The sequence below is a fragment of the Carcharodon carcharias genome, chromosome 12, assembly GCF_017639515.1.
Source record: "Carcharodon carcharias isolate sCarCar2 chromosome 12, sCarCar2.pri, whole genome shotgun sequence".
In the NCBI taxonomy this organism is placed as follows: Eukaryota; Metazoa; Chordata; class Chondrichthyes; order Lamniformes; family Lamnidae; genus Carcharodon; species Carcharodon carcharias.
The window spans coordinates 135,839,594-135,983,772 of NC_054478.1; the positions used below are offsets into that span (position 1 = coordinate 135,839,594).

At 44.4% G+C, this 144,179-nt stretch overlaps 1 protein-coding gene across 1 annotated transcript; it reads right to left on the minus strand.

The window, feature by feature from the left end:
* Positions 1-32,054: 32,054 nt before the first annotated feature.
* mdh1b (malate dehydrogenase 1B, NAD (soluble)) lies at positions 32,055-89,648 on the minus strand. Its single transcript, XM_041201276.1, has 10 exons — positions 89,623-89,648; positions 87,934-88,046; positions 81,489-81,623; positions 76,503-76,645; positions 73,171-73,670; positions 65,712-65,853; positions 57,902-58,077; positions 37,238-37,377; positions 35,009-35,167; positions 32,055-32,189 (listed from the first exon to the last, which is right to left on the minus strand). The coding sequence occupies exons 1-9, from the start codon at positions 89,642-89,644 to the stop codon at positions 35,027-35,029; spliced, it is 1,512 nt and encodes a 503-aa protein (XP_041057210.1). The 5' UTR covers positions 89,645-89,648; the 3' UTR covers positions 32,055-32,189; positions 35,009-35,026.
* Positions 89,649-144,179: the final 54,531 nt, after the last annotated feature.

Here is a 144,179-nt window from a genome sequence, read left to right on the forward strand (position 1 = left end):
AGTCTTTGATGACCACATTCCATAAATGAATTTAAAAAAAGCAAACTACTACAGATGCTGGAAATTGGAAATAAAAACTGAAAATACCGTCTGATAACATCTGTAGAGTAGGAAACACGGTGAACTTATTAGATCTGTGATCAGAATGCATTTTGATTGTTTTCTGTACTTGTTCATGTTATTTTAATGATCCATGTACATGGAGCCCCATTCTCTTAGGACCTCCATTGTTTCTAGCTTTCCACCATTTATAAACCACCCTGTTCCAACCTGTTTTAGCACTATGGTGGATGACTTTATACTTGCCGACATTGAAATGCACTTGCCACAGTATTTGCCATGATCTTAATCTATTAATGTCTCTCTTTAATTTTATGCTTTCATCCTCACTGCTTATGATGCCGCCTATCTTTGTGTCATCGGCAAATTTTCCATCCCATCATCTAAGCCATTAATAAATATGGTGAATAGTTGAGACCTATGATGTCACTAGTCACATCCTGCCATTGAGTAGTGCCTACCCATTATCGCTACTCTGTGTCCTGCCGCTCAGTCAATTCTCATAACCAGTCAATTATTTGTCTTAAATCACATGATCTTCAATCTTAGCCAACACTCTTCTATGAGGGACTTTGACAACTGCTGTCATGAAGTCCCTGTATAAAACATCCACAGACATTCCCAAGTCCGCTACTTTCATCACTTCTTCAAAAAATTCAATCAGTTTCCTCAGGAATGGTCTACCCTTTGCAAATCCATGCTGGCCCTTTCTGATTAGCTGAAGATTTTCAAGGTGTTGCATCACTCTATCCTTAACAATCGGTGCCAGAAATTAGCTGACAACAAATGTTTGATTCACAGGTCGATAATTCCCTGGTTTTCCTCTGTCACCTTTCCTAAAAAGCAGACTGACATGCACCGTTTTCCAAATTAAGGGAACAGCTCCTGAATTCAGAACATTTTGGAAAGTTATAGTTAGGGCATCTGCAATATTCTCACCTAATTCCTTTAAAACCTTGGGGTGGAAAACATTTGGTCCTGGGGATTTGTCGCTCTTTTCTGCTATTATTCTCTTTGTTACATTTAATTTTGGTCATGTCCATGATTCAAAACAATTAATGATATTCATTGTCATCATTTACTGAAACTACGTTTATATTCCAAATTTATTAATTGAATTCAAATTCCAGCAGCTACCATTTTAAGATTTAAATGCATGTTCCCAGAGCATCAGTGATCACAGGGTTACTAATCCAATAACATTACCACTACACCACCATCTTCCCTTAAATTACACACTTTATAAGCTTTTAAACATATGTCTCCAATTCCCAACAACCACAAGGGGCATAATTGAATCCCCCGTTAATGCCCACCAACTGAACACAATTAAATACTCAATTACTATACAATTAACAGGGCGGTGAGGATTGATGTCATGGATTTGCTGGGGGCTGAGTTGGGCAGGGGAGTCTGGGGTTGCTATGGGTCTGGGGGGCAGGGGTACTGAAGTACCAAGCTGAGGGAGATTAGGAGTCGGACATCACTGGATTGGGTGCAGCACATTTGGAGAGGACCAATCCCTTTAATGCAGGGTTCGAAGGAATACTCTTGTTCATCCCAGCTGCATATTCAGGTATGATATTACCATTTTTATTACAGGCGATTGCTAGAGCTGAGTTCCCCAAGTGCAAGCACTCAGGATCCTCTCGAGCGTAAAAATTCAGCATCAAGTCTAGTATATACTCCATCTAAACCATTAACCTTAACACAGTTCCGCACATCGGACTGGCAGTACAAAATAGTAGGGGGAGGGGGAAAAAGACATTAAAAGCTTTGCAAAATTCCCTCCAGTGCTGCCACATGGCCTATTGTCTTGGACATACCTGAACACAGTGATAGGAAATCTCTTGCACTGAGCTTGGTGGGTGACAGGTTCCATGACAGACTCCTGGTAGAGACTGGGGACAGAAGGACTGCAAACCAGGCAGGAAACTTGTGCCCAGGAATACAGGAGCACAACACATGCAGAGCTGTGAGTGGTAGGAGACTGGCTGACATGTCATTGAAACATATACCCTTATCTCTCCTCCATTCCCTTTATAACTATCTCCACTTCTTACAAAGCACAGAAGGAGGCCATTTGACCTATCATGCCTGTGTTGGTTCTTTAAAAGAACTATCCAATTAGTCCCATTCTCCTGCACTTTTCCCAACATCCTTGCAAACATTTTCATTTTCAAGTATTTATCCAATTCTGTTTTGAGAACCACAATTCCTTGACTCTTTCAGGCAGAGCGTGGCCGATCATAAAAACTCCTGATATAAATATATTCCTCCTCCCTCCCTGTTTATTTCGCCAATTATCTTAAATCTGTGTCCTCTGTTACTGACCCTCTTGCCAGTACAGTGTAGTTACTCTATCAAACTTTAATACTTTTACAACACCTCTAATAAATCTCACATTGACTTCTAAGGAAAACACTCCTCAAAGAGCAAAACCTTTTTTTCAAATGCCTCTCCAAACAGCGCAACAATGAGTGGGATGCATAACATTCCTGGGGTTCGGCTGACAACATTTCCAGCTAGCACATAGGAGGTCCGCCAGAGAAGATGTAGTTGGGTGATCCAATAGGGATTGGGGTTGTCACAATAGGAGAAGATTTCCCCTGATTGGCATCTCCAGTGAAACCTGAAATGGTGTTCATTTTGGACTAGAAAACACAGAGACATTTCCTTTCCCTGCTGGCGTCCAGCAACCACAGGTCATGGGCAGCAGTGGCCACCATTTCACACGTGTGTTTACAGCGCCAGTACGAACCTTACTCTCTCTCATTTCTAAGCTATTTTCTCAGGCTTCCTTCTTTGCTTACAACAGGTGGTAGTAAATAGCTGCACCTCCCACCATGACCCGTTGGATCTATATATTGAACTTCCAAGATCATTAGTGGAGATGACATACCCAAAAGCAGCATACCATTAGAAAGCAAAAGCAAATGTTCAATATTTTTAGGCAACATTAGAACTTTGTATTTACCTGATCACCCTTCGGAAACAATGGCATATTGCATTTTTCACCTGACCTAAGGTTTCTCTCTCACGTAAAACCGCAGGTATCTGAAATTGCAGGGACACAAACCAATAATGAAACACTTTTCAATTTTTCTACAAGTGTGCACAAGTCCCCTTCAAACCCAGATAATTCTCACCAACACAACAAAAGAAAGGAGGAAAATCACTTTCATAATGCAGACAATTTGCACACAGCAAGCTCCCCAAAATACCAATGACCATTTTAGATTTTAGATACTGATTGAGGGATAAATATTGGCCAGAACACCACGGGGTATTCCTTTGCTTTGCCTCGACCATGCACCATGGGACTTTTCACATCCAGGTGATAGGTTAGATGGGACCTGGGTTTAACATCTCTTCTGGCACCTCTGAGAGTGCAGCACTCCCTCAGCATGTCACTGGGAGTGTCAGCTTGAATTCTGAGGGAGTGCTGCTCTGTCAGAGGTGCCAATTTATGGATGAGATGTCTGTCCCATCTGGACATGAATGAACCCATGGCACTATTTCCTGGGTGTCCTGACCAATATTTATCCTTCAAATGAACATCATAAAAACAGATCACATGGTCATTATTACATTGCTGTTTGTGGGAACACATTTGGCACAAATTGACTGCCACGTTTCCTATATTATATCATTGAAGCCAGTGTAGAAGTACTGGCTATAAAGCACTGTGGGACTTCTGAGGCTATGAAAGATGTTATATTAATGCAAATTTATATTTCTTTACATCTCTGAAGTACTATTTGAACCCGCAATCTGACACCTTCAAATTGGTGAATAACCAATATTATGCACCATCAGGGACAGGTGCTCGCAAGGATGCTAGTGTAGGAGATAGGGCTACAACAACTGTAGCAGAAATTCTTTGACTTGTGCTGCCATTGAGCATGGTTCCTACTAGAGGGTGTAGAATCAATAAAGTTATGAAAAGATCCACTCAGCTCCCATAATATAGCACTGCTTTAGGTAGATGATGGTGTAATGGTAATGTCACTGGACCAGTAACCCAGCAACTAACACTAATGTCTGGGGACATGGGATCAGATCCCACCACAGCAGCTAGTGGAATTTAAATACAATTATTAAATCTAGAATATAAAACTAATCTCAGTGATAATAACAACTATCATGATTGTCATAAAAACACAACAGGTTCACTAATGCCCTCTAAGGAAATCTACTGTCCTTACTTGATCTAGCCTACATGTGACCCCAAACCCACAGCAATGTGGTTCACTCTGAAATGGCCTAACAAGCTACTCAGTTCAAGAGCAACAAATGTTGGCCTTGCCATGAAAAAAATAAAGAAAAAAAAACATACATATGAATGGTTTATTTTCTGGTGCCTCAGATGCATCAAGATAATCAATGATTTGTGAGTGCTAGATTGATAAGCTCATCAGCACACCCCATTCAACATGGAATAACTACTTCTTTCTAATTCACATAAATGACCTGGATTCAAGAACATAATGCAAGGTAGTCAGTGTTATGGCAGGTGGATGGTAAATGCCAAACTGGTCAAATTCCAGAGGGAAACTTGAAGCAGCTGCCATAAGTATTTGCAATATGTATTCATTTCATGATGTGGGCTTTGAATTCAGTGGTAAAAAGACCACTGAGTCTCACTGGTTTTTTACAAAACTAAATTAAACCTTTATTAATATAAAAAAATGATTTTAAGCACATACGTAGGTTTACAAATTACTACAATGATAACCCCATCTCCCCTATTTAATCTAACTCCCAGTTACACTTCCGTTAAGGCAACTGTAAAACACACAGATTTTAAAATGCCCAAGCAAAGTAGCATGATACCCTGAACAGTCGAATTCAAAGACAGTTTTCTTAACTTCAGTTCTTGCAGACAGCAGTTTGGACACAGAGGCTGGAGGTTTTTCACACTTGTTAGATCTTAGAATTTCTTCCCTTGCACACAGCCTTCTCTCCTTTATACATACTTTTCCCTTTGAATGCAAATTCCCATTGTTTCACTATGTCTTTGGACTTTACCCGTCTAATAATTAAATCTATCAAAGTACCAATTTTACCAGTAATCTTTAGGAAAAATAAACACACTGTTTCTTAACTTCTCCTGGCTAGGTCAAACATGACACCCCCTCTTTTGAACTCAAGCTAGTGTGGTTTATTTAAAAATGCATAAGTTCCCTTTATATCTCACATTCTAAAACATCCCCCATGTTTAACTAGTGCATATTTCAAACCTTGTTTCCCACCTGATACATCAAAGCATCCAGACCAGCTGCCTGTAATTCGATTAAAACACACATACGCATGCACACACACACACACATGCACACACACACACACACACACAAACACACACACCCATAAACACAGGCCCCACTGTTACCCTGCTTTACAATAAATTATGAAAATTATTACATCTTCCTGACAGTCAGATAATACCAGTTTAGAAGGAGCAGTGGAATGTGAAACTGCATAATGAGTGGAACAAGATCCGACGCCTCAACAAGAAACTTTTTCTCTTTCTCTCAAGTGCTAAGGAACGCAAGCTCCAACAACTCATTGACACCAACACCCATCTAGGACCCTCCACCCCTGCCTGTCCCTCCGTCCCCACCCTTTCTTCCAATCCCAACCCCAGCCGTGTATTCACTATACCCCCTGACCTTCCCCTCTCCGATGCTGAACGTTCAGTGCTCAGCAAAGGACTTAGTTTCATACCCTTATGCCCTCACCTCAATGAATTTCGGGCTCGGCATGATACTGAACTCTTCTTCCACCGTCTTCGTCTCCGGGCTCACTTCTTTGGGCAGGAGTCCTCACCCAGTTCAACGGATCCTTTTACCCATCTCCAATATTCTCCCTCCACCTGGACCCCTCCCTCTGGATTCTTACCTTCTCTCGATCTTTTCATTGAGAACTGTCGGCGCGACATTAGTCGTCTCAATTTCTCTGCTCCTCTCACCCATTCTAACCTGTCTCTCTCTGAACTTGCTGCACTCCATTCTCTCAGGTCCAACCCTAACATTGTTATCAAACCCGCTGACAAGGGTGGTGCTGTTGTTGTCTGGCGCACTGACCTCTACCTCGCGGAGGCTGAGCGTCAACTCGCAGACACTTCCTCCTACCTCTCCCTGGACCATGACCCCACCACTGAACATCAAGCCATTGTTTCCAGGACTGTCACTGACCTCATCCCCTCTGGGGATCTCCCTCCCATAGCTTCCAACCTGATAGTCGCCCAACCTCGGACGGCCCGCTTCTATCTCCTACCCAAAATCCACAAACAGAACTGCCCCGGTAGACCGATTGTCTCAGCTTGCTCCTGCCCCACAGAACTCATTTCTCTTAATCTTGACTCCCTTCTCTCTCCCCTTGTCCAGTCCCTTCCCACCTACATCCGTGATTCCTCTGACACCTTACGTCACATCAACAATTTCCAGTTCCCTGGCCCCAATCGCTTCTTCACCATGGACGTCCAATCCCTCTATACCTCCATCCCCCACCAGGATGGTCTGAGGGCCCTTAGCTTCTTCCTCGAACAGAGGCCCGAACAATCCCCATCCACCACTACTCTCCTCCGTCTGGCTGAACTTGTTCTCACACTGAACAATTTCTCCTTCAACTCCTCTCACTTCCTCCAAATAAAAGGTGTGGCTATGGGTACCCGCATGGGCCCCAGCTATGCCTGTCTCTTTATGGGGTATGTGGAACATTCCTTGTTCCAGTCCTACTCCGGCCCCCTTCCACAACTCTTTCTCCGGTACATCGATGATTACTTCGGTGCCGCTTCATGCTCTCGTCGGGACTTGGAAAAATTTATTAATTTTGCTTCCAATCTCCACCCCTCCATCATTTTCACGTGGTCCATCTCTGGCACTTCCCTTCCCTTCCTTGACCTCTCTGTCTCAATCTCTGGTGATAGACTGTCCACCAATATCCATTACAAACCCACCGACTCCCACAGCTATCTTGACTACAGCTCCTCACACCCCGCTTCCTGTAAGGACTCCATCCCATTCTCTCAGTTCCTTCACCTCCGTCGCATCTGTTCCGATGATGCTACATTCAAAAACAGTTCCTCTGACATGTCCTCCTTCTTCCTTAACCGAGGTTTTCCACCCACGGTCGTTGACAGGGCCCTCAACCGTGTCCGGCCCATCTCCCGCGCATCCGCCCTCACGCCTTCTCCTCCCTCCCAGAAACATGATAGGGTCCCCCTTGTCCTCACTTATCACCCCACCAGCCTCCGCATTCAAAGGATCATCCTCCGCCATTTCCGCCAACTCCAGCATGATGCCACCACCAAACACATCTTCCCTTCACCCCCCTTATCGGCATTCCGTAGGGATCGCTCCCTCCGTGACACCCTGGTCCACTCCTCCATCACCCCCTACTCCTCAACCCCCTCCTATGGCACCATCCCATGCCCACGCAAAAGATGCAACACCTGCCCCTTCACTTCCTCTCTCCTCACCGTCCAGGGACCCAAACACTCCTTTCAAGTGAAGCAGCATTTCACTTGCATTTCCCCCAACTTAGTCTACTGCATTCGTTGCTCCCAATGTGGTGTCCTCTACATTGGAGAGACCAAACGTAAACTGGGCGACCGCTTTGCGGAACACTTGCGGTCTGTCCGCAAGAATGACCCAAACCTCCCTGTCGCTTGCCATTTTAACACTCCACCCTGCTCTCTTGCCCACATGTCTGTCCTTGGATTGCTGCATTGTTCCAGTGAAGCCCAACGCAAACTGGAGGAACAACACCTCATCTTCCGACTAGGGACTTTACAGCCTTCCGGACTGAATATTGAATTCAACAACTTTAGGTCGTGAGCTCCCTCCCCCATCCCCACCCCCTTTCTGTTTCCCCCTTCCTTTTTTTTTTCCAATAAATTATAAAGATTTTCCTTTTCCCACCTATTTCCATTATATAAAAACCCCACTAGAGCTATACCTTGAGTGCCCTACCATCCATTCTTAATTAGCACATTCGTTTAGATAATATCACCAACTTTAACTTTAACACCTACGTGTTCTATTGTACTATTGTCGTTGACATCTTTTGATGATCTGCTTCTATCACTGCTTGTTTGTCCCTACAACCACAGCCACCCCCCCCTCCACCTCTCTGTCTCTCTATCTCTCCGCCCCCCACACACACAACTTAAACCAGCTTATATTTCAACTCTTTCTTGGACTCGAACTCAAGTTCTGTCGAGGGGTCATGAGGACTCGAAACGTCAACTCTTTTCTTTTCCGCCGATGCTGCCAGACCTGCTGAGTTTTTCCAGGTAATTTTGTTTTTGTTTTGGATTTCCAGCATCCACAGTTTTTTTGTTTTTATTAAGATATGAGGGGTCAGGACAGAGGAAATAAGGAGAAAATGTTCCTATTGCTGGAAGGCTGCCATGGAAGAATGTCTCTTCTGCATCTTCAATATTCAAGTTATGGAGCCGAGTGCGGCTGGGCACACCAGGCGGGAGTGCAAGTCGGTTGGGCACTTGGCCTCCCCGCTTTTCAGATGAGTGCCTCACTGTCCTCCTGGAGGTGGCTGCCAGGAAGGACACCCTTGTCCCCAGGGATGGGAGGAGGAGGCCACTGCACCTCACCAAGAGGGCATGGGAGAAGGTGGCAGCGCTGATGACATGGTGTGGTGCACGTGGTTGCAGTCCCGGAAGAGGTTCAATGACCTGCTGTGCTCAGGAAGGGTGATTACCATGTTGGCATGGGTCAGTGTGCAGAAGTGTTCAGGTGTGGCCATCTCCTGTGGACCTCAGGGATGCTAGAGTCTGAGTGCCAACTATCAATGACGCCGGAGCTGGCCAAGGGGGTGAGCCCCAGCTGCTTGGACTGTGTGCCTTCCAGCTCAAGGGTCATGTCTCGGATGTGCCCTGGGAGGTGTTCCTCAGCTGGGGTTGGCCAGGTTGCAATGGCGCTGCAGGTAGAGAGTGGACTAATCAATGCTCCTCTGTCCTTTCAGGAGAAGACAAGCCATAATCAAGCAGAAAGGGCATGTACAGGCGGAGGCCCACCCAACCTCCTGCTGCTCAGCAGGTTCAAGCAGGACACCCTAGAGCTCAAGACTCATGCAACTAAGCATGGAGAGGCGGGTGTGCCAGACAAGGTAAGAGCGCAGTACACAGAAGTGAGAGTTTCAGATTGTACAACCTTTCTAGTGTAGTCCCTTCACTGATGTAAGCTTTAAACCTGGAGTCCTCATTGATCACTGAAAGATGAGGGCACCATGATGCAGATCTCCACCGTCTCACCAGGATGCCTGGTGTGCACAATGACTGTTAGATGGTTTTGACTAATGACATGTCCTTCTTCTCCCTTTTAGGTTCACCAGCATGCACTCCCTCGCTGAATCCCGAAGGGCCACCCCTGATGCCGGAGGGTCACCGGGCTTCACTTGCACCTGCGTCACACCCGCTTGAGGTGCAGGAGGAGGCAAAGGGTGCCCAGGGCGCTGGCAGTCAGGGGACTGCTGGGGACCAGGATGATGAGCCTCTGGAGTCGTCCATTAGGTGGCAGATGCTGGATGTCCATTGAGCTGTGCAGGAGGATCTGGTGGAGATCCATGAGAGTCTATGCGCCATGGTCTCCGTTGTGGAGGAGTCCATGTGGAGCGTGAGCACTGCATTGACCCTTATGGCGGAGCACACTGCCTCCTCCATCGAGGGAGTGGTGACTTCCATGGAGAGGCAGCTCCAGAACAGAATGAGAGGTTCCTCAGGTGGTCAGTGTCAGTGTGGGATATGGATGGGGCACCCAGTATCCCAGCTAGGTGCCCATCCATCAATGGCAAGCAGGGAGGTCCAGAGTGACCTCACGTTGGTGCACGAGCTGCTTGTCGTCTCTGCGGGCTCCTCTCAGGGTGCTCCGGATGACGGCAGCAGCTCCTCCACCCCTCCACTGGTGACTATCGCATCTGATTAGGCTGCGATGACTGGGGAAATGCCAGCCGTGGCACTGGCTGCTCCCTCACAGGCAGAGCCAGCACAGGCTCCACTGGCCAGAGGATGACCGCCAAGGTCAGCAGGCTGTCTCTAATGCCGGTGCCAGTGAGGCAGGGCACCAAGACGTAGCACTCGGAATTGTAAGTTAAAGGCACCATGAGCGCAAGAGGGACAGGTCACGGGTCATTTTATGCTCATTTATATTTGGTTTATCTTTACTGGTCTGGGAATGAAGACCAGAGACGTTTACAGAGGTCTGCCTCCACGCCCTCAGCATTCTCCTTGCATTAACCATTTCTGTGCTGTGAATTCAACGTAAACAAGATTGTAGAGATGAAGGATAGGTGCAGTTCATGGCTGAGTTTTCATGAAACTTAATATTAAGATGGGCAGGTGGGGAGTTGGTGGTTCCTGGGCATGTGGCATTTTACCTTATTGGGGAGTCCCTAATGTTGACACTGCACTGTTATTGTGCAATGATTTCCCATCATGCTGCTTCCATGTGTACTTATTATGCCCCAGAGCCCAATAACAGATATTCCACAATTCAATGAGCTCTAAAGGACATCCCACCTCCCTCCTCAACTTGTAATATTGGGCTGAATTTTCCCAGCTTCCTGGGGATGAGCTGGGAGCAGGTGGCCTTTAAAATGGCAAGGGAAGGTGGGAAGGGTGCAGTGCATGTTGTCTTCCCACTTCCAACCCTTTTTACCAAGGGCGGAGAAGGTGGCAGAGAGCCCACCAACCCAGAGGCCAGCTGAGGCACTTAAGTGGTCAACTGAGGCCTATTTCCACTGCCGCTGGTGTGGCCCGATGTTGCATGGGGAGACCTCCTACTGAATCCTCATGGCCTCCCAGCAGGCTCGGTTTGGGGGGCGGTGGTGGTGGTTTACTTGGGTACTCTTTGGTCCATGACAGCAATGGCTGCCTCCATGACAACAGAGCTGCCTGCCATCACCTAACACCCAGCCCCCACTCTGGGACCTGCCTGATGGACCCCAGCGCTCCCAAACCTCACTTGCCGGGTTGGGAGGATGGTGTCTTTTCATGCTGTTTTCTTCTTTCAGGTGCAGTCCCAGCAGTGGCCACCACTCCCTGTGGCGCTGGTGAAACTCTGAATGGCTGCAGCTCCTGGGGTCGACCATCTATCCTTAATAGATGTAGCAGCCTCAATGGCAACTAATTAGTTGCCTGACCTCCTTAAGATGTGGCTCCAGGCCCTGCAGATGGCCGAAGTGGCATTGCCCCCCAGCTTTTGGACCCATTGTCTAGACCCCAGCTCTGCGAACAAAATTCCGGCTATTATGGTTGTATTTTTCATGGAGTGTGCTGCAGCCAGGTGCAGTACCACTAACTTGCTACTATGGGCGCTGGTGAGCTATTGGAAGTTACTGCAAAGCAGCCCGCTTGGTTGGCACCACATCCACAAACTTTCACTCCCTCCACCACCGACGCACAATAGTAGCTGTAGTGTGTACCATCTACAAGATGCACTGCATGAACTCAGCAAGCCTCCTCAGCCAGCACCTTCCAAACCCACAACCACTACCATCTAGGAGGACAAGGGCAGCAGACACATGAGAACACCACCACCTGGAAGCCACTCATCATCCTGATTTGGAAATATATCGCTGTTCCTTCTCTGTCGCTGGGTTGAAATCCTGAAACTCCCTCCCTAATAGCACCGTGGATGTACCTCTAACATGTGGGCTGCAGCGGTTTAAGAAGGCAGCTCATCACCCACTTTCTCAAGGGCAACTAGGGATGGGCAATAAATGCTCGCATCCCATGAATAAATGAAAAAGCAAGTCTTGGTATGTGTCTAGGAGACACTATGCTGGTGAAGCTGCACTGAAAAAATTGATGATGTTCTCTAGTGTACACCCAGATGGGAATTTTAAAAGTGTACCAATATATGTTAAATAGATAGAAGATCCTCAGGCCCAATCCAGGCATGGAGAGGCAGCCAATGGACACACCGATTTTGTCCAATTTAGTTCAGTGCTCCCCTCTTGCACTGTGATGAAAGTGGCTGTGGAAACAAGAGGTGGAGAAATGACTAATTAATTTTATTTGCTCTGGCACTTTTAACCTCCATGGCTGTATTATTTTTTTAAACTATCAGATTGGGTGAAGTCTTACCCCTAAAGCCTTGGGGAACAGTGGAATGGATTGCGATGGCAAATTCCTTGCTAGGGCCAGAGAAATACAACCTGAAATTCTCAACCAGGTACCTGGGAAGTCTTTAATTGACTTACATATGTATATAGTGCTTACTGTGACCACAGAATGCTCCCAAAGGGCTTCACAATCAATGAAACACTTCTGAAATGAATGATGTGAGTTAGGATATGGGCAACAGAGCTTCAGAAGAGTTGAAGTTCATTGGCGGGTTGGGGGGGGGAGGGGGGGTGGAAGTTGAAATAAGTCCAAGACTGGGGCTTAGACAAGACAATATTATGACACAGATGGTCAAAATAAGGCATGTACAACTGCACCTGGAGATATAAATGCTCAGACACAATTATCAACAGCACTTACTTGAAGTGCAAAGGGACTCCATTTGCATTGTTGGCCTTCATCCAGTCTCTGCCAATTCCTTCTGGAAGAAGCCAGATAAATTATTGAATACAAATCTATAATGGTGCCATTGAGGTATCAGATAAATGGAACATACCCATGTTGAGTGGTGTGGGACTCCCATAAGATACTGAGTGTGTTGTAGCAACTAGCTCATGAGTGTCATGTCAGTTGTGCTATTAATTTTCTCACGTGGCTTTATAATGTTGACATTGGTTGAAGAGTCTCAGTGTCACTGGGACCCAGGGTCGCTTCCTCCAGTTTTAAACCCCTTTTCATCTGACCTTGAGGACTTGTGCATGGATTTCACAGATGTTGGTCAGCTCGAGTACCTCTCTGATGTGGACCTTGTAGCAACTAGCTCATGAGTGTCATGTCAGTTGTGCTATTAATTTTCTCACGTGGCTTTATAATGTTGACATTGGTTGAAGAGTCTCAGTGTCACTGGGACCCAGGGTCGCTTCCTCCAGTTTTAAACCCCTTTTCATCTGACCTTGAGGACTTGTGCATGGATTTCACAGATGTTGGTCAGCTCGAGTACCTCTCTGATGTGGACCATAGTTCATTTGCGAGCCTCAACAGTTGGACTGGGACAGGCTATTCAGGCAAGGGAGGCATCAACACCGAGCCTGATCACATCTTCGCCTGAGCCTGATCACATCCTCACCCGCTAAGTGACACCACTTCCATCAGGGGCAGAATTTTACGTTCTGCGGTCAGGTACGCGCCCAAACTAAATGGGCATAAAATCCTGTGAGATGACGTTGGGCGAGCGTCCCGATGTCATCACGCAAGTGCATGACGTTTCGCTCAGCGGGGCGCGCGCGGCAGCCGGAAGAGCGCCCGTCGACAATTATGCAGGCAATTAAGCCCATTAACGGCGCAATTTTAAGCGATTTTTTGCGGCCTGTCCAACCTTACGGTTGGCGGACGGCGAATCAGCCAGGCGGCCTTTACCTTTTTGCTGAAACCTCATCCAAGGGCGGGATGAAATCTCCATTAGGATATGAAATAAAAGGGAATACCTGGGGACAGCATTTTTATGAGGTGTGCTTTCAGATGCTTGATTGTGCTGCATGGACATTTTTCACAGCATTTTTGTGCTTTCTGTTATCCTGTGGAGGTCTGCAGCTCCCTGGGGCAGCCATCTGCCTTTGGGGAGCTCAGTGGAAGCGCTAATCTGCACCCACGTTGACATCAGTGCCCGCTCTCTTCCTGCCCCCACCCCAGCAGCGCTGATCTTTTCAGTGTGTGTTTCATGCTGACCGGCTGTTAATTGGTCAGCCAACATGAAATCGTGGTCGGGGCCAATCGCGATCGAGGGCCCATTTCCCAACCGCTCTTGGGAGTGCCAATCACGCACGCCCGACGAGCAGAAAATTCAGGCCCAGGAGCCATTCAATGTTGATCAGGTATGCAAATCCTGGATTAATCCCCTGCACACCACCTATTCCACCCTTACCACAACCCTAGACTATAAGCCATGAGCCCAATTACCTCCTGACTCCACAAAGCCCATCCACCATCTACAAGGCACAAGTCAGGAGTGTGCTGGAATACTCTCCACTTGCCTGGATGTGTGCAGCTCCACCAGCACTCAAGAGATTGACCCCATTCAGAAAAAGCAGCCTTCTTGATTGGCACCCAATCCAACATGTCAAATATCCACTCTTTCCACCACCAACGTACAGTGGCAGCAGGGTGCACTATCTACAGGGTGCACTATCTACAAGATGCACAGCAGCAACTCACCAAGGCTCCTTCAACAGCACCTTCCAAACCTGTGACTTCTACCACCCAGAAGGACAAAGGCAGCAGGCACATAGGAACACCACCGCCTGCAAGCTCCCCTCCAAGCCACAAACCATGCTAATTTGGGAATATATCGTTGTTCCTTCACTGTCACTGGGCCAAATTCCTGGAACTCCTTACATTGCCTAACAGCTCTGTGAGAAGTACCTTCACCACATGGATTGCAGTGGTTCAAGAAGACAACTCACCACTACCTTCTCAACACCAGCTTCTCGAGTGCAACTGGTGATGGGCAATAAATGCTGGCCTTGCCAGTGATGCCCATGTACTAAGAATGACTTTTTAAAAAAATTGTACAATTTTTATGTTCCTTCTCCTGTCAGGAAGATATAATAATTCTCATAATGTTATTGGAATGTATTGTAAAATAGTGGTATCTATGTCTGTATTTGTGTGTGTGTGTGAGAGAGAGAGAGACTTAATTAGATTAAAGGCAGTTGGTCTGAAGGTTTTGATGTAAACGTGCGGGAAGTTTAGAATGTAAGGTGTAAAAGGACATTTGCATTTTGAAATAAACCAGACCAGATTGTTTTCAAAGGAGGGGTGAAATGTGTCACCTAGCATGTTTATTTTTCCCTAAGATTACTGGTAAAACTTAGTGCTATGAGAGAATTTTATTATCAGAAAGATAAAGTCCAAAGACACAGTGAAACAATGGGAATTTGCATTCAATGGGGGAAAATATGTATAAAGGAGCGAAGGCTGTGTGCAAGGTAGGCAAGTGTGAAAAGCCTTCAACATCTATGCCTCAAGCTGCTGTTTTCAAAGAACTGAAGTTAAGAAAACTCACTTTGAATTTGACTGGTTCAGGTTATTGTGTGTCACCTTGCCTGGGTCTTTTAAAATCTATGGACAGAATTTTTCCCCCCGTTGGGTGGGGGGGGTGTTTAGGAATGGGTAAGTGGAGGCGTGCCTCTGATCGGCACCCTCAATTGGGGGCGTGCCGCCAATTTAGGCCCGCCCAGCGTGATGTCCGCAAGGAAGCGCTATGTGCTCCCTGTGTGTGTGGCGGGGGGGGGGGGGATTCCCTGAGCTGAGAGCGCACTCATCTCCCTGAGGCTAAGTGCTGCCTCAGGGAGATCTGCTCCATATGAAAAGATTTTAAAAACAGAAGAAATAAATTTCCCTGACATGTCCCCTCATGTGACACTGTCACATGAGTTGGACATGTCCATCACTTTTATTGAACCTACATGAAACCTCATCCCGCCCGTGGATGAGGTTTCATGGTTTTTCTTAAGCCCGCCAGGGCTCCTGGCCTGCCCACCAACATTAAGGTTGGACGGGCATGTCCAAGGAGGACGAGGCAACCATGGCTGACAAGGGAAGTCAGGGACAGCATAAAAGCTAAAGAGAAAGCATACAATGCGGTGAAGAGCAGTGGGAAACCAGGTAATTGGGAAGCCTACAAAGACCAACAAAGGACAACTAAAAAACAAATAAGGAGGGAGAAGATTAACTATGAGGGTAAACTAGCCATTAATATAAAAGAAGATTGCAAGAGATTTTTTAGATATATAAAGGGTAAGAGAGAGGCAAAAGTGGACATTGGGCTGCTGGAAAATGACACTGGATAAGTAGTAGTGGGGAACAAAGAAATGGCGGAGGAACTGAATAGGTACTTTGCGTCAGTCTTCACAGTGGAAGACACGAGTAACATCCCCAAAGTTCAAGAGAGTCGGTGGGTGGGGGGGCAGAGGTAAGTATGGTGGCCATTACCATGGAGAAGGTGCTAGGAAAACTGAAAGGTCTGAAGGTGGATAAATCACTTGGACCAGATGGATTACACCACAGAGTTCTGAAGGAGATAGCTGAAGAGATAATGGAGGCGTTATTGATGATCTTTCAGGAATCACTGGAGTCAGGGAGGGTCCCAGAGGACTAGAAAATCGCTAATATATCCCCCCTGTTTAAGAAGGGACTGAGGCTAAAGACGGGAAATTACAGGCCGATTAGCCTGACCTTGGTCGTTGGTAAGATCTTAGAGTCCATTATTAAGGATGAGATTTCAGAATACTTGGAAGTGAATGGTAAAATAGGGCAAAGTCAGCATGGTTTTATCAAGGGGAGGTCATGCCTGACAAATCTGTTAGAATTCTTTGAGGAGGTAACGAGTAAGTTAGACAAAGGAGAGCCAATGGATGTTATCTACTTGGACTTCCAGAAGGCCTTTGACAAGGTGCCGCACAGGAGGCTCAGTAAGATAAGAGCCCATGGTGTTAGAGGCAAGGTACCAGCATGGATAGAAGATTGGATGTCTGGTAGGAGGCAGAGAGTGGGGATAAGGGGGTCCTTCTCAGGATGGCGGTCGGTGACTAGTGGAGTTCCGCAGGGGTCAGTGTTGGGACCACAACTTTTTACTTTATACATTAATGATCTAGATGAAGGAACTGAGAGCATCCTGGCTAAGTTTGCAGATGATACAAAGATAGGTGGAGGGACAGGTAGTATTCAGGAGGCGGGGAGGCTGCAGAAGGATTTGGACAGGTTAGGAGAATGGGCAAAGAAGTGGCAGATGGAATACAACGTGGGGAAGTGTGAGGTCATGCACTTTGGTTGGAAGAATAGAGACATAGGCTATTTTCTAAATGGGGAGAGAATTCAGAAATCTGGAGTGCAAAGGGACTTGGGGGTCCTAGTCTAGGATTCTCTTAAGGTTAACTTGCAGGTTGAGTCGGTAGTTAGGAAGGCAAATGCAATGTTGGCATTTATTTCGAGAGGACTAGAATATAAAAGCAGGGATGTGTTGCTGAGGCTTTATAAGGCTCTGATCAAGCTACATTTAGAATATTGTGAGCAATTTTGGGCCCTGTATCTGAGGAAGGATGTGCTGGCCCTGGAGAGGGTCCAGAGGAGGTTCACGAGAACGATCCCAGGAATGAAAGGCTTAACATATGAGGAATGTTTGAGGACTCTGGGTCTATACTCGATGGAGTTTAGAAGGATGAGGGGGGATCTGGTTGAAACTTACAGAATACTGAAAGGCCTGGATAGAGTGGACGTGGGGAAGATGTTTCCATTAGTAGGAGGGACTAGGACCCGAGGACACAGCCTCAAAGTAAAGGGAAGACTTTTTAGAACAGAGATGAGGAGAAACTTCTTTAGCCAGAGAGTGGTGAATCTATGGAATTCATTGCCACAGAAGGCTGTGGAGGCCAGGTCATTGAGTGTATTTAAGATCGAGATAGATAGGTTCTTGATTGGTAAGGGGATCAAAGGTTACGGGGAGAAGGTGGGAGAATGGGGTTGAGAAACTTATCAGCCATGATTGAATGGCGGAGCAGACTCAATGAGCCGAATGGCCTAATTTCTGCTCCTATGTCTTATGGTCTTATGGCCATTGACAGGTCAGCGGGCGCACAGCTGATTCTGCTGAGCCTCCGCCGACCTGAAAATTGAAATGAGGCAGGGTGATGTTGGGAGTTCCGCCCGACATCATCCTGCGTCATTTTACACGTCAGCGAGCAGGCCCCACCCCCCACTTGCCAATCGGGAAATCCTGGCCTATGTGTCTTACATAGAAACATAGAAACTAGGAGCAGGAGTAGGCCATTCGACCCTTCGAGCCTGCTTCGTCATTCATTATGATTATGGCTGATCATCCAACTCAATAGCCTGCTCCTGCTTTCTCCCCATACCTTTTGATTCCTTTCACCCCAAGAGCTATATCTAACTCCTTCTTGAAAGCATACCATGTTTTGGTCTCAACTACTTTCTGTGGTAACGAATTCCACAGGCTCACCACTCTCTGGGTGAAGAAATTTTTCCTCCCCTTAGTCCTAAATGGTCTACCCTGTATCCTCAGACTGTGACCCCTGGTTCTGGACTCCCCCACCATCGGGAACATCCTTCCTACATCTACCCTGTCTAGTCCTGTTAGAATTTTATAGGTTTCTATGAAATCCCCCCTCATTCTTCTGAACTTCAGTGAATATAATCCTAATCGACTCAATCTCTCCTCATATGTCAGTCCCACCATCCCAGGAATCAGTCAGGTAAACCTTCGCTGCACTCCCTTTATAGCAAGTACATCCTTCCTCAGAAAAGGAGAACAAAACTCACACAACATTCCAGGTGTGGTCTCACCAAGGCCCTGTACAACTGCAGCAAGACATCCCTGTTCCTCTAGTTGAAGGCCAACATACCATTTACCTTCTTTATCGCCTGCTGCACCTGCATGCTTACCTTCAGCGACTGGTGTACAAGTACAAAGACACCCAGGTCTGTTGCCTTAATGAAAGTGTAACTGGGAGTCAGATTAAGTAGGAGATTTAGAAGTTATCACAGTAGTAATTTATAGATCCATGAATGTATTTAAAATCATTTCTCTTATCAATAAATGTTTAATCTAGTTTTATAAAAACCTATAAGACTGGGTGGTCTTATTACTACTGAATTCTAGGCACGCATCTCGAAATTTATACAAATTGCAAAACAAGTTGTTGCAGTTGTTTCAAGTTTCCCTTTGGGATTTGAAGAACTCAGCATTTACCATTAGCTATGCCATAACATCTCCAAGGAATGTTTCAGTCAGTGTTCCCTATTTCCCAGTCTCATCTAAATATCTGTTAGTTTCTTAAGGAATGAAATAGAATCAAATATTGTCTGCATTAAATGTTTGAGTTAGAACCTCATAAAGTTTAGCAAAAAAATTAGGATATGAAGGACAGCCTGAAGTTTAACCCATGCCCCCAACTGCAACCTATGGAATCATACTCATTTTTTCCCGGATAGAATAAACTAGAAGTTCTCCACTGTCTCGCATGCCAGAGGTTGCTATGGAAACAAACACTTCAAGAAATGACCATTATTAGTAAAATCCTTTTTAAGAACGGGCAAATCATTGGTGTCAATTTTAATTCTTACTTTCCAACTGTTTAACATTTGATGCTGGACAATGACTTTTTTGACCTCACTGCGCCTGAGTGAATTTTGTGAATGTGGGCATAAAAGGTCAAGTCCACTGCCAGGAAGCAGTGTCAAGTGACCTGAACTCAGCCATGGCTCAGTGGGTAGTGCTCTCACCTGTAAGTGCAAAGGTCAAGCGTTCAACTCCCGCTCCAGCAATTTCAGCGGATAGAGCAGTGCAGTACCAAGGGATTACAGCACTGCTGAAGGTTCTGTCTTTCAGATGAGACGAAAAGCTGAAGCCCAGTCTGCTCTCTCAGCTGGAAGGAAAAAGATCCCCAACAATATTTCAAAGAAGAGCAGGGGAATTCTCCCTGGTGTCCCGGGCCAACATTCATCCTTCAAACAATAGCACTGAAATAGGTGATCTGGTCATTTTAACATTGCTGTTTACAGGAGTTTACAGTGTTGCGTTTCCTACATTACAATAGTGACTGTTCTTAGTTGGTTGTAAAGGCTTTGAGACATCCCGAGGTTGTGAAAGGTGCTATATAAATGCAAAACCTTCTCCTTCATTACCACTGGACTAGGAAAACTCAACTTTCCCAGGTGATTTTAACATGATGTTTGAAATTTCACTTTGGATCTTTTTTAATGGAGAGCATGGCAGGACTTGACTCTCCTCTGACTCTCAAATGTAACTGGATGTAGAAACACCCATGCATAGAGCCTCATTCTCTCTGATCAGCCAATATAACTGTGGTCTGTCATCTCTATTTTCTCCCAGGAGGTATTATACTGGAATTAAAGATTGAAGCTGCCATGTGTGCTGCCCATAGGTTGCACTGCAACTTCTTTACCAGCTCCTTCCAAACCTGCCACCTCCACTACCTAGAAGGACAAGGGCAGCATACGCACAGGAAAACCAGCAGGTCCAAGCTCCCCTTCATGTCACATGACCATCTTGACTTGTTCTTTTATCACCATACTGTCATCGTTGCTTTGACAAAATTCTGGAAACCCCTTCCTAACAGCACTCTGGTTGTACCTACACCATGCAGACAGCAGCGGCTGAAGAACACAGGCTTACAGGTTAGGAGTTAAACACCAAAATAGACTAGATTGGATTCAATATATTGTTGTAATTATATGCAATTCAATCTAAAAATATACCACCTGAAGATTGCAAGTTACAATTCATATCAACCTCTGGGTGACACCATGGTTACAGAGCAGGCCCCCACTTAATCTGCAAGTTACTAAGAGTGAAACTGATGCATGAAACAGAAACTTCATTTACTGCTTGGATTACAGAATCACAGAATGGTTACAGCACAGAAGGAGGCCATTTGGTCCATTGTGTCTGTGTCAGCTCTCTCCAAAAGCAAATTAGCCCATCCCACTCCCCAGCTCTTTCCCTGTATACCTGCATTGTCTTTTTTTCTCTTCAATTGTTTACCCAATTATCTTTTCAAAGTTAGGATTGAATCTGCCACCACCACACTACAGATCCTAACCACTCACTGCTTAAAAAGATCTTTTCTCATGTCACCATTGGTTTATTTGTCAGTCATTGGTGTCCTCTTTCCTTGACACTTCTGCCAACAGCAACAATTTCTTTCTGTCTACACCATCCAGACTCCTAACAATTTGTATGCGTTTGTCAAAGCTCTTCTCACAAATAGCAAATTCTTGATCTTATAATGTTCTGGTGCCAGTATATGGCACTGTTGGACTTTGAATGCAAGTATTTTCATAAAGAATATTATGAAGGTGTAGACATACTGCCCATTAAGGGCGGAAGATTCAAAGCTAATTTCGTAGATCTCCTGTTATTTTCACTGAGGTAACGAATTGCAAAATTAAACAAACAATATAATGGTCAGTAAGGTTTGCAATATTTGTGTACAAATATTGAATTGCTTTACACTACTTTCTTCTGTCTTCTATGGTAAGACACTTTCACAAGTTTCCTTTCAAATGTAATTTTGCAAACAGTAAATTCTAGGCACCAAGTCCCATTGAACTAACATATCTATGCTTGCTGACCTGGCTCCTGGTTAATAAAAGCCTTGATTTTAAAATCCTCATCCTTGTTATCATATTTCTCCATGGCCAACCTCCCACAGGCCCACAACCCTCCAAAAATCTTTGCGCTCATCTAATTCTGGCCTCTTGACCAACCGCGATTTTAACTGCTCCACCATTGGTAGCCAAGCTTTCAGCTGTTAGGGCCTAAGCTCTGGAATTCCTTCCTTAAACCTCTCCACCTCCCTTTCCTCATTAAAATCTGCATCTTGGATCAAGCTTTTGGTCATTTCTGCCTTAATATCTTCTTAAGTGGCTCAGTGCCGGATGTTATTAATAATGCCCCTGTGAAATGCTTTGGGACTATTTATTATATTAAAGGTGCTATATAAATGCACGTGGTTGTTGTAGGCTATATAGTTCTGATGTATATAGAAAATATAAGGTCAAAGGCCACCAAGACCATTAGACCTGATCCATACACAAAATATCTTCGAATCTCCTCTACTCATGGACAGTCACCCACTTTTTCTAGAATGTTCATTCTTGCGGTGAGGCCAGCATTTATTGGCCATCCCTAATTGCCCTTGAGAAGGTGGTGCTGAGATGCCTTTTGAACTGCTGCAGTCCACATGGTGTAGGTACATCCACAGTGGTGTTAGGGATGGAGTTCCAGGATTTTGATCCAATGACAGTGAAGGAATAGCAATAACTTTCCAAGGCAGGATGGCATGTGACTTGGAGGGGAACTTGCAGATGGTGGTGTTCCCATGTGCCTGCTGCCCTTGTCCTTCAAGATGGTAGAGGTTGTACGTTTGGGAACTTGCGTAACTTACTTATGGAGCTGAACAGCCACCAGTCACACTAAAGAGAGCTGTAATCAAGTGAAATGCTGCATGATCTTACATTTTAACAAAGGAAATATCAGTCCACATACTGAGAAGAGTCTGTGTTGCTTTACCTCGATATGTTATGCTTTAAAAATTCCAGTTTAGGAGCAGAAACTGCATAATTGGTAACTGTTTCTTCAGAACAAGTTATTCTCAGTTAGTTAGTTGCTCAGTGATCCCAACATGAGAATTGTACATGAGAATCTAGGGGAAGAATGATTCCAAAAGGAAAGAAATGTAAGGAAGTGTAAGTGTAAGGAGATAATATATTGGCAAGGATAGAGGATTGGTTAGCTAACAGGAAGCAGAGAGTAGGGGTAAATGGGTATTTTTCAGGTTGGCAAGATGTGACGAGCAGAGTGCCACAGGGATCAGCACAGGGGCCTCAACTATTTACAATCTACATCAATGACTTGGATGGAGGGACTGAATGAATGGTTGCTAAATTTGCTGATGACAAAAAGACAGGTGGGAAAGTAGGTTGTGAAGAGGACATAAGGAGGTTGCAAAGGGACATGTATGGGTTAAGTGAATGGGCAAAAAATTGGCAGATGGAGTGTAATGTGGGAAAATGTGAATTTGTCCACTTTGGCAAGAAGAATAGAAAAGCAGAATATTAATTAAATGGCAAGAGATTGCAGAACTCTGACATACAGAGGGATCTGGGTGTCCTGAATCAGGAAAAGTTAATATGCAAGTGCAGCAAGTGATTAGGAAGGAAAATGGAATGTTGTCCCTTATTGCAAGGGGAATAGGATATAAGCATGAGGATGTTTTGCTACAGCTGTATAGGGCATTGGTGAGACCACATCTAGAGTACTGTGTACAGTTTTGGTCTCCTTATTTAAGAAATGATATAATGCATTAGAAGCAGTTCAGAGAAGCTTCACTTGACTGATACCTGGCATGGAGGGAGGGCGTTTATCTTATGAGGAAAGGTTGGACAGGCTGGGCCTGTATCCATTGGACTCTAGAAGAGTGAGAGGTGATCTTATTGAAATGTATAAGATCCTGAGGGGATTTGACAGGGTGGATGCTAAAAGGATGTTTCCCCTAATGGGAGAGACTAGAACTAGGAAACCCAGTTTAAAAATAAGGGTCTCCCCATGTAAGATGGAGATAAGAAGATTTTTTTTCTCTCAGAGGGTCATGAGTCTTTTGAACTCTCTTCCCCTGTGAACGGTGGAGTCGGGGTCATTGAATATTTTTAAGGTAGAGGTAGATAGATTCTTGACTAACAAGGGGGTCAAAGGATATCAGGGGTACCGGGAATGTGAATTTGAAGCCACAATCAGATCAATCATGATCTTATTGAATGATGGAGCAGGCTCGAGGGGCTGAATGGCCTGTTCCTGCTCCTAATTGGTATGTTTGTATGTTTGGATGTAATTGCGATTTGAACAATTCTTTGAGGTAAATGTTCATCTTAAGTGCTACCAGCCCAGGATTTTATACACCATGAACACAGGCTCTTGGCCAGTTAACAGGCCAATGGTCTCCTTTATTGTGACAGCTATCAATGTTACTGTCCTACTGCATCAACGGGTCACCACTTGGAAAACCGGTAGGTCTCGATGGCAACACTACAGTTAACGCTAATGGAGTGGTGCCTCTTTACTGGGGATTTTACACAATAATTATAATCATAGCAATATCAATATCATCGAATCATATAGCACAGCAGATCATCATTGTGTCTGTGCTGACTTTTGAAAGAACTTCCAATATGTCCCACTCCTCTGCTTTGTTTCCTTAGCCCTGCACATCTTTTCTTTCCATGTATATATCCAATTTCCTTTTGAAAATTACCATTGAATCTGTACCCAACACCCTTTCAGGAGTTGAATTGTATATCATAACAACTCGGGAGTTCAAAAAAAAACTCTCCTCATCCCCCCTCTGGTTCTTTTGCCAATTAACTTAAATTGTGTCCGCTGTTTACTAATCCGTCTGCTAATGGAGACAGTTTTTCCTTATTTACTGAATCAGAAAAACTTCATAAATTTTCCTAACACTATGGCTTAACAATTCTGATGCAACAACAGCGCACAAAACCTCTTTGGCAGCACTGGATCATTTCACTCATCCCAGCTTCTACTAAAGACTGCTTTAGTGTACAAAAACCATATTTAAGTACAACGCTTTCCATTTGCAGCTTAGGCTAAAATGATAACAGATTAATTTAACGTTGTTTTATATCGTACTGCATTTGTACTTGAAAACTTACTTACAAATTTCAACTGTTCCATCCGACACGAGTATGTGAAATGTTGCTTCCTTCATTTGCCCCCTTGGGGGGGCGGGGGGGTGTGGGGGGTGGGTGTGCGGGAAACTGAACACCAACCTCCTCACAAATTCCCTCTGCATTTTCCAGTACCGCTGCTTGCATTTCCTTCTCTCCCTCTGGCTGGAGATGGTTTTAACATGTGGTTTCAACACTGAGCACTTCTGTGCGTGGAATAACTTGTGAGGCAATTGGAACATAAAAAAACCCATTGGCTTGCATGCATTTGATAATCAAATTGCAACCCAAGATGAAGAGAACATAAATGTGTAGAGTTGAAATTCAGAAGATAATCTTCATCAATTATTTTGCATATGTTACTTTCTTTCAAAGATGAAAAATGGTGCTCTGAGCCACCTGATTACCAGGGAAAACTCAGTAAGCCACATTGACAAGTCTGCAGCAAAACTGCTTGTGGAGTGCATGTCCATGAAAATAAAGAGGAAGTGTTCAAAATAGAATTGTATTGGTTCTAAAAATAAGACAGAGGGGGTTTTCATTTAGGAACATAGGACTTAGGAGCAGGAGCGGGCCATTCAGCTCTTCGAGCCTGCTCTGCCGTTCAATAAGATCATAAGAACAGAAGAAATAGGAGCAGAAGTAGGCCATTTGGCCCCTCAAGCCTGCCCCACCATTCTATAAGATCATGGCTGATCTGCCCCCGGCCTCAAATCCTCTTTCGTGCCAGCTCCTCATAGCTCTCAACTCCCCGATATTTCAAAAATCTACCTACATCCTCTTTAAATATTTTCAGCGACCTAGCCTCCACAACTCTCTGAGGTAGAGAATTCCAGACATTCGCTACCCTCTGAGAGAAGAAATTCCTTTGCATCTCAGTTTTAAATGAGTGCCCCCTTATTCTGCAACTATGTCCCCTAATTCGAGACTCCACCACTAGTGGAAACATCTTCTCAACATCTACCCTGTCAAGCCCCCTCAGAATCTTGTACATTTCAATAAGATCACCCCTCATTCTTCAAACTCTAATGAATAAAGGCATAATCTGTTTAGCCGTTCTTGATAAGTCAACCCCTTCATCCCAGGAATCAGCCTAGTGAATCTCTTTTGAACTGCCTCCAATGCTGGTATATCCTTTTTAAAATATGGGGACCAAAACTGTACACAGTACTCCAGGTGCGGCCTTACCAACAGCCTGTACAGTTGTACCAAGACTTCCCTATTTTTAAACTCCCACCCCCTAGCAATACGGGCCAAAATTCCATTTGCCTTCATAATTACTTGCTGCACCTACATGCTAACGTTTTGCGTTTCACGCACAAGAACACCCAGATCCATCTGTGCTGCACTTTTTTGGAGTCTCTCTCCATTTAAATAATAGCCTGCCTTTTGATTCTTCCTACCAAAGTGCATGATCTCACACTTGCCTACGTGGCTAATCTGGTTGTGGTCTGAACTCTACTTTTCTGTTTCCCACCACCATCCCCATCTCCTCCACCTCCCGCCCCCCTCATCATAACCCTTGACTCTCTGTCTAACTCTGACTTGAATAAATTCAATGACCCAGCCTTCAGTGTTTTCTGGGGAGCATAATTCCACATACTGACGACACCCTGAGAGAAAAAAAATTCTCCTCATCTCCATCTTAAAAGGAATACCTCTTAATTCTTAAACTGTGTCCCATAGTTCTAGAGTCCTCCACAAGTGGAAACATCCTCCCTGTATTTCATCAATCAAGTCCCATCAGGATCTTATATGTTTCAGTTAGATATGCACAATAGAATGCTTCTCGCTCCCAAATTAAAGCATGTCACTCACCTTTGCTAGTGAAGTTGCATTAGGAAGAGTGTCAATCGTGACCCTCTCAGTCAGAGGGTTGCCAGTTTATTGCCCCACTGCAGAGACTTGAGCACTAGGCCATCTCTCCAATGTGGTACTGAGGGTGTGCTGCATTGTCAAAGGGGCTGTCTTTCAGATGACCTGTGCCCTCTGAGCTGGATATAAAAGATCCAATGACACTATTCAAAATGGAGCAGGGGAGCCTTCCCTAATGTCCTGGCCACTATTTAATCCTCAACCAGCATCATTAAAACAGATTAGCTGGACATTTATCTCACTGCTGTTTGTGGGACCTTGCTGGGCATAAATTTGATGCTATGTTTTCCTATATTACAACAGTGACTACACTTCAAAAAATGTACATCTTTGGTTGTAAGTCACCTTTGGATATACTGAGGCCATGGAAGGTATTGTATAGATTCAGATTTTTTCTTTCCACTCTCCAGGGCTGCATGTTAATGCTTTGGTGGTAGCCAGTCTCAGTATGTAGTACTCTCAATTCTGCTTATGCCTTCAAGCTCCACTTACGTTTGCCTTCCTGCAAGTGCATTCTATCACTCGGTGCTTTTATGTTGCATTGGTTTCCAGAGAATACTCCAAAAGTCTGCACCTCTGACAGCGCAGCACTCTATCAGCACTGCACCATGAGCCTTCCACTGCTTTTAAGTTTAAGCCATGGCTCAGTGGCTCGGTGCTAAGACTTTGGCAAGGGCTAAGGTTGTGGAAAGTGCTTTTTAATTGCAAATCTTTCTTTTCTTTATACTGTGTTACAATAACTGCAGTATTAGGGTTTGAAAGGGTTAATGTAAATAGCACCTCCCATAATGATGATGTAAGAGAACACATGACTAGGAAAGACAGGGGAGACTGTTCATGGCTTCAGCAGTGTAACACCAAGGGGAGGATTTTTCCCTTCTTGGACAAGCTCACTGGGGGCGATCGGGAAGCTGACCACAGTCCATGGGCCAATTAAGGCTCACCCAGCGTGAAATGTGCGCGGCAGCGCTGCCTCTGTGGTGGGAGGTGGGGGGAGAAGCAGGGGTGGGGGGAGGGTGGAGAGGGCAAGAGGTAAATTTTAAAGAGTGTCTTAAAAGAGGAAAGTGAGGTGGAGAGGTATAGGGAGGACAATTCAGAATTTAAAGCCTAGACAACTGAAAGCACGGTCACCAATAGGGATGCTCGAGAAGCTAGAATAAAATGAGTGCAGAATTCTCAGAAGGTTGTGGGGCTGGAGAAGATCATAGGAGGAGTAAGACTATGGAGTGATTTGAAAACAAAGATGAGAATTTTAAAATCGAGATGTTCTTTTGACCAGGCCTACGTAGGTCAGTGAGCACAGAGGACACAGCTGAATGGGACTTGGTATGAGTTAGGACATGGGGAACAGAATTTTGGATGGCAAGTTTACAAAGGGTAGAATGTGGGAGACCAGCCATGAATGCTTTGCAATAATCAAGTCCAGAGGTAACAAAGGCATGACTAAGGGTTTCAGCAGCCGATGAGCTGAAGCAGGAGGGATTCAAACATAGAGTTCTGCTAAAGAAAGGCATAGATTTGGGAGGCGACAATATATTCAAGGGCTTTGTAGAAGAAAGGGAGGTTGAGATGGGGCAATAGGCAGCTAGGACAAATGGAATCAAGGGTTAGTTTTTTTGTGGTTGATGACAGCAGATTTAAAGGAGTGAGGGACAACACTGGAAGAGAGAACCATTAGCAACATCAGCTGATATGGGCATCAGGAAGGAACGTTGGGTGGTCAGCTGTTTAGTGTGAATATGGTTGAGAGAAGAGCAGGTGGGTCTCATGATCTCAAAGAGGGCATGAGGGGAGATAGGAGAGAAATTAGAGAAAGATGCAAGTTCAGGACTAGGGGAGGGAGGGATCTTTAGAGGAAGTTTGACCCAATGAGCTAGTGCAAGGGAGGCAGTTGATTAAATGGTCTCAATCTTAGTGACAAAGAGTCCATGAGCTCGTCGCACATATTGTTGGTGGTGAGGGCGGAGGAGACGGGAGAAAGGTTTTAGGAGACGATGAGGGATGATGGGTTTCCAAAGCTGGTGGTGGTACAAGGCCAAAACATGGCTAAGATCCCTCATCAATACCTCATAATAATGTCCCAACTGCAGTTTTCAGGTGTGATCTTTAAAGATGATCCCTTAAAGTGGTCATAATTACTTCTCCCTGTAAGATTGAGCCTCAAGGATCATCCATCAGATGAAATTCAGCAATCCACGTCACAGCATGGCATAGGAACCATTCAGATCCTCAAGCTTGTGCCACCATTCAATTACATCCTGGTGATCTGTATCTTGCTTAGATACAAAGTGGATATCACACAATTTTCTACACTAAACTTCATCTGTCATCATTTTGCCCACTTGCTTAATCTATTGATGTCCCTTTGCATCCTTCTACTCCCACCTACATTATTTGCTGTGCCACCTACATTAATGTTGTCAACAAACTTGGATAAAAGGCTCTCTATTCCTTCATCACGCTGTTAAAAGCGGTTGAGGAGTCTAGAAAGAGTAGACATAAGATTAAATGTAAAAGATTCAGAATAGAGAGCAACTCGGGATTTTTTTTTACACAGAGGGTTTTAAAGTTGTGAATGCATCACTGATGTAAATGTCAATATTTATAAATAGGATAGGTGGTTGAAGGAAACTGGCATATGAAGGTTGTAGAGATAAGCCAGGGAGCTACAGACCAGTGAGTCTCATGTCAGTGGTAGGGAAACTATTGGAGAAAATTCTGAAGTAGAGAATCTATCTCCACTTGGAGAGGCAAGGTTTGATCAGGGATAGTCAGCATGGCTTTGTCAGAGGGAAGTCATACCTAACAAATTTGATTAAATTTTTGAGGAGGTGACCAGGTGTGTAGATGAGGGTAGTGCAGTTGATGTAGTTTATATGGATTTCAGCAAAGCCTTTGACAAGGTCCCACATGGGAGACTTATAAAGAAGGCAAATGCACATGGGATACAGGGTAATTTGATAAGGTCGATTCAAAATTGGCTTAGTTGTAGGAGACAGAGGTTGATGACAGAAAGATGCTTTATTGACTGGAAGCCAGTGTCCAGTGGCATACCACAGGGATCTGTGCTGGGTCCTCTATTATTCGTCATTTATATAATGATCACACAAAGATGGCCATGTGGGGGGTAGGATTAGTAAGTTTGCGGATGACACAAAGATTGGCTGGGTGGGTAACAGTGAGGTTGACTGCCTTGGGCTACAGGAAGATATAGACGGGATGGTCAAATGGGCAGATAAGTGGCAGATGGAATTTAACCCTGAAAAGTGTGTGGTGACACACTTTAGAAGGAGTAATTTGACAAGGAAGTATTCAATAAATAGCATGACATTGGAAGTTCTGAGGAACAAAGGGACCTTGGCGTGTGTGTCCATAGATCTCTGAAGGCGGAGGGGCATGTTAGTGGGGTGGTGAAAAAGGCATATGGGACACTTGCCTTTATCAATCGAGGCATAGATTACAAAAGTAGGGAGGTCATGTTGGAGTTGTATAGAACCTTGGTGAGGTCACAGCTGGAGTACTGTGTGCAGTTCTGGTCACCACATTATAGGAAGGATGTGATTGCACTGGAGGAAGTGCAGAGGAGATTCACCAGGATGTTGCCTGGGATGAAACATTTAAGTTATGAAGAGAGGTTGGATAGACTTGGGTTGTTTTCATTAGAGCAGAGAAGACTGAGAGGCGACCTGATCGAGGTGTACAAGATTATGAGGGGCATGGACAGGGTGGATAGGGAGCAGCTGTACCCCTTAGTTGAAGGGTCAGTCACGAGGGGACACAAGTTCAAGGTGAGGGGCAGGAGGTTTGGGGGGTTGTGAGGAAAAACTTTTTTACCCAGAGGGTGGTGACGGTCTGGAATGCACTGCCTGGGAGGGTGGTGGAGGCGGGTTGCCTCACATCCTTTAAAAAGTACCTGGATGAGCACTTGGCATGTCATAACATTCAAGGTTATGGGCCAAGTGCTGGTAAATGGGATTAGTTAGGTAGGTCAGGTGTTTCTCATGTGTCGGTGCAGACTCGATGGGCCAAAGGGCCTCTTCTGCACTGTGTGATTCTGTGATATGAGATTAGGGTAACTGCTCATGTGAAGTACAACCACCAACAATGGGGACTGGGTGGGCTGAAAGGTCTTCTTCCTTGTTGTAATTTCCATTTCCAAGCAATCAATATTTTGTAGAAACTCTGGATCATACTTAATTTCCTTCCCTCTCTGATTTTACTGCTTTTGAAAAATTTCCCAGGTTTCCTGTAGGAATGCTCCTCTTGTAGATATACATTAGGTGTCCTTTAAGAAAGGAAATCTGCTGTCTTTACCCAGCCTGGTCCATTTGTGACTCAAGAACAGACCAACATCGCTAACTGCTAATGGCCCTCTGAGATGCCCTGGCAAGCCATGTAGTTGTATAAAACCCTTCACATTTCTGTCTGAAAGCTGCTGTCCAGGTAACAAAAATTCCATTAATCATATTTACACATAGTCGATGCAAAACAAATGATTTTATTATTTGGCAAAAAATAAGAAATGTGGACAGTGAATATGAATGTAAATCATTTACCAAGTACTATTTCCGAGATACTAAGCAGGTTTTGTATTAAAGAGAGAATCCCTGTCAGAACCTCATTTAGCGGCAATAGCATTATTAAGACCCCTTTAAAAATCAGCCTGCAGAGTGATGATTAACTTTAAAATTATTTTGGGCATTAACTTTGCTTCTTTTTGTTACTCAGAACGCATTGCTAAGATAGTAAAGAATAAACCTCAACTTGAATTACGTAACAATTTGTCTAATTCTGGTTCCAACAACTGGTTGATTGAGCCTGTAGAGTGAAAGGGCAAAGGATGATAACTAACTTTAGATCTCTTGAGTTACAAGGATAGAGTTACAAAATTTAGACTGGGGGTGTGGGGGTGGGGGATGGATATATGATTGAGGGTCTTAAAATTATGAAAGGTTTGGATATTGCAGATTTGATTAAGATATTCCAAATGAAGACTATAGGAATAGAGAGCATAAATAAGCAAAGAGCGTGGTTAGATCTTACTTTTTTTCCCCACTTAGATGATCTTAGAACTGATTACTGGTGGTTATGCTAATGTTCCTTAAAATGGACCTTATAATTTCCAGAGGGAAGAGGACACTGTTGACATTGAGCTGATCTGGAACGTTTGATTTAGTTCATTTTACATGGAAATGCATCATATGTAACCATAGTTTCCTGGAGCTTAATTGATGCCTTAGGCTGTCCGTTGTGAATCTCCCAGCATTTCCCCTGAAATTGATTAGACCTTTTTTTCCTCTCTGTTTCCTTGCTTCCTCTGGACATTGGATTACTAGTGATTGGTGAGAATGATGCATGAGTTCTGGTGAGCAGAGTGAGCAGTGGTGGGTCTAGGGATCTTCCCGTTGTTCTCATAACTGTGTATGTTCATGACATCTTCAGGATAATTGCTTTGGCTAAATGATCAAATCAAATAACACATGGGAGGTGAATTAGCAGAATCCACTGAAGTAAGTTCGCTAAGGGACATTGGTTTAATTACAGTACTTCAAATGGCACTGATCCCTCACCATGCAGCTCAGTAATTCCTGGTATCTGATGAAGTCATTGACAATCACCATTTCAACAAAAGTATTCAAGAAAACCTGAACAAATTTAAAAATGATATCAAAATTAATCCCAAGTCTTTAGAATTGATTTTTAAAAATTGGTCTCAACCGTGAGACTCACATTTTGAAAGTGGACTCAGTGGTGTGATCTATTCTTTAATTAACAAAGTAATATATGACAATTGTCATTTCAGTGAATGAAGCCCTTTCCATTGTCTGTTCTGTTAGTGTCACATGTCGGGGAGTTGGAGAAAAGCAAATATGGTACAATTCACAACCTGTAACAGAAGAGAGAAGAACTTGAACACTGTGACAGAAGGAAGCCAGCCTACTCTTGACCCAAGTTTCTAACTCTAACCTTTTACACTTACCTTCTTAATGTACAAATTAATGGGTCAAAATGAAATATTTCCTCTTCTTTTTCATGAGTTGCTTGCTCAGGTCACTGACCACCTTCAATCGATCTGTTAATTCTAACTAAAGCTATGAACAGTTAAGTCTCACTCCTTTCAATCAATAAGCTTTGTTTCTCGAAACATAATTCATTGAGAGATGTTAATCTTTTACCTTCTACCTTCCCCATTCTTATTGGTGGCGTATTTACTTCTGATTTGTAACCTTGCCCATGTTTTGCAATATTCCCAGGTTGAAGGCAGACCACAACTTGCCATAAGTGGCCCTTCAGCATAGTAGGAGCAGCAGTCTGCCTTTGCTGGTAAGGATGAGAGTTGTATCTCTCTCCAACTTTTTAAACTTTTAAATTTAACAATGGCCTCAGCAGCCAGGCCACCTTGTGGAGAGGCAACCTGTGGTCGCAGCCGTGGCTAGCCAGGTCTCAAAGCCTACTTGGGGCGCTGCCATCCAACCAGGTCTGCCACTGGCAGGCCATTTCTAGGCAGCTGCTTAATTCACCACAGCCCCTTTGCTCAGCTACCAACAATCTCTATCAATTAGGACTCATATATAACATTCATATGCTTCTACTCACCCTCACACCTTTCACACTGTTGCAACATTTAACAGCTTGCACATTATGTTGACAATGCAGTCATGATAGCCCCATCACCCGAACAGGTTGCACGACACTCACTGACATGCTTCCCTCAGTCTTGCAGGAAAAGGGGGTACACAACCAGAAGCAGCAGGAACTAACCAGAGGGGGACAGGCGCTCCTGCAAGTCCTTACCCTCATGAGGAGAGATGATGCTGGCCATTATGGGAAGGGACATTGCTGAGGCCGTGCACACCAGCAATGCTGAATCCAATGAAGATGATGGTATCCTCATACCTAATCCTCCTCCTCTCATCACACTTCTCCCTTATTTCTAACTCTCTTCGGACTCACAATCTGTAGGTGGTGTATGCATTCACTTCTTACTTTCTCCTGTCTCAACCCTCGTCCCTATTTCATTTTAATTACCCAAGAGCTGCAACCTGCCCAGGCAATGATGGAACAGCAAGAAGACAGTGAAGATAAAGACATACCATCACTCAAATTCACAGTCATAGCCACCAGCTCAGAAAATGACACTGCATGTAATTTAGTGGCTAGGATAGAAGCAGGAACTGCATGTAGTGACAGCATGCATAGGTGCACAGGAACCATGCTGGGGGTGGAAGGGAAAAGGATAGTGCAGTGGCCAGCTCACTGGAGGGCGATGTTGCTCTAGTCCTGCTGCAGAGGATTCAGATGACTACTTTGATGAAAGAGGCTACAGAAGGCTGATGGATGTACACACTAAAATGCGTGATGCACTGGAAAGTCTGCCAGAAAGCCTAGGCTCAAAGTGAAAGAGCATAGAAAAGTCTGGCAGCAACTTGGCTTTGGATGGGCTGTGTGTAGAGCTTGGAGCCCATCCTTTTTATGGAATGGGCAGCCACCTCCATCAACAGACCCGTGGAGCAATCATGATGCAGCATCTGACGGCTGATGTCTCAGCTTCCATTGTAGTACAAGTAGCATCCACCCAATGTCTGAACGCTGCAGTGAAATCTCAGCTTGCTGTCATGAAAGCTCAGACTGCTCCTATCATGGCTCTGGATACCACTGCACTAATGGGCTCCCAGGGCATCACAGCAATTCTGCAATCTACTCTCCGACAGATCTGCTCTCTAAAACCCTCTGCGGATATGGTCTCCTGCTGATAGCTCTTCTTCACCTCCCACTTCAAGCTACTTTTCCTCCTCTGTATGACGTCCACTCATTCCCCCAATCATGCTTAATGCCAAGAGGAAGCCCTACTAGGCTACCCATGTTTGGAAGCAACTGATTTGTGCATAAGCCAATAAGCCACCATAGGACTACATTAGCATCAGATGGACCACTCCTACTGAATCTTTTAACAAGTATCCAAAAGCACCTAAAACGTGTAGAATTGCAGCAACAGGCAGAATAAATAATGCAGCAACTAACAGGTAAGTGGTTGTTGATCTCTTTAAATAATGCTGGTGACTGGTCCTTCATGGTGTTGAATACATTTTCAGCTGTAGGAGGTTAAGAAAGGGTGTCAGCTGGAGCATGGAGCTCCAAAATGGCAATGCTGGTGTTAAATCAGCGTTGCACACTGATTGACGTCATGATCTGCCTGCTCTACATATTTCCAGCAGGCATTGGTCATGCACATGCTAATTCATTTACCAATATAGCGTCCGGTGTGCTTCATGACGTAAGTATACTGTGAATGCCATTTTGAAACCTTAAGGGACCTTGCAGTGCCCAAAAAACAGGTGCTACAGAGTCCATTTTCTCCCCCCAGTAACTGTGATGGGACACAAGTCTACTGTTTGTGAGTGTGTTGCCATAATTCTAGACACTTGACAAATGTTGCACCTTGAGGATTGGGCTGTTCTGTTGGTGGTCTTGGGAGGGCAGAGCAGAATTTGCCACTGCGCTCAGGACCTACCCTCCTATGTGTTGGGATGGGTTTGGGTTAAGTTGCTGTTCATACTCCTGTAGCCATACACCTTCCCAAACCAAGGTGTTCCATGACGGTTTCAATGGAAAAGCCTCTTAAACAATCTGAAATTCCTCTGATTTTCCTGAGTTCATATTCTTTTATATACAGTGTAACCAAATGAGTGAAGGGTAGCTACCTACCTCATTGCTGTTCCCCTATTAAAACTGAATCCTCCTTTTAAAAGAGGACTGATCGTCCTCATCTTCAATACTTTTTGCTTCAAACAGTAGATCTGGACCATATGAGGCACTGGATTCCATCTCACTTCCCTCCGTGGGAATGAAATTTAAATGTTGCTCCTGTGGAATGGGGTAAGAACAGGAAAAAAGATCGACTGAGTTATAAGAAAAGTTTGTAACAATATTACTTTGTAATTTGTTCAGAGAATGTTGGTGGTGCTGTCAAGATCAACATTTATTCCTCATGCCTAGTTGATACGAGATAGAGATTCTTCTTGTGACTGCCTCCACAGCCTTGCTCAGTCACTTTAGAGGACTGTAAGTGATCTTCATTTTCACCAGCTTTACAGAAGTTTGCCCTCTTTAGAGCCTGTCCAATTGTTCTTTCATGAAAATCTATGGAATGAAAATTAAGCGGGTTCTCTAAAGGGCAGGCCATCCGCCCCACCCAATTACCTCCCAAATGGTAAAAAATTACCATTGACTTCAATGAAAAAATTCTCATCCTTGTTTTTAAATCCATCCATGGGGTTGTAACCCCCCCAGCTCCCGTCACAACGTGGTCCAGGTCCATAGTCACCGCACTACAGTGTCCCAACTCAATATATTGGAAATGTGAATAGAGAAATACAGCTGAAATGCTTGGATTTTACATGGAATACAGGAGTAAATGGACCCTGATGCACAGAAATGCAGCTCATCAAAAGAGCCAGCGCAAGCTGATAAGGCCATAAAAAGATCAATGGAATCCTTCATTTTGTATCTAATGGCAGAGAGAGAGATAGAAAATGGGGGAAAATTGAGAGGGAAAGCAAGAGAGAAAGAACAAATGTGCATGTGCTTACTTAGCACCTTTCACAACCTCAGGAAGTCCCAAAGCATTTTACAGCCAATGAAGTACTTTTGAAGTGTAGGCACTGTTCCAATGTGGTAGCCAATTTGCACACAGCAAGCTCCCCCAAACAGCAATGAAATAATGAGCAGATTATCTGTTTTTAGTGATATTTGTTGAGGGATAAATATTAACCAGGACTCCAGCAAGAACACTCCTGCTCTTGTTCAAGTGGTGCAGCGAGATCTTTTACATCCTCCTGAGAAGGCAGATGGGCAAGGAGGTGATGCTAAATTTGTACAGGACCTTAATTAGTTCACAATTGTCGTATTAGAGAAGGTGGCTCAAGTGGAGAAAAGTGCTGGCATAGACTTCAGTGCTACATGGCCAACTGCTGCCCGGTTTCGGCCTAATGGCCTGAATGTAGATCAAAATCCAATGGTGTTATGGTGTTGCCATTTGACACCATCAAGCACAAGTAGTGCTGACCAAATGGAATCTGGTACAGACACAAGTATAAATGCATGAGCTATATGGTGCTGGTATTAGAGACATATGCCAATTATACAGCTGCTTTATCTATCCCAAATGCCAGAGAAATGCATCATGCATCTCTGCACCAAGTCAGTTTAGTCTGCTCTGCAAATAATTGTTCTATCAAATAACAACAAATTGCACTTATAAAGCAGCATTAAATGTAGTAAAATGTCCCCAGGTATTTTACAGTAAGTTATCAGACAAAATTTGCCTCAAAGCCACATCAGGAACAATGAATACAAGGATGGTTGAAGGTAAAAAGGAGAAAAGAAAGACTTGCATTTATATAGTACTTTTCACAACCATTGGATGTCTCAAAGTGCTTTACAGCCAATGAGGTACTTTTGAAATGTAGTCACTGTTGTAGTGCAGGAACTGTGACAGTCAATTTGTGTACAGCAAGCTCCTACAAGTAGCAATGTGATAACGACCAGATAATCTGTTTTTGTGATATGGATTTGAGGGATAAATATTGGTCAGGACACTGAACTTCCCTGCCCTTCTTAAAAATAATTCTGTGAATCTTTTACATCCACTTGAGAGAGCAGACTGGACTTCAGTTTAACATCTCATCCAAAAGATGGCATCTCCGACAGTGCAGCACTCCCTCAGCATTGGAGTGTCAGCTTTGATTTTTGTGCTCAGGTCCTGGAGTGGCATTCAAACCCGCAACCTTCTAACTCAGAGGTGAGAATACTGCCAACAGAACCAGGGCTCATACTATACTGGCAATGTGCTGAGGCCCCACTTGGGTTGGTGTAGGATAAGGAGTATTTTGTCAGGCAAGGTCAAATAAAGTTCTATTGTTATTGAGAACTTACCAACTTCAGTTCTTGAGCAATGTACTTCAGTTTGTTTTTTGTCTCCTCACTGATCTCAATCTGTGACTGAATCACCCACTTTTCACCACAGAATCGAACTGGCATGGAGAAGACGATGCCCGGTGGAATATCGAAATCACCTGAAGCACAGGATCAAAATATAATGCATCTTAAATGTTTAAGTTCCTGCCTTGTAACAACTGAATATGACAGTCATAACTTTCAGTAACCTGGGGTGTGGGAGTAGGGAGTTAATTTCCTCTCATGGTGCACTGTTGAACACATTTGTCAAAGAAAGAAAAGCTTACATTTTTACAGCACCTCTCACAACTTCAAGTCATTTTGAAGTGCTTTTCGACAAATCAAGTACTTTTAAAAAAGTTAGTCTCCCTTGTAATGTAGGAAACAGGTCAGCCAATTTGTGCACACCAGGCTCCCATAACAGCAATTAAAAATGATGGGATAATTTGATTTAGTGATGTTGGTCAGGGAATAAATATTGGTCAGGGCACTGGCGAAAAACCCACAGTGCTCTTCTTTAAATTAGCGTCATGAGATTTTCTTCATCCACCTGAGAGGGCAGACAAAAGCTTAGTTTAAAGTCTCATTAGAAAAGCAGGTTCTTGTTGCACAGTTTTAATGCACTTGTTAGGGTTAACACTTGCATTAAAGTAATGCACAATGGGAATCTTAGGCAAACATTTAAACAGAGTACTACTAGGTGAAATTAATCTCCTAGGCCAGAGAGCTTAGATTTCCAGTTAGGTGTTGATGAATATAAAAAGAGCACTGCGTATTTTACAATTGATAGCGTCTCACTGTTTACGGTTGTACCCAGTAGTGCATGCAAATTGCTGACAATTGCATCCTTTGCCAACTTGCATTTTCATTCTTTCCCCCACTTTGACTTACATTAATGCACCCTTTTACTCCTATCGACCTTGGCCTCCTGCGCTGTAGGCCTTAGTTTTTCACTTTGGTTGCACAGTGCAAATGAATATGCTTACAAAGTCAGGGGTAGTGCATGTGCCATATGGTCTCCACAGCTAGAGATAATATTGAATGGCAACATACTGGAGGTCCAATACACTAGCCCACAGAATGACCAGAAACAGATTGGTGCTGATACTTTTCCCAAATGATCCTGCTCTCAATCATATTGTGTGTTAATATTGAAATTGTGCTGCAAGAGAGTACATGCTTTAAGTTGGTAATTAAGAGCGGTTGCCCTGATTAGGGAATCATTGTAAGAGCATAAAATACGGTTCACACTGGGTCTTAGGGAGAACTAGAGGAATCTGTGTCTTCATTCTGTAGTTTTGGAAATAAACCAGGCTTAAAGAAAAGACTGGCTTCAGATTCATCCTTCCCTCAATACGTGATTAGTGGAATTAACACAGTAGCAGAGGATGAACATTGAGCTCTGGTGATTGGATGTTGAATAAGAAGTTTTTGTCTCTATCTTCTGAGAGAAAAAGGAACATACTACTCCTGGCAACCTCAGATACAAAATAGCTGAAGGCCGATGCAAATTTCCAAGCTTTGATTTTCCACCAGTTTTTCAGAGACTGAACCATATGAGTAATGGAAAAATGAAGTAGAAACCTGCACACGGGTTACCTCATTGTCCCGGAAGAAGCAAGGTATGGTTGCCATTACCAGTAAAATGTAAGATTAGAAGTAAAGTATTTTCGGAAATGAGGCGTTGCTGGTTTGGATACCGAAAAGGGATTAACCCTTCTGTAACAATTTTTGGATAAGTTTTACAAGAAGGATGACTCGTTGAAAACATACGAAGCGTGGTCAACATTTGATAAATTTAAGAAGAAAGCTAATCAGTCCATGGAAGAGTATGTTCTGGACTTTGATAGGTGGTATAAGAGATTGAAAAATTTTGACCTTGAAATCCCAGAGTCTGTGCTTGCCTTCGAGTTACTGGATTATGCACGGATTTCACATATAGATAAGCTTTTGGTATTGATGGGGGTTCAATTTCATGCAATTTCTTAGACCAAATGGCTGCCGCCCTGAAAAAAATATTTGGGAAAACATTCATTTCCAGCTACTTTCCAATCAAATGCAGGCAACTGTGCAGTGATGCAAAGAAAGAAGGACTGTATGGTTGTGGAATTTCAAGATCGCCTAAATACTAGATGCAGGGGTCAGTACAAAGACGGGTTGCTGATAGGTGGTCTGAAGATGGTCGCACTTTTAGCCCATTTGAGAATCAAGAGAAAAAACGTGTATGGGATGACGACCATAGGTGCTTGAACCTCAGAAGTGCATGGAGAATGATTAATAGGTGTTATCGTTGCATTCCAAACATGCAATGAATTGTCCGAAGGAAAAAAGTTGAGTCTTTGAGGTAACGCATGAAACAGACAGTTCCGACACTGAGAATGATGACGGTGACTGGCCTGAAGGAATTGTGTTGGTCACTGGGTGTTTGAATCCAGTGATGAGTATTTTGATGGCTGCTTCATTCAAATGTGCAGTGTTGGATAGTGGTTGCACTTCCACGGTGTGTGGGGTGGATTGGCTCAATTGCTACTTGCAATCTCTTGACAAGGAAGATTGAGGGAAGGTTAGAGTACGAAAGCTCCATGTGCTTAAACTTTGGGGATGACAACATGCTAACGTATTTTAAAAAACTAATCCTCCCATGCAAGATAGCTGGGATAAGTCTCTTCACTAATACTGATGTGGTCTCCAGTGAGATACCTTTATTCTTGAGCAAATCCTCAATGAAAAAAGCTCAGATGAAACTTGATATGGAGAATGACAAAGTACTTGTGTTCAGAAAAGCCTTGGATTTACATTTTGCTCTTTATCAGGGCACTACTGCATACCATTGAGAAAGCCAGGTATTTCTCGTCGGAGAGTTCAGGCAGTGAACATCAGGTTGTTAACTTCAGGTGACAAAAGGTTGATTCACAAGAAAACAATTATTTGGAAGTTACATAAGCAATTCCCACAGCCTTTGTCACAGAAATTATAATCTCTGCTGTGGGATGCTGGAGTGGTAGATAAGGAATACGAAACTCTTTTATTGAGCAAGTTATTGCTCAATGTGACATTTATGTTGAAAACTTGAGGACACCAACACATCCTGTTGCAATTCTTCCACTAGCCCAGGAACTTAATGACATAGTAGCAATGGGCCTAAAAGTATGGGACAAGGATTGAGGGTTTTTTTTTGCTACACTTTGGGGATGTGGAGACTGATGAGATTTAGCCTATCTATGGTTATAAATGGCAAGGACAAACAAACCATTGTAAACAAGGTCATGGAGAAATGGGTTGGCACTGGACAAGGAACACCAACAACATTTTTGACAGGTAATGGAGGAGAATTTGCAAATGATGAATTTGAATTTGATAGTTATGAGTACTGTGGCTGAGAGCCCATGCAGCAATGATTTATGTGAGGAGAATCATGCAGTAATTGAAATGTTGTGTAAGATACTAGCCAACCAACCCAAATGGCGCTGGCATGGGCAATACATGCAAAAATTCTTTGCAAATGATTGGGGGGGGGTGGTGGGGGGTACAGCCTGTGCTAATTGGTGTATGTAAGGAATCCAAAGTTACCTTCAGTGCTGTCTGAGGCTTCCCCTGCTCTAGAAGGAACTACCATTAGCTCTATTTTCTCTGCCCAGTTGAATGCCTTACTTGGAACAGGAAAGCTTTTATCAAGGCTAAAGTTTCAGAAAGAACTAGGAGAGCATTGAGACTTCGCATAAGAACATCTGAGGTAGATTTTGATTCAGGTGATCTGGTTTATTATAGGAGATAGAGAGATAAAGGCCCAGGGAAAGTTATAGGGTGTGAGGAGAAAACTGTAATTATTCAACATGGGTCATCAGAATGAATTATGATTTGGCAGATATTGACAAGGTGATGGAAGATGACAAAGCACAAAGTGCATCTCATACTCATATATTTTGCAGTACAGAGCCAGAGGAACAAAATATCATAGATCAAGTATTAGATATTGGTAGAAAATCTGATTGTGATGAACAGGAAAGGGCTATTTTGTCCAGAGGTCAGTTGCCCAAAGTGGGTTCCCGGGTATCATACTGATCACACTGTCCAGAAGGATTGGATAACTGGAGGGATGCAACAACAGTGGAATGGGCAGGAAGATCTACTGGAAATGATAAGAATTGGCTGGATGTCCAGGATGATGGACAAGCAGTGAAGGCCATGGATTGGGAGAATGGAGTACGAGAATGGAAAATATGGAAGCATAGCTCGAGTTACAGTAGTGGATCGGGTTATGAATCCCGGGTAAGGAAGTGTTCACATACAGTGGATAGGGCCTCAGATAGGGGATCTAACAATAGCAGCCTGGAAGACTTCAACAGGCAAGTTGGGGTCGTAGTCTGACTGGACAACAAAGTAGAATGGAGAATGCAGAACCATCATGACACAGTAGTAGAAGTAGAGGTCCTCAAGACCGAGAGGTTTTTGCAATAACCAACAAATTGGGGAATAAAACTATATGGGAGGCTAAACAGAGGGAGTTGGGCAGTTGGAGGGAGTTTGCTGTGTATTCAGAGGTCCCAAATACGGGTCAGCCAGCATTATCGTATAGGTGGGTCTGCACAATGATGGTCCTACTGGATGGAACCTATAAAGCCAAGGCGACGTTAGTGGCCTGGGCTTTGGAGAATGTTTAGCAGATAAAGAGGTCAGAATGGACTTGCCCACAGCAGGGAAGGTAATTTAAAATTTTTTTTGGCCCTTTTGGTGTTTTTTTGTGGGAACGTAAGTTGATAGATATAAAAGCTGCATTTCTACAGGTGGATCACCTCCAGCCAGAAGTGTTTCTCAAACCTTCGAAGTAGGTGCCAGAGGAAGAAGGAAAACTTTGGAAGCTGAATAAGCATGTCTATGGTTCAAACGATGCTTCCAGAGTGTGGTAGTTTTCAGTTTGATGGGTGTTGTTAAATTTGGGTTGTCTCCTACTGAAGGCAGATCTTGCCATGTCTATTGGTACCATGGTAGGAAACTTGCGGGCACCTTTATGATGCCTGTTGATGACTTCCTATGGGGTGGCACTAATGAATTTCAAAACAAAGTTATTGACAGGATTAGAACTGACTTTAAGGTTAGGAGTCAGGTCAATGGGGCTTTTATATATATTGGATTAGAAATAAAACAGTATGGATCTGAGGTTACTTTACGCCAACAATCATATTTAGAAAGTGTTAGTCTTAGCACAGTCAATTGGGCTAAGCCCTCACAAAAAGATGCAGATGCTTCTAAAGATGAGACAGAGCAGCTGCGGTGTTTACCTGGACAATTAAATTGGCTGGGCACACACAGGTGAGGCTGGCTGCAAGCTTTGATGTTCTTGAACTGAATATTATAATGAAACATCCCAAGGTCCAAGACATCTTAAGAGCAAACAAAACATTTTAAAAATTGAAGATAGAGAACAGTGTACTGTAGTTTCCATATTTGAGTGATCCCAAGAATATAAGATCAATTGTGTTCAGTGACACCTGTCACTCAAACCTTGTTGATGAGTTTTCAAGTGAAGCGGGTTTCATAATATTTCTTGCGGGTGAAAGTGAGAAATGTTATCCCTTGGCTTGGGAAACCAAGGAAATAAGGTGAGTAGTAAAGAGCACCCCGGCTGCAGAGACTCTCGCACTGGAAGAGGCGGTTGAAATGGTGTTCTTTTTATCTAAAAGATTAAGAGAAATACTATTTTTTAAAATTTATTTACAGGATGTGGATGTTGCTGGCTAGGCCAGCATTTATTGGCCATACCTAATTGCCCTTGAGCTACCTTCTTAAATCGCTGCAGTCCCTGTGGTGCAGGTACATCCACAATGCTGTTAGGGAGGAAGTTCTAGGATTTTGACCCAGCTACAGTGAAGGAATGGCGATATATTTCTAAGTCAGGATGGTGAGTAGCTTGGAGGGGGACTTACATGTGTCTGCTTGCCCTTGTCCTTCTAGATGGTAGCGGTTGTGGGTTTGGAAGGTGCTGCCTAAGAGGAAATGATGAAGGAAATATAGCAATAGAATGTTATATTGACTATGAAACCCTTTTGGATAATGTACACTCCACAAAGAGTGTGAGTGAAAAAAGATGACAAATTGATATTGCAAGTCTAAAACAAATGGTGGAGAAAAAGGAAATCTCTAAACTCCGAGGGATTGATTCAAGCCATCAGTTATCAGATTGTTTCACCAAAAGGAATGCAATAGTGAAAAATTATTGCGGGTGTTAGAAGAGGGAAAACTCAGGATGTGCGTCTTGAAAATGTGTGATTTATTTCTATGTCTTCAGTTTTATTAATTTCTTTTCTCTGTAAAAAAAATGCATTTTTTTGTTTTCTCGTAAAAGATAAAAGGGAATCTTAATGTTGAAATTGTGAAATTATGCTGCAATAGAGTATATGCTTTAAATTGGTAATTAAGAGCAGCACCCCCAATTGGGGAAAGATTAGGGAACCGATGCATGAGTATAAAAACTAGTTCACACTGAGTGCTGGAGGGAACTAGAGGAATCTGTGTCTTTACTCTGTAGTCTTGGAAATAAACCCGGCTTCAGGAAAAGACTGGCTTCATATTCATCCTTCCCTCAACATATGATTAGTGGAATGACAGAGAGATCTCTGTAGTCACCAGGCTAAATGCAGGTGGGAGCATATTTTCTGGTGGAAGGGATGGGACCAGTAGAGATTTAAGGAGATTGGAAGATTTGCCCTAGCACTGCTGGGGGAAGATGTTGCCAGAGTGGGCTTAGCTGTTAGAAGTTGGTATGGGGAATCTCTTCAGACTGAGGGAAATGACTTTTGATGGGTACTGGAAGTTATGCCTCAGTGAAATGGGGAGTAACCTTGGATTGGCTCAAAGTGAAGACTACAATCCTGAGAAGTGATAAAATATAACGTATAAAAGCGGTGTGAGGTATTCAATTGTGTTAGAAAATTAAGGGGATATATCTTTTGTGTAGTTTAGTGCATTAGTTGACTACTATGTAATGTTTAGTTGAGGTTGATTTTAGTTTGTTTGGTATCGTAGAATCTTATTGCGTGATTCTTTTGAGTTGGTCACTGGGAATTCAAATCTCTTTTTTTTTAACAAGTAATTCATCTCTACGGTCATCATAACAAATGCATATCTGGACTTTTGATTTGCTCTGAGACCACGTGATGTTTTGCAAATTCAATTTTTTTATATTCATGCATGGGATGTGGGCTTCGCTGGCTGGGCCAGCATTTATTGCCCATCCCTAGTTGCCCTTGAGAAGGTGATGGTGAGCTGCCTTATTGAACCGCTGCAGTCCCTGTGGTGTAGGTACACCCACAGTGCTGTTAGGGAGGGAGTTCCAGGATTTTGACCCAGCGACAGTGAAGGAACGGTGATATATTTTCAACTCAGGATGGTGAGTGACTTGGAGGGGAACTTCCAGTTGGTGGTACTCCCATCTATAGGCTGCCCTTGTCCTTCTAGATGATAGTGGTTGTGGCTTTGGAAGGTGCTGCTGAAGGAGCCTTGGTGCACCCTGTAGATGGTACACACTGCTGCTACTGTGCGTCAGTGGTAGAGGGAGCCAATGTTTGTGGATGTGGTGCCTATCGAGCGGGCTGCTTTGTCCTGGACTGTGTCAAACTTCTGGAGTGTTGTGGAAGCTGCACTCATCTAGTGGGGAGTATTCCATCTTATTCACCTCCTGACTCCCCACAGCCTGTCCATGTACAAGTGCCTTGTAGATGGACAGGCTTTGGGGAGTCAGGAGGTGAGTTACTTGTCACAGGATTCCTAGCCTCTGACCTCCTCTTGTAGCCACAGGTTTTATATGGCTAGTCCGGGTCAGTTTCTGGTCAATGGTAACCCCCAGGACGTTGATAGTGGAGAATTCAGTGATGGTAATGCCATTGAACATCAAGGGGGCGATAGTTGGATTCTCTCTTGTTGGAGATGGTCATTGTCTGACACTTGTGTGGCGTGAATGTTACTTGCCACTTGTCAGCCCAAGCCTGGTTATTGTCCAGGTCTTGCTGCATTTGGACATGGACTGGTTCAGTATCTGAGGAGTCACGAATGGTGCTGAATATTGTGTAATCATCAGCGAACAGCCCCACTTCTGACCTTATGATGGAAGGAAGGTCATTGAAGAAGCAGCTGAGGATGGCTCAGCTGCGGACACTTCCCTGAGGAACTCCTGCAGTGATGTCCTGGAGCTGAGATGACTGACCTCCAACAACCACAACCATCTTCCTTTGTGCTGGGTATGACTCCAACCAATAGAGAGTTTTCCCCCGATTCCCATTGACTCCTGTTTTTGCTAGGGCTCCTTGATGCCACACTCGGTTAAATGCGGTCTTAATGTCAATGGTAGTCATTCTCACCTCACCTCAGGAGTTCAGCTCTCTTGTCCATGTTTGAACCAAGGCTGTAATGAGGTCAAGAGCTGAGTGGCCCAGGTGGAACCCAAACTGGGCATCAATGAGCAGGTTATTGCTAAGCAAGTGCCACTTGATTGCACTATTGATGACCTCTTCCATTACTTTACTGATGATCGAGAGTAGACTGATGGGGCAGTGATTGGCCGGGTTGGATTTGCCCTGCTTTTTGTGTACAGGACATACCTGGGCAATTTTCCTGTGTTGTAGCTGTACTGGAACAGCTTGGCTGAGGGCGCGACAAGCTCTGGAGCACAAGTTTTCAGTACTATGACCGAAATATTGTCAGGGCCCAAAGCCTTTGCAGTATACAGTGCCTTCCGTTTCTTGATATTAAGTGGAGTGAATTGAATTGGATGAAGGCTGGCATCTGTGATGCTGGGGATCTCAAGAGGAGGCTGAAATGGATCATCCACTCGGCATTTCTGGCTGAAGATTGTAGCAAATGCTTCAACCTTATCTTTTGCACTGATGTGCTGGGCTCCTCCATCATTGAGGATGGGGATACTTGTGGAGCTTCCTCCTCCAGTGAGTTGCTTAATAGTCCACCACCATTCACGATTGGGTGTGGCAGGACTGTAGAGCTTAGATCTGATCCATTGGTTGTGGGATCGCTTAGCTCTGTCTATCACTTGCTGCTTATTCTGTTTGGCACGCAAGTAGTCCTGTGTTGTAGCTTCACCAGGTTGACACCTCATTTTTAGGTATGCCTGGTGCTGCTCCTGGCATGCCCTTCTGCACATTTTTTTGAACCTGGGTTGATCTCTTGGCTTGATGGTAATGGTAGAGTGGGGGATATGCTGGGCCATGAGGTTACAGATTGTGGTTGAGTACAATTCTGCTGCTGCTGATGGCCCACAGCACCTCATGGATGCCCAGTCTTGAGTTGCCACATTATTTGAAATTTATCCCATTTAGCACATTGGTAGTGCCACACAACACGATGGAGGGTATCCTCAAATGTGAAGGTGGGACTTCGTCTCCACAACGACTGTGCAGTGGTCACTCCTACTGATACTGTCATGGACAGATGCATCTGCGGCAGGCAGGTTGGTGAGGATGAGGTCAAGTATGTTTTTCCCTCTTGTTAGCTCCTTCACCACCTGCCGCAGACCCAGTCTAGCAGCAATGTCATTTAGGACTCAGCCAGTAGTGGTGCTACTGAGCCACTCTTGCTGATAGATATTGAAGTCCATCACTCAGAGTACATTCTGTGCCCTCGCCATCCTCAGTTGTTCCTCCAAGTTCAACATGGAGGAGCACTGATTTATCAGTTGAGGGAGGGCGCTACGTGGTAATCAGCAGGAGGTTTCCTTGCCCATGTTTGACTTGATGCCATGTGATGTCATAGGGTTCCGGAGTCGATGTTGAGGACTCCCAGGGCATCTCCCTCCTGATTGTATGCTACTGTGCCGCCAACTTTGCTGGGTTTGTCCGGCCGCTGGGACAGGACATACCCAGAGATGATGATGGTGGTGTGTGGGACATTGTCTGTAAGATATGATCCCATGAGGATGACTATGTCAGGCTGTTGCTTGACTAGTCTGTGAGACAGCTCTCCCAATTTTGGCAGTAGTCCCCAGATGTTAGTAAGGAGGACATTGCAGGGTCAGCAGGGCTGGGTTTGCCATTGTTGCTCCCGGTGCCTAGGTCGATGCCAGCTTGTCTGTCTGGTTTCATTCCTTTTTTGTGACCTTGCAGTGGTTTGACAGAACTGAATGACTTGCTAGGCCATTTTGGAGGGCATTTAAGAGTCAAGCACATTGCTGCGGGTCTGGAGTCACATGTAGGCCAGACCAAGTAAGGACGACAGATTTTCCTAAAGAACATTATGATTGACCAATTGCTCTGTGTTTAGTGTTTATGCTCCACTTGAGCCTCCATGCATCTTATTTCATCTGATTCCATCAGCATTTCCTTCTATTCCTTTCTCCTTACAGGCATGAGTCAGAGTAGGATGTAATACTCTCCACTTGCTTGGATAATTGCAGCTCCAACAATAGTCAGGAAGCTCAACACCATCCAGAACGAAGTGGCCTGCCTGATTGGGCCCCATCCATCACCTTAAACATTGATTCACTTCAACATTGACACTCCATGACAGCAGTATGTACCATCTACAAGATGCACTGCAGCAACTCACCAAGGCTCCTCCGACAGCACCTTTCCAAACCCATGATCTCTACCTAAAAGGGCAGCAGATGCATTGCAACACCATTACCTGCAAATTCCCCTCCAAGCCACAGACCATCCTGACTTGGAACTATATCACCATTCCTTCACTGTCAAAATCCTGAAGCTTCCTAACAGCACATGGGTGTACCTGTGCCATTCAGACTGCAGCAGTTTAAGAACGTGGCTCACCACCACCTTCTCAAGGGCCAATGAATGATAAGCAATAAATGCTGGTGTTGCCAGCGACGTCCACATCCCAAGAATTAAAAAAATAATCTAGCCTCCTCTTAAATGCATCTATGATATTTGCTTTAACTACGCATGTGGTAGCATGTCCTGTTATAGACACACAGTCGGTGCTGGGACACTCAGTCCTTACAGTGAGAAAGTGTGAGAGAAACAGCGTGGTCATTTACAGCGAGAGATTGTGATAGAAACAACAGGGCCACTTACAGTGAGAGAGTGTGAGAGAAACAGCATGGTCATTTACAGTGAGAGGATGAGAGAGAAACAGCATGGTCATTTACAGCGAGAGAGTGTGAGAAAGCAGCAGGGCCATTTACAATGAGAGAGTGTGAGAGAAACAGCATGGTCATTTACAGTGAGAGGATGAGAGAGAAACAGCATGGTCATTTACAGCGAGAGAGTGTGAGAAAGCAGCAGGGCCATTTACAGGGAGCGAGGGCGAGAGGAGCGGGGCATTTCACAGTGAGAGAGTGAGAGAAGAGTGTGAGACCATTAAAGAGCATGAGAGGGAAAAGAGCACGGAGAGTACCTGATTGGTGAGTAGGATTGGTGAGTATTTCAAGTCTTTAAAGTAAAGTAAGGTCTTTAGTTTGTGTTTAGATCTCTAGACTTTTTTTTCTCTTTTTCTTAAAGATAGCTTGTTAAGTATAAGATCGATACTGGTGTGTATAAAAATTACTTATAATAAAGTGTAAAGAGTGGGGATACTAGAGTTATTAGTTAATAAATTTAATAAAATACGATAGCGAAGGCAGGATGGGTGATGTGTTGCTGCTGCAGCATGTGGGTTCTGCTGGACACCAAGATGATCCAAAGCAAACACATCTGTACCAAGTGTTTGGAGCTCGAGGAACTTCGGATCCGAGTTAAGGAACTGGAGTCCAAGTTGCAGACATTGTGCCACATCAGGGAAGGAGAAAGTTACCTGGATACTTTGCTCCAGGAGGCAGTCACACCTCTCAGATTAGATCATTCAAATTTGGTCTGTGATCAGGGATAGGAGGGTGTGACTGCAGGTGAAGCAGTTTTGGGACCTGGGGGTAGCATTTGAGGAGCCTCGGTCCCTGCATTGTCCAATAATTACAAGGTTCTTGCAAGCTGTGTGGATGAGAGTGGGGACTGCAGGAAGGATAAGCGATCTGATCATGACACCGTGGTACAGGAAGCCATTCAGGTGGGGGGAGGAAATGGGAATGTAGTAGTGGTAGGGGACAGTATAATTAGGGGGATAGATACTGTTCTCTGCAGCTGTGAGCATGAGTCCGGAAGGCTGTGTTGCCTGGCCGGTGCCAGGGTTAAGGGCGTCTCCTCAGGGCTGGAGAGGAACTAGGAGTGGGAGGGGAGGGATCCAGTTGTCGTCATCCATGTTGGTACCAAGGACATTGATAGGACTAGAAAGGAGGTTCTGCTGAAAGAATTTGAACAGTTAGGAGCTAAATTAAAAAGCAGAACTTCCAAGGTAATAATCTCGGGATAGCTACCTGAGCCACGGGCAAATTGGCATTGGGTAAATAAAGTCAAGGAGTTAAATCCATGGCTCAGAGATTGGTGTGGGAGGAATGGGTTTCAGTTCATGGGGCCCGGCACCAGTATTGGGGTAGAAGTGAGCTGTTCAGGTGGGATGGGCTTCACTTGAACCGTGCTGGGACAAGTGTCCTGGCAAACCGAATATCTAGGGCTGTAGAGAGGGCTTTACACTAAATAGAGAGAGGGAGGGTTCTGGAAAGGGGATATGTATGCTTACAAAGCAAAAGGACATGGCCGCCTTGCAGGGCAGCTATTTAGGTAATGATACCCAGAGTGTGACAGGAAGGGACAGAGTGTACAAACATTAAAAAACAGCAGCAAATAAAGTCAAAAGGGTTAAAAATGGTAAAAAGGCAAAATTAATGGCTCTTTACTTAAATGCACATAGTATTCAGAACAAAATAAATGAATTAATGGCACAAATAGAGGTTAATGGGTATGATCTTATAGCCATTGTGGAGATGTAGTTACAAGCAGATCAAAGCTGGGAACTAAATATTCAGGAATCTGTGACTTTTTGAAAGGATGGGCAGAAAGGAGAGGGTGGTGGGGTAGCTTTGTTAGTACGAGATAGAATAAGTACGATAGCAAGAAAGGATCTTGGATCGGAAGATGTAGAATCCATATGGATGGAGGTAACAAATAACAAGGGGAAGACGACACTGGTGGGAGCGATACTGTAGGGCAGAGAATAAATCAGGAGATCATGAGGGCATGTAAAAAAGGCAGTACATTAATCATAGGTGACTTTAATATTCATGTAGATTGGGAAAATCAAATTGACAGAAGTAGACACGAGCAAGAATTCATAGAGTGTATTCAGAACAGTTTGTTAGAACAATACATTGTGAATCCAACCAGGGATCAGGCTATTTTGGATCTGGTAATGTGTAACAAGGCAGGTTTAATAAATGATCCCAGAGTAAAGGAACCCTTAGGAAACATGACCATAAAATGGTAGAATTTAGCATTCAGTTTGAGAGTGAGAAACTTGGGTCGGAAACAACTGTGCTAAACTTAAATAAGGGTGGCAGAGTTGACTGGAGTGGACTGGGAAAGCAGTTTAGCAGAAAAGATGGTTGATGAACAATGGCAGATGTTCAATAAAATAGTTCATGACTCTCAACAAAGATATATCCCAGTGAGGAAGAAGGCGTCAAGAAGGGGATAAACTAACCATGGTTAACCAAGGAAGTTAAGGACAGTATCAAATTGAAAGAAAAAACATACAATGTAGTAAAGATTAGTGGTCAGCCAGAGGATTGGGAAAGTTTTAAAAACCAACAGAAGATGACCAAAAAAAAAATAAAGAGGGAGAAAATAAACTTTGAGGGTAACTAGCAAGTAACATAAAAACAGACAGTAAGGGCTTCTTTAAATATATAAAAAAGAAGAGTGAGGCCAAAGTGAACATAGGCCCCTTAGCGAATGAGGCTGGGGTAATAACAATGGGGAACCAGGAAATGGCAGAGGAGTTGAATAAATACTTTGCTTCAGTCTTCACGGTAGAAGATACTAATAGCATTCCAAAAAGACTAAATAATCAAGGGCAAAAGTGGGGGGGGAATAAATATAATAACTATCACCAGAGAAAAATACTAGGGAAACTAATGGGGCTAAAGGCTGATAAGTCCCTTGGACTTGATGGGTTGCATCCTTGGATATTAAAGGAAGTAGCTACAGAGATAGTGGATGCACTGGTAGTAATCTTCCAAGAATCCTTAGATTCTGGAAAAGTCCCGGAGGATTGGAGAATGGCCAATGTAACACCCTTATTCAAAAAGGGAGGGAGACAAAAACACAGGTAACTATAGGCCAGTTAGTTTAACATCTGTCATTGGAAAAATGTTGGAGTCTATTATAAAGGATGTAATAGTAGTGCATTTAGAAATGCATAATCTAATCAAGCAGAGTCAGCATGACTTCATGAAGGGGAAATCATGCCTAACAAATTTATTAGAATTCTTTGAGGAAGTAACAAGCAGGGTAGATATAGAGGAACCAGGAGATGTAATATATTTGGATTTCCAAAAGGCATTCGATAAGGTACTGCACATAAGGCTAGTTAATAAGTAAGAGCCATGGTGTTGGGGGTAGATGATTGGTTAACTAATAGAAGACAGAGAGTTGGGATAAGGGGGACATTTTCAGGATGGCAACGTGTAACAAGTGGAGTGCCACATGGATCAGTGCTGGGGCCTCAATTATTTACAATATATATTAATGACTTAGATGAGGGAAGTGAATGTGCTATCGCCAAGTTTGTGGATGACACAAAAATAGGTGGGAAGGCAAGTGGTGAGGATGACACATGGAGTCTACAGAGGGATTTGGACAGGTTAAGTGAGTGGGCAAAAACGTGGCAAATGGACTATAATGTGGGAAAATGTGAGGTTATGCACTTTGGCAGGAAGAATAGAGGAGCTGAATATTATTTAAATGGAGAAAGACTGCAGAAGGCTGCAGCACAGAGAGATTTGGGAGTCCTTGTGCATGAATCTCAAAAAAACTAACATACAAGTTCAACAGGCAGTAGGGAAAGCAAATGGAATGTGGCCTTTATTTCAAAGGGAATGGAGTATAAAAATAGGGAAGTCTTGCTAAAACTATGCAAGGCACTAGTTAGACCACACCTAGAATACTGTGAACAATTTTGATCCCCTTATCTAAGGAAAGATATACTGGCATTGGAGGCAGTCCAGAGAAGGTTCACTAGGTTGATCCTGGGTGTGGAGGGATATTCTTATGAGGAGAGGTTGAGTAGGTTGGGCCTGTACTTGTTGGAGTTTAGAAGAATGAGGGGCGACCTTATTGAAACATGTAAGATTCTTAGGGGGCTTGACAGGGTAGATGCTGAGAGGTTGTTTCCCCTTGTGGGAGAGTCTAGGGCCAGAGGGCATAACCTCAGGGTAAGGGGGTGTCCATTTAAAACAGAGATGAAGATGAATTTCTTCTCTCAGAGGGTGGTCAATCTGTGGAATTCTTTATGGAAGAGGGCTGTAGAGGCTGGGTCGTTAAGTATATTCAAGGCTGAGGTGGACAGATTTTTAATCAGTAAGGGAATCAAGGGTTATGGGGAAAAGGCAGGAAATTGGAATTGAGGATTTTCAGATCAGCCATGATCCCAATGAATGGTGGAGCAGATTCAATGGGCCAAATGGCTTACTTCTGGTCCTACATCTTACGGTCTTATAGCAAGCTCCACTTTCTAACCACTCTCTGTAAAAAAAAAATCCATTTGTCATGAAATGGTTTCAAAGCCTGTGTTCTTGAAACAAAAACCCAAAAATTTAGATTTCTGGGAGGAGGTGTTTCTTAACTGATTTTCCTGGCAGTGACATCAGGCTTCTGAGAAATAATCCTGTGCCCTCGCTTGCTAAGGAACAGAATTTAATTGGGAAAAATAAACAGGCTGGGGTTCGGGTTTCAGCCTGTGGTCAGTCTTCATCTCAGTGACAGCAAAGGCATATAAACAGAGCAGAACTGGGGCTGTGAAGCAGAAAGGATGGAAACCACAAAGCTGTGTGAACAGTTCACAGACACTGTAGAGCTGAGTAGTTTCTGCCAGAGCTGGCCATACCATGTCCTGGGATGGTTTGGGCGGTCGGATGAAGGGGACTCTGGGATGTGACACCATCAAGACTGTCATTACACAAGAGTGAGAGGTTCCACAGAAGTGCACCTTGTTGGAGATAACTGTGTTCCAGTATCTCAGAGGGAGCACAGCGATTGTCGGAGGCTACTTGAGGATTAGACCCAGCATGACAAAGGGTGGTTGAAATCTACCAGACAGCTAGGGAGGGCTTTGGGACTGCACATGGTGGCACATTTGTCACGTGTTGCCTGAGAAATGTGTGAGATTTAGCCCTGTTGTATCAGCTATTTAAAGAGTAGTTTATAATTTCTACTGAATACAATTTTCTTGTTAATTCATATTTAATGCGTGTTGATTTTAGGTGGATTGTTACAGTAAAAGCTTCTAAGAAGTGGAATTTTGTCCCTCAGGTTTTTCCATTGGGGTCATTTGGGAAGTTTGATTCTTTCATGTTATTGGTCTCCATGGGAATCATTATGCATTATAAATATGTTATATTTTGGATATAATGAAATACAAGCTGCTGATTTTAATTTTGTTTGTTTACAATGAATGGGTAACATGCAGAGAATAGTGACCTTAAGAACAAGAGAATGAGGCTTCAGAATAGGGGGAATTTTATCTTAAGACAGTCTGTTCATGGCTTGCTCTTTTCAGCTGCTGAACTGCCAACCATTGCTGGTTGATAGAAAAGACTCAGCAGATGTATGGTGGGAAAGTGCTCTGCCTATGTGTAGCCTAGCTCCTGCAGGTACAATCCCTGATCTTGGCTGTGCTTTCTAGTATCTATAAGGGTGCTACATTGATCTCATCTCTCCTGGATTTGACAGCAGAGAAATCAACCCAGGTATCCTGCTTCTTCTTGTGACTCCTGCTAGGAAGTCTAGATATTAAAAGTGAGACCAGGACCGGAATAAACTTTGATGTCTTGCACATAAATGGGTAAAATGGCCACTTCAATGAGTGCCCCTTGCCTATGGATTTCTACCCCTCCCTGCAGAGGTCAGTCAGAAGAAGGGAGAAAATCCCAGAAGGAAAAACAGTTCAGACCAGTACTCTTATTTCCTACTTTTTACTATTTTTTCCCTTCTGGGATTGGAGGAAGAAAAGATAAGGGAAATTTTATGGAGCCCGCAAGAGCAGGAAATGCGGTGTGTGGAGTGACTTAATTAGGCAGAATGTGAAATCTCAATTTCCTGACGGCAAGTGAGATGCAGAGGTAAAGTCAGTGGCATGTTTGAGGTGCATCAGGCCTCACTCTGGCCTGTGGAAAATTCCCACTTGTAATACATTTGGATGCTATGAAGATTCATTTTAGTTGCATCGCATGGGAAGGAGTAGTGGGAAGGAGATGAGGTGTTGGGCATGATAGCGGAGTGGACCAGGGTGTCACGGAGGAAATGGTCCCTTCAGAATGCTGACGGGGAGGGGAAGATGTGTTTGGTGGTGGGCGGAAATGGTGAAAAATATTCCTTTGAATATGGAGGCTGGTGGTGGGCAAAGTGAGACAAGGGCAATCCTATCGTGGTTCTGGGATAGAGGGGAATGGGTGAGAGCAAAAATATGAGAAATGGGTCAGACACGGTTGGGGGCCTTGTCAACCATAGTGAGGGGGAATCCTCAATGTGGAAAAAGGAAGACATGTCACAAGCGCCTTCCAGGTGAAGCAGTTATTTACTTGTACTTCTTTCAATTTAGTCTAGTGTATTTGCTGTTCATAACGTGGTCCCCTCAACACTGGGGAGACCAAATGCAGACTGGGTGACTGCTTTGCGGAACACCTTTGCTCAGTCTACAAGCATGCTGCCCTGACCTTCCAGTTGTTTGCCATTTTATTTCACCTCCTTGCTCTCAGGCTCACATTTCTGTCTTTGGTCTGCTGCGTTATTCCAGTGAAAAGCTCAACACAAGCTGGAGGAACAGCACCTCATTTTCTGATTAGGCACCTTACAGTCTTCCCAAGTTAATTCAACTCAACATTGAGTTCAACAGCTTCAGACCATGAACTCTGTCTTCCATTTTGATTCTTTTCTTGACTAATCAGTCTGCATTTTTTCCCGTGTTTTTGCTTTCAGAAATAGCTGTTCATTATCCTGCCATTAACACTCACTCTGGACCAATGCTTTGTTTCTTCACTACAACCATTATCACTCCCTAAGCCTTTGTGCCATGACATCTTTGTTATTTAATCTCTTCCCAGTTCCCTTAACTATCCGAGATTTCTCTTTATTCTACCTCCCGTCCTGCCTTTCAACAGCACAAAACACATCGCATTTCTAGATCCCTTCGGTTCCAAAGAAGTCATATTTGATTCAACACATCAACTCTGTTTCTCTTGAAATGCTGACAGACCTGCTGAGCTTTCCAGCACTCTATTTTTATTTGAGCGATTTTCCTTGTTTAACTCTATGACACAAGGGAGGGGAGCAGAAGTATGGCAACTTGCATGGAAGCTCTGTGCCGACAAGGGTGAGTCAGTGGTGAGGTGAGCGATGGTGTGGACTGGGATCGAGGACATAGAAGATTGGAAATGGGATCCAAAGGAGGACTAAGGGTGGTGTCGAGGACATGGAGGAGTGAAGTGGGAAGGCTGTGATGTCCTGGGTTGGTGAGGACACTTAGTCAAATTAAGAAAATGAGGGGCCTAAAGGATGGTGTAAGTGCTGTCCAAGTGTGTGTCCATCTCAGACTGTTGGATCGCAGAGTCCTTAAAGGGCTTTGAATTCACCTACAACTGGCAGGGGTCTTGGATAATGTCCTTACAATGCACAGAAGGGAGGGCGAGTTGTGCCTGCAAGTTCGGTCATTTCCAAAAGAGTGGAGAGTACAACACTGGACAATTACATGAACATTCAATAAAGAGTAAACAAAAATACACCACATTGCTTCTTCCACAATAAAGGAAATGTCCCTAACTCCCATGTAATCATCAATGTATGCCAACTATGGGGTGTACCAGTACATTTAGCTCTCTGACCAAACTAGTCTCAACAAATAATGATGATGTACATGTGAAAAAATGAAAGCAATGTAAGGTGAAATACAAACAACTGAAAGTTAATTTTCAAAAACTTTCATGTCACCTTTGCTCTCAGTTCTTATGTTAATGGAAATGGAGCTGGACAGGAAGGTTTTGGTCATAGTACAGAGCCTCCCTGTTTGATCAAAAGACTCTTTTATTGCAGCATTGCTAGCTGATGGTGGGTTTCACCACTGAAAAGCTTCCCCCACCATGTGATCGCACCTATCTCCCGTGCATGTTGCCGCATTTAAATTTTATTTGGAATCCTGAGGGTAATGTTATGATCTGAGCTGATGTAACTACTGGACAAGTCAAATCCCAAGGTGGAACCCAGCTTGATAGATTCTAACTTCTATTTTTTTGTTTAGATACATGGAGAGTGGCTACTGAACAAAGTCCCAGGAGTTAGCTGAAGAAAAGAATAAAATATTTATTAAACAGGAAAAGACTCCTTTACCCACAACTATAACGTTACAAATATATACAGATTTGTAAGGATAACACAAGTTACAAACGCTATCTTATATTCCTATGTGCACAGTAAGTACACTGTCCATGTAAACCAATAGGCGACCTGTGGTCAGACACACGACTCTCTGCAACGAAGTGACAGATGCCACTCCAAACAGATGCTATGGATCTCTTATCATTTCCCCCCAGATGCTTGTCACACAGTGAGCCAACTGGTCTCACTGAATTCCATCTTTCACACAAGGGTTTCTAATCTCCACTCCCAAATAACTCACTCTAGAATCTTCTCCCAAACAATGCTTTCTCTCAGATGCCTTATGCAAGGGTCCATCTCCAGGGTTTTGAACTTTCCTTCCAATGTTCCTCTCCCTTGGATCACCACATGCATTCAAGCTTGCTTCCACATACTCTCGTATGCTCAGTCGTGCCAACAGAACACCACTGCTTCACATGCCCATAGTAAAAAGTTATAGACCTTCAGCTGTCCCCATGGATCTTCTGGCTTTTTGCATGCCTATATCTCTTTAAATCTGCATCCTGTAGCTTTCTCCCTTGAAGCTTGAAGCTCCCTCTCTGCACCTTACTTTCAATTCTGCAGAACAGGACTTTTTCCAGATTCGTGTCCTTGTCCTTTGACTAGACTGTCCTCTTGGGATCTTTCTTGTTCCACTCTGCTGGATCTGGGGGCTTTCTTCTTTAGTTTCTGGAAACTGCTCCTGCAGTTTCCTCTCCTTTGTCCAGATTTTCCTGGCAGCTGGCTTCAACTTTAGTTTGGGACATGCTATCTGTCCCTCCTAGGCTGATTCCACTTGAAACTGCTTCTAACTGAACTGAAACTACTTTTCTGTCTCTGTAGGGCTTCCTGTTGCTAGGCAAAAGTACAGTTTTTTTTTAAACCTTGTGTTTGTTTAACCTTCAAGAATTGTAAAACCTTCATTAAAATGCAGGCATCTTTTAAAGTGAAACTAAAACTCAACTTTCCCTTTTTTTTAACACACAAATACAGAAATAGAAATTAAACTTAAGGAAACACACCCAAATACAAATATAGCTTACTTAAACTATCTCTATTTCCTAACAGTAATGGGAAAAAGCAAGAGAGAGGAAGTGGCACAAACTTCTGGTTATGCCATTAGGAGCAGCACATTGTTGAAAAAAATCCCCCCCCCCGATATTTCTAATAAAAGGAGATGGCTCACCTTGACTGACGACTCCAAGAGATACAATCTCCCCAGGTGGCGAGTTGAAGTACCACCAATGCAAGACATTGTGTATTGCAGCGGCAACGGAGATACCCAGTTTATGTTTCAATCCTGCTCGGATTTTTCGTCGGCGAGAATATACTTCTTCCAGGAACTCTTCTTCTATCCAAGTCCTGTGGACAAGAGGTTAAGGCAAACATACACAATGATGCCCAATACCAAATCTACGGTTGCTTCTTGATAATTATTTCTAGTGAGTGAGGGTGACTGACTAAATCACATGTAACAATCGCACTTACATCGTATGTTTAATGTGACAAAAGGCCCAAAGGGAAGAATTCTTTTCTCGTCAGGCGGGCACATGCCTAATCTGAACAAGTGCAAAATGATGCATGGGCGAGCATACCGATGTCATCGCGCACTTGTGTGACATTTCAGTCGGCAGGCGCATGCAGGACTCGGCAGCACGCCTGCTGACAATTAAGCAGCCTATTAAGGCCCTTAGTCAATTAATTGACTAGAATTTTCGCTGCTTGTCCAGCCGTTCAGTTGGTGGGCAGTTGGATGAAAATGCCAAGCGGCCTTTGCATTTTTGGCGAAACCTCATCCATGGGTGGGGTGAGGTTTCAACCAGTGATTTAAAAAAATAACACCTTTTAACACTCATATTTAACATGTCCCTGTTCATATGACAAAGTCACATGAGGAGACATGTTTTTATTATTTTTAATAGTTTTATTTTTTTATTTTAAAAATCTTCAGCTCTCTGAGGCAGCTCTGTGCTCAGTTATATCCAGAAAATTGATCCTGTGCCTGTAAACCCTGTGTTGGGATATCACCTCCTTTGAGTTGAAGCTGTGTATTATCTCCTCTGTACTGTGGAGGGCTTGTGGTGAGGAAAAGGAGCAGCTCTTGCTGGTGGTGCTCCTGTTGCTATTGGTGTTACTGGTGCTGCTCCTCCTGTCATTCATCAGAAGTCCAAGGGATAGCTGCAGAAGTCTATCCAATTCTGCTGAGAAGGGTGACTGGAGAGAAATGCAGATCACAGTCAAAGGACTGGATTTTTTTTCTCCTAATGGAGGTGAGAATCGGGTCATAAAACACTGGACAGAGTTTTTATGCTGGAAAATAATTTTCTAGCGTTTGCCCAACCTCGCGCCATTTTGTGTGGTCTTTTTGTGGGTCAAGAAGGTCTTGGGTGCCCATGCACTTCTTTCAAGGTCTGGGTCCCCATTGTGAGGACCACAGGAATTTTTGTATACTGGTGTGGGTTTTGGAAGTGCTAAAATAACGCACCTCCTTGGAGAGTTTGTGCACACTGGTGAAAACTCGCTGAGGAGTTGGGAACTTTCTAAAACATAAGAATAAAATGTTCGACACCTTCAAATGTCACTATTGGATGCTGCATTGTAATGTAGATCTATTTATAATGCAATGATTCATCATAGATCTGTCTCACAAATTTAAGTTAACCATTATTTGACCATAATTGTGTAAGTGTTGACATGCATTACAGTACTTTTTCCAATGGGGAAAGTTCCATAATGCTTTCAAAAATGTAGAAAAATGTGTTGGTAAACTTTTCTCATTATGTTGGTACTGGGCTTTTGTTTTTATTCACTCAGGGGATGTGGGCATTGCTGGCTCGGCCAGAATTTATTGCCCATAACTACTTGCCCTTGAGAAGGTGGTACTGAGCAGCCTTCTTGAACCGCTGCAGTCCATGTGGTGTAGATACACCCACTGTAATGTTAGAGTGGGAGTTCCAGGATTTTGATCCACTGACAGTGAAGGAAAGGTGATATATTTCCAAGTCAGGATGGTTGGTGTCATGGAGGGGCACTTCCAGGCGGTGGTGGTTCCATGTGTCTGCTGCCTTTGTCCTTTTAGACAGCAGCGCTCATGGGTTTGGAAGATACTGTCTGAGGAGCCTTGGTGAGTTCCTGCAGTGCATCTTGTAGATGATACACATTGCTGCTACTGTGCGTTGGTGGTGGAGGGTGTGAATATTTGTGCATGGGGGGGTCAATCAAGTGGGCTCTGCTTTCTCCTGGATGGTGTCAAGCTTCTTGAGTGTTGTTGGAGCTGCAATTATCCAGGCAAGTATTGCAGCACACTCTTGACTTGTGCCTTGTAGATGGTGGACAGGCTTTGGAAGTCAGGAGATGGGTTAGTCCTGCAGGATTCCTAGCCTCTGACCTGCTCTTGTAGCCACAGTATTTATTTCAGTTTCTGGTCAATGGTAACTCCCAGAGTGTTGATAGTAGGGGATTCAGCAGTGGTAATGGCATTGAATGTCAGGGGCCAATGGTTAGATTCTCTCTTGTTGGAGATGGTCATTGCCTGACACTTGTCTGGTGTGAATGCTACTTGCCACTTGGCAGCCCAAGCCTGGATATTGTCCAGATATTGCTGCATTTGGACAGGACTGTTTCAGTATCTGAGGAGTTGGGAACATTCTAAAAGGAATGGTGTCACAAATGTTGCTGAACATTGTGCAATCATCATTGAACATCCCCACTTCTGACGTTATGATGAAAGGTCATTAATGAAGCAGCTACAGATGGTTGAACCTAGGACACTACCCTGAGGAACTCATGCAGTGACGTCCTGGAACTGAGATGATTGATCTCCAACAACTACAACCATCTTGCTTTGTGCTAGGTATGACTCCAACCAACGGAGAGTTTTCCCCCTGATTCCCATTGACTCCAGTTTTGCTAGGGCTCCTTGATACCACACATGGTCAAATGCTGCCTAAAGTGTCAAGTGTCACTTTCACCTCACCTCTGGAGTTCTGTTCTTTTGTCCATTTTTGAACCAAAGCTGTCTTGAGGTCAGGAGCTGAGTGGCTCTGATGGAACCCAAGCTGAGCATCAGTCAGCTAAGCAAGTGCCGCTTGATAGCACTGTTGATGACCTCTTCCATCACTTTATTAATGATCAAGACTAGACTGATGGGGCAATAATTGGTCTGGTTTGATTTGTCCTGTTTTTTGAGTACAAGACAAACCTGGGCAATTTTCCACACAGCTGGGTAGATGCCAGTGTTGTAGCTGAACTGGAACAGCTTGGCTAGGGGTGCGACAAGTTCTGGAGCACAAGTCTTCAGTACCATTGCTGGAATATTGTCAGGGCCCATAGCCTTTCCTGTATCCAGTTCCTTCAGCCATTTCTTGATTTCACTTGGAGTGAATTGAATTAGCTGAACACTGGCATCTGTGATGCTGGGGACCTTCAGAGGAGGCTGACATGGATCTTCCATTCAGCATTTCTGGCTGAAGATTGTTGCAAATGCTCCATCTTTATCATTTGCACTGATGTGCTGGGCTCCCTATCATTGAGGATGGGAATATTTGTGGAGACTCCTCGTCCAGTGAGTTGTTTAATTGTCCAGCACCATTCACAACTGGATGTGGCAGGACTGCAGAACTTAGATTTGAATCATTGCTTGTGGAATTGTTTAGCTCTATCTATTGCTTGCTGCCTATGTTGTTTGGCACACAAGTAGTCCTGTGTTGTAGCTTCATTAGGTTGACAGACACTGATGTTTAGGTATGCCTGGTGCTGCTCCTGGCATGCCCTCCTGCACTCTTCATTGAACCAGGGTTGATCCCTGGCCTGGCGGTAATGGTAGAGTGGGGGCTATGCAGGGCCATAAGGTTACACGTTGTCGTTGAGGACAGTTCTACAACGTAAATGTGTAGTCAGGTCTGACTGTGAAAAAAAATCCCTTGACTTGAAAGGTAAAAAAAAATCTAAACACCTGCTCCCCACCATTGATTGACAGGCAATCTGCTTTGAAGTGGAGAGGGCATAATCTGTTCTTTCAATTTCAGGGCTTGTGGCTGTTATGGTTTGTTTTGATAGCTGTGGCCATTATGAACACTTGGCCAAGTTCCAAAAAATCTACTGCCATACTCAGTTCCATTGACATGGCTGTTGAGGGATAATGATGAACAGTTTTATGAGGTTGTAGCAACATCCTTGCTGTTGATATGGTTTCAGAATACATGGTTGTTTGTTTACACAGCTTAAACCTTTTTTCACGGAGAACAGTTTTCTTTGCAGTATCAATAATAGACTTTTGAATAACAGTGTTTTGAATTACATTGTAACAGGTTTAATTTTTTATCATCTTCATTTCAAATAATTCCCATCGCCTATGCATAGCTCCTGAGGACTGGACATAGTGGATGCTGGGTGAGTGACTACAGAGGATACATGGGGGTCAAGGGGGGGGGTAGCATGGGGAACTGAGGGAGCATGGAGTTGACATGGGGATTCTGAGGGGGCATGTAGGAGGCATGGGATAGCATGTGGATCTGAAAGAGCATGGAGCTGGCACTGGGGACCTGAGCGAGCATGGAGATGCCATGAGCGATCTGAGGAGGTGTGGGTTAGGATGGGGGTGGGGGTGAAAGATGTGGTTTATTGGGCCTTTAAATGGGCCTTCTAACCAGCATGCCTCTGCATCCGCAGTTTCCCCGCACTCCATTGCAGCTTGCAAACTGCAATGCAAACCTGAACCCTGCCTGAGAAAACAAGTATCCTGGGCGAAGTCACACATGGGTCAAATGTGCAGTTTGGAAGCCTCAAAAGTGTGCAAGTCGCACTTTCCCTAACCTACACGAAAATCCAGCTAAAAAGTCCAAACTAGCAGAAATGATCTCCTATACGTTGGAAATCACCTCCAAAGCAGTGAAGGCACACTCAGAGCAAGTTCTATGAGACCTAGGCAAGGAAGCAGCTGTCATAGCTCTTTATTTAAAGGCTTTACAGCCTGTAAATTTCATAGTCACGTCAATCCTGCTACACTCTTGATAACCCTGGTGAGTTTCAGACGGTTCGGGAAACCCATGCGTTGGCAGTTAAAGCCAGAAAGCAGGGTTAATTCTTCATTTAATTGCTACTTTACATATTACAATCACCTATCTGCTTGTGCTTGGATCTTTGGAATTCTCTACACCAGACAGCATTGGTAGTCTAGGCTGTTAGACAGATTTTGATCTACAAGGGATTCAAGGGCTATGGCGGGGGAGGGACAGTAAAGGGGAGATGAAGTCATAATTAGATCAGCCATGATCCTACTGAATGGTATAGCACGTTCAAGGGGCTGAGTGGGTGCTCCTGCTCCTGCTCCTATTTCTTATGTCCCATGGGGATTTCTCACAAAACTGGAAATTCACCAGTTAAGTGGGAAAGTCATGAGGATCATACTGGGTTTCTGATGCTTTAATCCTCAGAAGCAACAACATCCCTACCCACACCCCAGTGGGGAGATGATGGCATAGTGGTATTGTCACTGGACTAGTAATCCAGAAACCCAGGGTAATGCTCAGGGGACCCTGGTTTGAATCCTGCCATGGCAGATGGTAGAATTTGAATTCAATAAAAATCTGGAATTACAAGTCTGATGATAACCATGAAACCATTGTCAACTGTTGTAAAGACCCATCTGGTTCACTAATGTCCTATGGGGAAGGAAATCTGTCATCCTGGCCTACATGTGACTCCAGACCCAAAGCAATATAGTCGACTCTGAAATGGCCTAGCAAGCCACTCAGTTGTAACAAACCGCTACAAAGTCACAAAAAAGGAATGAAACCAGATAGACCACCTGGCATCGATCCAGGCACTGGAAATGACAACAGCAATCTCAGCCCTGTCGACCCTGCAAAGTCCTCCTTACTAACATCTGGGGGCTAGTGCCAAAATTGGGAGAGTTGTCTCACAGACTAGTCAAGCAACAGCCTGACATAGTCAACCCCGTGGAGTCATGCCTTACAGATAATGTCCCAGACACCACCATCACCATCCCCGGGAATGACGTGTCCCACCAGCAGGACAGGCCCAGCAGAGGTGGCTGCACAGTGGTATTACAATCGGGAGGGAGTTGCCTTGAGAGCCCTTAACATCAACTCCAGACCCCATGGAGTCTCATGGCATTAGGTCAAACATGGGCAAGGAAACCTTCTGCTGATTACCACCTACCGCCTGCCACTGGCTGTTGAATCAGTGCTCCTCCATGTTGAACATCACTTGGAGGAAGCACTGAGGGTGGCAAGGGTACAGAATGTACTCTGGGTGGGGGACTTCAATATCCATCACCAAGAATGGCTTGGTAACACCATTACTGACCGAGCTGGCCAAGTCCTAAATGACATAGCGGCTAGACTGGGTCTGCAACAAGTGGTGAAGGAACCAACAAGAGTGAAAAACATACTTGACCTCATCCTCACCAACTTGTCTGCCGCAGATGCATCTGTCCATGACAGTATCAGTAAGGAGTGACCCCCGCACAGTCGTTGTGGAGACGACGTCCCGCCTTCACATTGAGGATACCCTCCATCTTGTGTAGCACTACCACCGTGTTAAATGGGATAGATTTCGAACAGATTTAGCAACTCAAGACTGGGCATCCGTGAGGCGTTGTGGGCCATCAGCAGCAGCAGAATTGTACTCAAACACAATCTGCAGCCCCATGGCCTGGCATATCCAGTATTTAGCCATATAAATACTGTGGCTACAAGAGCAGGTCAGAGGCTGGGAATTGTGCGACTAGTAACTCGCCTCCTGACTCCCCTGTCCACCATCTACAAGGCACAAGTCAGGAACATGATGGAATACTCCCCATTTGCCTGGATGAGTGCAGCTCCTACAACACTGAAGAAGCTGGACACCATCCAGGACAATCCACAAACATTCACTCCCTCCACCACTGATGCACAGTAGCAGCAGTGTGTACCAGCTACAAGATGCACTGCAGGAATTCACCAAGGCTCCTTAGACCTTCCAAACCCACAACCTTCCAAACACCTTCCAAACCCACAACCACTACCATCTAGAAGGTGAAGGATAGCAGATAGATGAGAATACCACCACCTGGAAGTTCCCTTCCTCATCACTCACCATCCTGACTTGGAAATATATCGCCGTTCCTTCACCGTTGCTGGGTGAAAATCCTGGAACTCCCTTCATAACAGCACTGTGGGTGTACACCACATGGACTGCAGCAATTCAAGTAGGCGGCTCACCACCACCTTCTCAAGGGCAACTAGGGATGAGCAATAAATGCTGGCCCAGCCAGCGAAGCCCACATCCCATGAATGAATTTTAAAAAAGTAACCTCCCCCAGCCCCAAGAGATTAAAATTCCTCCAATGTTTCAGGCTGATGACCTTTCATCAGAATTGAAAGATATTAGAGCTTTGAGCGAGGCAAGTCTAAAGCCAGAGAAAACAGGGGCAGGAAAAGAACAAAGGAGGATATGTGAGATAGGGTGGAGGGCAAGAGTGATAAAATGAGTATAATGATGATGCAAGGTAAATGGGGTGAGAATGGGACAGATAAAGGAACAAAAGGTGGGTCCAGAGGAGTTCTAAATGCGAAAAATGGAATAGCAGAGAGGAAGGGAATCATTGAAAATCTGGCAAAACAAATTGGGTTTATGTGACCTGTGGAAGTAATAGAGATAGCCTGGTAGATTCCTGGACCACCCCACCACTGTGCTCCAATGGGGGATCCCCATCCTAGCCCACACCTCCTGTGCCGAGTAGCTCTGTTCCAGTTATCCTCCATTACCAGCACTTACTTTCTGAGAAAATGAGAGCCGCGATTAAGGTTGAAATGATAACATCACTTTCAATGTATTCTTTGCAGAAACATCATGTTCTCAATGACATAAACCTAACTCTATAATTCTAAGCATCAGAGCTGCTGCAACTGCTATGTAGCAGAGCAGCAGGAAAGGTTTCAGTACAGCACAAAGTTCAAACTTTGCCCTCCATCAAAAAGCTTTCCCCTTACTTATCGTGCAGTATCTCCAGTAGTGGGCGTGAGAATTCAGGTGGTCCCCAGATGGCACTTTCATATTGACTGACACGCGCTCTTTGCAGATCAATATATACGCTTCTGCCAAGATTTCCCCACAGAATCACATCTTTTATATCTGCAGAGAGGGTGAAGAAAAGGGACATCACTTATAATACCACTAACAAGCCATTTGCTGATAAGCAGCACATCAAAACAAATGCTGTAATAACAATAGAGGTGAAATTCAGAAGCAACCTAAAGAACAGTCCCATCTGTGCAGATTTGTGATGCATAGAAAATGAAAAATTTCCTGACAGTTTATTTGCCGATCAGCCTCTACTAACTTAAAATTGATGACCAGAGCAATGTGGTTGACTCTTAAATGCCCTCTGAACAAGGGCAATTAGGGATGGGCAATAAATGCTGGCCTACCCAGTAATGCCCACATCCCATGAACGCATAAAAAAAAGACTTTGGTTCATCAGTATCTCTATTTTAATAGGCCACTTTGAAGCATTTCATGTAGCTCTGTGGGCCATAAATAACAAGCAATTTCCATGGTCCCCTGCCCCTCAGGTGCACTCCGTGCCCTCAGTATAAGGATCAGGATAAAAGCCCTGGTTTCTGTATCTTCAATGCTGCTGCGGGATTTAAAGGATTTTCTGTACATGGTGGGTGTGAGTTTGGTCTATTAGATCTGTTGCAGTGAGCAGGCGGGGTCATTCCTGACTTCCCAACTCATTTTCTCGGGAGCAGGGACAACCAGAAAAGATGATCCAGTCCTGTTCAAAGCCCCAGCGGACTGGGGGAATGGGGGCAAACTGACGGAACAGGTGGGTGGGTGCAGCACATTTCAGTTGCACTGCTCCTTTTTAGTGAAAGGGCGGGGAAGATCAGCCCTGGGAATGTAATGTTCCTATTAATTTGCTAGCATTTGAACTGTGGTTAGTAACAAACCTTCAGTTGTCAACTGTGATTCAGCTGATTGCGCTCTTGCCTCTGAGTCAGAAGATTGTGGGCTCAAGATGTTTGAATACAAAATCCATTCTGAAACACATCCGCAGTACTGAGGGAGTGCTGCACTGTCAGAGGTGAGATCTTTTGGGTGAGACATTAAACTATAGCCTTGTCCACCCTTGCAGGTGGATGTAAAAGATTCCAAGGTACTATTTGGAAAAGAGCAGGGGAATACTCCTCAGAGGCCTGACCAATATTTATTGATGAACATCACTAAAATGGTCATTTATCTCAGTGCTGTTTGTGGGAGCTTGGTGTGCGCAAATCAGCTGCCATGGTTTCTACATTACAACAGTGGCTACACTTTAACAATTCTTTAGTGATTCAGACATCATGAAATGTGTTATATAAAGTCAAGTCTTTCTTTTTTTATCTGATTTAATATTTATTTGCCACTGAAACAACATCAATAAGAGTTGCCCTTTCCAAACTGCCAGCCCCATGAAACTCTAGAATAAACCAGTTCAGTTTTTGTATTAGAACTCCATGTGTGTGCTCCAGTGTTTCTGTCCTGCAAAGATATCACAGACTATAGTTTGAATATCCCTGCTCTAGTAGATCCATTGCTTTGTATCGATGGATCATAGCAGCAAATGGCATATTCCTCAATAGCCACTGCCGCAGCAAAACAAACCCCAATTTTAATAAACCATCATATACAATCAGAATCAAAGAAGAAAAAAGATAGCAAGGTTGTTATCTAACCTTGGGCTCAGATGATGGTTATAAATGTCTTGAACTTCATTTTTATATCATCTGAACGCTTTAAATTGCTTTCTTCCAACACACTCTTCGATTCCATCATTTTATATATAAACCATCTGAATCCTTTGATTAGACTCCAAACTGTGGCTCATTCCCAGGTTTCATTACTCTGCCTATGAATCATCAGAACCCCTTGATTAGATTCCAGCCTATTACTCACTCCTGGATATCTGTTGTTAGATATGCAAGTCATCTGAATCCCTCATTTGATTCCAGCCTGTAACTCACTCCCAGATATTCATAACTAACAACCAAAACCCTCAATTTGATTCCAGTTTGAAACAAATTCCTAGGCATTCATTATAGTCGATAATAAACAATGAACTGGCTAAAATATTATTCATAAATAATATTATTTAGAGTTGCAAATGCATAAGTTCCAATTGTTCCAGCTGCCTTTTGTTATCATGCAATCTCTTTCATGGGCACATCTTGCAATGGCTTGAACCATTAATTACCAATGTATATGAACATCATTGTAAATCATGATTGCCAATTTTTTTCTGCCCTAACCAACCCATCTTGTGTCAATAAAAACTTCAAAGACATGGCAATCAGATCAAACCATGCTTGAGCATTCAATTTATGTCATCTGCAACAATAAAACTTAGAAAGATAGGAGAACAAGAGATTTTGGATGGGGATTACAAACACAGGGAACCGTGGAACTATGGTAGTTATGTTCCATGCACAATAATATTTAGGTGTATCTTACAGATAATAATAGAAGGCTTATATTGTGGATAATAGTGAATTTGGAGTGTTATATTGAGGGTGATAGAGGATTCTGATTCTATTTTATTCAGGGTAATAGAAGACTGAGGGGATGCTAAGTAGAGTGTATAATAGACAGTTCCTCTACACCTCCATTTGATAATAGGATTGCCCAACCACCCCCAGCCTCCTCCGCATGGCTGAACATGGTTGTTCTTATATTGAAAAACTTCTCTTTTGACTCCGTTCACTTCCTCCAAATAAAAGAGGTTGTTACAAGAACCTGTATTGGTCCTTGTTCTGCCTGCCTTTTTGTGTGATATATGCAACATTCTTTGTTTCCTCCTCAACAGTTCTTCCAGTAAATTGAGTGAAATCTTATTGCAGTAGTGAGTGTCCCAAGAGCAGAACCGGACTTGAATGGGAAATTCTGGAGGCCACACACAATCACACAGCAGCCAGCTAATTAGATATGCTTAGTCAAGGGGCACAGCCAATTGTGCAGCAGAGTTGCTGACCCAGCATTTCTTCATGGTGGTTGAAAGTCCAGGTGCCATAGTTAAATGGGACCTGACAGGCATCCACTCCCTGCAAGCCAGCAGCATCATTCTGCCTGTCTGAGAGCAGGTTTTCGAACTTGAAGTACTCCAAGCTCCTCCCCACCTGCTACACTTGGATTCCTGGAGCCGCAACCCATCACTCTGCCCCTGCCTCAGTCACCTTTGACCTTCCCTCCATTACCCTCAAACCATCCATCATCACCCTTGATCAACTAACTGTTTGCCAACCTAGAGCTGCCCCTAACACCCTGGACCTGTACCCCAGCCTCCCGCCTCATCATCCTTGGCCTGCCAACCATCATCCACAACTCTCCCAGCCTCAACATTGACCTGCTTGCAATCATCCTTTATCTCTCCTCTATATCATGCTGGTGCTGCCTCTGGTAGAGACTGACCTTCCTTCTGTCGTCCACCTCCCTCCTCTGTCCCCCACAACCCTTCTCAGGACCACAATTATTCGACCTCCCTCCCTCTCTCACACAGCCATGCCCCAACCTCCCTGGAGACCCACCACCCACCTGGAGAGCCGCCTCCCTTCCTCCCCTGGACAGCCAGGCCCGATCTTCCTCATTGCAACAGCTCAGCCTCCTCTCCCGGATCCAACAAAGTTCCCCATACGAGAAAAGCAATTCATGCTCATTCCAAATCCACCAGGAAGACTACTTAGCCTGCTGCACCCCACCTTTAACCAGTTGTGAATCTGAAGGCTCATGTTTCTTGGTGCTGCAGATTTAATTGCAATGGTACAATTTAATCTGATGACCATGTGTTTTAATGAGTATACATGACATGGTAATGCATTAACAAGTGCTCACTGCTTGCTGTCCACACTTAATCCTTTGCCAACTTACTTCCTAACTTTCATCTCGCTATCGAGAAGCTGACATTTCACATCCCACATAATTTAAGTGCCTCTGTCAGTTTTGTTTCCCATTCTTGGAAGTTTCTTACTTTTTACAGAATCACAGAATTGTTACAGCACAGAAAGAGGCCACTCAGCCCATCATGTCTGTGTCAGCTCTCCGAATAAGCAATTCACCTCGTCCCACTCCGCCACCTTCCCGCCATTAGTCTGCATGTTCTTCCCTTTCAGATAACACTTTAATTTCCTTTTGAATGTCTCAATTGAACCTGCCTCCACCAAACTCTCAGGCAGTGCATTCCAGGTCCTAACCACTCACTGCACAAAAAAGCTTTTCCTCATGGCACCCTGAACTGGAAAATTTCATCTCTTGCCTGCACATGGCACATCTCTGACTTTTCTCTTCCTCTACTTCTCTTTCTTCATTTCTGGGAGCAGGCTGTCAGACATTATTTACTATAAGCCCATTGACTCCTACAGATACCTTGATTACAGTGTGTCCCATTCCCCTTCAATTCAAGGACTCTACTCCAGTCTCCCAGTTTCTCCATCTTCAGCACATTTGTGTTGATGATGCCAACTTTATCATCATCATATTAGTGCTTCCAGCATGTCTGCCCCTTTTCTTAACTGAGAATTCCTCTCCACAATGGCTGACAGGGCCCTTGACTGTGTTTGTCCCATTTCCTGCACTTCTGCCCTCAGGCTTTCCCCTCCCCTTGTCCTCACCTTCCACCCCACCAGCCTCCACATTTACAGATAATCCTCCTCCATTTCCACCATCTGTACCACGACACAACCACCAACCACATCATCTCTTCCTCTCTCCCTTCAGCATTCCCAAGGGACTTTTCCCTCCTGGCCCACTTTTCAATCACTCCCAACAACTGCTCCCTTCTTTCAGCATGTTCTTGAACCTCTCTGCTTTCTACCATCTAGGACCCTAAAAACTCCTCTTAGGTTAAACAGCAATTTACTTGTACTTCTTTCAACTTATTATGTTGTGCTCAAGATGTAGCCCCCTTTACACTGGGGAGACGGAAGGAGATTGAGTGATTTCTTTGCTGAACATCTCCAATCAACCTGGAAGCATGATACTGAAATTTCGGTTTCTTGCCATTTTAATTCTCCATCCCGCTCCCACACTGCCATTTCTGTCCTTAGCCTCCTATGCTGTTTCAATGAAGTTCACAGACTCAAGGAATGGTGCCTCATCTATCAATTATGCATGTTACAGCCTTCCGGATGCAACACTGAGTTCAGAAATTTCACATCATAACCATATTATATTATTACCCATTTTACTGGACTATAGGCAGAGTTTGATTCTGTAAAAATGGTCCTGCTATTGCCATTTCAGCTCCTCTAGGTCATGGTTTTCTTCTTTTACTTGTTGCATTACCATGCCTTTTGCCTGCACCATCGTCCCTTTTATCATTCAATCACTCCTTCCTTCTACCCTAGCACATACTTCCCTTTTTGCCTTCCCGCAGCACACCTCCTCCCCATTACCACTTTCCTTACCTCTGTACTTGTTTACAAACTGTTGCATCTCTAACTTTTTCTACTACCGATGAAAAGTTATTGATCGAAACTATTAACTTTTGTTTCTCTGTCCAGAAGCTGCCTGGTCTGCTGTGGAATTACAACATTTTCCATTCTTAATTTCAGATATCCAGCATCCCCTGTATTTTGCTTCTGTTTGTTTATCCTTCTCTCTCTATCCCGGCAAGTGACTATTCAGTTGTTCGCCAGTAGACCTGACAATTTAACAAACTATGCTGCTCCTCCCCTTAGGGTGTGGGTTTCAAAGAAAACATATCTTCTGCTGTTTTCAAAATGAAGAGGAGCTCTTCTGACTAATGGGCATGAGACAACAGACCTTCATTGTATCAATTTGAAAGACCTTGCTCCTGTGAATGTTGGACATTGGCCTTGGGATGTTTTATTATAGTCGTTTGGTAGTACAGAACTTGAGTGGTGCTGAAAAAAAGGACTTTTTTTGTCAAAGCTTTTTGTCTTGCATTCATCAGGACAATTCACAATTTGCAAAAGAATCAAATGTGACATGAGAAAAAACTTTTTCACATAACAAGTGGATCGAGTCTGAAATGCACTGGCTGGAAGTGTGGTGGAGGCAGGTTCAATCGAGGCATTAAAGAAGGCTTAAGATGGTTATTTAAATAGAAACAATGTGCAGGGTTACAGGGAAAAAGCAGGGCAATGGCACTAGGTCATAATGTTCATTTGGAGAGCCGTTGGAGACATGATGAACTGAATGGCCTCCTTCGGTGCCGTTAAAATTCTGTGATTCTGATTCTGTGAAAGTACCAATGTCAGGGAAACAACATATTTATACTGTATGGGAAGAGAGTGCTGATTGGTTGGCAATGATCTCTGATTGGTAGAGGCATTGCCATGGAGAATGCACCAGTTGATGGTGACTGACAGCTAACTGCTAAGTATTATTTGAAATTTAACAGGTAGCTTGACTCTGTGCGCTAAGAATAACACCAACAAACCATGTAAGACTGTCAGTCAGGCTCTCAGTGTGGCACATTTGCGTGTACTGGAAGCTACATATATTATACACAGGGTCCTGTTCTTTGCAGACAGAAAGAACATGTGCACACATTGCGCCTGTTTCAGCTAAACAAGATAAGTGACAACCATTCCCCAGGGCAAGGCCTAGACCACGTCCATGCCAACATGGTGGGCTCAAGAGAGGAAGTGAGGGGATGGGGTTTGGGGGGAAACAATAAATAGGCCCCACTCATCCACCCACAACATTTGGAGAGTTGGGGGGAGGGGATTTGGCAACAAGGTTGAATTGGGTGGTGCTCTCAGTGGGCTCTCCCCCCCATCCCCACCAATGCTGCACCCCTTGATCAGGCACTGGTGGCCTTTGAATGGAGGACCCCTCCCCCAACCCTCAGTGCCCGCAAGAAAACAAGCCAGGATTTATTTTTCAGGCTTCCCACGTGGTGACTGCTCCACCCGTTGTTGATTGAATACCAGTGGTGGCAGGGTGAGGTCCTTAAGTGGGCAATACTTGCCCACTTAAGGGCTTCAATTAGCAGCAGGGCGGGAAGGTTATCCATGAGCCTTCCTGTCCTGGACTTAACTGGGGCAGAGGCAGGAAGGCGGTGGGGGCCCCACACCGTACCCTCTTGCCTGATTAAATTCACCTCGGCACAGGACATTAAATTCCACCCATAATGGTGGTTTACTGGAACACGGGATTTAACAATCTGCTACATATTACACAATAATGTACACAACTGTAATGCTCCTAAATCCGTTACATAGAGAAACAATATTTGAAAAAAATTGTGACTAATGCCCCATGACTAGGCTGGTTTGATAGTTCACAAGTACCTGAGTCATGGATGCCTATTAATATTGCAGGAGTCTTCAACTCTTTATGTTGACTAATTGTTTGCCAGCCATGGGTATAATAACTCTGTGGAGTCAAGCATCTGTATGGAGGAACAGAGAGGTCTGAAGGAGACAACAAAGTGTAACATTTACTCACCATGGGTATTTACGTTCAACTTCTTGGATAGCACTGCTTTAGCTTCTCCTTCCAATTGAGTTGATACTGCTATAAAGTTACAATGATCAATAGAATATGCATTATACTTGAGTAAGTATGTTTTCAAATTCAGTATGTAATCACCAGCCACAAGCACACGGGCATTGGATTTTGCAAAGGTGTCAATTCTAATGGCAAGTTCTTGGTAGAGACTAGTCATATCTTTGTAGCAGTCTTCAATTGCTTGACCCTCCGCTGGCTCCATATCGTCGAGAACAACGATGACCTCGGCATCCATGAAAGCCTTTCTTAGGGTGTTTTGCACTGTTACTTTATGGACCAGAGGCCAGACCATATCTTCAATCTCCATTTGTAAGTGTTCCAATAATTCTAAAGAGGCATCAACGTGCAACAGGTGTAAGCTGACCTCTTTTCCTTGACCAAACACTTCTCCACTTGCCAAGGTAGGGATCAGATTTAAACCAGCAGGACACAATACTCTAAAATATGAAGGAAATCATGTAAGTGAACTAAGTAAGTGATCCACCACTGCTCACAGATTATTTCATTAATGGTTTTTACTTTAAAAGTAGGAGACTCACATGGCTAATTTTACAAGAATACATTATGAATGGAGCTATGTGTGAGAACTATGCAATGAGATTGCAAGCATTCTATGCTCAGCAGGTTCCTTAAGTTACATAGCCATATGACATTCACTACTTATATAAAGTATTGAGAAATATTGCCACTTTCACTGGAAAAATCCTTTCCCTATGTGCCATGTATACATATTGCAGTTTCTGGGAGCCAGGTTGCTATGTAGCTTCCTTGTCAATTGTTAAAGCCCATTGTTGGGTGGGCTTTAGATCATGTAGGTTACAGGTTTGCCCTAGGTTAACCGATCTCTGCTGCTGCAAAATTGGGGACAATGCAAAGGCCTTCAATGTTCCCAGGCTGGGAAGGGGAGGTTGGTGGGGAGATTTGGGATGGGGTGGGTGGAATTCAGCCAGGGGTATTCCTCTTGATCGCTTTACAATAACTCCTGCTTCAACCGCAGGAACAGGAGAAGATCTTTCAACTCCTTAAGCATGTTCCACCATTCAATTTAATCATGTCTGATCTATAAGTCAACTCTATTTACCCGCCTTGGCTCCGTAACCCTTAATACTTTTACTCATAAAAATCGATCATTCTCAGCTTTAAAATTTTCAACTGACCTCCACCTTCAACAGCTTTATAGGAGGAAAGAGCTCTGCGTTTTCACTACCTGACATCATTCCTGCACAGACCAGCTCTAATTTTAAGGTTATGTGCCCTTGTTCTGGACTTCCCACCAGAGAAAATAGCTTTGCTCTATTTATCCTAGCAAATCCTTTAATCATTTTAAACACCTTAATTAAATCAGCCCTTATTTTTCGATGCCCAAGGGAATATAAGCCTAGGCTACGCAACTGTGCACACTCACATTGGCTGTTTAGCCTGGCACATGAGAATGGCCTCTTGGATAATACAGTGGAAGGGGGAACAAGCAACTGCACCCATACATGAGCCACCAGCTACATGAGTAGAAAGGAGTGGTAGCAGTTGTGGTAGTACTATTATGCATTTTTAAACTTTGTTTCAAAAACAATATGGAAGCACCAAAACAGCATTACAATCGTATTATCACAATTCCGTAACCAAAATGGTAGTTCTGAAATGGGCTCCCAATTGTAATATAAGCTTTACAGTTCCAGGCAGTGAATTTGTTCACGAACAACAACAATAGCTTGCAAGCTCAGAATATAATTAATGCTGCTTTAAATCTAGCAGCCAGAAGATTGCTAAAGGTTTACAGTAGAAAGTGGATAAAGAAATATGATCAAAGTTTGAAAACTCAGATCAAAAAACAATTAGCAGTGTCATTCCCTCATTGACCATTTTTTGCTCCCCTCCAGTGCATACATTTTTCTGTAGCATTTACATACTACCACAAGTACCCTAGTGTGAGAAGAAAGCAATACGACAATGAAATTGTTATGTATTTGATAATGTGGCTTGAAAATGCATTTTATAAAGGAAATGCAGGTTATTTAAATTTTGGTGAATTTATCTTTCATACAACCGAAACTTAGAATTACATAGAATTTACAGCACAGAGAGTGGCCATTCGGCCCAATCAGTCTGTTTCAAAGTTTCTACTTCACACAATCTACCCCGCACCCTACTTCATCGAACCCTATCAGCATATCCTTCTAGTCCATTTTCATATACTTAACTAGCTTCCCCTTAAATGCGTCTAAGCTATTCACCTCAACTACAGCTTGCAACATTCTAACCATTCTCTGGGTTAAAGAGGTTTTGCCTGCATTCCTTATTGGATTTATTAGTGACTACCCTTACATTTATGCCCCCCAGTTTAGGACTCCCCACAAGTGGAAACATAATTTTACAACTATCCTATCAAACCCCAACATAATTTTGAAGGCCTCTATTAGCTCACCAGGAGGTCTAGTGGCTCAGTGGGTAGAGTCCCTGCCTCTGAGTTCAAGTCCCATTCAAGAACTTGATGGCCCAAGGAAGTTTACTTATAACATACCAAACAGGTTGAGTATCAACTTATAAATCCTTCCAACATATGGTAGGCAGCAAGGGTGGGAGGGATTACCAGTCAGCCACGTGATGAAAAGAGATTCTACCATCTCTATCCATAGCTCCAGGCTACAATATGCATGTAAAAGTGCATGTTGCCATAGCAACTTTGACTCCTTAGGAGCTGGATGGCCGGTGCTAGTGTGGATCAAATTGGTGCCAACAGCATGGGGTTCAATTCCTGTTCTGGCTGGGATGGATTTAGGTCCTGCCTTCTTGCCCCTACCCATGGAGGTTCTGGCACTGTGAGGCAGACCTGCCTTGAGGCAGAGAACTCAAGAAGATTAGTTCACACCTCAAATAAGCAAGTTTGTTATTTTAAAGCAGGCTGGTAGTTATGTTATTAGAGTTCCATTTGCAGTTGAATTGCTGCAGCAGATTCTTTGTTCAGTAACTGGACCTGTAGAAATAGCACTCATCTTCTGATTAGTTAAGGATTGGTTTAAAGGAATAAGCAGGACTTGAAACAGGCAAAGTCGTGTCAACCTTGGAATGGGTAATGACAGTGGAAATATGACTAATAAAAGGGTGGGCATATTCGAAAACTGAAATGTACACAGAGAAGCCAACACGATAGTGAACACCATAAGAAGTGCTCAATGGTCAAACACTGACAATTATGAGGGAGAATGTACTGAGGAAGGCTTAGAAAAATAGATTAATAGTGATTTCTATAAGAGAAAACAATTTCTACTTACCCACTAATCCAGATTGGTATTGGTTTAATCAGATTCTTGTACAATGTTTCTTCATCCTGCTCGCTTTGGTTAGCCTTCAAGTTCTCCCTTGCAATCTTTATCATGAGTGCAGTCGTCATTTCGGAAGTAAAACCATAATAACCCTAAAGTTGAAACAAGCAGGCAAGCAAAGCAATTGCCTTGCACAAGTTTCACTGTAGGAATAATTCACTCGCGTATCCTTCCCTCCCATTTTTCAAGTCACTATAATTTCTTTTTCCTACCGATACTGATGTTATAACACGTCATGCATACTGAATTTCTGTGGATGTAATGCCCTTTGGCAATGAACACTACCATTATGAGTTTGGAATAAAATATGTCAGCTTTGGCTCAGTGGGTAGCACTCTCATCCTCAGTTCACTCTCAGAGATGCCATGCTGTGATAAGATGCTAAACCAAGCCCCTGTCTTGCTTCTCACATGGACTTAGAGGAACCCATGGTACCATCCTGAAGACATGCAGAGGAATTATCTTAGTGTCCTGGCCAATATTTGTCCCTCAATCAATATCACTAAAACAGATTATCTGGTCATTGGTACATTGCTGCTACTGAGACCTTGCTCGGTGTAAATTGACTACTTACCTTTCCTGCATTAAAACAGTCACTACAGTTCAAAAGTACTTAATTGGCTGTGAAGTTATTTGGGATGTCCTGAGGATGTGAAAGGCACTATATAAGTGCAAGTCTTTCTTTAGATGTTTTTCTGGTACTGCTAAAATAGCATACCAAGGAATGTTATGAGAAAACATTAAGCAACTGGAGGAAAGTATGCCCAGGACAATAAGAACTTTGTGGTAGAAGTGTCTTTGTGTGCTACTTTAATCCTGCAGACAAATTCATACACCTGTTATAAAGATACACCAGGAACTAAAAATGTAATAAAGAATAATCAATATGGATTTTAAAAGGGAAGGCCATTCTTGATCAACCTTGCTGAATTATTTGAAGAAGTAGCAGAAAAAGTGGACAAGAGTGATATAGTGGACATAATGCATATGGACTTTCAAAAGGTATCACACAGTCGACTCATGTTTAAAGTTACAACATGTGGAGTTGGGGATAAGTAGCAGAATGGATAATTAGCTGGCTAAAAAAAACAGTAAACAGAGTAGGGGTTATAGGTAGTTACTCAGACTGGCAGAGGTGGGAAGTGGTGTTCCACAAGGTTCAGTGCTGGGACCACTGTTGTTTGCCATTTAGAAAAATAATTAGAACTGGTGAATGAAAAGTACAACATCAAAATTTATGATTACTCCAAAAGGGTGGGTAAAGTTAATCCTGAGGATGACTGCAACAGAGCATGAGGACATTAACAAATTTGCAGAATGGATGTGTAAGTGGCCAATGTGTTTTGAATAGATAAGTGTGAGATAGCAGAAATAGGGAGGATACCCACTCCTTGGCTAATAAGAGTCCAAGTGTTATAGAGACGCAAAGGGATCTAAGGGTACAAATCACTAAAAGTAACAACACAGGTTAGCAAAGCCATGAAAAGTGCAAATGGAGTACTGGGGTCCCTTTCTGGAAGAGAATACCAAAGCAGAGAAGTTACTTTAAACTTATATAGAACCACATTTAGAACACTGTGCACAGTTCAACATTACAATAAGAATATAGACGCACTGGAGAAGGTGCAAAGAAGATTTACAAGGATGATCCTAGAGCTGAGAGGCTATAACTACAGGAAAGACTGAACAGGTGGGAACTCTTTTCTCTAGAATAGAGGAGGCTGAGAGGTGACTTTTAAAATTACAACGGGGTTTGACAGGGTAGACATAGAGATGATGTCTTCACCTGTGGGGGAGTGCAAAACTATGGGCCATAAACTAATAAATCCAATAAAGAATTCAGAAAAAACTTCTCAACTCAGAAAATGGTGAGAATGTGGAATTTGTTGCCACATGGAGTAGTTGAAGAGTACAGCATAGATGCATTTAAAGAAAAACTAGATAAGTACATTAGAGAGAAAGGAATAGAAGGATATATTGATAGAGTTAGATGAAGTAAGATGGGAGGAGGTTTTTGTGGAGCATTAACACCAGCGTAGGCCAATTGGGCTGAAGTGCCTGTTCCTGTGCTGTAAAATTCGATGTAACTTAGTTGATGAGTTAATTTAACATGCACATTTCCTCCAACTCTGTGTTCTGTCTGATTTCATGACAGAACATGTATCACAATCTTAATGTATTCTGCTGTTGCATGACTCTTCCAACTATCATATGCCACAATCTTAAGAATTGCATTCCATCCGGTCGCAGAACATCCCTCACTGACACTTAAAACTGGCTACAGGGATTTGTGGCATGGCCACTAGATGGAGCATCAGTAACAATCAAGGTTGGGAGCAAAAAAATTCACAGGGTGATTTTGTTCTTACTTTCTGGGGTTGAAATCCTGTTATGTGATATTATTAATAAATATATTCACACAATTATCTGAAATTCCTTTGCTATTTTAATGAAATACAGAATTTGCCTTTCATATGTTCAGGATGTCCCAAAGCGCTTCACAATCAATTAAGTAATTCTAAAGTTAGTATAGTAGAGTCTTATGACGCAGTGGATTGTGTCCCTGCCTCTGAGCCAGAAGTCTCAGGTTCAAGTCCCATCCCAGGACTTGCTGGCCAAGGAAAATGTATTCATATCAAATAGGAAACAGAGAGTGGGAATAAATGGGTCTTTTTCCAGAAGGCAGGTGGTGGCTAGTGGTGTACCACAGAGGTCAGTGCTTGGGCCCCAGCTATTCCTGATATTTATAAATTACTTGGATGAGGAAACCAAATGCAATATTTCCAATTTTGCTGACGACACAAAACTGGGCAGGGTTGTAAGGAGGCTTCAGGTCAATTTAGACAAGTTGTGTGTGTGGGCAAACACATGACAGATGCAGTGTAACATGGATAAACGTGAAGTTATACACTTTGGTGTGAAAAACAGAAAGGCAGTGTATTATTTAAATGGTGATATATTGGAAATGTGGATGTACAAAGGGACCTGGGTGTCCTTGTACACCGGTCAATGAAAGTAAACAGGAAGTGCAGCAAGCAATTAAGTAGGCAAATGGTATGTTGGCCTTCATTGCAAGAGGATTTGAATTCAGAAGTAGGGATGTCTTACTGCAGTTATACAAGGCCTTGGTGAGACCGCACTTGGAGTATTGCGTGCAGTTTTGGTCTCCCTACCTAAGAAAGGATATACATGCCATAGAGATTGTGCAGCAAAGGTTCACTAGGCTGATACCGGGGCTGGCAAGACTGTGGTATGAGGAGAGATTGGTTTGACTGGGCCTGTATTCACTGGAGTTTAGAAGAATGAGAGGGGATCTGATTGTAGCGTGCAAACTTCTAACAGGGCTAGACAGACTAGATACAGGGAGGATGTTTCCCCTGGCTGGGGAGTCTAGAACCAGCGGCTACAGGCTCAGGATATGGGGCAGGCCAGTTAGGACTGAGATGAGGAAAAGTTTCTTCACTCAGAGGATGGTCAACCTGTGGAATTCTCTACCAGAGAAGATCTGTGGAAGCTGGGTCACTGAGTATATTCAAGGAAGAAATTGATAATTTTTTGGATATTAAGGGCCTCAAGAGGTATGGCGAGAAATATGGCTTGAGCTAGAGAATCAGCCATGATCATATTGAATGGCGGAGCAGGCTCAAAGGGCCAAAAGGCCCACTCCTGCTCCTCGTTTCTAAGTTTCTATGTCTATGTTTCTATATATCAACCAGCAAATCCTTCCAATACATGCGGTAAGAGTGGGAGAGATTCTTGGTCAGCCATGTGATGGAAAGAATGTTGGAGCCTTTACCATAACTATCCATAGTTCCAGATCACAACATGCATGGAAAAGTGTATGTTGCCACAACAACTCAAACTCAGTAAACTATAACACACCACCACCAAATGTGGAATGTGGGGACTTTGCAGCCTATTTGCACAGAGCAAGTTCACACAAATAGCAATGTGATGAAGACCAGATAATCTACTTCAGTGATACCGTTGGAGGGATAAATATTGTCCAGAACACCAGAAGAAATCCTCTGCTCTTCTTTGAAACAGTGCCACGAGATTTTTCATGTCTGCCTGAAATGGTAGATAGGGCTTGGTTTAACATCTCAGCTAAAAGACAGAGCCTCTGACAGTACTACACTGAAGGTACAATACAAAATTATCAAGTCTCTGGAGTGGAACTTGAACCCATGATATTCTAATGCAGAAGCAAGAATGCTACCACTAAGACAAAGGAATTAACAGTCTGGACTATAATGGTGCTATTTCAATTCACTTATAAGACAATTTTACCCACATGGGTAAAGCCTATAATTGTGAGATAAAAAATTATCAATGGAATAGCAAAAAGCAAAAAGAGGATACCTGGGAATGCACATGGGAAAATGATCATAGCTGAGTAGAGAGATTCCCTCTGCAGGGCAGCCTTTTCCTGCACCCACAGTCAGACAAGCAAGGAAGGTCTGTATGCCTGCCTGGAGCACTAGCTCCCTAACTGCCACTGGGTGCCTGCCCCCCATGTTGCAATGAAGGTAAAATCCCGGTCAGCCTCCATTAACCACCCGTAATTGGCTCCCTGCTTTATGAGGATGGGCAGCCCTGCTGGGTCCCGAACATGCCTACCCTAAAACGGCTGGTGGCAAGCTGACCAGAGCCGGTGTTACCAGGCCCCATCCACCTCCGATCCTCACCTTGGCAGGGCCCAAAAATACGGTCCAGAGTGTCCGCTCCCCACATCTGTTAGACCATTTGTGACCCACACAAGGACACTTAGTTTACGAAGTTACAAGAGGGTGTGGATTTGACATGGTCCTGAAGCTTTGCAACAATTCACATCGAATGTAGCCCCTCTATATTCAAAAACAAATTATTACAGTTTCTGACATATTTCCAACCTGCAAGTGGAACTTGGGACACTGGAGCATTTATAAATCCTACCTGTGCATACTCCATAAACTCATTGAATCCACCCAATAGTAATCCCTTTCCACCACGGTCCACAAGCTCTCGCCATATAATTGGGGAGTGTTCATGCACCCAGTTATTTTTTTTGCACAACGCTTGAAGCCATGGCTGGAGAAAGACAACAATGAAGACATGGAATATGCTTGCTTTCTTGGTTCTCATAGTTAAAAACAGTCATTGGCAGTTGACGGGATTAAACAAGAATCAAAACCAAATTGATTGGATCTGATTTTAACTCACTCACACAAAGAGTTAAAATCAGGCCCATGTCAGTACTGACAATAGTATCCTAGGTCCAACCATCTTCAGCTGCTTCATCAATGACCTTGGTCAAAAGGTCAGAAGTGGGGATGTTCGCTGATGATTGCACAATGTTCAGCACCATTTGTGAATCCTCAGATACTGAAACAGTCCATGTCCAAGTGCAGCAAGAGCTGGACAATATCCAGGCTTGGCTGACAAGCAGCAAGGAACATTCATGCCACACAAGTCCCTGGCAATCACCATCTCTAAGAAAAGAGAATCTAACCATCACCTCTTGACATTCAATGGCATTACCATCGCTGAATCCCCCACTATCAACATCCTGGGAGTTACTATTGACCAGATTCTGAACTGACTAGCCATATAAGTATAAGCCATATAAATACTGTGGCTACAAGAGCAGGTCAGAGGCTAAGAATCCTGTGGTGAGTAACTCACCTTCTGACTGCCCAAAGCCTGTCCACCATCTACAAGCCACAAGTCAGGAGTGTGATGGAATACTTTCCACCTGCCTGATTGAGTGCAGCTCCAACAACTCTCTAGAAGCTTGACATCATCCAGGGCAAAGCAGCCCACTTGACTGGCACCCCATCCACAAACATTCACTCCTTCCACCAACAATGCACAGTAGCAGCAGTGTGTACTATGGGCAAGATGCATTGCAGGAATTCACCAAGGCTCCTTAGACAGTACCTTCCAAACCCACAACTGCTACCGCCTAAAAGGACAAGGGCAGCAGATGCATGGGAACACCACCACTTGCAATGTCTCCTCCAAGCCACACACCATCCTGACTTGGAAATATATCGCCATTCTTTCACTGTTGCTGGATCAAAATCCTGGAACTCCCTTCCTAACAGCACTGTGGATGTACCTACACCACATGGACCGCAATGGTTCAAGAAGGCAGCTCACCACCACCTTCTTAAGGAAAATTAGGGATAAGCAATAAAATTCTGGCCTAGTCAGCGTCGCCCACATGCCGTGGGAGAGGCAGAGGGAGAGTCCTTCAACTTCATTTTACCAAAACCAAGAATTTTTAACTGTGCAGGAGCTCAACTGAAATTCTGGTGTTACCTTTTATTGCACCCACCTTAGACAAGTGTTCTTTTGAGCCCACATGATCTAGTCCATTATCACTCTGGAACTTACTCCTACCCATCAGGCCCCACCTGGGGTTGGGGGGGCAATATTGGCCAGCATGATCCAATTGCCCATATGCCAACGCACAGCTTGCCAGCTCATACAGGTGAGAAAAAGCCTTGAAAAGTGCGGCCACTTCATTATCATCGTCTCTGAAGAAACATTTTTACACGATGAGTAGCCAGAATTTGGAATACACCGCCTGATAGATCCGAAAGTAGCTTTCAAAACGAAACTGATTGAAAGTGTACCAGATGATACCTTAAATTGGTATTGTGCAATGTGTAGTGCAGATGTTTAGTTAATTGTCTGAAAAGTGATTCTGAAAAGTACATCCTGACTTTTATGTCAGCTCTCCTCGTTCTCCTGACCAAAATGTATCACTTCACACTTCTCTACATTAAATTTCATCTGCTACATGTCTGCTCATTCCACCAGCCTGTCTGTATCCTTTTGAAGTCTATCACTATCTTCCTCACAGTTCACAATTCTCCCCCAGGAGTAATTCAAACTCCAATGCTCAGGCTGGACTGAATGGACAAAATTGGAGTAGAATGTCATTGATAATTGTTTTTTTGCCCTAGTTGTCTTTGAAATGACATGACAATGTAAGGTGAGCTTTCTAGGAAGGCACAATGAGTGGTACAGCATGTTATCCTTTCAGCTTTCGGTTCTAATTTAATAGCTTGGAGTGTCTTTTCTCTACAAATTGTGAGGACTCTTTCTTTGTTCAACTTTAGTCCAGATTGCCAGTGAGCATGAATGTACAGAACTGTCCATAAGTTGTCTCAAAATTGCTTCAGAAAGCTGAGGTGGGAAATGTCGGAGCTGCACTGATGTTTTCAGAGGATACTGTAGGTTAGAGTACACATGGAATTTTGCAACAGAGTATCAGCATGCAAAAATTGGCACTCAAGATGCTGAGGGTACTTTGAGAAGACTTAATACCATTCCATAAATGTTGATCATATATATCTATGTATATATATATATATATATATATATATATGTATATTTCCATCTTTTATAGTAGCAGATTAAAAGTACAGTTTAAGCCATTTATTAGCAGTGGTATATCCATTCAATTTTTAAATCCTTTTTACAAATTTAGAATCATTACATGGAGTAACGTAACAGCCAAATAATCTCACTTATTCACCATCCAGAACAAAGCAGCCCACTTGATCGACACTCCATTCATCACCTTAAATAGTCACTCTCTCCACAACTGATGTACCTTGGCAGCAGTGTATATCTATAAGGACACTTACCTTCTATATGCCGCAATCTCTGCCCCAATCAGGAACCAGCCCAATTCGTTTTTGAAGGTATGCAAAGAGTCAGCACACAGATTCCAGAGGCTCATTACTCACTGGGTAAAGAAGAACTGCCCAAGAGAGAGCTGTGGCTGACTACAAGGAGGAAACTACACAGATGACATTGACCTTGAGAGAGAACCTTTGAGACCTAAATATCCCAATTATATCTCCTTGAGCAGAAGTATATAAAGGTTGGGGATCACCAGGGAGAAGTTGTCAAAGATAGTACATTAAAAGGACCATTAGTTCAGTTGCTCTGCCCTTGGTGGTTAGTATCACAGCTATCATTAACGTTCAAGCCACTTTTAATCAAAAGATAATTTTTCAGGCACTGAGCAAGTAACTGTCTTCACTGTACACAAGAAGTGACTTATGAATGTTCTGGAAAACTAAAAGAAAGAAAGAAAGAAATAAGTTTAGTGACTTGACTAGGGCAGCCAAGAACGCTCCCAAATGGCCGGCACTTCACGCTCGCTTGAGGTATGGGCGGAGATAGAGAGTGCCCATGGCGCTGGCAGTCGGAGGACAGCAGGGTAGCAGGCACATGATCAGTCGGTGGCTGATGATGTGCCTCTAGAGTCGTCCGTGAAGCAGCAGACACTGGAAGTGCAGCAGAGTATGCGGGAGGATCTGGCGGAGATACATGAGGCAATGCGTGGCATGGTTTCCATGCTGGGGGAGTCCACACGGAGCATCACCAATGCAATGAGCCTCATGGCTGAGCACCATGCTTCCTCCATGGAGACAGTGGCAACTCTCGTGGAAAGGCTCCTCCAGGAGAACAATCAGGGCCTCCTGGGGTTGCACTCGGGCTGGCAAGCCCTCACACAGCACTGACCTCAGCTAGTCAGTGCCAGTGTGGGAGATGGATTGGATGCCAAATATCCCAGCTGGGTGCCCATCCATCAGTGGTGAGCAGGGAGGTCCAAAGTGACCTCACGTCGGCGCAGGAGCTGCCTATCGTCTCCACGGGCTCTTCTCAGGGTGCTCCAGATGAAGGAGCAGCTTCTCTGCCCCTCTGCCATTGACCGTGGGATCCGAGGAGGCTGCGGCGACTGGGGAGATGCCAGCAGTGGAACTGGCCGCTCCCTCCTTGGCGGGGCCAGCACAGGCTCCACGTGCTAGATGACCCCCGCCAAAGTCATCGAGGCCAACAGGACAGCACAGTGAGCAGGCTGTCTCAGATGCCAGTGCCAGGGATGGGGAGCACCTAGACATAACACCTGGAAACATAAACTTAAGGCACCTTAGGCACACCACGGGCTTCTCACTGGTGGTTTTATGTTGCCCCTCCAGAGTTGATGACAAGTTGGTGTGATGTTGAACACCTTTGCATTCAGTTTCTTTTCTGCTTTATTTTATTAATTCATTCAAGGTTTATACATGAACATGGCCCAGGGTGATTCCTTACTTCAACAACAACAAAAACAGAAACAGAAATACCTGGAAAAACTCAGCAGGTCAACTGTACTCTTCTCCGCCGATGCTGCCAGACCTGCTGAGTTTTTCCAGGTATTTCTGTTTCTGTTTTTGTTTTGGATTTTCAGCATCCGCAGTTTTTTGTTTTTATTATTTTGATTCCTTACTTCTGCAGGTGGACGGGGACCCATGATGTTATGAGTGACTTGTTTGTCCTTGAGCTTTATTGACAAGGCACACAATTAATGTTCCTAACCAGACAGATGTTGCTCTCAGGTATCGAATATGGAGCCTGTAGCCCTGGCATGTGTTGGAGGTCCATCTGGGGTGGGCTAGCTGAAGGAGCGTTGGATTAAAGCCTCCCGGGTGTTCCTGCCTCCCTGGAGGATGCCTGGGTCAGCGTCTACCCCCTCAACGTCCTCCTGTGCATGCTGTTCCTCGGAGTCACTACTGGACTCATCATGTACAGCTGGAGCAACTGCATCTACATCTTCTCCCTCCACTGTGTCCCCCTTTTCCAGCACAAGACTGTGGAGAGCGCAGCATGCAACCACTAATCAGTGACACATGATCTGGGGGGGTACTGGAGTGTGCCCCCTGAATGGTCCAGGCATCAGAAGCGCATCTTGAGAAGACCAATGGTTCTCTCTACCACGGCCCTTGTGGTGTCCTGGCTCCTATTGTACCGCTGCTCAGCCTCTGTTCTTGGATGGCGGAGGGGAGTCATGAGCCACCTTTTGAGGGGATAGACCTTGTCACCCAGCAGCCATCCATCCAGCCGGGCTGCAGCAGTGAAGAGCCTCAGCACCTGGGAGTGTACGAGGATGTAAGTGTCATGGGAGCTGCCTGGGTACCTTTGCACAGACTTGCAGAATCTGCATTCTATGGTCACACACTATCTGCACATTCATGGAGTGGAAGCCTTTCCTGTTGACGAAGGCACCGGGCTCACCCGCTGGTGCCTTGATGGCCACATGTGTGCAGTCAACTGCACCCTGGGTATGGGGGAACCCAGCCATCGCCGCAAAGCCTCTGGTTCACTCTGCCTGGCTGGCCCTGTCCCAGCGGTAGTGGATGAAAGTCAATGCACGCCTGAACAGAGTGTCTGTCACCTGCTTGACACAAGTGTGGACAGCTGACTGGGAGACTCTGCAAAGATCACCCACCGACCCCTGAAGAGAGCCGGAGGCATAGAAGTTGAGGACAGCCGTGACCTTCAACGCCACTGACACGGGGTACCCATCCACACAGTTGACGCAGATCTCAGGGCCTATCATCTGGCAAATAGAGGTCACTGTCTCCCTTGAGAGACAGAGCCTCCTTCGGCACTGCACCTCAGACATATCGAGGTAGCTGCTTCGCCACCTGTAAACTCTGGCAGCAGGATAGTGGCGTCTTCTGCGGCCCCTTCTGCCCTGGACTTCCTGTGACCCAGCGACCCTTGTACCGGTGCCTGTCCTCCGAAAGGTGGTTCCTCTGGAGGCTGAATATGGACTTCTGACCTCCTTCCCCTTCTGGCCCTCCCTTCCTCCTCAGAGGAGGTGCCTCCTGTGGAGAGCACAACTCCAATTCCCAGGGTAACGGAAGACTTCCTGAAACCAGCAAGGTCCCAAAAATAATGTATACTTCAGAGTCCTAACCTGAAGCCTGTTACTCCTGTCCAAGTAGCTGTGAAGGGTTTTGAAGTATTCCTGCTCACACAGGCAAGTAGCAGTAAGTTTAAGCATTAAATGTCTGACAAATAACACTCGCGACCCCACTCACCCCTCTTATCCCGGCCATGGATTAGGTTTATAAAAATGTGTCCTACCCGCCTGCCTGTTGCACCAGTGCAACAACCTGAAGATCGCACGGGACCCTGAAAAATCGCCATCAGTTACTGGCTCAAGGGCCTTAAGTGGCCCGTTAATTAAAGATGGGCGTGCATTGGAGATCATCGCGTGCCTGCCCACTGATGGCACGTGGTGACGTCGGGATGCATGCCCAATGTCACCACATGTCGGTGTGCAAGGCCCACCCTCGTACGCTGACGTGAAAATTTTGCCCCTAGATTCAGCATCTTGGAACCAACTCAGCACTCAGTCTGAACTGCACAATTCTTTGCATAGCATGACTTCCCTTATTGTGGAAACTAGCGTACCTTTGCCAATGAAACTCCATAAACAATGAGATTCAAAGAAACACAAATATCAGGTCTGAAATGCAGCTGATTTTAACTTCTTTATGTATATAAAGAGTTGTTTTTCTGTATTCAATACCACACGGTGACTAACCTGCCAATTTTCGGGTGCTTGGACAATTTTATGGACCTGGAAATCTGGCAAATTTTTCTGAAGATATTCTGCCACAAATTCTGCCTTGGCATAATAAGGACAGTTTGCTCTACCTGCAAAAATCAAAACAAATTAAAAACTATGTAATCTTCATCTTGCCATAAGAACATCACCATAAGAGCAGGAAAAGGCTGGGTTTCTGCCCTGGGTCCCTAGTCAGTGATCCTGACTGGACATATAGGGTACAGTACAAAGAGAGAGAACCAACTTGCATTAAAGAAGAAAGATAAAGACTTTGCATTTAGATAGAACCAGGACACCCCAAAGGTGCATTTCTGGGGATGCTAGCTGGCTGTCTGTTTTTCACAGATCAACCTCCCCACCTGTCGTCTTGTCATTATCCTTTAAACTCTTTCGCTCCGTGAATCCATCAAATTGCTCCTTGAATTCACTTATACTGCCCATTTCCAGGAACTTTTCCTGTTCCAATTTCACAGCTGTGAATGGAAAATTTGTTGCCAATTTTCCTAAATTAGTGACCACACTTCAAAAATATGTCATTGGCGCTGCTAAGTGCTTTGGGACATCTTGAGGCTGTGAAAGGTGTTACAAAAATGCAAGTCTTTCTTTCTTTCTCTTGGGCCAGCTTTTAAAAATGATAATCCTCTCCACTGGGCACACTTGCTGGAATACAGTTGCATGAGCACTGGAACTGTGCCTCCCCAGGATCTTTGCTCAACTGTCTACTTGTCCTGAGTAGTTGCACTCTTACCTCAGAGTTAGACATTTGAGCCCCACTCCAGAGACTTGTGCATAAATTCTGGCTGATACTTCATTGCAGTACCGAGGGAGTGCTGCACTGTCAGAGGTGCCAACTTTCAGACGAGACATTAAATCGAGGCCCTGTTTTCTCTCTCGGGTAGGATCTACCTGCCCTCTCAGGTGGATACAAAGAAAAGCAGGGGAGTTCTCCTGGTGTACCTGGTCAGTATTTATCTCTTAACCAATACCACTAGAAAAAAAAAACACATTATTCGATCATTGCAGTTTCCTGCTGGGAGCAAATTAACTGCCACGTTTTCCTGAACTATGACACGAGCTACAGCTCAAAAGAGTAATTAATTGGGTATAGAATTCACAGCACAGAAACAGGCCATTGAGCCCAATGGTGCTTCTCCTCCACACGCGCCTCCTCTCTTCCATCAACGTATCCTTCCATTCCTTTCCCCAGCCCCTTGCACTTAGCTCACTGCTCCAGAAATGCACCTTTGGAGCATCCTGGTTCCGTCTAAATGCAAGGTCTTTATCTTTCTTCTTTAATGCAAGTTGGTTCTCTCTCTGTACCCTACATGTCCAGTCAGGGGTCACTGACTAGGGACCCAGGGCAGAAGCCCAGCTGTTCATTAACCTCCATCTTTCACCACCCCCCACCATCCCCCGTTCCCCATCCCCCAGGTCTGGGGTCCTGAGGCCAGTGGCCAATGTTAATTGCACGGCTCGCCCGCCCCCCTTGCTGCCCTTTCTGAGATTAATCCTGTTACTTTGCTCCATTTCCTTAGAGGCGAAATGTATAACCCGAGCCCAGCCGTTTAAACCATCGTTTTGTTATTACTTTCGTATTTTATATATATATATATTTTTTTTTTTCATGCTTTGTTTTCATTTAAGACGAAGATGCCTCCGACCCACCTGCCACCACGAACTTGGCCATTTTGTTTGGGGCGTTGCCAGGCAACGGGAGCGCCCGGACCCAAATAGCGGTTGCACCGAGCGCGTCCCCCGTTCCCCCCGTCCCCGGCCACAGCAAGAGTTGCAATCACAGGGTTCCACACTCCTGCCATCTATGGCTATTGTGACCTAAACAGAGAGAACAAAATAATAAGATCTGTCAGCCAAGCCTCTGGGGAAATTTTGACCGAGAAAAAAAAAGTAGTCAAGACTTTTAAAACAGTGGTTTTGGTGCATCTGGATTACATCTGGAGCAGGTTGCGTAGAAAGGACAAGTTGAGTTCACTCAGAAGGCCAGAGGAAATATTCCCAGTGTTATTGGTGCTTCATTTTAAAGTATACAAGACCAGTTCGGACCAGCATTCTTGTTTCCCAGTTTTTACTGGGTTTTTTTTCCCCCTTCTGGATGGAAGCAAAGGTGCTGTTCCCAGAAGGAAAAGTGGGCAATATATTCACTTCTTGAATGTTAGTAGCCAAGGATAAGACATAGCGAGACCTCAGGCTCCTAGCTTCTAGGGGCCCCTGAGACAATGATCAACCTAAATGATGCTTTAGTTGGGCCACACCTTGTCCATTTCTGGTCATCAAGTAGGGTTGCCAATTGTGATTAAATGTATTCCTGGAGGTTTCATCACATGACTTTCCTCCACGCTCCAGCCATTAGTTGGCCAACACGTCCGTCCTCATGACACGCTGCCTTTCTACGCCAACTGGAAAGCAAAAAAAACTCATTACCCATTGTTGGGTAGTATAGAACTTAAGTAGTGCTGAAAAAAGGCATCTTGTTGCAGCTTTTCTTCTTGCACTCATCAGGACAATCGCAAGAATATCAATGTCAGGAAAAGCAACAACTTTATACTGTATGAAAAGAGAGTGCTGATTGGTTGACAAGTGGACTGTGATTGGCAGAGGTGTTGCCATGAAGAATGCACCGGTTAATCGTGACTGACAGTTAACCATCAAGCATTGTTTGAAATTTACCCAATCAGCCCATGCTTGCACAACTCCAACATCAGATTTGATTCTGCGATTGGACAGCACTTGCTAAATAATCCTCAGTGTGCTAAGAATTACGCTGACAATCAATTTAAGATTGTCAGTTGGGCTCACAGTGTGGTGCATTGGAAGCTACACATATTAATACACAGAGGCCTGTTCTTTGAAGACAGAAAGAACATGTACACACATTGCGCCTGTTTCAGCTAAACAAAATAAGTGACAGCCATTCACTGGTTTGTTCCCCAGGGCAATGCCGTAACCGACCAGAGTCAAGCTTCCTGGTTTAAATTTCAAACAATGCTTGGCAGATGGGATGGCCCTGGAGTATGTTCCCTTATCTCGGCAGCCATCTCTCCCAAGGGATGACCATTGATGAGGAAGTCCAAAACCGAGTCAGCTGTGCCAGCCCTACCTTCTTCAAGCTGCATCAACGCGTCTTTGACAACAGGGACCTTTGCAAGTCAACATAGGTTCTGGTTTATAAGGCAGTTGTGTTGACCACCCTCCTCTACTGCAGCGAAACATGGACTGTCTACCAACGCTACATTAAGATCCTTGAGAGCTTCCATCAGCGGTGCTTGCGTCAAATCCTGGGGATCAATTGGGAGGACCACCGGACTAACGTGAGTGTCCTTCATGAAGCTGTTTCTACCAGCACTGAAGCCTTGCTCCTGCAGAACCAACTTCGATGGATGGGCCATTGTGTCTGGATGCCCAAAAACCACCTCCCTCAGAAAATTCTCTTCTCACAGCTCTCCTTTGACCAACGCTCAACAGGGGGCCAAAGGAAAAGGTACACGGATATGCTCAAGGTCACCCTAAAGCACGGAGGCATTAACACCACCGATTGGGAGAAGAATGCTGTAGATTGCTTGGCATGGCACTACCTAGTCCATCAAGGCCACTTTGAGGTTCAGCGATTCGACAGCGAGGCGGAATAGTAGCAGCAGAGGGAGGAGAAGGAAGCCAACTCAGGGCTGCGATTTCCACTCCCCTGCGTAACAATACGCCCCCCCCCCTGCGGAAGAATGTGTGGATCCAGAATTGGGCCCCTCGGTCACCTGAAGATTCACCAAGCCTGATGGACATCATCCTCAATTCCGAGGGACCTTCACCACCAACCATCAGCTAATGAGAATAGTTTTTCTTATTTTAACTTATCTAAACCTGCCATAATCTTGTACATCTCCATTAAAACTCTTCTCATTTTCCTTTTTTCCAAGGAGAGCTTCTTCAACCTAAACTTGCAGCTAAACTCCCACATTCCTGAAACCATTCTAGTAAACGTCCTCTGCACCTTCTTAAGGACCTTCACATCCTTCCTAAAGTGTGATGGCTAGAACTTGGTGCAATATTCCAGGCACCATGTCCACAAACATTCACTCCCTCCACCACTGACGCTCAGTGGCAGCAGTGTGTACCATCTACAAGATGCACTGCAGGAATTCACCAAGGCTCCTTAGGCAGTACCTTCCAAACACACGACCAATACCATCTAGAAGGACAAGGGCAGCAGATAGATGGGAACACCACCACCTGGAAGTTCCCTTCCAAGCTGTTCACATCCTGATTTGGAAACATCGCTGCTGCTTCACTGTCGCTGGGTCAAAATCCTGGAATTCCCTCTCTAACAGCACTGTGGGTGTACCTACAGCACATGGACTGCAGCAGTTCAAGAAGACAGCTCACCACCACCTTCTCAAGGGCAATTGGGGATGGGCAATAAATGCTGGCCCAGCTAGCAATACCCACATGCCATTAGTGAGTAAAGAAAAAAATTGTGGCCTGACCAGAGATTTCTAAAGGTTCAGCATAACGTCCCTGCTTTTGTACTCAATGCTTCATTTTATGATTTGAAAGGATAATGGATGGGCACTCTAATGAAATAAACTTGCAGGGCTACAGGGTTGAAGCAGGGTAATGGGACTGACTGGATTGGTCTACAGACATGTGGCATAGATGTGAAAGGCCAAATGGCCTCCTTCTGTGCCATTATGATTCAATTCATAACAGCACTCATTATAAAGATTAAATTATGATAAGAAATAAAATGGCCTAAGTCTTCCTTATCTGTAATTACCTTATGACCTCAGAAATCAAAACGGTACGCTCAATTTTCACCTTAAAAGGTTTCCGAATGTCAACCATAGCTCCCTCTTGCTTCTGAATCAGAAGATTGTAGATTAAAGTGCCACTCCAGAGACTTGAGCACAAGACCAGAGCTGATACTTCAATGCAGTAGTGACAGTACTGCAACTATTGGATGAGACGTTAAACAGAGGCCCCATCTGCCCTCTGACCTGGACATAAAACTGTGGTTCACAAGTTTTTTTGGTTGAAGGACACTTTTTCAAATGGATTCTCAGCCCTCCACTGAAAGTACCAACAGGAATATTTTATGGGCACAGTAACTGGTTAATGTAATAACCAATGCAATGCTCACTGCCACTTTAAGCCAGTTCAGTGAACTCAATACCAGTGCTTAACAAAAAGTCAGCAGAAATCAGGAGACAACTAGATGGTTACTTACATTGTAAATCATTGTGCCACTCTCAGCACTCCACCGAGCACGCTCCCCTGCTTATTTGTGGGGCCCACACTTTGCTCCTGATGGTCACCAAAGCCACATCCACCCACTGCTCATTCGTTTACTCTGGACACTTCCTGTGATCATCCATTAAGGATCAATTAATAAAAGCTGGGAATCCTTAGTGCACCCCAGCTATTTTGAACAGTCCCCTTCTCCCAAAGTCTCCGATTATTGCTCTGCAGGTTCTAATGCTGACAACCTGAGCAGTCTCTACGGACCCCAAGGGTCCACATAGCCCCACTTGAGAAGCTCTGATGTAAACGATCCCATGGGAGAAGAGCAGGGGAGTTCTCCATGGTGTTGTGATGAATATTTCACCCTCCACCACCATCACTGAAACAGATTGACTGGTCTTTGTGGGATCTACATTACAACAGTGGGTATACTTTAAACAGTACTTCATTGGCTGTAAGTTGCTTTGCAGCATCCTGATCATTACTAAGACTTAGCTTCTAATCCCAGACTTATTAATTGAATTTAAATTCCACCAGCTGCTGTGGTGGGATTTGAACCCATGTCCCCAGAGTATTAGCCTGGGACTCTAGATTATTAGTCCAATAACACTACATCACCATCTCCTCCACCAATGGTGGCTGCCAATGGTGGGATATTGAAAAATCAGAGACACAAAAGAGGCGAGAACTGCAGGAATGCAGAGTTCTGAAAGGTTTGCAGGGGTGAGGATTTTATAGAGATAGGGAGTGGCAAGGCCATGGGGGGATTTGGTCCTTTTCTTCAGTTTTCTTTTCACTGGATTATGCTCTGTATATCCACAAGGGGGAGCTGTGGGCTGGCTTTTCTGAAATATTAATATTTCATCATGTCCTGACCATAGGAATCAAAACCCCAACTTCATGATACTGACACTGGAAAAAATAGTGACTCGCTGATGTATCTGACAGTAGGGCACAAGCTTCAGCAATTCCCACATACGACACAACAACAATTTGCATTTATATAGCATGTTGCATGTAGTAAAACCTCATGAGGAGCATCACAGGAACATTATCAAGCAAAAATTGACATTGAGCTGCACGAAAACATATTGAAACAGGGTGACCAAAAGCTTAGTCAAGATGATGGGCTTTAAGGAGGGAGAGAGAGATCTGGGGGAGGGAATTCCAAAGCTTAATTAGGGCCAAGGCATTTTTTTTCTTTATTCTTTTATGGAATGTGGGCATCACTAACCAGGCAAGCATTTATAGCCCATCAATTGCCCTTGACCTGAGTGGCTTGCTAGGGCATTCAGAGGGTAGTTAAGAGTCAACCACATTGCTGTGGATCTGGAGTCACATATAGGCCAGATTTTAGTGAACCAGTAAGGGTTGTCATGGTCATCATTACTAAGACTTAGCTTCTAATCCCAGACTTATTAATTGAATTTAAATTCCACCAGCTGCTGTGGTGGGATTTGAACCCATGTCCCCAGAGTATTAGCCTGGGACTCTAGGTTATTAGTCCAATGACACTACATCACCATCTCCTCCACCAGTGGTGGCTGCCAATGGTGGGATGTTAAAAAAGAGGCCAGAACTGCAGGAATGCAGAGTTCTGAAAGGTTTGCAGGGGTTAGTATTTTAGAGATAGGGAACGGCAAGGCCATGGGGGGATTTGAAAACAAAGATGAAAGTATTAAAGTCAGAACACTGCTTGACCAGGATCCAATGTAAGTCAGTGAGCAGATGGGTGATAGGAGAATGGGACTCTTGAGTTAAGACATGGGCAGCAGAGTTTTGGATGACCTTAAGTTTACGGACGGTAGAGTGTGGGAGACCAGCGGAATGCATCAAAATAATTGAGCCTAGAGGTTAACAAAGGCATGGATGAGGCTTTCAGCAGCAGATGAGTTGAGACAGGGGCAAAGCTGAGCAAAGTTACAGAGGTGAAAATAGGCGGTCTTGGTGAATATGAGATCAGAAGATCATCTCTGGATCAAATGTAACACCAAGATTGCGAACAGAATGGCTTAATCTCAGACTGTCGCCAGGGAGAGGGATAGAGTTAGGGTTAGGGAGGAGTGGGGACTGAAAACAATGTCTCCCCAATATGAGGAAATTTCTGCTCATCCAGTATTGGCTGATCTATATCCTAATTACTCCTACCCCACTTGGCTCTGTATCCCTTACCGAACAACAATCTATAAATCTCAGTTTTGAAATTTCCAGTTGACCCCCAGCCTTTTGGGGAGAGAGTTCCAGGTTCCCACTCACCTTTTTGTGAACAAATGCTTCCTACCTTCATCCCTGAACAACCTAACTCTTAATTTCAAGGCCATGCTTCCTTATTCCAGGCTGTCCTACTGAAGGAACTTGTTTCATATATTAACCCTGGCTTCTTTTCTCTACTGCAAGCTGTCTTCTTAATCCCCGGTCTCCTGTCTCTTCCAACCTCACTCCCAACAAGAAGCACAAGGAGCTCATGGAGTTATTTGTCACTAAGATTGAGACCATCTAATCAGGTGCCTCTGTCACTTCCTTTCCTTCCCTTTGTCCACAGGGCCAAACTTCCTCCAAAGCTGCCCCCCGACCTTGCCCTGAACATCCTTCTCTAGTTTCTCTCCTACCTCCCCTTATGCCCTCCCTGAGCTCATCTTGTCTCTTGCTCCCTCAATCCCATTCCCATTAACCTGCTGGCCATGCAACAGCCCCTCCTGGCTCTCATGTTAGCTGACACTGTTAATACTTCTCTCTCCTTGGGTTACTGTTGTCCTTTCCTTCAAAGCTGCTGTCATCAAAAATCTGCCTCCCCTCCACAAAAACACCCCTTGACCCTCCCATCCTTGCAAACTACTGTCCCATCTCTAGCCTCCCTATCCTCTCCAAAATTCCTGAATGTGTTGTCATCTCACAAATCTGTTCCCATCTTTTCCGAAGCTCCATGCTTGAATCCCTTGAATCAGGTGTCTGCCCTGCCACAGTACAGAAACAGCTCTTATCGAAGTTACAAACAACATCCTATGTGACTGTGATAAAGGTAAACTTTCCCTCCTCATCCTTCTCAACCTACCTGCAACCTTTAACACAGTTGATTACACCATCCTCCTTCAATGTCTCCTCCATCAACGTCCATCTGGGTTGGAATGCACTAACCTGGTTCCATTCGTATCCATCTTATCATTGCCAGAGAATTTCTTGCAATGGCTTCTTTTTCCTTTCTCACACCGTTACCTCTGGTGCCATCCAAGGATCTAACCTTGGCCCCCCGATTTCATATCTACGTGCTGCCCCTTGGCAACATCGTCTGAAAACTCAGTGTCAGGTTCCCCATTTACACTCAGCTTTACCTCACCACCACCTATATCAACCCTCCTCTGCCGCTAAATTGTCCAACTGCTAGTCTGACATCTGCTGGTCCGATGCGAAATATTTTCTCCAATTAAACATTGGGAAGACTGATTGTCTTCTGTCTCTGTCACAAACTCCACTGCTTTAGCCTCCAATTCCATCCCCCTCCCTGGCAACTGTCTGAGGCTGAACCAGATTGTTCACAACTTCAGTGCCATATTTAACGCTGAGATGAGTTTCCATATATCCGTGCCATCACCAAGACCGGCTATTTCCACCATCATAACTTCGCCTTTTTCCACCCATGCATCAGCTTATCTGCTGCTGAAACCCTCATCCATGCCTTTTTACCTTTAGAATGAACTATCCTAAGGCATTCATGGTCAACCATTCACATTCTAACCTTGATAAACTTGATGTCTACTCAAAACTCTGCTGCCATATGTAAATCTCACTGACCCACCATTCCTGTGATTGTTGACCTACACATGCTCCTGGCTAAGCAAATGCCTTGATTTTAAAATTCTTGTCTTTGTTTTGAAACCCTCCATAGCCTCATCCCTCCCTCTCTCTGTAATCTCGTCCAGTCCTAAAACTTAACGAGATCTCTGTGCTCCTCTAATTCTGGCCTCTTGAATATCTGCAATTTTAATTGCTCCATCATTGGTGTCTGTGCCTTCAGCTGTCAAGGGTCTACGTTCTGGAATTCCCTCCCTAACCCTCTCTGCCTCTCTACCTCATTTTGCCCTTTAATAGACTCCTTAAAACCTACCTCTCTGACTAAGCTTTTAGTCATCTGTTCTAATATCTCCTTCTGTGTTTTGATGTCACTTTTTGTTTTATAATCCCCCTGCGATGTTTTGTTATGTTAAAGGTAATATATAAATAGAAGTGGTTGTTATAAATTTAATCATCTCTATGAGAGCTGAGAGGTTTCCTGTCATAATTGCCTGGTCAAACAGTGAGGAATTTCTGTTTCCCTTCAATATGAGTGATAACTTTCCCTAACAGGTTTGCACCAGCAGTGAGGTAACTGTGAGATGATCCTGCTGGAAGCTTTGGATGTGTGAATGTAACACATAACGTGTAGTTGTCAACAGGTTACAAGTTTACTTTCGAATAAATAAGCAAATTCCAAAAACAGCCAAACTTTTCCCAGGCAATTACTTCAAAAATATATTCAGAATGCCTTTTTTAAAAAAATGCCATGGTGTAGTGTAGCTGAGGTAGTACTTTATGGTCAATAAGTTATGAAAGATAAAGTACTCAAAATGCAGATCTCCTGATTCCCCTTCTCTCTAACGTCACACGATAAGAGCCTCCTCACTGATTCCTGAGTCCCACGATAAAAGTATCTACAGAGACTTCTGTTTTATGCATTTACTTTCACTCACCCATACATTACAATCTAAATATGCCCTCACTTGCATGTGTGTTACATGATGATGGCAATCTCAATAACCCACTGTTTATACAATAGGACATCTTTCACTTATTTGTGGATTATATAAAACTGTTCTCCTTACGTTTGATAAGTCCCACAACATACGCCTGGTTCATCCTTTGCAAACTACTTGGAACATTATAGCAAATGTTGCATTATTTTGAAATATATTGAAGCATATTGTATTGTATGTCCTCTGTCTTTATGTGCTGAGTTTATTCTATATTGTACTCAACTCTATTCTACTCCAGAATGATGCAACACCTAAGGAGCCCATTAAGGCCATCATGCCTTTGATGGATTATTCAATTAGTCCAACTCCCCTGCTCTTTCACCATATTTGTACTTGGCAAGTATATCAAACTCATCTTTGAAAGTTTTCAAGTCTCTCCATGGTCTTGCCCATCCGTCTCTCTGCAATCTCCTCCAGCTCTGTAAAACTCCAAGGTCTTTGCAGTCCTCTAATTCTAGCTTCTTCAGCATCCCCAATTCTAATCGCTCCACCATTGGCAGCTGTGCTTTCAGCTGCTTTGGTCCTGTATTCTGGAATTCCCTCCCTACAACTCTCTACCTCAGCTTCCTCCAGCAAGGTGCTCCCTAAAACTACCTCTTTGACCAAGCTTGTGGCCATCTGCCCCATTATTTCCTTATGTGGCTCCATGTCAGCGTTTACTTTATAACGCTCCTGTAAAGTACCTCCGGACACTTAATTGCATTTCACTGAAAGTGCTGTGTACATGTTAAACATTTAGCCATCTCCCTGAGAGCTGAAAGGTTTCCTGTCACGACTGCCTGGTCAGACAGCCAGGAATTTCCATGTCTCCCTTCAGTATGAGCTACAATTACGTGTGAAGTGCTGGACGTGTAGGAGGTTGATGGAAAATTGATTACAAAACTATTCAGGTAATTTAGCACTGAAGTGGCAGGGAATGAAATGCTCAGTGAATAAAGGAACAAATGGAGCGTTCTTAGGAACTCAATGGGAGAGATCACCAAGTGATAACTCTAATGGAATAACTTTACCAATTGCTCCTCAAATGGAGGGAAGAAGGAGTAATAGGCTATGAAGATAAGAATGACTCACTCATTGGGTTCCACTTGGGTGGATCAGCAAACAATGTGATGTGATGAAGGAAGTAATCTACAGCTGAGGTTTAGTTCCATTCTAATCGGGGGGAGAGTGATAAACATAAATTAAATCAATGGTATCATTATATTTACTTTACTTTGCTTCTAGGAGGAAAGGAGAGAGCAATTACAATTGTGGGGAGCTCTCTAATGGGACTTCAAATCAAAATTCTGCTTTAATGAATCCTCAGACTACATTGTTATACAACAGCTAAAGGAACTTTGTGTTTATATGGCTGAAGTAATTATAGCTCAAATGAACGTATAAGAATAATCCTACAATAAGGTTACATGCTCTGTGTAAACCAAAGAGTTAGCAGCACGGGGATCCCCTAGGAGAGAGTTCTTCTTTAGTTATGGAGTCAGATGCTCACATGTAATTCCTGCTGCTGTCTTGTAAATAAAGTTAAATGTGTCCACCAAGAAAAGTTGCCTAGAAAATCAACTCTATAACAAACTGGCGATGAGGATAAATCAGATCTGGTGCTGTCCCTCACTCAGCGATTGTGATTATCTAAGATAAATAAAAAGAAAGAAAGATATATCATCCAAGATGCCACATTTTGGCAGAATCGATCCCTTTGAACCAGCCACAGAATACTGGTCTCAGTATATAGAATGTCTTGCATTCTACTTTCAAGCCAACAAAATCACAGGGGAGGAAAAGAGGAGAGCAATTCCCCTGAGTATTTGTGGGAGCAAAACCTACAGTTTAATTCAAAGCTTGACAGCCACCAGTGCTGCAGATTCAAAGACTTTCAGTGAATTAGTAGACCTCGTTAAGGGACATTTCCAATTTAAGCTCTCAGTCACAATGCAGAGGTTCAGGTTCAATTCATGGAATAGAGCCCTGGGAGAGACCATTGCTACCTATGTGGTAAAATTTAAACAACTAACGGAATATTGTTTTGGTGAAACCCTGAATGACATGCTCAGGAGTTGTTTGGTATGTGGCATGCAGGAGGATGCTATTCAACAAAGATTGCTGGCTGAAGTGAATCTTGATTTTAAGAAAGTGTTAGAATTAGCACTTGCGATGGAAAGCGCTGTAAGGGATTCACAAGCCATTCAAGGGGCACAAAATGGCACTATTCTTCTAGTTTGGCGGGAACAATCAGCTGAAAGTGGTGTGGAAAGCCGGGACTCTGCCGTGAGGCAGAAAAGAGCCCCCGCTAACCAAAAATTGAGAGGAAACAAACCACAAGAACATAAGACATAGGAGCAGAAGAAGTCCATTCGGCCCATCAAGTCTGCTCCTCCATTCAATGAGATCATGGCTGATCTGATAATCCTCTACTCCACTTTCCTGCCTTTTACACATAAGCCTTGATTCCCTTACTGATTAAAAATCTGTCTATCTCAGCCTTGAATATACTTAATGGCTGAGCCTCTACAGCTCCCTGTGGTAAAGAATTCCACAGATTAACCACCCTCTGCGAGAAAAATTTCCTCCTCATCTCTGTCTGAAATGGGCAACCCCTCACTCTGAGATTATGCCCTCTGGTCCTAGACTCATCCACAAGGGGAAACAACCTCTCAGCATCTACCATGACAAGCCCCCTAAGAATCTTATATATTTCAATAAGGTCGCCTCTCATTCTTCTAAACTCCAATGAGTACAGGCCCAACCAACTCAACGTCTCCTTATAAGAAAATCCTTCGATATCTCCATAATGTGAACCTAGTGAACCTTCTCTGGACTGCCTCCAATGCCAGTATATCTTTCCTTAGATAAGGGGACCAAAACTGTTCACGGTATTCTAGGTGTGGTCTAACTAGTGCCTTGTATAGTTTTAGCAAGACTTCCCTATTTTTATACTCCATTCCCTTTGAAATAAAGGCCAACATTCCATTTGCCTTCCCTATTATCTGTTTAACTTGTATGCAAGCTTTTTGGGATTCATGCATGAGAACCCCCAAATCCCTGTGCTGCAGCTTTCTACAGTCTTTCTCCATTTAAGGGATATTCAGCTCCTCCATCCTTCCTGCCAAAGTGCATAACCTCACATTTTCCCACATTATATTCCACTTGCCAAGTTCTTGTCCACTCACTTAACCTGTCTATATCCCTCTGTAGACTCTTTGTGACATCCTCACCACTTGCCTTCCCACCTATTTTTGTGTCATCCGCAAACTTGGTGATAGTACATACATCTCTCTCATCCAAGTCATTAATATATATTGTGAATAATTGTGGCCCCAGCACTGATCCCTGTGGCACTCCACTAGTTACAGGTTGTCATCCTGAAAATGCCCCCCCATATCCCAACTCTCCGTCTTCTATTAATTAGCCAACCCTCTATCCATGCTACCCCCAACACCATGGGCTGTTATCTTATTAAGTAGCCTTATGTGTGGTACCTTACGGAATGCCTTTTGAAAATCCAAATATATCACATCTACTGGTTCCCCTTTACCTATCCTGCTTGTTACCTCCTCAAAGAATTCTAATATATCTGTTGGGCATGATTCCCCCTTCGTGAAGCCATGCTGACTCTGCTTGAGTATATTATGGATTTGTAAATACTCTGCATCCTTTATAATAGACTCTAACATTTTTCCAGTGACGGATGTTAAGCTAACTCATCTATAGTTACCTGTTTTCTGTCCCCTCCCCTTTTGAATAAAGGTGTTACATAGGCAGTTTTCCAAACCTCTGGGACTTTTCCAGAATCTAAGGATTCTTGGAAGATTACTCCCAGTGCGTCCACTACCTCTGCAGCTACTTCCTTTAATATCCTAGGATGCAACCCATCAGGCCCAGGGGACTCTTCGGTCTTTAGACCCATTAGTTCCCCTATTATTTTGTCTCTAGTGACAGTTATTGGATTTATTTCCTCCCCCTGTCTTTTGCCCCATGATTATTTAGTATTTTTGAAATGCTATTAGTGTTTTCTACTGTGAAGACTGATGCAAAGTATTTATCCAACTCCTCTGCCATTTACTAGTTCCCCATTATTATTTTCCCAGCCTCAAACTCTAAGGGGCCTATATTGACTTTGGCCTCTGTCTACCTTTTTCTATATTTAAAGAAGTTCTTACTGTCCATTTTTATATCACTTGCTAGTTTACCCTCAAAGTTTATTTTCTCCTTCTTTATTATTTTTTGGTCATCTTCTGTTGGTTTACAAAACTTTGCCAATCCTGTATGTTTTTTCTTTTACTTTGATACTATCCTTAACTTCCTTGGTTAACCCCTTCCTTGACTCCTTCTTCCTCACTGGGATATATCTTTGTTGTGAGTCATGAATTATTTTCTTAAACGTCTGCTATTGTTCATCAACCGTCTTTTCTGCTAAATTCCTTTCCCAGTCCACATCAGCCAACTCTATCCTCATTCCTTTGTAACTGCCCTTATTTAAGTTTAGCACAGCTGTTACCGTACTAAGTTTCTCACTCAAACTGAATGCTAAATTCCACCATGTTATGGTCACTGTTTCCTAGGCGATCTTTTACTCTGAGATCATTTATTAGACCTGCCTCATTACACATTACCAGATCCAGAATAGCCTGATCCCTGGTTGGATCCACAACATATTGCTTAGCAGCAAAGTTAAAAACTAATTTTTATCAACGTGGAAACAATCATACACCTAACGATTGGCAATTTAAAAAGGTAGAGTGTTATTTTCATCACAGAAGTAGAAACATTGCAAATGGGAATAAGTTGAAACATTGGAAAGCGAGATTTAAAAAGGCCAATGAAGTATATTGTGTGGAAGAGCCAGAAACAACCAATTCTGACATTTATTCATTATTCAACATGAAAATTGAGAAGACAGAGCCAATTATTGTCACAGTACAAGTGAATGGTAAACCATTAAAAATGGAAGTAGACATGGGTCCTTCTACCACTGTAATAGGACTTTCAGATATTTAAATAAAGGTGTTCAACAATTAAATTTGGAACAAACATCTGCCAAGTTGAAAACATACACAGGTGAAAAATCCAGGGAAAAGGTATTACCAGAGTAACTGTTCATTATAGACAATTGTTATAGGCACAGATACCACTGATGGTGGTAGAAGGTAGAGGATCAAGCCTTCTAGGTTGAAATTGTTTGACTAAAATTCACCTGATTGGCCAATGAAATTTCAAAAGGAAGTTGGAAGAGTTCCTGAGTTGGAAAAGGAACAAGACAAGGTAATTCAGAAAGAGCCTGGAGAGTCCAAGGATTGCAACTGGATGAAAATGGAGTGTGTGGCCATTCAGCAACCTAAAGAAATGAATGTTGTCTTAAACAACGACATGGAAGGACAGCAGATGAAACTCAAGAAGACTCTGCTGAATGACAGAATTCAAGATGAAACAAGTAAATTTCACAAAGAAAAGGAAAACCTGTTGAAAGACCTTCACACAGTACAAGGATCCCTCAGGTCAAAATTTTTACCTCTGGAAAATTACGAGGAGAAACAGGAAGAATTTAATGTCACTCTGACCAAACTGAAGGACCAGTTGGCAGACAAAACACAGCAATGTTCAAGGTTCCAGGAGGAACAGTTACAAGAAGGAGACAGAAGAGCTGAAGAATCAGCTGAATGAAGCTAAAGAGGCTTTGAAAGCAAAAGTCGTAGAACTTTAGAAGATTCAAGTAGATAATGGAGTCATGGGTAGCTCAACTATTGAACTGAGACAAGTTGAGATTTCACCTGAGAGAAGTCTGGCCGACAGTGAAGTCAAAAAGAAGGACGAGACTAAATTCTGTGGTAGAACAAAGAAGACACATAGAAAGAGGATGCAGAATTACTGATGAGGCACTGTCTTCAAACAAGACTAAACCTGATACTTCCCAGTCTGGAGGGTAAGGTGGGGAAAAGTCAAAGGCACCAATGAAGTGACTCATGATTTGCATAGTCATGAGCGACAATTTACTGTCAGAGAAGCAGCATATGTGAGGAATTTCAGCGGAGGACCGAAGTAGTTACCTGGTAAAGTAAGTTCTGTGACCGGACCATTGTCCTACCACATGGAAGTGAAGTCTCAGATCACCCGTAAGCATGTGGATCGTTTAAGAGAAACCCCAACAAAATGATGTTCCACTGTAACCATTGCTGAACCTATGGTTCCTGTTGAAGTTGCTCAACCAAGGACTGACATGCCCAATGTCTCTGTCGGAGTGGAAGTCACTGAATTGCCTGTGCCTAATGAGGTACCTGATGTTAATGCGGTTCCAGAGAATGTGGTTCCTACAAAAGAAGCTGAAGTTGTGGAGCTACAACGTTCCACATGGATCAAGAAACCGCCTGAAAGACTGAACTTGTAATTTCCTGACCTGTGTAAATATTGTAATGTCTTGAGATAAATATCCTTGTAAGTACAAAATGTACAGAAAAGTTAAAGGGGGAGGAATGTAGTAGTATAGTTCTGGTAAACGTAGGATTGTAGCTTTAAGAATAAATCTGTGCTATAAGATCACAAGATCTGTGTAAACCAATGAATTAGCAGCAGGGGGAGGAACCTCTAGGGGAGAGTTCTTCTTTAGTTATAGAGTTTGATGCACACATGTAGTTGCTGCTGCTTGTCTTGTAAATAAAGTTCAATGTGACCACCAGGAGAAGTTGCCTGGAAAATCAACTCTATAACAAAGGCACTTTTCAGGATCTCAGAACATCTCAAAGCACTTTACAACCAATGAAGTACTTTTGGAGTGTGGTCAGGTTTGTAATGTGGGGAATGCAGCAGCCAATTTGCACACAGCAAGCTCCCAGAAACGGCAGTGTGGTAATGCCCACATCATCTCTTTTCGGTAATGTTGGTTTAGACATAAATACTGACCAGGACATTAGGAAGAACTCCACTCCTCTTCTTCAAAATAGGGTGGGGCCGATGGGGAGTTCATCACTTGTGAAGTGCTTTGGGATGTCCTGAGGTCATGAAAGGTGCTAAAAAGGTGCAAGTTGTTTCTTTCTTTAACCATGATCTAATTGGAATCAAATGCTGACACTCTACAGGTTTCCCTGCAGATTACTGAGAAGGCTCTGTATACTGCAGGGTCAGTCAGACTCCATGTGGTTAATGTACCCCTGGCCAGCCAGCAGTAAATTTCCTGACACAGCTACTCCTGGTACACCCTGGGCACAGCCCACATTGCCCAGCTGCTGATTCTCCACCCGGTCAAGACGACGGATGGAATTTCTGGTTGGAAAGTGTGTCACACTATGCAATGGAAGTGGTTGTATTGGAATTTTGTTTACCAGTCTGGCAAGAAGATCCACAAAACGGACAGCACTAGCACTGGGAGTGTGACCCTTGATTTTGCAGACAAGTTTGTAGAGAGGGGATGCAACTGTCTCAGATTTGCACTGAGTGCGGTAGTGGGCGGAATAAAGGACGTTTTACCCGTTGGCCGCAATGGCGGCTTTTCATGCCTTATCGTCCCATTCCCAGTGTGTCCCGCCTCATTAATTATGCATTCCAGAGAAACACACCGGATTGCTGACGGGGTGGCCCCTGTGTCACCTGCCCCACCGTCACCTCAGGCGTTCAGTAAACCAGGCGCCATATCTAAAGGTCACCCCTGCACAGAGCTAGCTCTCTTCAAGAGATAGGAAGCTTCTGGGAACTGATGGCTGCCAAAGGGAGGAAACATACTACCCCCCTAGATTTAGTGAACCCTCCTTCGAGCACTTTCTGGACACAGTGGAGGCCCATCACAAAGTCCTCTACCCCGGCTCTGAGCGAAGTCCAGCGAGCAAGGTCGCCAATCCAGCAAGGGAGGCGGTGGCAGTGTCAGTCAGTGCCGACATCCTGTAAAAGAGGACACCCACTCAGTGCAGAAAGAGGATGAATACTCTCCTCTGTTCCACCAGGGTAAGTCACTCTTCTCATCAATCTCAACTCACGCACTCACAAACCCATCACACATCCACAGGGATCTCACACCTCAAGGGACAACACCACTAACTCTCACACAGACCCTCACATCTCCATCAGGCTCATATCCTTTGGAGCTCATGCCTCACACAGACATTCCACACAGTGCCATGTGTCCTGCTCACACTCTCTCCATCTGTTTCCACGCAGGAGAAGCTGACTCACATCAGCAGGGAGAGGTCCCAGACCAGGGGTGGAGTGACCCACATTAGGCCCCTCACTCACTTTGGGGAGCGTGCCCTCGCGCTGACTGGTGAAGTCGTGGACCATGATGGAGCGACGGTGAGGTCGGGGTGGCGAACACCCACCTGAGGATCCTGCACCACATCATCCCCCCCTCAATGCAACTGTGAGTGCTCTCTCTCCTGCTTTTGAATGCTGACAAGCACTACTCATCTCAATTTTGGTTCACAGGGAGTTCTGCCAAGCAAATGACAAACTCAGCCAGCCAGTCCCTCAGCTCCAGCCCCATCCTCATTTGCAGCCAAGAAGACAACACCTCCATTGAAGAGCTGGAAATAAGCAGCCTGGAAGACCCGTCACAGCGCTTACCCACACCCTCCACCAGCGCAGAGACACACACTTCAGTGGGCCTAGATTTGGAGCAGGCTCAGCTTCAGAATCTGGTGGTCACTACATGGACATGTGTCCGCAGCAGGAAGAGGCAGGTTCAGCCAAGTTCCCCGGCACTCGGAGGACTGCTGGGGAAGGGGCAAGTGTGAGGTCTGAGTCAGATAATGAGCCTCTGGATTCGGCCTCTCAACTCAACCTTGAGAGTCAGCAGAAGGTGGTGGAACATCACGCAGAGCTGTTGGAAGCCCTCAACACAGTGGCTTGTGAATCGGAGGAATGCGTCCACCTGCTCTCTGACGAAGTGGTGCCCATATGTGTGTATGGTGGTCTCCCTGGGAAGGATGATGGACACCATGAATACACTGGTCAAGCAGAACGCAGAGATGTGTGCAGACCTGCATTGTGGTAGCAATGGATGAGTTCCTGCAGTGACAATGCGAGAGGGAAACAGGGCACCTCGCCGACCCTCCAGGTGCTCTTTCCCCTCAAGGAGTCAGCCCAGGGCTCTTGGGCACCTGAAGGGAGGAGGAGCAGCAGCTGGACACCCCTGGGTCATCCACTCAGGAATCTCAGAGGCTGTCTGCTCACTCCAAGTCCCCTTTGCCTGTGACCACCGCCCCCCACCCCCCCAACCTCGTTCCCTGTCACCGCAGAGGGAGCAGCTGCCCTCAGGAGGACAGCCAGAGCAAGCCTGGGCCCTCAAGACCTTGGCTCTCCAGAGGATCCACCCCAAAGCCATCAGAAGCAACACAGCCAACCATTGCGCAGACTGTCTCCATCCCTGCTGTGGATGTCAGGACAGCACCTAGAAGAAATGGTAGGCCTAGAAAAGTTAAGACATTCTGATCACAAGTGGTTGCACAGGTGAACACATTTTGTCACTTTATAATGTGAAAATATATTCACTTTCACTGAGTAATGTGTAATGCTGGGCGAAATCGGACATGCCCACTGGCGTCAGGCGTGTTCACTGGTGTGAGCAGACAACATGGCGAGTAGGTCAAAAATTGGATTCATGACGTCGTGAAACCAGTTTGTGATCGTCTGCTCAGCCCGTCAATGGCCGACTGCGTTTCCCACCATTGGACATCGGGATCCTCGTTGGAATACCATTCTGCCCATTCTGGCAGCAATGACCAGCACCATCAAGGTGCAGGCTTCAGTAATGTGCCCAGGGAGTGTGAGGCTGGACCATCACTTTGGTCTGAAGGCTGCACAATGCACAGGGAAGAGGCCCTGGACTGAGACACCTGCCTTTATCTTCTGCAGAAAGGTTTCACATCTGAGTGACAGGAACACTGCTCATCAGAACAAGGAGCCATAGACAGGGAGACATTCTTGGAAGTTTATTTACAATAGTGAACATTTTGTACAAGTGATTAACACCCGTGCCCAGGCTGTGCAATTACATCTTCTTAACCTCCCTAACCCTGCTGCTATGCCTTGGTGCTCCCCAGACATCCACAGCAGAGGTCTGTGGTGAACTTGGTGGATGCCCTCTGGAGGCCTGAGACCTGGAGGGCCCTGGCCTGCTTTCGGGGTCCTGCTATGTGGCAGTGGCACCCTCCTCGGCCTGTGGAGCTGGAGCTGCTGGGGTCACAGGGAGAGAGGATTTGAATGCGCCAGACACTCCAAGAGTCACCTGGATGGATGGCACTGGGGTGTGCACCTGCTGATCCCCCTCCTCCCGAGGGCCCCTGGCTGACTCCTTGAAGTGAGAGGGTAGTTGGAGTGAGATCGGGCTGCCCCGTACCCCTCTCGTGTACACATTGTTGGAGGCCAACTATGGCATCAGTGATGGAGTTTAGCCCACGTAGCAGTGCAGGACAGATGTACCGAACCAAGGTCTCCATGGTGGCTGCCATCCTACCAATGTTGATCTCGGCGCGTTGGCATGCCGGCGCTATCGCCTCAGCCTGAAGGTGAATGGACTCCTCCATGGTGCCTTGCAGTCTGAGAAGTGCAGCGGACATCCCTTCCTGATGTTCCCGAGCTTGCCTTTGCAGCTCCAGCAACTGTGACATGACCGAGTCCAGAGGCTCGTCATCTGACTCAGACTCAGCAGATTTCTGGCCTCCAGGGGTCCTCTGAGTGCCGGACATCTGGGACATCCCTGTTGCTGCCTGCTGTGGATCAGACAGTGTGATGTGCTCACCAGTTTGCGATCCTCAGACTGCTCTAAAGCTAGGTCCCACCGAGATGTGTGTCTCTGTGCTGGGGGAGGGTGGGGTTGAGCACTGTGATGGGACATTTAGGGAGGGCGCCTCCAGATTCCTCTTCAGAGGTTTCTTCAGGCCTTCATTGGAGGCCCTCGGTCATGGATTCCATCCGCTGTTTGACAGATGTGCCTGCGAAAGCAGGGAGGGATAATTAGTACATGACAGTGGCCTGTGAAAGAGGACACATCACTCACAGCATGGTTGTCTGATAGAGGGTGCACTGCTGGACCCTCACTTGGTAGAGCAGTGCCGACCTCACTGTCAGCACAAGACCGATCCAGATAGTCGCTGGCCAGCTGGATGGCTCTGTTTACAAAGTCTGTGGGGACCTTGATTTCAGGCATTCCTGCTTTTCCCTGTTGTTGTGTGCCAGCTTGTCTTGCATGAATAGAGATGGAGAGACTGTAAGCAGAATGCCTGCCAGCCCAGATGGTACATATGCCTGACATGTGTGGGTGGTGAGTGGTCCCTTGGGTGGGACGAAGACAATGAATGTGTGTGCGTGAGAGAGTGAATGGTGATGTCCCTTGGACCGGCAGTGAGTGAGGGCCCTGTGGGTGTGTGATGGGCTTGTGAGTGTGTGAGTTGAGAGTGATGAGAAGAGTGACTTACCCCGGCAGAACAGAGGAGATCATTCATCCTTTTAGGGCACTGGGTGACTGTCCTCTTTTGCCATGGCAACGGCATGTATCCCAGGAATGCATAACTAACGTGGCGGGTTCGGGACGATATGGTGTGAAAAGCTGCCATTGCAGCTGAGGGTGAAACATCGTTTTACCTACCCACGAACGCACTTAGTGTAAATCTGAGACGATTCCATCTGGTGTCTTTCAGATTCATTTATGGGCTTTTTGAGTCCTCCCCCTGCACCCCTCTCCACCCCCGCCACTAATAGTTCAGCTGCCAGACCACGAGTGATCCTGGAGGGAGTAGTGTGTGTGTGGCAGGGCCTTTCAGAGCCTGGTGCAAGAATTCTCCCATACACGCAGAGCCTTCCTCCATCACACTCATCTCACTGTCCTGAGCATTTCCAGTGCTGCCTGCTGGGGTTCTCTTTCAGTTGTCCATCTGAGCGGATCTGCATCTCCGCCCACCCACTGCTCACACCCCCATGCAGCACCTGGTCCCGTCCAACACAACGCTCCTCACTTTCCATTTCAGAAGTATGGTTGTAGTGAGGTTTGTTTTCAGTTCCCTAGTGCTTTCCCCTCCCCCAGTCCCCCATGTCCTTTCCCCCATCACTGTTGACCACCGCCCCCCCCCAACCGACATCACCTTCCACCTCCCCGCCATCACCTACCAACACAAATCCTTTTCTTTCCAGGATGTCCAGGTGATTGTGCATGCTCCTGATCTTCCCAAGAGTCCCACCCCCATCCTCATTGACCTACCCGACCTCCTTCTTCCAACGCCCAGGGTCTGTGTCTGCCTCCGAGTCCGCACCAACCACCCTCGCTGCCCCTTCTACAGGTACTGTCGCACCCTCACCCTCCCACCCTACCTGCTCACCCTGCCCCTCTCATACTCACCATTCCCTCCTACCATGCCCACCCTCAGTTCTCTCCCTTGGAGGCAGTCATCGACCCCACAGACCCCTCCCTTGCACAGTCACCTGGACACCTCCCCTTATTCCCTCCTCCACTCTTATCCCCTCCTCCACCCTGACTCCTTCCTCCGTCCTGACTCCTTCCTCCCTCTGGAGTCCTCCTCTGCTCGAACTCCTTCCTTCCCCTGGACTCCTTCCTCCCTCTGGACTCTTTCCCCCCTCCTAACTCCTTCCCATACACCTTCTTCCCCCCTTACACCTACCTCCCCAGTTTCTGCGTTCTCCCCCATTACTCCCTCCACTCCTCTCCCAACCTCACTTCCATTGACATCTTTGTTCCCCCATCCAAACCTCACCCACCCCTTTTACACCTTCCTCTCCCAGTCAAACCTAGTCCTTCCTCTCCCACCCCCCCACAGTACACCTTCCTCTCCCACTCAGAGTTGGACCTTCCTCTCCCCACCTCGCCATCATCTGTAGTAGCCCACAGCCAAGACCGTGATGCCCCAAAGCAGACCCCAGACATCAGCAGAGACCTCCCTCCTTCCGTGAGCTGCTTCGCGGTGGAACCATGTCCATGCAAGTCTACCCAGCACGTGATGCACGTGTTCCTCCAGGGCCCGGTAGCTGTCGGGCTCCAGCATCCTCTGCTCCTTGGATCCATGGTGTGAGCAAGGCCCTGGCGGTAAGTCCCGACTTCCACACATCACACTTGTCAAGACGTGTTCTGGGCCGGCGTGTTTTCTCACTGACGTGGGTGGTAAATTCGACATGGGGGGATGATTCCGGTGAGCAGGGCTTATAAGTACATGAAAATGCAGCTCAGCAGCAGGAAACACAGCCTGCCAATGATGGGTGGAGCAGTCAATCACAAACTGGTTTCACCACGGCTTGAAACCAATTTTTGGCCTTCTCCCCAAATTGTCCACTCACACCCGCCATGATGCTACTGGGACGGAAAGTTCGGGTCTAGGTCTTGAATCCACAACCTCCTGGCTCAGGGACAGAAGCTCTACCTGCTAAGCCACATTTGCCTGGAGGTCTAAGCTTTCAATAAGTAAAATAGACTTTTGCCTTTAACAGCTGAGCGTTAAACATCCCTCAATGTGATGCGAATAAAGAGGTACACATCTCTTACAGAACCTCCCTGGTTTTCCTTAGGCCATGCTCTGTCCCTGACCTGCCTTCCCATGTCCCCCTCCACGTCCCTTCACCACCGCTACCCTGAGCCCCAATCTCTGCTCGGCTCTTCACTCATCCCACGCTCAACACCCAGACAGTTAAATAGAAATCCCCCAGATGTTTTCATAACTTCAATGAGCGTATTAGGACTGTGGGCATGGATTTGTGACTTCACCACCAGAATTCTTGACCTGACACCAAACAATCAAATGATGGCATACAGTGAAGGCAAACAGCATGGAAATTCATTCTAGGCCGCAGCGTGAAACGGGCAGCATCAAATTGGCCACCTGTTATTCACAGAATCATAGGATGGCTACAGCACAGAAGGGGCCATTCCTCCTATCGTGTCCGTGCTAGCACTCTGCAAGATCAATTTAGCCACTTCCCCATAGCCCTGCAAGTTTTTTCCTCTTCAGCTGCTTATCCAATTCTCTTTTGAAAGCCTCGGTTGAATCTGTCTCCACCACACTCTCAGGCAATGCCTTCCGGATCCTAACCACTCACTGCATAAAAAGGGTTTTCCTCACGTTGATTGGGCTTTTTTCCCATAAACCTTAAAATGGTGTCCTCTTGTTCCCAATCCTTCCACCAATGAGAACAATTTCTCTCTATCTACTCTAACCAGACCCCTCTATCAAATCTCCTCTCAACCTTCTCACCTCTGAGGAGAACAGTCCCAGCGTCTCCAATCTATCCTCGTAACTGCAGTTCCCGATCCCTGGAACTGAATACAGGCTGACGACTATAAATCTTACCATGCTGCCAAAGCCAAATTTTACCCCAATCTCTACCTTTCTCTCACACATGCACACCACCATGTATCTAACGTTACTGAGGTGATGTCCAAACCACATGTGATTTTCCACAAACTGATTTTTTTTTTCTCTTTTTCATTATGAGTTGTTGGCTTTTCATTACTTTTCACTTTAAAAGGAGTTCATACTCGTGTATCCCCAGGAAGGAGAAAGAATTTTAAAAAACGATTCACAAGTATACAGAACAGATTTGGCACATTCGATATTAAACCTCGTTATAATGATAATCAGGGGAAATGCAAAGAGCTCCTGCCAACAGTGAATTCATTACCAGGGAGGCGACAACAACCAGGTTAGTTGGCTAATGCAGGTGGGTCAGACTTTTCTCAATGACCTCCTGTTCAGCAAACATTTCGAATCTGCTTTTAATATTGCACTTGGCAAGAATGTGTAAATGTTTCTTGAGTGTTGCTGAGAAAAGAGACATGCTGTCAAAGCTTTTCATCTTGCACTCATCAGGATAGGTTGCAAGAATTTTCCAACAGTTATGGGTGATCAACAATTTACACTTCATGAGGGTTGGAAAGTGGACTGGTTGGTGCAGGCATTGCCATGGAGAATGCAGCATGGAACAGTTAACTGCCCAGGTGCAATATCAATCAGGCTCACAATGTCACTCATTTATACATGCTAGAAGCCACATATATTCACACACAGGGTCCTCTCCTTTGCAGACAAAAAGAACATGTCCACACTTTGCACCTTTATCAACTAAACAAAAGCTTAAGGAACAGTCATTCCCTGGTACATTTCCCAGGGCAATGCCTTGGCCAATCAGAGTCGATTAGCTGGTTTGAATTTGAACAAAGCAGGGCAGTTAACTGTTCCATGCTACATTCTTCATAGCAATGTCTCCACCAATCAGAGTCCACTTGCCAGCCAATCAGCAATCTGTTCTTATGCAGTATAAATTGTTGCTCCCCCGTTACTGTTGGTAATTTCCTTTGAGCTATCCTGATGAGTGAAAGATGAAACAATTTGATAGCAAGTCCCTTTCTTCTACAATAATCAAGTTCAAGTCAAATGACCAAAAGTTTCTCCTTGTTATTTGTCTATTTCCAATTAAGTGTCTGGACCAAAAGCAGAATGCTGCAGATGTTGGCAAGTACAAAGCCCAGAAAGAAAGACTTGCATTCATATAGCTCCGTCATGACCTCAGGACATCCCAAAGAGCTTTACATCCAATGAAGTACTTTTTGAAGTCCAGTTAATATGGCAGTGCTTCCCAAACTATTTTCAAATACAACCCCATTTTAAGATTGAAAAAATACAACACAGACACCAACAATAGCAAAACAGCAAAATAGTATCATAGTAACATTTAGTATATAATAAAGTTCACATATTATATATCAATAAAACATCATATAAATATGAAAATCTGTGTTTTTAAAGTAATTTGTAAAAATCATATTTTATGTACTCAACGGTCCATTACTTCATTTGAACTGCTCCAGCTCATTGTCCTTGGCCGGGAAATAGTGGAAGCACAGGTTAAGGATCTTGAGGTGTAGAATGTTAGAACCCAGGGGTTGGGCCCAGAAAGGCCTCAGCTCAGCAACGGAGGCATCACCGCCGAGTTCATGGTCCGGGCTGGGCTTTGAGACTCAGTGAAGCAGCCACAGGGAGGAGCCCACCACTCAGAGAGAGAGTGTGATTTTCCAGTCCTGCCTGCAGAATGTCAAAGGACTTTTTGCTGGTTCGCCAAATTTTACATCCCGCCAGCGACAAGTCCCTGCCACAGGCGGGACCAGAAAAATCCCAACCTTGGTGTCTTGTGGGGCAGACTGGGAGGATGCGGGGCTCGTGGATCACATTCACTGTTTTTTCAACCCTAGCTTGGAAACCGCTGAAAAATGGTAACATAGGAAATGCAGCAGCCAATTAACCAACGTCCTGGGGGAAAATGGGTGGAAGGCATGTTACAGGGTGGAGGGCAGGAGGAATTGGTTGAGCAAAAGGAATGATGGTGGAAGGCAAAGAGAGTGGTAATAGGGCAAGCATAGAAAAAAAACTGGGTCCACAGGAAGTGTAAATGGCTACAACTAGACTGCCTGTTGACCGAGAGAATATGTGCAATGGTTATGATCTAAAGTTGTTAAAGCCAGAAGGTGGTAGTTCCTAATTGGAATTTGTTATGGATGAGGTGATCTAATTGAGGTGTTTAGGATGGTTGTAGGATTGATGAGGTAAAAATTATTTCCTCTGGGATAAGGAAGTCCAGAACAAAGGGGCATAACTTTGAACTTAGAACCAAGCCATTCAGGGGTGATGTCAGGACGAAGGACCTGATGTCAGGACCCGGTTTCTTTCCAGATTTCCAATCCCCTTTGTTTGAAGAACCGTTAATAACTCCACAGCAAACTTGTGATAGGATGACCTCAAAGGGTTAGTTTATTTGCAAACACTCAAAACTCAGGAGGGGCGGAGGTCACAACACAACCCCTTTTGTATTCATACAGTAAAGAGGGATAGAGAAAAGAAAGGTTTACAGTGCAGAGGTCATAGAGAAAATAAAATGGTGTTTCACATGGGTTCCAAAGCCCAAAATCAAAATGTAGTGAGGCATTCCTGCATGGAGGTCAGCAGGCTGAAAGCCAATGCTATATAATTCACTTTTCTGGTGGAGTTGAGTTCATACGATGAGATAGGGACATAGCAATGAATCAGACTTGTAGGAGATGGTACAGAATTTCCAGCAGAAATGGAATAGGTATTTAATCTGAGCAGAGTTCTTTTTCTTGTTGTTGTTAGATGATAAAATGACAGATGGTAAAATGGACACATCTTCAAACAGAGGGGATTGGAAATCTGGAACTCTCTTCCACAAAAAGCTGTTGAGCTAGGGACCAATTGAAATTTTCAAAACTGAAATTGATAGAGTTTTTTAGGTAAGGATATTAAAGGATATGGAACCAAAGCAGATAGCTGGAGTTAGGATACAGATCAGACATGATCCAACTGAATTTCAGAACTACCTCAAAGGGCAGAATGGCCTGCTCCTGTCCTTGTGTTCCTATGACAGATAGAATTTTCCCTCATTATAATTTGTTTTTCTTTTACATTAAGCAATATGAATTTTGAAAACAAACAAAGGCTCATTGAGGGACTAAGACCTCACTGTATATTTTTTATAAAATATATATAGATAACCTCATTGTTATTTCTAAAAATTAAAAAACTGGACAAAGACCTTTTAAAATGGCTGAAGCTATGTCTTCTGTGACCCTGGAGCTACCTGGCAGTCTTGAAGAACTTGCACCCGTTATCCCTGAAGAGACACTAATGACCCCTCTGTGGGCTGCACAGACCAAATTCAAAGAGAGCTATACAAAGGCCATCTGCATTTCATAACCCAGGTTTTCCATTTGAAGTCTACTCATCTACTAGGACAGAGGCCCTGAAACCTTTCTTCCAATTCAATTGGTTGAGACATTTAGCCATCTTGGGAACCCAGATGAGGTATACACAGCCCTTGTGAAAGACAATGTGGAGAGGTAGGAGTCATGTGACATGGATGTCTAGTTTGTGTAACCAGTAATATTGCCTTGCTGTACTGCAAAATCTCAGTCTGCCATTTTACCATCTAACTAGCAGTATCAAGAAAAGGAGCTCTGCCCAGATTAAATACCTGGCCACATCTATTCCATTTCTGCTGGATATTCTGTACCATCTCCTACAAGACTGATTCATCACTTCATTCCTATCTCATCATATAAACTCAACTCCACCAGAGAAATGAACTATATAGCATTTGTTTTCAACCTGCTGATCTCCATGACGGAATACTTCACTGGACTTTGATTTTGGACTCTGGAACCCACAAGAAACACCATTTATTTTCTCTGTGGCCTCTGCAATGTAAATCTTTATTTTCTCTATCTCTCTTTACTGTATGAATACAAAGGGGGCTGTGTTGCAACCCCGCCCCCTTTCCTGAGATTTGAATGTGTGCAAATAAACTAACTCTTTGAGGTCATCCTATCACAAGTTTGCTGTGGGGTTATTAACAGAAATTGGATCATACCAAAACTGGGGGGTTGGGAAATATGCCACTGCTTATAAGGGGGGAAGCAAATCAAAATAGCTTTCTGTTTATGGATGGCTGGTGAGAGGAGAAATCAGTGCAGTTTAAATTAACCCTCCTCCTGTTGGTAACAAGTTGCAATGAAGGGGAGGAAGTATACAGTTTGTGAATGTGAGGGCCTCTGACCTTCACTCACCTGCGCTGAGGAAAAGCAATGAAGAGTGGATAAAGACTTAAGGATGAGGTGAGTGACAGCAGAGCAAGGTGGATGGGAGGATGCAATAATTTTATTTTGTTCAGTCATGGGGTGTGGGCATTTGGCTAGACCAGCATTTATTGCCTAATCCTATTTGCCCTTGTTCAGGGGTTAAGAGTCATGAGTTCTGTGGGTCTGGAGTCAAATGTAGGCCAGACCAGGTGAAGATCACAAATTTCCTTCCCTACAGGATATTAGTGAACCAAATGGGTTTTTACAGCAATGGTTCCAAGGTCCTCATTAGATTTTTGATTGCAGATTTTAAAAAAAAAATTGAATTCAAATTCCACTATCTGCCATGGTGGGATTCAAACCCAGGTCCCCAGAGCATTACCCTGGGTGTCTGGAATACAAGTCCATTGACAATACCACTGTACCACTATACCACCGCTTATCAATGAGTGAGTAGTTTAAAGTGAAAGAGATAGCAATGGAAAAGAGGGGTTGGTAGGAAGGGGAAGATGTAGTAGGAAGAATGTGAACAAGGGGGTGGGGAAGAACACAAGTGATTGAGGGGAGATGGTGTGAGTGAATCCACTGAAGCCACATTTTCACTGCAACTTCAACCCCAAATGCAAACTGCCTTCTTGTCCATACTTCTCGGCACCTCCCAGGTGAGAGAAAAGAACGGAAAAAAAAAGACAGAGAGAAGCAGATAAGGAGAACGAAGACTGCAAGAGGGAGACAAGCAGAAAAGAGACAGAGAGAAAACAGCTCCACAGAGGGCAGAGGAGAGATAGCTCACAGTCTCTGACTCTCTGTGTGCAATGTCAGGAGAAATCCAATGGTATAATTATATACTTCCTGCTATTTCATAGTTTAGCTGCCTGTAATAAAAAGGCCTTCTATTAATTTTGTAATCAATGCAAAGAAAATATTGGACAGCCGCCATCTAATTTTATATGCTGCTCATGACCCCTGTGCCACACTTTTGAAGGGATTTGCTTTTGTGCATTGCCCAGGGAAGATCAATTGAAATTGCATCCCTGACACATCCATGTTATTGCAGTGACCTTCACTCCTGTGACCTGGGATAATGATCAACAATTGCCATGCACTAATGGCATGAGATTTTGCAACCAAATGTTTTACACTGAGCAATCACTGGGTGTCTCAAACGCTGCTGATTAATAGCACTATTCCTATACCATTAATGACCTTCTGAACAATTATGTCTTTGATTATTACTGGAAAACAAGCTGGGGGCAAAAGAAACAGTTAGCTTTTTTAATAAAAAAATTATATTGTAGACAGATACCTAGTGTGGATAAGACACAAACAGACCTGCGTCAAGAATAAAATGAAAACTGAAATTGCCATTTAGACATTGGACATTTGCAACTTATAGACGACAGTCCAATCTATGTAGCTCAACACTTGCAACACACATGCCTGAAATTGAAAGACATGATGAAATTTCTGCCAATTTCTATCCTGTTGCTGCAGTCACTATTTATCCCAGAAATTCCTTCCAATCTCAGTAGATTCCAACACAATGTAAAAACCCGCGTAAAAAGTAGAAACCAGCTAAGCAATCAACACCCGAGCACTGCGGAAAACCTAAGGCCAAATCCCTTCCTTAAGCCCCTCTATGTCTTTGGAAATTAAAGTTTGAAGCCATCCAACCAGCATGGTAGCTCACCAGGCATGAACATAGAGTCATTATGGCACTGGAGAAGGCCATTCTGTCCATCAAGTTCATGCAGGAGAAAACGTGTGTAAAGCATTAGTCTCTTTATTTAAAGATGAATGTAAATGCATTGGAAGCAGCTCAGAGAAGGTTTGCTAGACCAATACCTGCAATGGAAAGGTTGTCTTTTGAGGAAAGGTTGGACAGACTAGGCTTGTATCTGCTGAAGTTTAGAAGTGTAAGATTGAAACCTTTGAGGTCCTGAGGGATCTCGACAGGGTGGATGTGGAAAGAATGCTTCCTCTTGTGGGAGAATCTAGAACTAGGTATCGCTGTTTAAAAATAAGGGGTCGCCCATTTAAAACAGAGATTAGGAGAATTTTTTTCTCTCAGAGGGTCGTGAGCTTTTGGAATTCTCTTCCTCAAAAGTCGGTGGAGGCAGGGTCTTTGAATATTTTTAAGGAAGAGTTGGATAAGCAAGGGGGTGAAAAGTTAATGGGGGTAGGCAGGAATGTGGAATTGAGGTTACAATCATATCAGCCATGATCTTATTGAATGGCGGAGCAGGCTCGATGGGCCGAATGACCTACTCCTGCTCCTATTTTGTACGTTCGTATGTATGTACGTGTGTTCGTATGATGGAGAAAATGTAATAGCTGTGCTTCCATTTTTAAAGTTGCTCATTTTGCTGTCACAAATAAAGCATTCAAAGATGTAGAAGACACAGGGCAGGCCTCAGTAAAAAATAAATCGCCAAAGCAAAAATATCACTTGAAATGATGACTTTGGCCCCGGCTGTGCTTAAATCTTTAGCTGCACATCTATCCCCCCGGTAAAATCGTGAAAGTGCAGCAAATTCATGGGAGCTGCTGTTCCGAATGCAGAGAGTTTTAGTGCAGATTTTCTGGAATTGGTGCAAACGATCAAGAAAGCTGGAAATCAGAACTCTGGCATTACATTGTCTTATCGCAAGTTTCCTCAAACTTCCAGGCCATACAATCCAAAGGCTAGGGAGATGAGCAGAATCTTTTAATAACTCAGTCAGTTGTTATGATGTGGCAAGTACTGCCTGAAAGGATAATGGCGGCAACAGCAACTTGCATTTGCATAGCGCCTTTAATATAATGAAACATTACAAGGTGTTTAGCAGAAGTGTAATTGCCAACAACATTTGACACCGAGCCACATGAGGAGATAGTAGAACAGGTGATCGCAAGCTTGATGAAAGAGGCAGGTTTTAAGGAGTGCCTTAAAGGAAGATCAAAAGAGAGGTGAAGACGTTTTGGGGGAAAATCTCAAAGTTAGGGCCGAGGCAACTGAAGGCATGTCTGACAGTGGTTGGACCAATTAAAATCAGTTATGTGCAAGAGGCCAGAGCTAGAGGAGCAGCCATCTTGGAATGTTGTAGGGCTGGGGGAGATTACAGAAACAGGGAGCGGTGAGGCCATGATGAGATTTGAAAACAAGGATGAGAATTTTAAAGTTGAGGCTTTGGCAATTCAAAAGTAACTTTCAAAAAGGAATTGGATATATAATTGCAAAGCACAAAGATGGGGAAAGAGCAGGGGAGTTGGATTAATTGAATAACCCTTTCAAAGAGCCAACACCAGCATGATGGATTGAATGGCCTCCTGTGGACCATAGGGATCTGGGGGCAGGAGTAGGCTAGTCACCCTTCGAACCTCTTCTGCAATTCGGTAAGATCATGGCTGATCTGATTACGGCCTCAATTCCACTTTCCTGCCTGCTCCCATTACCCTTGACTCCTTTGTCTGTCAAAAATCTATCTAACTCAGCCTTGAACACATTCAATGACCCATCCTCCACTGCTTTCTAGGGAAGGGATTTCCACAGGCTAACACTCTGAGACAAAATATCTCTTCTCATCTTTATTTTAAATGCTGGACCTCCTATTATTCCAAACCTCCTGTGCTATATGATTCTGATTCTGAAGTAAAATAGAATACATGCTGTACAATATACAATAAACACACCAAATAAAGATAAAAAACAAACAGAACAATATGCTTCAATATATTTCAAAATAATGCATCACCTGCTAAAATGTTCCAGGTGGTTTTCTGTAACAAGGCAGAGCAGGGAAGAACTAATTGATATTATTTGATATTAAGTTTATTCCAAAAGGTTTAATTTAATTTAAAGGGGTAGGTCATGGCAGGAGAGCTCAAAGCTGTGGCGTACTCCTCCTGCTTTGTGTGGGGAGCGAGGAACATTTCCAGTGCCTGGGGCCAGCATGTGTGCAGGAAGTGTCTCTAGCTGCAGCTCCTGGAAGCCTGGGTTTTGGTGTTGAGTGGTGGCTGGGGACACTGTAGAGCATCGGCAAGGTGGAGGGTATCATGGATAGCATGTATAGAGAGGTGGTCACACCGCAGGCTAAGATTCCACAGGCAGGAAGGGAATGGGTGACCACCCAGCAGAGCAAGAGGACTAGGCAGGAAGTGCAGGAATCTCCTGTGGCTATTCCCCTGCAAAACAGATATACCGCTTTGGATACTGTTGAGGGGAATGGCCTCTCAGGGGAAAGCAGCATCAGCCAAATTCATTGCACCACGGTTGGCTCTGCTGCATAGGGGAGGAGTAAAAAGTGTGGGAATGCAATAGTTATAGGGGATTCAATTGTAAGGGGAATAGATAGGTGTTTCTGTGGCCACAAATGAGACTCCAGGATGGTTTGTTGCCTCCCTGGTGCTAGGGTCAAGGGTGCCTCAGAGCAGCTACAGGACATTTTGGAAGGGGAGGGTGAACAGCCAGTGATCGTGGTACACATTGGTACAAATGACATAGGTAAAAACAAGGGATGAGGTCCTAAAAGCAGAATATAGGGAGTTAGGAAGTAATTTGAAAAGTAGGACTTCAAAGGCAGTGATCTCAACATTATGACCAGTGCCATGTGCTAGTCAGAGTAGAAATAGCAGGATATATCGGATGAATACATGGCTGAAGAGATGGTGTGAGGGGGAGGGTTTCAGATTCCTGGGACATTGGGACAGGTTCTGGGATAGGTGGGACCAGTACAAACTGGACGGGTTACACCTGGGCAGGACTGGGATTAGATTGTCCTAGGGGCAATATTTGCTAGAGTGGTTGGGGCGGGTTTAAAATAAAATGGCAGGGGGATGGGAACCTATACAAGGAGTCAGAGGAGGGGAATCAAGGACAAGAACAAAAGACAGAAAGGGGAACAAGAAAAGTGATAGGCAGAGAAATCAAGGGCAAGAATCAAACAGGGCCTCAGTGAAAAATAGTGGGAACGGGACAAGTGATGTTAAAAAGACAAACCTTAAGGCTTTGTGCCTTAACACGCGGACCATTCACAATAAAGTGGATGAATTAACTGCGCAAATAGATGTAAACAGGTATATTATAGTCGGGATTATGGAGACATGGCTGCAGGGTGACCAGGGATGGGAACTGAACATCCAGGGGTATTCAGTATTTAGGAAGGACAGACAAAAAGGAATTGCATTGCTGATTAAAGAGGAAATTAACGCAATAGTGAGGAAAGATATTAGGTCCAATGATGTGGAATCTGTATGGGTAGAGCTGAGAAACACTAAGGGGCAAAAAACGTTAGTGGGGGCTGTATACAGACTCCGAAACTGTAGTGGTGATGTTGAGAATTGCATTAAACAGGAAATTAGAGACGCATGCAATAAAGGAGCATCTGTAATTATGGGTGACTAATCTGCATTTAGATTGGGCAAATCAGATTAGTAACAATACCATAGAGGAGGAATTCCTGGAGTGTATACAGGATGGTTTTCTAGACCAATACGTTGAGGAACCAATTAGAGAACATGTCATCCTAGACTGGGTATTGTGTAATGAGAAAGGAATAATTGGCAATCTAGTTGTGCGAGGCCCCTTGAGATCGAAGGACCATAATACAATAGAATTCTTCATCAAGATGGAGAGTGACGTAGTTGATTCTGAGACTAGAGTCCTGAATCTCAATAAAGGAAGCTAAGATGGTATGAGGCGCAAGTTAGCTATGATGGATTGGGAAACGTTACTTAAAGAGATGATGGTGGATAGGCAATGGAAAACATTCAAAGAGCACATGGCTGAATTGCAACAATTGTTTATTCCTGTCTGGCACAAAAGTAAAACAGGAAAGGTGGCCAAACCATGGCTTACAAGGGAAATTAGAGATTGTATTAGATCCAAGGAGAGGCATACAAATTGGCCATAAAAAACAACAGACCTGAGGATTGGGAGCAGTTTAAAATTCAGCAAAGGAGGACCAAGGGATTGATTAAGAAGGGGAAAATAGAGTACGAGAGTAAGCTTGCGGGGAACATAAAAACTGACTGTAGAAGTTTCTATAGGTATGTGAAGAGAAAAAGATTGATGAAGACAAATGTAGGTCCCTTACAGTCAGAAACAAGGGAATTTATAATGGGGAGCAAAGAGATGGCTGGCGAACTAAATATATACTTTGGTTCTGTCTTCACAAAGGAGGACACAAATAACATACCAGAAATGTTGGGGAACACCGGGTTTGGTGAGAGGGAGGAACTGAAAGAAATCAGTATTAGTAGGGAAATGGTGTTGGGGAAATTGATGGGATTGAAGGCCAATAAATCCTTAGGGCCTGATAAGCTACATCCCAGAGTACTTAAGGAAGTGACCCTAGAAATAGTGGATGCATTGGTGGTCATCTTCTGAGATTCTGTGGACTCTGGAACAGTTCCTACAGATTGGGGGGATAGCTTATGTAACCCCACTATTTAACAAGCGAGGTAGAGAGAAAACGGAATTATAGACCAGTCAGCCTCATGTCGGTAGTGGGGAAAATTCTAGAGTCCATTATAAAAGATTTAATAGCTGAGCACTTGGAAAACAGTGGCAGAATTGGACAGAGTCAGCATGGATTTATGAAAGGGAAACCATGCTTGACAAATCTACTGGAATTTTTCAAGGATGTAACTAGCAGAGTTGATGAGGGGGAGCCAATGGATGTGATTTATTTGGACTTTCAGAAGGCTTTCGACAAAGTCCCACATAAAAGATTAGCGTGTAAAATGGGATTGGGGGTAGTGCATTGAGATTGATAGAAAGCTGGTTGACAGACAGGAAACAAAGAGTAGGAATAAATGGGTCTTTTTCTGAATGGCAGGCAGTGACTAGTGGGGTACCGCAGGGATCAGTGCTGGGACCCCAGTTATTCACAATATTTGTTAATGATTTAGATGAGGGAACTAAATGTAATATCTCCTAATTTGCAGATGACACAAAGCTGGGTGGGGGGGTGGGGGGTGGGGTGGTGTGGGGGAATGAGCTGTGAGGAGGATGCAGAGATGCTTCAGTGTGATTTGGACAAGCTGAGTGAGTGGGCAAATGCATGGCAGATGCAGTATAATGTAGTTAAATGTGAGGTTATCCACTTTGGTAGCAAAAACAGGAAGACAGATTATTATCTGAATGGCTATAAATTGAGAGAGGGGAATGTGCAACGAGACCTGGGTGTCCTCGTACACCAGTTGCTGAAAGTAAGCATGCTGGTGCAGCAGGCGGTAATGAAGGCAAATGGTATGTTGGCCTTCATAGCCAGAGGATTCGAGTACAGGAGCAGCGATGTCTTGCTACAATTTACAGGGCCTTGGTGAGACCACACCTAGAATATTGTGTGCGGTTTTGGTCTCTTTATCTGAGGAAGGATGTTCTTGCTATAGAGGGAGTGCAGTGAAGGTTTACCAGACTGATTCCTGGGATGGCGGGACTGACATATGAGGAGAGATTGAATCAGTTAGGATTATATACGCTGGAGTTCAGAAGAATAAGGGGGGATCTCATAGAAATCTATAAAATTCTAACAGGACTAGACAGGGTAGATGCAGGAAGGATGTTCCTGATGGTGGGGGAGTCCAGAACCACAGACTAAGGAAAAGGGGGTAGACCATTTAAGACAGAGATGAGGAGAAATTTCTTCACCCGGAGAGTGGAGAGCCTGTGGAATTCGCTACCACAGAAAGTAATTGAGGCCAAAACATTATATGTTTTCAAGAAGGAGTTAGATATAGCTCTTGGGGTGAAAGGGGTCAAAGGGTATGGAGAGAAAGCAGGAGCAGGCTACTGAGTTGGATGATCAGCCATGATCATAATGAATGGCGGAGCAGGCTCGAAGGGCTGAATGGCCTACTCCTGCTCCTAGTTTCAATGTTTCTGTGCAAAAGATGAGCCAGGTGCATGTTGTTGGTCTAAACATACGAACGTACCAATTAGGAGCAGGATTAGGCCAATTGGCCCTTTGAGCCTTCTCCACCATTCAATAAGACCATGGCAGAACTGATTGTGGACTCAACTTCATATTCCTGTCATGCCCCAGTAACCTTTGACTCCCTTGTTAGGCAAGAATTTATCCAACTCTGCGTTAAAAGTACTCAATGACGCTGCCTCCATCGCACTCTGGGTAAGAGAGTTCCAAGACTCATGAGACGCTGAGGGGAAAAAATTCTCCCCATCTCCATCTTAAAAGGGAGACCCCTTGTTTTTCAACTGTGTCCCTTAGGCCTAGTCTCTCCCACAAGGGGAAACATCCTTTCAGCATCCACCCTGTCAAGCCCCCTCAGGATCTTATATGTTTCGATAAGATCATCTCTTGTTCTTCTGAACTCAAGTGATTACAGGCCCAGCCAGTCCAACCTTTCCTCATAAGATAAACCCTTCATTTCAGGTATCAGTCAGGTAAACAAATGCAAGTGAGAATAGTCCACAAAGAAGTGAACGATGCCCTATTGTATAACCAGTAGCTGGTTGAGATTACGAAGATCGTGTGAGTGAAAATAAACTGGCATAAGCTACAAGTGTTTGCAGATGCCTTTAGCGTATGTCTCTTGAATCAGTGAGGAGACTCTTCTTCTTTTACTCGTTCATGGGGCAGGGATGGGGGCAGGGCTGAAACAAGCGGCGAGTCATTCTCAACTCCATTGACTACGACGGGAATGTAAAATCCCACTGGCATAAAATTCAGCCCAAAGTTCGTTTGCTCCACCACAGGTGCAACAGCAGGTACTTCCTACAAAGATGTACTGCAGCGACTCACCAAAGATACTTCAGCAGCTCCTGCTTCCTCTGTTAGTTAATCCATGAGTGCAGGCATCACCGATGTGACTCCAATTTTTAAGGCGGCACCCAATTGTTCTGGACTCCGATGTTAAACTTAAGTGCAACTTTAGTGTTGGAGGGTGGCTGAGTTGTGCTATTAATGATAGGGTTGATCAGCAGACACTTCTTGGGTGGAAACATTAAGTTTATTTACAATATACTCAGCAGCAACTACACGTGTGCTTTCAACTCCAACTCTATCTCTACACTGACTGCTGAGGTAGCCCACGCAGCTCTTCTGTTGGTTAATACATATCATATGGTCTTGCCTAACAAGTATCATTCTTAAAGGTGCATTACACTAAATAAAACTATAATTGCTACATGCCTCCCCCCTTAACTCAGCTATACATACATTATTTACAAGTACATATTTTTCGAGACAACATAATATTTACACTGGGTAAGGAATTTACAGGTTCAGTCTTTCAAGTCGTATCCTGGTATGTGTGGAATGTCACAGCTCCACAACTTCCGATTCGTCAGGAACCTTCTTTTCCGGAGCTCCCTGAACATCAGGTGCTTCGGTGGGCGCTTGCAGTTCTGTATCCTCAACTCTTACAGGAACATCAGACATGTCAGTCCTGGGTTGAGTATTCTCAACAGGAAACGCAGACCCAGTCATGATCACTGGTGAAACCAAGTCTTGGTGATTTGTCTCTCTCTTCCTTAAAAGGTCCACATGTTTATGGATGATCCAGCCTTCCACCTCCATGTGGTAAGATAGAGGTCAAGTCACCGCACTTATTTCACCCAGTAACCACTTTGGTCCTTCCCCAAAGTTTTTCATGTATGCCAGCTCTCCCACGGTAAATTTCCTCTCACGGCTATGCCAACCGTGTCTAGTTTCCTGGCTCCCCCACTCCTTTCCACCTTCCCCTCTAAATGCAGTATTATTAACCTCAATCTCGTCCTGAGACAGCGTTTCAACAATAACTCCGCAGGTGTGACACCTATTGTATGAGGGGTGGTCCTGTAATGAAAAAGAAAGCATGCTAGCTTGTTGCCAAGGAATGGCCAGTTAGCTTTTTCATGCCTGCCTTGAATGTTTGAATCATCCTTTCCGCCAGTCCATTTAAGTAAGGGTGGTATAGGTGCAGTTTTCACATGAGTTGAGGCTGATAAAATGTTAAAACTCTGCACTCATAAATGCCATGCCATTATCGGAAATGACTACTTTTGGTAGTGAATGGCAAGGTCTACCTGGCCACTCCCATGGGTGTAACGGAGCTGTCACTGGCAACTTTCGCAGTTGCTGACATTGTACATAGTGCTTTACTAAACTCCCTACTTCACCATCCATCCCAGGCCACCATAGGTAGCTGCGTGTTATGGTCTTCATTCGAGAAATCCCTGGATGGCCACTGAGTAGTTCAATTAAAAGTGACTCCCTTCTCTTTTTAGGAACTATCACTCATGCTCCCCATTATAAGATGCCATCCTGGCTGGTTATTTCATGTCTTCTGTTGAAGTGCGGTTTCATTTCATCAGATACGGGCTCCTGTGATCAATCATGCAGCAGTTGTTCTCCTACCTTGAACAGGACTGTGTCCAGCGCATCAAGGAATGTAAGAAATTTAACAATAAAACAAGTTCCTGTGGAACAGAGATGTGCTCATCATTTTCTTGTAAAAGCAAACAACCAAGGGCGTCGACATTAATCATTTGATTGCCAGGCCTATGTATGAAAGTGTATTCGTGTGCTGCCAGAATTAAAGCCCATCGTTGAACTCTTGCTGAGGCTATGGGCGGTTTAGCCTTGTCCTTCCTAAACAATCCTAGCAATGTTTTGTGGTTTGAAATGATTGTAAAATGGCGGCCGTGTACATACTGGGGAAATTCCTTGACACCAGAGATGATGGACAGGCCTTGATTTTCTATCTGCGAGTGTCCCTTTTCCGCTGTGGTGAGCGTTCTTGATACGTAGCCTATTGGCCGTTCCATGCCATCGTCCATCCGATGAGAGAGCACTAGTCCCACTTCGTAGGGACATGCATCATATGTCAACACCAATTCTTACGTCCGGTTATAATGCACTAATAGATTGGACGAGTGCAACAATTGTTTCACCTTTATAAAAGCTTCTTTCTGGGGCGCCTCCCAAGACTAACGTTGGTTCTTTTTGAGTAGAGAATGCAGGGGGGCCAGCACTGTAGACAAATTGGGTAAGAACGACCCACAATAGATGATCATTCCGAGGAATGTTCTGAGCTCCAAGGTGTTCTTTGGTGGAGGTGCCTCTCTTATGGCTCTCACTTTCTCCTCAACTGGGTGGAGGCCTTAACAGTATTTCTGTATCTTCTTTCTACGTGTTTTCTTTTTTCTAGCACAGACTTTAATCTTGGCCTTCTTTTTGACTTCATTATTAGCCAGACTTCTTTCAGATGCAAGCTTGACTTGTCTGAGCTCAGTGGGTGAGCATCCCAAAATTTCATGATCTGTCTGCTTCTTGGAACATTCTATGACTCTTGCTTCAAAGCATCTTTGGCTTCATTTAGCTGATTCTTCAGTTCTTTGCTAGGCAGCTAGTTTCACTGAGCTGGCACTGCCTTGGAGTTTATCTGAACTCTGGTGTCCTGGCTGTATCCAGCTATACATGACTCCCAGGGATTCTTGTGATTTCTGATTACCAAGGCTTCTCCTGAGCCAAAACAGAATTACCTGGAAAAACTCAGCAGATCTGGCAGCATCGGCGGAGAAGAAAAGAGTTGACGTTTTGAGTCCTCATGACCCTCCAGAGTTCTGTTTTGGATTTCCAGCATCCGCAGTTTTTTGTTTTTATTCTCCTGAGCCCTTTTCGATTGCCAAGACATTTCCTGAGCCCTTTTCGATCACCAGGCCTTCCCCTAAACCCTCTTCACGTTTCTTCTGCTTCCATTCTACTGTTTGAGATGGTCTTCATTTCTTCATGTTGATGAATGTTGACACATTGCTTTTGCATTTGATCTTGAAGGACATTGAACTATTCTTTCAACTGTTTAATTTCTTGTTGCCCTCCCTCGGGGTCTCCTGTTGCCCTTGGCAGAGTTTCCTCTCTCTGGGGTCTCTTGTTGCCTTCCACAGAATTGCCCTCTCTCTGTGGTCACCTGTTCCCTTCGGCAGAGTTGTCTGCTCTCTGGGGTTTCTCGTTGCCCTTGGCGGAGTTGCCTTCTCTTTGGGGGCTCTTGTTGCCTTCCACAGAGTTGCCCTCCCTCGGGGTCTCCTGTTGCCCTTGGCAGAGTTTCCTCTCTCTGGGGTCTCTTGTTGTCTTCCACAGAATTGCCCTCTCTCTGTGGTCTCTTGTTGCCTTTGACAGAGTTACCTTCTCTTTGGGGTCTCTAGTTGCCTTCTACAAAGTTGCCCTCTCTCTGGGGTCGCTTTTTGCCATCCACAGAGTCGCCCTCACTCTGGGGTCACCTGTTCCCTTCGGCAGAGTTGTCTGCTCTCTGGGGTTTCTCGTTGCCCTTGGCGGATTTGCCTTCTCTTTGGGGGCTCTTGTTGCCTTCCACAGAGTTACCCTCTCTCTGGGGTCTCTTGTTGCCTTCTGCAGAGTTCCCCTCTCTCTGGGGTCTCTTATTCCCTTTGGCAGAATTGCCCTCTCTCTGGGGTCTCTTCTAATTTTCTGTCCATAGCCATTTTCCTTGTATTTACCACTTTAAATGTATTGCTGCTTTAAGAGCAGTCACCTTTTTTTTTAACTGTCTCTGCAGCTGTCGGCTTTTCTGTGCTGTGTTCCCCATGCTTTTCGAGATTTAGCGAGATCTCCATGATCGTGGGCCTTCTTCTCTTTTAACTTTGTAAAACTTGGTTCCTGTTCAGAAAAAAAACATAGCAGTGATTTCTTCTCCCTTTTCTGGGTGATCCTGCAGGGTTTTTGCTTTTTTGTTTTAACTTGCAAGCTCTGTGCCAGCTTCTCTAACCTACAGAGCTTGCGGGGCTGCCGCCTATTTTATGATATAAGTACAGATTCTTTTTTTTTTAATGTTTTGCTCATCCATCTTGAGGATTCTCTGTCAGGGGTCTTGGTAATTTTGGTATTATTTTTTAAATGTCAGGAATGCTCTGGGAGATTTCTCAGCCATTTGGATTGGGGCTCATTTTTTCTTTAACTTAAAGTGACAGCATACCTGGTGAGTACATCATCCTTTTTTTTAACTTCATTTCTTCTGTTCAATCCTGTTTTATCCTTGTCGCCAGTTTGTTATAGGGTGGCCAAGTTGCACTATTAATGATAGAGTTGAACTGCAGACACTTCTTGGGTGGAAACATTAAGTTTATTTACAATAGACTCAACAGCAACTATGCATGTGCTTTCAACTCCAACTCTAACTCTACATTGACTGCTAAGGTAGCCCGCGCTACTCTTATTGGTTACTACAAATCATGTGATCTTGCCTAACAAGCATTATTCTTAAAGGTACATTTCACACTAAATAAAACCATAATTATACAGTTATCATGTTTCCTTTTTGTCCCTTTGAATTAACTCCCAGCCACTCTTGAAGGCACCGACTCAGGCTGAGCTATGGAATCACAGGTGGAGGATTTGTTCAATCCAACTGCTTTGTTCCTTTGCAGATATGGAGCAAAAGTGGGGGGCAGAGGGGCAGAAGAGGGAGTGGATTCAGAGGAACCAATCCATGTTCCATTTACCATCCTCAAACACACAATTTTCATTCCAGGATTGAAAAGAACATGGTGCAATAGCTGGGCTGCCAGGTTCCCAAAAAAACCCAAAGGATTCTGACTAGAAACTTACTTCACACCAGATTTTAATATTGTGCACAAGAATGTTCCTTCAGCAAGTGTTGCCCCTAACACTACATGGAAGATCTGGATTTATTCATGTTGGAAAACAACGTGTTTTTAAGTAACTCATAGCCAACAGAAACAGCAGGATGTTCAGGGGTAGAAGAAGCAGAAGGAATGCAAGGAAATAAATTGGCTTTAAATCTTGAAACCAGGCTCCCTTGGGAATTAAGACAGGTACACTACTCAAGATAATTAAGATATTTAATCATGTTGCAGTAGCAACCTGTCTTGAAAGTGTATTGAATCTTATTCACTTCTTTTACAATCAATAGTTCCTCCATCCCACGTTGTCTTATTTTGAAATGTTCAGGTGGATCCGAAGCCTCGCACAAGTTCCTTCTGAAGGGATACCACACAACCTTATTCTGCATTAAGTCACTTCCCCAATTCCCACTCACCTGCGCCCTGAACAATGTCCCCGACACTGGGCTATATCGCTGCACCCTCACTGTCACTGGGTCAAATCTTGGAACTCCCTCCTAAACAGCACTACCTTCACCACATAAACCGCATTGGATCAAGAAAAAGGCCAACCACTCAAGGGCCAATCACTCCAAGGGATGAGCAATAAAAATGGCTTTACCAGCTTCACCCATAACCAACAACCCAATAATAAAAAAGCTCCAGTTCTCCCATTCCCTGGTGTTATGCTCCTTAAACATGCTTTCACACTCTTTCAACTCATTGGCCGGGATTCTCCATGCCTGCCAGCGTTGGGCGTGTTTGGTGGAATGAGCAGACAATATGTCACAATCAGTTTCACAATGGCGTGAAAGCAATTCGTGATCGTCTGCTCAGCCCCCCAATGGCATTCTCCGCCATTGGACATTAGGAACCTCATTGCAATATATCAGCATATCATTATCAGGCCAGCCCACCCGGAATCGTCTCCCCGCACCGCCCCCCCCGCTGGATTGTCCACCCGGTGGGAAAGCACGCCAGTGTAGAATACGTCTTGACAAGTGTGATGTGCAGAAATCGGGACTTACAGCACGGACATCCGAGGAGGAGGAGATGTTGGAGCCTGACATCACTGGAGGAACATCCATGACATGCCGGGTGGACTCTCATGGACGTGGCTCTGCTGTGTAGCAGTGCATGGAAGTTGGAAAGTTACTGTTGATGCTTACAATGGATGATGGTCAAGGGGGTAGAAGATGAAAGGCTAGGATCGGCTGGGAGAGGAAGAGGTGTCGGGGGGTGAGGTTGGGGGTGATGAAGGTGTCAGGATGGGGGGAGGTTGGGAGAGGGGAATTAAGGTGTTGGGAGGGAGGGAGGGAGGTTGGGAGGAGGAGGGAGAATGGAGGGAGGAGGGAGTAATGGGGAGAAGATTGCAACTGGGGAGGTAGGTGTAATGGGGGTGGAAAGTGCAAAGGAACGAGTGCAGATACAGGATGGTGTCTGTGGGGAGGAAGGGGTGCAGAGAGGGAACGCGCTAGTGAGTATAGAAATAGGAGGTTAGTCCAGATGAATGTGTGTCTGGAGAGATGGTGCAGGAGAGAGGCCTTTAGATTTCTGGGACATTGGGGCTGTTTCTGGGGGCAGTGGGACCTGTACAAGGCAGACGGGTTGCACCTGAAGCAGAATGGGACCAACATCCTTGCGGGGAGGTTTGCTAATGCTGTTGGGGAGGGTTTAAACTAACTTGGCTGGGGGATGGGATACTGAGAGGAGGTTCAGCAGGGGGAGATGCACAGCCAAAATTAGAAGAGAGAGCAAGTGAGTCTGGAAGGCATAGAAATTATAGGCCAGTTAAGGTACAAGGGAGCTTGGCAAGGTTGGATGGTATTTATTTTAATGCAAGGAGTCTGATGAATAAGGCAGATGAGTTGAGGGCACAAATTAACACATGGAAGTATGATGTCATTGCTGTCACAGAGACATGGTTGAGAGAGGGGCAGGATTGGTAGCTCAGTATTCCAGGATATAGGGTTTTCAGGCGAGACAGAGGAGGACATAATAGAGGAGGGGGCATCGCAATATTGATCAAGAAACCAATTACAGCTGTAATGAGGGATGACATCTTAGAAGACTCCTCAAATGAAGACAAATTGATAGAACTGAAAAACAAAAAAGGAGCAATCACATTGCTGGGAGTGTACTATAGGCCCCCAAACAGTCAGAGAGAAATAGAAGAGCAGATATGTAGACAAATTTCAGGGAAGTGTAAAAATAATAGGGTCGTAATAGTGGGGGATTTCAACTTCCCCAGCATTAACTGGGTTAGCCATAGTGTGATAGGTTTAGAGGGAGCAGAATTCTTAAAATGCATCCAGGAGAGCTTTTTAAGCCAGTACGTAGAAGGTCATACAAGAGAGGGGGTGGTCCTGGACTTAATTTTAGGGAATGAAGCTGGGCAAGTGGTGGAGGTATCAGTGGGGGAGCATTTTCTGATAGTGATCATAACTCCATTAGATTCAAGGTTGTTATGGAAAAGGGCAAGAACGGGCCAGAAATCAGAGTTCTAAATTGGGGGAAGGCCACTTTTAATAAGATCAGATATGAATTGGCCAGAGTAGACTGGGAGCATTTACTTTTAGGCAAATCTGCATCAGAAAAGTGGGACTTAATCAAGAAGGAAATAATGAGAGTACAGGGCCAACATATTCCAGTAAAGACAAAGGGTGGGACCAACAAATCCAGGGAACTCTGGATGTCGAGGGATATACAGGATTGGATAAAGAGAAAAAGGGAGGCTTATGGCAGATTCTGAGGGATCAAAACAGCGGAAGCCCTAGAGGAATATAGAATGTACAGGGGCGAACTGAAAAAGGAAATTAGGAGAGCTAAAAGGGGGCATGAAAAAACACTGGCTGGTAAAATAAAGGAAAATCCAAAGTTATTTCACAAGTACATTAAGAGTAAGAGGATAACTAGTACGGCCCATTAAGGACCATAATGGTAATTTGTGTGTGGAGCCGGAAGACGTAGGTAGGGTTCTAAATGAATACTTTGTGTCACTGTTCACAAGTGAGAGGGACGACGTGGGTATGGAAATCAGGCAGAAGGACTGTGATATGATTAAAGAAATTAGCGTAGACATCGAGGAGGTCTGGCAGGCTTAAAAGTAGATAAATCTCCAGGCCCGGATGAAATGTATCCCAGGCTGTTGAGTGAGGCAAGGGAGGAGATAGCAGGGGCACTGGCAATAATTTTCAATACCTCTCTGGCCACAGGAGATGTGCCAGAGGACTGGAGGACAGCCAATGTGGTACCGTTATTTAAGAAGGGAGAAAGGGATAAACCAGGGAACTACAGGCCAGTCAGTCTAACCTCAGTGGTGGGGAAACTATTGGAAGCAATTCTGAGGGTCAGAATTAATCTACGCTTGGAGAGGCAGGGATTAATCAAGGACAGTCAGCATGGTTTTGTTAAGGAGAGATCGTGTCTGACCAATTTGATTGAATTTTTCGAAGAGGTGACCAGGTGTGTAGATGAGGGCAATGCATTTGACGTAGTCTACTTGGACATCAGCAAGGCTTTTGATAAGGTCCCGCATGGGAGACTGATAACGAAGGTAAGAGCCCATGGGATCCAAGGCAATTTGGCAAATTGGACCCAGAATTGGCTGAGTGGCAGGAAGCAGAGGGTGATTGTCGAGAGTGTTTTTGTGATTGGATGCCTGTATCCAGTGGGGTTCCACAGGGATTGGTGTTGGATCCCTTGCTGTCTGTGGTATATATAAACGATTTAGACTTGAATGTTAGGAGGATTGATCAGTAAGTTCACAGATGACACGAAAATTGGTGGGGTGGTAAATAGTGAGGAGGATAGCCTTAGGTTACAGGAAGATATAGACGGGCTGGTCAGATGGGCTGATCAACGGCAGATGGAATTTAATCCGGATAAGTGTGAGGTGATGCACTTGGGCAGGACAAACAAGGCACGGGAATACGGGAATGGTAGGGCCCTGGGAAGTGCCGAGGATCAGAGGGTCCTTGGTGTGCGTGTTCATCAGTCCCTTAAGGTAGCAGGACAAGTAGATAAGGTGGTTAAGAAGGCATATGGGATACTTGTTTTTATTAGCCGAGGCATAGAATATAAGAGCAGGGACATTATGCTGGAACTGTATAAAACACTGGTTAGGCCACAGCTAGAGTATTGCATGCAATTCTGGAATCTGCATTATAGGAAGGATGAGATTGCACTAGAGAGAGTGCAGAGGAGATTTACCAAGATGTTGCTTGGGCTGGAGAGTTTAGTTATGAGGAGAGAATGGATAGACTGGGGTTATTTTCCTTGGAGCAGAGGAGATTGAGGGCAGACATGATTGAGGTGTATAAAATTATGAGGGGCATAGATAGGATAGACAGGAAGGAACTTTTCCCCTTGGTGGAGGGATCAATAACCGGGGGCATTGATTTAAGTTAAAGGGCAGGAACTTTAGAGGGGATGTGAGGAAGAATTTTGTCACCCAGAGGGTGGTGGGAATCTGGAACTCACTGCCTGAAAGGGTGGTAGAGGCAGAAACCCTCATAACATTTAAGAAGTATTTGGGTGTGCACTTGCGATGCCATGGCATACAAGGCTATGGGCCTAGTGCTGGAAAATGGGATTAGAATAGTTAGGTGCTTGTTTGACTGGCACAGATTCGATGGGCTGAAGGGCCTTTTTCTGTAATGTAGACCTCTGTGACTATGACTCTAAGGAAGAGGTGCGGAGAGGGGAAGGCGTCCAGTGGGAGGGAAGGGTGCAGAGAGAGGAGGCTGACCGGGGGCAGGAAGAGGTTAGGAGTAAGGCTGGAGAAAGAAGTGAGGCTTGAGGAAGAGGTAAGGCTGGAGGCAGGAGTCAGGAGGGGGGAGGGACTTAGCAGGTGTGAAGTCCGGGGTATGGGGGGAATGGGGTGGGGGTGGGGGGGGGTGGGGGTGGGGGGGGAAGGGTTCCAGTGGGGGGAAGAGGTTCCAGGGGGAAGGGGTGTGGAGGGGGAAAGGGGTCCAGAGGGGGGATGTGCAGGTGAACATGCACTGGAGGGGTTGGACAGGTCCATGTCTGCCTCCTGAGGTTCGAAATGAGGGTGGGAGTGATATGGAGACAGGATGAGAATGACCGAGGGCAGAGTGAGGTGGCAGGGTGGGAGGGTGAGATTTGACAGTAGCGATAGAAGGGACAGCGGGAGTAATTGGTGGGGACCCAGAGACAGACACGGACCCTGGGGGTGGAAAGGAGGAGGTTGGGGAGATGAATGTGGATGGGGGTAGGATTTTCAGGAAGGAAGGGAACATGCAAGTTCACCAGGACACCCCCGAAGGAAAAAGGTTGTGGCTGATGGATAATGGGGGGAGGTGGAGGGTGATGTTGCAGGGGGTCAACTGTGATGGGGAAGAGGAAATGGGTGACTGTGGGAGGTAAAGGATGCGGGTGTGAAAGTAAAACCGAATTAGCGCCATGTTAATTGAAATCCAAATTGAAAGTGAAACGAGAGTCATGTGCGAGATCAGGTGCTGCATGGGGGTGTGATCAGTGGATGGGTGGAGCTGCAGGTCAGCTCAGATGGACAACTGAAAGAGAACCCCAGCAGGCAGCATTGAAAATGCTCAGGACAGTGAGATGAGTGTGAAACGTGAAGGATCAGCGTGTGTGTGAGCGTGCTTGCACGAGGCTCTGAAAGACCCTGCCATACATACACTTTTCTCTCCAGAATCACTCATGGGTCGGCTGGTCCCTCTGCAGTGATGGGTCTTCCAAACTGCTTATTTCCACCTCTTCACTGGAGGGGAAGTCCTCTTGGCTGTAACTGAGGACGTGGAAGGATCTGAGGGATTGGCTGACTGAGGGTGTCAGCTGCTTGGCAGAGTTCCCTGTGAACCAAAGTAGGGATAATTAATGCATGTCAGCAGTCAAAAGCAGGAGAGAGAGCGCTTACAGTTGTGTTGAGGGAGGGATGATGTGGTGCAGGATCCTCCGGTGGGTGTTCGCTGCCAACCTCACTGTCACCGCAGGCAGGGTCCACATCCTCCCCAGTCAGCACGATGGCACACTTCTCAAAGTGAGCGAGGGGCCTAATGTGGGCCACTCCACCCCCGGTCTGGAACCTCTCCCTACTGATGTGAGCCAGTTTCTCCTGCATGAAAACAGATGGAAAGATTGTGAGCAGGATGCATGGCGCTGCGTGGAATGTCTGTGTGGTGAATGGAGCCATGGATGGGATGAGGATGTGAGTTCAAGAGGATTTGAGCCTGGTGGGAGATGTGAAGTGTGTGTGAGAGTTAGCAGTGTTGTCCTTTGAGGCCTGAGATGCCTTTGGATGTGCGATGGGTTTGTGAGTGCGTGAGTTGAGAGTGATGAGAAGAGTGACTTACCCTGATGGAATGGATGAGACCATTCATCCTGTAGCAGCACTGGGTGGCTGTCCTCTTTTGTAGGGCATTGGCACTGACTACCGCCTCCCAAGCCAGTTTGGTAATGCCGCTGCCCATCCTGTGGCCTGGGCAGGGGTAGGGGACATCACGGCATGTCTCCATGGCATCCAAAAGGTGTTCCAGTGACGTGTCCATAAACCTGGAGGCTGCCTTTCATGGACATCTTCCCTGCAGCAGTCTTGGGAGGGAAGAACTGAAATGTGTGCGCACAACTGAACTTTAAATATGGTGCCCAGTGTGATGAAGCAGTGAGCTGACAGCAGGCAGGCAAATGAGAGCCCACCCACCATGGAAATGGTGTGTTTCCTGGGAATGCATAAATAACGTGGCAGGTTTGGGACGATACACCATGAAAACCCGCCATTGCGGCCAGCGGGTAAAACAATGTTTTACCTGCCCACTATTGCACTTAGTGCAAACCTAGGGCGATTCAACCCCTTATCTCTTACTCTACCCATTGCATCCAGAACACTTGGTTACATTTCATGTACTTGGGTGACACCTCAAACAGAGTGAATAGGTTAGTAATCAACAAAAATACATCTTTCTTTGCGTTACAGCCACTGATCCTGAATTACCAATGTGGATGATCAATGTGTCGTTCTTCTTGTGTACTTCACTCCAAAGCACAGTATGTGCTACTGAATATCTATAATTAGCCGTCCATTTAGCGTTAATACAGACAGATGACAAACTAACAGTCTGGAATGAGGAAGTGATAATCGAGTTTATCACAGGGAATGTGAGGCACTCAGAATTAATGTGCCAAATGTAAAATATAGATGAGCCAGCAAGCTTGAGCCATCTGCTTACTCTTTAAAATTTGTGCAGCCGCAGCTGATGTCAGTTAAATATACAGGCATGATCCAATCATTAGTTTGAACCCACCAATTGCGCTCCTTCAGTATTCCAAATCACTTCCCCTTCACCCAGATCTTCAGAATAAGATAAAGCAACAGAGATCCCTGAACCTTAGCGGTGAAATTAGGATCTTTATTGTCATTCCATCCTTATCATGCCATACCCATTCCAATCTCTTCATCCCTCTCATATCATCCACATCCCAGCCCTCCCCTCCTTCCTATGCCAACCCCATTCCTCATCCTATTCCGCGCATGCATTCCTCCCCCCATTCCATGCCATTCACTTCCCCAAGACGTTGCCCCCATTCCATGCCATCCCTCTTCCTTCCATGCCATTCACCTCCCCCCACCTCCCACCTCCTCCCAAACCATCTCCCCCCACCTCACCCTCCCACAAAACCTCTCTCCAAAACCCGGATTGCTGGCTTGAATTTAAGGAAATGGAGATTATCTGTAGATTTGTTAGTGTGATTCCAGCAAAGACTAATAAGCTGCTGGTTTGATGATTTGAATCTAAAGAAAAATATATGTATAGAATTTACAGCACAGAAAAAAGGCCATTCAGCAAAACTGGTCTGTTCCAATGTTTATGTTTCACACGAGCCTCCTCCCACCTAATTCATCTTACCAGGCCAACATATCCTTCCATTTCTCTCTCTCATTCATTTATTTTGTGTCATGAAAGCTGAACTTTACATGTTATGTTTTAACATAACCCTTTAACTTAAGCTGAAATGGAACATTCTGAAAAGGTGGATGGTCATGATAAACACCTACACTTGGAGGCACGCCCAGGTGATCTGGTTGTCATGGGGTAGAAACTCAAACAGAAACCTATTGAAATGCCAAGTGACAGCCTTAACACCTTTTTACAGTGTCTCATGAAAAGAAAAGGACAGTTGCTTTGTAAGAGGCAGAGAGGCAAAGGAGATACTGATGTGGAGAAACAGTGAAGGACTGTTTTGTGCTAACAACCAAGTACAATGCTGGTGGGAATTTTTTTCTGTTCAAATGGAATGAAACAGAACCGATGTGGCTCTTGGAGATTTAAGGAACATGGTGTTGTTGAGATGGGCCTTGCTGGTGAAAATCAGACCTGGAAAACCAGGGCTGAGTAGAACAATTTTTGAAGGACACCGGAAGTTTTGATGTGGCATAGTTGGGAGAAGTGAGCCTGCTGAAGAGCTGGGGAACTGTTCCTGTAAGGATACATATCTACCAGAAATATGGCAAACAGCAAACAGATTTTATAAGACATTTTTCTATTGTGTTAGTTAGTTAATGTGAAAGTAACTTTTCTTTAGTTTGCTGTATCAGTTGCTTGTTAAGTAATGTTTGACTTATGTGTATTTTAATTTGTTGTTTACAGTAAAAGTCTTGAAATGTGAAATCTTGTCCTTCAATTATTTCTTTCGGATGCTGGGAAATTCATCTTTTTTTAAAAGTTATTAGTCACTATGGGGATTGTAACACTAACTTCATCTTAAAGGCATCTCTGCTATTCACCTTGACCACAATCTCATTGCTCACTCATTAAAGGCGTTTCTCCTGAATTCTTTATTGGATTTATTGGTAGCTATCTTATACGTGAGACCCCTCATTTTGGTCAACCCCAGAAGGGGACAAATCTTCTTTACATCCAAGCTATCAAGCCCTTTCATTATTTTAAAGACCTCTATTAGATCACCATTCAACCTTCTCTAGAGAAAAGACCCCCAATTCAGAAAATTAGGGATGAGCCCACCTCCATTTGGCCGAGCGGCCACTCAGTGATTTAACAGCTGTCCAGCCACTAACTGGTTAAGGGCAAGACACCTGCCTCAGTTAGGGAGGAAACCCCACCCCCGAGAGCTGCTGGCCACTTGAATGATCAGAAGCTCTCATATCCCTGCAGCTCCACCTGGAGTAGTGATCGTCCGAAGAAGGGACGCCATGGACCCTGACTTCAAGGTAAATAAAATAGCAATGGAGGCTGAAGGAGGCCTTGAAGTGGTCATAATCGATCACTTAAGAGCCTTAGTTGGCCCAAGGTCAGCTGCGACTCCCCCGCCATTGGTAAAATATCAGAGGAGGCTGGTAGGGGTCGGCTATAGTGTCCCCACACCATGCCATCCGATCACATTCCCCAAAGTAAAATGCCACCCTAAAAGTCAGTTTGCAGCAGTGTTGTAGAATTGAATAATGTTTAGTTGTCAATGTTACAAGGGAATAAGAATAATCCAATTGCTCAGCTCAAAGCAGAACAGGAATTAGCTCTGATAATGACTATGGAAGAAGAGTGACATAGGTTGGGGTGAATAAAGAAAGAACTTGCAAAAAACAAAGCACCAGAAATATCAGCCTAGATTTTGTATTCAAGTCTCTGGATTGGGAACAGCACTCCCATTGAGTGTGCAGGATCAGGGATCACTGGATCCTGCAACAGCCAACTCCAGTTCTAATGTTCCTACGAAAGCAATTTGATGACCACCAGATAATCTGTTTTAGTGAAGTTACTTGAGGGATAAATATTGAATAAGATGCCAGGGAGAACTCCCCTGCTCCTCTTTGATTAGTGCCTTGGGATCATTTACATCCACCTGAGATGGCAGACCGGGCCTCGGTTTAACATGTTTTCCAAAAGATAGCACTTCACTAGAGTGCCAGCCTACATCACGTACTAAAGTCCCTGGAGTGGGACTTGAATACATAACCTTCTGAGTCAGAGGCAGGAGGACTACCGCTGAATCACAGCTTGAACCAAATGCAAAGCTGATAGGATGCAAAGTTCATCTCACTTTTAGTGTGTGATACATTTGATGTTCTGTGCAGCAGAGACACGTATGTGTAGTCCATGCACATGTTACATTTGTAGACATCATAATTATTCATCTATTAACACTAATGAACGGAGAATCAGAGCGGTGAATTGGGCCCAGTTCCTAAATACCCAATCCGCTGTCTCAGCCCACGAAACTCTTCACTCAACTATTAAAGATATATATTTCCGTTATATACACACACATCAAATAGTATAATACTTGGAAGCTTTCTCAAGTAGCACACTCTGAGGGTTTAGATCACATTTGTAAACCATTTTTGAATCTCTCAGCCATGGTTCATGCCTTCCACCTCTCCCATTGGCCTATTCTCCATTTTAACCGTAGCCCTGGTTACTGTTGCCATGCACACAGTCACTGTAGACAGAAATTGGCCTTCTTTTCTTCTTAATGATGCACTCCTTTATTCTGTTATTTGTTTGGTGAAGAGGAAATCAACTCAACTCATTGTAAATTGCTGTCTGCTTGTAATTAGTTTAGATTAATTAGCAATGCAGCAGCCATTTCAGCACGAGAGCTCCACTCTGCATACTGACAGAATTAAAAGATGAGTTATTTTGAGTGCAGGTTCATTTAATTCATCCCCACTGACTCATTCCAGCTCACCATTTATCAGGCGGAAATGAATACTTTTGTAATCCTTCAGAAAACAACTAATGAAAATTCATTATTTCAACTCATGTTGTTTTTGAAAAGTTCTGGAAACCTTCCAGCTGTGAAAGATAGATGTGCAGCAAGCAAACCCATTTCAGATGGAGGTGTCTTCACATGTTGCACCTTTTCTAATGGCTGAAGAGGCCAGTCCTTGAGAGGCAGGTTCTGCCACAAGTGTCACACATGAAGTTACCAAGTGCTGTTGCGGGTCACTGTTTTCAGTGTTGGCATCTGTCGCCATCATGGTGGTGTACGCCAGTGCACAGCAGTTGCCCTCATTTTCCTCTGTCTTCACACAGATGCAACAATTGATGCCTAGGGCCTTCCTGTCACATTTAACAGCATTCTCGAAGCAGAACTTTAGGTGTTCTACTGGTTGTCTGGCTCAGGCTACCTCAATAGACAAAGTCCTTAGGTACGTGACTGTCTTCCATCCTGTGGGCATGCCGAAGTCAATGAAACATCAGAGCAAATAGTGCGTTAGGCAGGAACAAGATTTACTTCAAAAATGACTTTTTTGTTTCCTTTCATGGGATGTGGGGGGGTGGGGGTGGGGGGTCACTAGCAAGGCCAGCATTTGTTGCCCATCCCTAATTGCCCTTGAACTGGGTGGCTAGACCATTTCAGAGGGCAGTTAAGAGTCAACCACATTGCTGTGGGGTCTAGAGGCATATGTAGACCAAACAACAAAGGCAGGTTTCCTTCCCCAAAGGGCAGTAGTGAACTAGATGGGTTTCTTAACAATGATTGATGAGAGCTTCAAGGTCCCCATTACTGAGATAAAATTTCAATTCTAGATTTTGCCCAGCTGCCATGGTGGGGTTTGAACCTCTGTTTCCAGGACATTAGCCTGCAGCCTCAGGATTATTAGTGCAATGACATTCCCACTATGCCATTACCTCCCCCTATATGCTATGCTTCATATTGCTTTACATGCTGCGACTAATATTAAGGTCCTTTAGACAAGCAAACAGACAAATACTGAGTAAATGGAACAATGCATGCATTTATATAGCAACTTACTGCATCAAAATATAATAACAACTTACATCGCCTTTGATGTGATGAAATGACCCAAGGCACTTAAAAGAAAGGCTTGCATTTATATAGCACATTTCATGACTACATGATATTTCAAAGCTTATTGGCTTCTACAGGCAATAAAGTACTTTTTGAAGTGTAGTCACTGTTGTAGTGTGGGAAATGTGACAGCCAAGTTGCACACAGCTAGCTCCCACAAACAGCAACGAGATAATGATCAGATAATTTGAAGAATAAATATTGGCCATGTCGCTGGGGAGAACTCCCCTGCCCTCCTTTGAAATAATGCCAGGGGATCTTTATGTCCACTTGAGAGGGCAGATGGGGCCTCGGTTTAATGTCTTAGCTGCAAGTTGGCACCTCCAACAGTGCAGTGCACACTCAGTACTGAACTGGGAGGGTCTTTACTGCTCAAGTCTTAGGAACGGGACATGAACCCACAACCTTCTGACTTCACTGGGGACAAAGAGCATCTCAAATGCTTCACGCAGTGAGGTGTTTTTGGACGAGGTGCTTTTGGATTGTGGTGACCTGTTGTTACACAGACAAAAGCACTGACCATTCTCTGCCAGCCATACATCCTGAATTGTCAGGGGTGGAATAACCGGCTAATCTGTCTTTGCTAACTGCCAACTGAGACAGCCAGTGCTAAAGTATGTAGGGGAAAAAAAATTCAGATATTCTTCAGCCAGTGAATTTTCTTCAGGTGGAGGCGTTGGATAAGGGTTTTGCGCCAGTGACATGCATTAGAGAAAGATTGGCTTTAGCCAAGTGAGACGCTTTCCACTACTGACATGGACTCGATGGGCTGAATGACCTCCTTCTGAGCCTCAATGACGATATGACTTTAATAATATAGAGATTGCTAGACAGATAAAGACCGAAGTCCACCTAGTTTGCCATTTACCATCCTATTAGTCATATGATACATTGCTAATGAAGTTTTTGGCTAATCATAGCAATCAATCTCTATCAATCAGTCTACGATTAGACTCAGACATGAGTTAAGGAAGACTATGCAACACTCACCACATTCTGTGTTTTAAATTGACAGGGCTGGATCTGTTCTCTTGAAAACAGAAGGCTGAGGGTGACCCGAATAGAGGTCTTCCGAATCATGAAAGGATTTGATAGCGAATATGGGCAGAATGTTTCCTCGTGCAGGGGAAGCATATAACTAAAGGCCATCACTATAAGATAGTCATCATGAAATCCAATAGGGGATTCAGAAGAACCTTCTTCACCCAGAGAGTGATGAGAAGGTGGAACTCGCTACAATAAGGAGAGGCTGAAGCAAATAGTCTAGATACATTTAAGGGGAAGCTAGACAAGCGTATGAGAAGGGAATAGAGGGTTACAAGAGATAGGGAAGATGGGAGGAGACTCAAGTGGAGCATATATATGGACTATTTGGACCGAATGGGTATTACTGCACCATATATCCGATGTAATCCCATTTAACTCAGATCTCCCTCTGAAAAAGTTCAGTGTCCAGTGCTCATTTATAATCTGAATGCAAACTGATTTCTTTTGAAGATTTCTTTGATGGGACAAAGCATTGCATGTGGTGTGTGTTCATGTATAGTGAAGGCTAGTAACATTTTTAAAAGCAGAAGAAATCCGAAATCCAAGTTGTTTACTAAAAGGGATTGTACGGTTTAAAACAGAAGCATTTTTACAATAAAGGAGTCAAATAAAGCAAACACTAAATACGACCATAGGTAACCTGCTATACTGTTAACAGGCAAATTCTGGTCTGTTATTTAGAGTCATAGAGTTAAAATGTTATGCAGCACAGAAACAGGCCTTTCAGCCCATTGTGTCCTTGCTGGCCATCAAACACCTATTTATTCTAATCCCATTTTCCAGCCCTGTATGCTATTTATTATTGCCTTTCCAGTGTCACCTACATCCAAAGGGCTAGTTTTTAAAAATACCTCGTCGACTGCACATAAACCATTGAAAAATTAATTTTGTGTAACAGAGAGATGTAAAAGCTAGATTACAGATCTGAGCAGCAGGCCCTTTCCAACATGGGATTCCAGGTGTGGCCAATATACATACCGATGAAAACTAAATGCTAGTGTTGCAGGTGTTGACAGGCGAACACCTCACATATTCCCACATCTGCTTGCCTTAACAGCAGCAACAACTTGCATTTGTCTAGCAGCTATAATTTAAAGAGAAACATCCCAGTGTGCATCTCAGAGGCAAGAGAAAAAACAGACTGCTATGCAAAGATCAGGAAAGAGATGACGAGCAACTTAGGAATGGGAGGAGGCCATTCAGCCCT

Bases quoted from the DNA above. Each gene is read 5' to 3' on its own strand.
- mdh1b (XM_041201276.1), bottom strand. From the start codon at position 89,644: ATGGCCAAGTTCGTGGTGGCAG. The intron at 65,854-73,170 runs GTGAGTAAATGT...CCCTCTCTGCAG, and splicing joins GTTGAACGTAAATACCCATG to ATATAAAAGATGTGATTCTG. The intron at 58,078-65,711 runs GTAAGGGGAAAG...TCTTGTCCACAG, and splicing joins CTGGAGATACTGCACGATAA to GACTTGGATAGAAGAAGAGT.